The sequence below is a fragment of the Heteronotia binoei genome, chromosome 2 (genome assembly GCF_032191835.1).
Source record: "Heteronotia binoei isolate CCM8104 ecotype False Entrance Well chromosome 2, APGP_CSIRO_Hbin_v1, whole genome shotgun sequence".
Taxonomy (NCBI): Eukaryota; Metazoa; Chordata; class Lepidosauria; order Squamata; family Gekkonidae; genus Heteronotia; species Heteronotia binoei.
This window is the reverse complement of record NC_083224.1, coordinates 17,035,095-17,177,650: the sequence shown is the minus strand read 5'-3', so window position 1 is coordinate 17,177,650 and position 142,556 is coordinate 17,035,095. Positions and strand designations below refer to the sequence as shown.

The following is a 142,556-nucleotide window of genomic DNA, read 5'->3' as shown; positions in this document are numbered from 1 at the left end:
ACCTCATCCCCTTCCCCAGATGGGATTTTGGCCATCCACTCTGACTGTAATCTGGAAAAGATCCATCCCTCTTAGAGCGGATAGCCTTGTGGGCTTTGATATAGACCATGGTACTGCACTTCCAGAAGAAATTTTCCTCTTTCTTGGATTTCTTTCCTTCCACATATAAAAATGGTCTATCGGCTCTCCCTCCCTCTCCCTCTCTTCCCCACTCATAGAAAGCAGGAATGAAAGAGATCCTACACTGGAGACAGACCAAGCTCTTGCATCTGACAAATGGCTGCAGAGTTTCTCCAGAAGATCTGAAGAGACTGTTTCCTTCCCCGATGAACTGGCAGCAAGTGGGTATCCTTTACAGTTATGTCAAGGGAATGGGCAAGGAATCCCCAAGGGACCTTTCCTCTTCACGTCTAAGCAACTCTTGTTCTGGTAGAATTCCCAGGCCCGCTGAGTGAGGAGAGAGAAAGAGAGGCCTTCTGGAGCCTGGAATCTGGAGGCTCAGAAGCTCCTTCGGGGGCTTTGTTGATTTGTGGATATTGAGTGGCTGCACTAGCCTTAAATACTGGATATTTCAGGGAATGGAATGGGGGAAGGGATTTAGATAAGAACAGCCCTGCCAGATGAAGCCAAAGGCACATCACCCCTTTCCTTCATTCTTCACGTGGATGCCTTCAGGCCTTCCTATTAGTTGGATGTGGGTCTGAGTGCTTACTTGGGAGCTGTTTTACCTTGCAGGGATGTTGTTCAGCAAGTATTCCCACCAGTTAACACTGCAACCCAAGCAAAAGTGGCTTAAGCTGAACCATGCAACAACCTCTGTTGTCATGAGGTGCATCAGTCCTCACCCCAAGAGGGTGGAATCGTGTTCTTCTGAAGAGATTCAGTAGCCCAGTAAACAGAGAGACAAGTTCTCAGTTGAAGCACATTTGGTTGAACCCCACAACAGGATAGAACATATGAAGCTGCCTTATACTGAATCAGACCCTCAGTCCATCAAAGTCAGTATTGTCTACTCAGATTGGCAGTGGCTCTCCAGGGTCTCAAGCTGAGGTTTTTCATGCCTACTTGCCTGGACCCTTTTGCCTGGATCCAGGCAGAAATGATTCAGAAATTGCTGCACATTAGACAGTAGGCCCAGCTAAGTTGTAGAGAATGCCTTACACTGCAGGGCTGGTTTTCTCATTGGTCATTAACACTGTATTTGGGGGAGGCTGGAAAGCAGCTCCTCCTGGGTCTCTTTGCAACTGGAAGGGAACTCTCAGTGCAGTTGCAGGACTGGATTTCATGAGACCTTCTTGTGTTTAATCGTTAAGAGCAGAGTCAAAAGAGCTGCAAGGAAAGTCAAATGGGAGCAACGGGGGAATCATTCTCTGCCACCTTCCCCCCTAAAATATATATGGGGAAAGGAGGGATGGGCAGAATATAAAAACAGCTGTATGCGAGGGCCTAAAAAGTGTGAACATCAGCTCAGTTTGGTAGGAAATAGAAGTCCAGACCCAAGAGGGAGGAGTGCCTGACTGGTGGCTTGGCTTCTTGCATGGGTGCTGATTGAAACTCTTTACTTATTCCAGCAGATGTAGAGGAGACAGCTGGGGAATTCCAGGGGTTCTGTTTGGAAAAAATCAAGAATGAAGATGCTGAAGAAAACTTTGGAGATGGACCACAGAGGCAGGAGGAAAGCTGCACAGGTAAGAGGAGGGAGAAGTCCATTCCTTGCCAAAGAGAAACCCCAGTTCATGAAGAAAGGTCTGTCAGCAAAAGAAAGAACAAAGGCCTCTGTATGAACCAGAGAATCCACTGTAGGGAAAAGGGAAACGAAAGTGTGGCATTTGCAAAGACCTTCAGTCAGAGAATGAACGTCATTTGGCAGATGCTAATTCTCTTAGGAGAGCAATAGTATAATTTTGCGAAGTACAGAAACAACTTCCATCATAACACAGCCCTTACTTCACATCAAAGAAGTCACACAGGTGGGGACCCATTAAAATGATAAAAATCCCAACCAAGAGCCTCTGATGCGGGAAGCTTATTGTGCTTTCAAAGTGTATATTATTATATCAAAGTGTATATTATTGTTCACTGTAAAACAGAAGGAAGGCACTGAAATATGTGGAGAGTGGATGAAACGTAAGGAGCACTTCAGACCTCCTTGTGCGGATTCTAACAGTAGATCTTTCTTTTTATTCCAGCAGGAGGTGATCAGAGGACTAAGGAGGATGAAGAACTGCATCATGTATCACCAGATGACATCAAGAAAGAAGATGTGAGACGAAACGTCAGGATACAAAGAAAGTCTCAGAGGCAGAAAGTCAGGTGCAGAGTGAAGAAGAAGGATAAATCCGTTCCTTGCCAAGGGGGGGATTTGCAAGAAGTAATTCACAGGTTGGAGGAAACTTACAAGTGCATGGAGTGTGGAATGAACTTCTCAGATCAAACCCAATATAATATTCATTATTCGAAGCACGGTGTAATGAAGGGATGTAAATGCTTTCAGTGTGGAAAGTGTTTCAGAAACAAATCACAACTCCTCATGCACCAAAGGATCCACACAGCGGAGAAACATTTTGAATGCTCAGAGTGTGGGAAGATGTTCAGTCATAATTCCCTACTTAAACAGCATCAAAAAACCCACTCAAAGGAAAAACCTTTTGAATGCTCAGAGTGTGCGAAGAGATTCCGCTTGCGTGGTGATCTTCAAATTCATCTACGAACTCACACAGGGGAGAGGCCTTTTGAATGCTCAGAGTGTGGAAAGAGATTCAGCCGCAGCAACAATCATCAAAGTCATTTAAGAACCCACACTGGGGAGAAGCCTTTTGAATGCTCAGAGTGTGGAAAGAGATTCAGTCATAATAGCGATCTTCAACGTCATCTAAGAACCCACACAGGGGAGAAGCCTTTTGAATGCTCAGACTGTGGGAAGAGGTTCAGTCAGAGTGGCAGCCTTCAATATCATCTAAGAACCCACACGGGGGAGAAGCCTTTTGAATGCTCAGAGTGTGGGAAGAGATTCAGCCACAGTAACAGTCATCAAAGTCATTTAAGAACCCACAGTGGGGAGACGCCTTTTGAATGCTCAGAGTGTGGAAAGAGATTCAGTCATAATAGCGATCTTCAATGTCATCTAAGAACCCACACAGGGGAGAAGCCTTTTGAATGCTTAAAGTGTGGGAAGAGATTCAGTTTTAGTAACTATCTTCGAAATCATCTAAGAACCCACACAGGGGAGAAGCCTTTTGAATGCTCAGAGTGTGGGAAGAGATTCAGCCGCAGTAACAATCATCAAAGTCATTTAAGAACCCACACGGGGGAGAAGCCTTTCGAATGCTCAGACTGTGGAAAGAGGTTCAGTCACAGTGGCCATCTTCAAAGTCATCTAAGAACCCACACAGGGGAGAAGCCTTTTGAATGCTCAGAATGTGGGAAGAGATTCAGTCAAAATAGCGATCTTCAACGTCATGTAAGAACCCACACAGGGGAGAAGCCTTTTGGATGCTCAGAATGTGGGAAGAGATTCGCGTACAGTAGCAGTGTTCTAATTCATGTAAGAACTCACACAGGAGAGAAGCCTTTTGAATGCTCAGAATGTGGGAAAAGATTCAGTCACAATAACAATCTTAAAAAGCATCAAGGAATCCACACGGGACAAAAAGTTTTGGAGTAGAAGGAGATTCTGTCAGTGTGGTTATCTTCAACAACATCCATGAACCCACAGAGGGGGAAAACCATGTCACAGCTTAGCCTAAGGGTGTTGAACTGATTTTTTTTACAATGCTATGGCAGAGATGTCACTTTGTTGGGCTGTGTGTGCCCTACATGTGTAATGCCAGGTTCCAGAGATATACACTTTAGAAAGAACATAAAGGTAGTTCCCTGTGTAAGCACCAGTCATTTCTGACTCTGAGGTGACGATCATGATATTTTCATAGCAGATTTTACGGGGTGGTTTGCCATGGCCTTCCCTAGTCATCTACATTTTCCCCCCAGCAAGCTGGGCACTCATTTTACCGACCTCAGAAAGATGGAAGGCTGAGCAGGGCCAGATTTTTTTTGGGGGGGGGGGGCACCTGGTATGGCTTGCCCTGGGCACTGAGAAAGGGGGGGAGGCATCAGCCCGGCAAGGCACGTGATCAGGGAAAGGGAACCTTTGCTGCAGCTCTGCCGGTCCTGCCGCCGACACCCCTGCCCTCTCCCACAAAGTCGGCTCCACCTGAGATGCCTCCTGTTCTCTCTGAGGCACAGTCGCACTACTGTTGGCCCTACTCCCTCGGCTTCTGTTGCCGCCAGCACTGAGGTGAGAGACGCCAGCTTGGTTAAATTGACTCGAGAAAGATGATACTTTTGCATTGCTGGAAATTTAGTCAGTGTGTGTGCGCCAGACGAAGCATTTGTGGGAAACGGATCGATTAATGGTTCACTGTTGCACTATTTTTCATCTTGAGGACAACCAGCGTTGGAAATTACTATTGGTTATAAGGAACTGTGCACCTGGTCACCATGCATTCCATGCAAGCGGAGAGAATGAAGAAATAGAGCGATTGCTCTTTAAATACGGAATTCGCTGTTGACAGTGGAAGCGGCACGAGTAATGACTTTTGGTTCGAATCAATATTGACAAATCGTAGCATTTGTGCAAATGAATTGTTGATGTGGTTTGTTTATGTTTATTGTCTATACATTCTTTTTTAATCTTTCGCAGTATTTGGTCATGAGCCTAGTGCTTTTTCTATTTCCAGCACTGAGGCACCAGCACCGAGCCTAGGGACATGTGTGTCCTGCCTGGTTCCCAAAGCCTGCCTTTTCCAACATTGACTGACTTCATTAATCCTACCGACATCCAACACATATCTGTACGTGACCATGATTTATGTCTGTGTGAAAAAAATGTATAGTCCCTTTTGACTGGGTTTAATGTACGCCAAGCATCAACCCACGCAAATTCTTCTGCCATTTTTAAGAAATCCTCTGATAAAACATTGCTCCTGTTACCTTTATGTATCAGCTTTTTCTGAGTCTTCCTATCCATATCTGGGCTATACACTGCGTTGTAATCACCAATAAGAGACACATTATCATACTTCTGTCCATAATCTCATAAAGTCTGGTGAAGTTCTTAAAAAAAAAATCCCTGTTTTTCATTTGGAGCGTATACACTTATTAGTAAGAATTTCTGATTTTCTTTTACTATTTCAATTCCCTGATACCTGGCATCTTCTGAAGAGAATAATAATTTAGCACTGATATCCTCCTTAACATAAGTAACCAGACCTCTCTTCTTTTTTCTCCTCTCCGAGGTTATAATAGCCTTCCCTAATCTCTTATCCTCTAGAAGATGTTGATCTTATGCTTTATACGAGTCTCTTGAAGATAAATAATGTCTACCTTTAACAAGGCTTTTGTGGGGCTCTAGGGTCCCAACGAGACTCCAGTTAAGGAGCAGGGTTGACAGAAGGGTCGGGGGAAGGGTGTTGGGGGACTTGGGTCCTTCCAGCATTCTTTTCTAATTACCTTTGTCCCAAAAGCTCTTGGGCGTCTTTGGGCGAGAAAGCTCTTGCCACCGGAGAACGGAGAGGAGGGTGGAAGGCGGTGGCGAATTGAAAACAACTTGTTTCTGGAGAACTAAGTTGAAGGTCTTTTTCGTTTTCGGAGGAGAGAAGGTGCAAGGAATCAGAGGTTTGGGCGTGGCTGTGAGCTGTTCGTCCAGGCTAGTGATGGGACAAGTGGAGGAGCAATGCTGGGAAAGGCGGGCCATCGAAGGCAGCAGTGACGTGGGCGAGGAGGAGGAGACTCAAGCTGAGCGTTGGCAGAGTGCATGAGGAATTGGAAGGTGCGAGGAATCGGACGGTTTGGCTGTGCTGTTCGCGTCAACTGGTGATGGATCAAGCGGAGGAGCTACGCTGGAAGGGACGGGCCATCGGGTGCAGCAGTGACGTGGGTGGAAAGGAGGTGCATTGGAGCGGCGGAGGGAAGACTTTGGACTCTGTATTGGAATGGAGACTTGGCTATTATAGACAATTAGTTTGGAAACTATTGAAGACTGCTAGCAAGAAAGAAGATAGAAGAAGACAGAGGGCCAAGAAAGTAGGAGAATTAATTTTATTCGGTTTGTATTAATTATAATTTGTGTGCTGAATGTAAGAAATTGATTGACTTGATTATCTGAATGGTAATTAATTAATTGGTGGGAATGTTATTAATGGATTGAAATGCTGGAATCAATTAATTAACTGAATTGATTAATAGATTAGGCTAAGAGACAGCTGTAAGCAAACTAGAAATAACTCTTTCTTTTCTAAACACAGATAGGATTTTACTATAAAAAATAAAAGAGAAAAAGGAAGCTTAGGATGACTCAGCAAACGAAAACAAAATTTTCACCAGGGCAACCTAAATCAGTTGGTGCGGTGTTAGCACAGGATACAGTTAAGGAATTGCAAACCTTTTTCATGACTGCAGTTAGTCAACTACAAAGGTCTTTAAGTGACCAAATGAGTGAGTTGGCAAAAAAATTAGAAGATGTTGATGGGTGGGTGAGGGAAACCAAAAAAGATATTAAAAATTTAGTTAAAACAACAAAATCAATAGGAGAAAAATTATCTATAACGGGTGAACATATAGGAATAATGGAGTCTAAACAAAAAGATTTAACTGATAAAATGGCCAAGGTTGAAATGGATAAGACGGAATACATTCTAAGATTCTTAAATATTCCTGAAGAGAAAAATGAGGACTTGATGACTCTAATAGTAGAGGTTTTAATGGATACGCTGAAGATGGAAATGAAAGAGGTGGAAAGAGAAATAGATTATGTATATAGAGTGAATACTTTATATGCAAGGAAAAATGACTTGTCCGGAGAAGTCCATCTCAAATTTTTGCGTAAAACAACAAAGGAGAAGGTGTGGAGGGAAACAAAAGAGCAACCTTTAATAATAAACGGGTTACAAATTAAGATTATGAGGGAAATACCATGGATGATAAGACAAAAAAAGAAAGGAATACAAGATGTTGGCATTTATGCTACAGGAGAAAAAAATTATGTACAGGTGGCTTATCCCAAAAGGATTACTTTTTACATTCCAGAATACACGCTATAGACTAGATTCGATTATGAAAGTGGAAGATTTTTTAAATAATCAGGCAAAAAGTTGGTCAAGAAGAAAAGGACAAAAGAACACAAAAGAACCTGAGGCTAGAAACCGAACGGATAAAACTCTGGAAGTTTTCGATCAGTTCTCTCAAACTGATCGGGAGGAGGGTGAGGCGGTATATGACGAAGAAGCAACTCAAATAGAAACAAGACAGCAGAAAAAAAAGAAAAATCAACAAATAGAATACAGAGGAATATAGTTCCTAATATGTCTGAACAAATGAAATTAATATCAATAAACATGAATAAATTAAATTTTCCATGGAAAAGGAAAAGGGTGTCATTACAACTGAAGAAACTTTCCATCAGTACTTTGGCCAACTGTATGCTCCAACTAATCCTTCTTCCTTCCTAATTGACAATTTTTTTACAAGACGATAACATAGTCATTGATCTCTTGAACATCAACGCTTTTTGGACTTCCCAATAACCCCTTTAGAAATAAATGCAGCTATTAAAGCTTCCAAACCCAACAAAACTCCAGGTAGAGACGGTTTACCCTCGGAATTTTACAAAATATTTGGCCCTTCTCTTACACCCTACCTTACCTCAGTATGTAATTCCATCATGGAGTCAGGTCATATGCCTCCCTCATGGTCTCAAGCAAAGATAATCCTTATCCCTAAAAGGGACAGAGACCCACGTAATACTAAGTCTTATTGCCCCGTATCCTTATTTAATAATGACTATAAATTATTTACTTCAGTTTTGACTGCTAGACTAAATTGTATAATTGGTTCTTATATCCACCCCAATCAATCAGGTTTTATCCCAAATCGTGACATTACTGATAACACAAGACAAACTATTAATTTGATTCAGTACTGTGCTTTTCAACCTTATGAATCTTACATCCTTGCCCTGGATATTGAAAAGGCTTTTGACACCTTTGAGCCTCAAGGTATTACACAAGGTATTACAACATATGAGCTTTGGGCCAAAATTTATGACAATCATAAATTCACTTTACTCTTGTCCATCAGCTCTTTTGCATATTAATGGTCAGCAATCTCCTACTTTCCTTCTAGAAAGAGGAACACGCCAAGGCTGTCCTCTGTCACCATTGCTATTTGCCATGGCAATAGAATCTCTTGTGAACAAGATACGAGCTTCTTCAAGGGTTCAGGGCATCGCAGTTCAAGGTCTTACTTTTAAAATCAGTTTATTTGCGGATGACATAGTCCTTTACATTTCCAAGCCTTTACAATCCTTGCCAGCTATTTCTAGCCTCTTGTCTGAGTTTGGTAGGTTGTCTGGCCTTTGTGTTAATACCTCCAAATCAATTCTTTACCCAATCAATCTACTTCCTTTTTCTAAAAAAGCCATAGCTTCTAACTATCCATTTCACTGGGTCAAAGAAACATGGTCATATTTAGGTTTGAAAATTCCGCTAAAGCTCCCTGACCTGTTGAAGGTAAATTATATCACTACTATGTCAGATGTTTCTAAAACCCTAAAGCAATGGGACAAATTACAGTTGTCTTGGATGGAAAGAATTCAAGTTATTAAATCTTTTATTTTCCCGAGACTTCTATACTTATTCCAGGCCCTCCCCATACCTCAGACCGCTCTGAGATCCTGGCAACAATCACTGACTGCTTTCATTTGGAATTACAAAAAAGCCAGAATAAAAATAACTACTATATGTAGGTCCAAGGCAAAAGGAGGAATGGCGGTTCCAGACATTATACGCTATTACAAAGCTACAATTTTGTCTCAATTGGTCAAATTACTATACCAACCTCCTCTGCCCCCTTGGAAGTCTATATAAGTGGCTCATTTTTCTCCTTTCAAATATTATGGCTCAAGAAATCTGAACAGCCACTTTGGCATTTCGTAAATCCTTTTCTCAAGGCTCTCTTATCCGTTTGGGACTCTGAATGTTTTTATTTAGCGCCAGGATACTCTATCATCTCTTCCTTTATAGGCCAAAAATGGTTCCCCCCAGCTCAGCTACCTTCCTCTTATAAAATTTGGAGAAGCTCTTCAAAAGTTTTTCTTTTTGATCTCTCCACCTCAAGACAAGTTTTACCCAAAGATAAACTAGAGAAAAAATTGTTAACGCCTTCATCATGGTTTGAATACTTCCAAATCAGACACCTCCTTCAAGATCTCAGAGTGAGCCAGTCCATTTCTCGTCCTTCGACAGATTTTGAACACCTGATCCTTCAACTGCCTAAAAACAAAAAAAACCCCAAAAGGTCTCATCTCATGGCTATACCAAATCCTTTTAACTAAATTAGAAATCTCTTCACCTTCATATACTATCCTTTGGCAAAAGGATTGTAATGTTACAATTTCCGCAGAACAGTGGGATTCCATCTGGGCTAGTGAAACACTACAATCCAAAATAATAAACATTTCTCAACAAAACTATAAGTTAATTGCTCGCTGGTACCATATACCTCATCAACTCTCTCATATATTGCCCCATGGATCCTCTGATTGTTGGAGGAACTGTGGCTTCAAGGCATCCTATATTCATTGTTGGTGAGACTGTCCTAAAATCAGATCTTTTTGGTCTCTAATTTGTGCTCACATTTCTTCCTTAACAAATATTTTAATCCCCTTTACTCCACAGGTAATACTTCTTAACCACTGGTCAACTAACCCCTTCTAAAAAATCTAATTGTCAAATTATTAACAGCTGCAAAAACGACAATTGCACAAGCCTGGAAAAACCCAAGTAGCCTGTCACTTGATTCCTGGTTTCTTAGGATTTGGGAACATATTGCAATGGACAAAATTCAGGCAGCTTTGGATCAAAACGATCCCCTCCAAGCTTACACCAATTATGTTGCAATATGGCTACTTATTTTGGAAAAACCAGATAGTGATCCGTTTTATATCAATTCTCTTACCAAAAGTTTGACGTACAAAGATCTCTTGTTGTAAGTCTCCTTTTGATGTATCCTTTCCTTTTGGATATTCCAAGATCCACTATAATCAGTTCGTTATGAGCATACCATTTCCTTTTTCCCTTTGTTGTTGTTGTTATGTTATTATTTGAATGGTTACATTTTACAAACTGACTTGGATCATATCTCAACGTTAGCTGTGGTACACCAATGATAAGTATGATATGTTTCGGTCATATACTGCTCTTTGCTAAAATTTTTCTTAACTTATATCTGTATGACCCTTCATACTTTAATAAAAATATTGAAACTTAAAAAACAAAACAAAAAAACATGCAGCCCAGGGGCTGTATCAGGCTCCCGGAGAGCTCCTGTCAGGCCCCTAAGCAACTGACTGTCATCTGCTTCCTTCTCCCTCTCTTGCTTCCTTCTGCATCACAGCTTGCTTTGCCAGGCTTGCTCAGTCGCACAGGAGCTACAGAGCAAAACCTCTGTATTCTCCATTGGCTGAGGCTCCTCCCTTGGAGAGGAAGGGGGAAAGGCAGAGCTCGTTTTTCCAGGCTCTCTCAATCATACAGCAGAGCTACTGAGCCAAGCCTCTCTACCTTCTATTGGCTGAGGCTCCCCACCACCACCCGTTGGGGAAGGAAGGAAAGAGCCAGAGCTTCCTTTGCTCAGTTCCCTGGATCCCATGAGAGTCACAAAGAAAGCACCTTTAAGACCAACAAGTTCTAATGTTTTAAACATATTTTAAGTTTAAAAAAACTTTTAATTGTGTTTGTGTCCTTTATGAAGTCTATATTTCTGCTACCTAATCTTAAAATAGGTACACGCATGGCCTGGTCGACATGGCCCAGCCCAACATGGCCTGGCCCGGCCCATTATACATACATACATATTGGAAACACTCTCAACCTGTTCTTAATACACATAATAATACAAAAAACGAGTAGAGTTCCAATGTACGGGAGGCTGACTAAGTATCCCGCTTCGAAGTTTTCTTCCAGCAAAGGTGCACCCTACATTCGTTTCCTCAAAGGAGACAACTCCAATAAGTTTTACAGAATTTTAACGGAAGGTAGCTCCAAGCTCTTCCTCCTTCAGTATTTAGACAATTTCTTTTTATAATACATTCACCATGGACAAACGAGTCTCAGCATTTTTACAATCTGGCAACAGCTCTAGTAACAGCTCAAAGCAATTCTGCACCGAATGGCTTCTAGAAGAATTAGAGTTGGACCTCTTTCTGATTGCTCCCAGTCCTCTGGATCTGGAAGCTGGAAACAGGCTAGAAGCTGGAAACCGACTTTGCAAGAGACTTTGATTTTAATGAGTGCCTCTCCCTAATCAGCATTTGCTGTGGAGTTTTAGCAATCAGACTATTTGCTTATAGGGCCGGCTGTCCGTTGCAATGGGAGTTTTGTTTTTGTTTTAATATTATTATCTTCTTTGCAATAAATTGTTCTTGGATCCTAAGTGAAGACCCTGGTGTAGTGTGGAACAGCATTATTTCCAAGTACGCTTTCCGCCTGGAATCGAACCCTAAATCGGAAGGGCATGACCTTGAAGGAGCAACCCCTTTGTAGTTAAACCAGACTGAATTTTGACTGCCTGGAATGCTGAGCAGCCTTAATTACTGGTGGGGAAGACTGAACTCGGTTTAATCTGTGTGCAGCACTGCAAGGGTTAAAGGGACAAAAGTCTTAGGAAGAAAAGCTTTTCCACTTGGGGGAGTGGGAGGGGGGGAGGAGAGAGAAGTTTCTGAATTGCCAAGAGATCCTTAAGAGCAGCAGGGAAAAACCTTACAGCCTCCTTACAGCCCGATCCAGGGACAGTTTCCTTGCAAGTAAGTCACAGGGAGGGGAGGGGAGGCAGGGAATAAGGTATTAGATCTTGCAGGAGAGGAATGCAGCTGTCAGTATTGGTTTTGCCCCATTTTTTGGGGGGGGGGGCAATCTGTCTTTAAGTACAAGAAAATTCACTGTATGAAGGAAAGGTCCCCTGTGCAAGCACCAGTTGTTTCCGACTCTGGGGTGACATTGCTTTCACAACGTTTTCACAGCAGACTTTTTACAGGGTGGTTTGCCATTGCCTTCCCCAGTCATCCACACTTTCCCCCCAGCAAGCTGGGGACTCATTTGACCGACCTCGGAAGGATGGAAGGCTGAGTCAACCTTGAGCCGGCTACCTGAAAACCCAGCTTCTGCCGGGGATCGAACTCGGGTCGTGAGCAGAGCTTAGGACTGCCATGCTGCAGCTTTAACACTCTGGGCCAGGGGCTCTCTGTATGAAACTGGCATCAAATTGCTGGTCATTTGAATTCTGCAAAACAACAAAAAGATGTTGCTATCAAGTTGTAGGATTTTAAAGTTGGAGGGGGGGCATGTAAAAAGGTCAGGGGCCACCCCCACTCCCAGATGCCTGTGGGAGGGAGAAGTTTCTCTTAGGGTTGCCAGATTCAGGCTGGGAAATTCCTGGAGATTTGAGGATGGAGCCCGGAGCGGACAGGAAACTCAGCGGACCAAGCATCGTTTTTCTCCGGGGGAACTGATCTCTGCAGTCTGGAGAGAAGCTGTAATTCTGGAGGATCCCCAGGCCCCACCTGGAGGCTGGGATCCCACCCTCTCCCCTTCCCCGGTTTTCCTTCTTCCAAGGAGGGGGGCATCCCCTCTTCCCCCTTCTCTCCCTCTCCCTCTGCGGCTGCAAGTGGGGAGCTCAGTTCTGGGGACGCACAGAAGTGCTTGAAGGCGGGGCGGGGGAGGGATGCACATCCAGCCTCCTTTCTCAGCATCTGGGCTCTGCCCTGTCGCTTCCCTCCGGGGGCGATGCTCCAAAACTCCCCAGACAGATGGGCCCTTTCCTGCCTGCCTTGGAGGTCTGGAGTTTTCTCTCCCTGGGGCTGCAGAAAGCGACTGATCCAGGATCCTCTATTGCAAGAACAGCGCAGCTTAAGCAGCCCCCCCCCCTATAATTTTACTATTCTGTCATTGTACCATTTTACATCCTAAACCACTGCCTACAAGATAATTTGACTTCACTGTCATTGGTTCTTAAATCTGTACCATGTTGCATTCTGGGCCACTGCCTACCAGCTATGTATGGCTCTGCTCAGCTATGTATGGCTTTGCTCACTGTGCTGGATCCCTCGTCTGATGAAGTGTGCTTAAGAGCGCACGAAAGCTTCCGTTCTAAATAAAAATTGGTTGGTCTTAAAGGTGCCACTTGACTCCTGCTTTGTGAACAAAAATTCTACTTTGTGAGCTACTGGCATTAAAGTTATGAGCTGCTGCATAATTATTGTGCTCTGGGGGGGTCTGGGTAAAAGTCGGATCTACACGGATCTTCATGAATTCATATGGTTTTTACATTGAAACGAAATCAAACCACTGTAATTCTATAGATCCTGTCTTAGACTATAGGCAGGACCACAAAAATCATGCCTCCACGAATTCGTGGCGCCTCAGCAGTGCAAAAACTGGGTTCCAAAGCACGGATCCTCATGAATTCGTATGATTTTTATGGTGAAATGAAATCAAACCACCATCATGTTGTAGAGCCTCTCTTAGACTATAGGCAGCACCAGAAAAATCATGCCTCCACGAATTTGTGGCGCCACAGCACTGAAAAAGCATGTTTCCAAACCACGGATCCTCATGGATCCTCATGATTTTTGCTTTGGGCCACCCCTAGATAACCAGCCAATCACATATCATGTCCATGGGCAGAGTTTGCACCAAAGAAATCGTGGATCCACGGCTACCATGTCCTTGCTCTTTTTCTTACTCTGAACATAAGAAAAGAACCCTTTTTTGTTGTTTTAAGGATCTTTGGCCAGCCTAAGCTTATACTGAGCTTTAGCTTTTCTAACTTTTTTTCTACAGGCACTGGTGATTTGTTTATATTCATCCTTGGTTATAAGGCCCTCCTTCTAATTCTTAAAGGAGTCTTTTTTATTTCTCAAGTCTTTAGAGAGCTGTTTATGGAGCCAACTCGACTTTTTTAGACTTTCCATTTTTTCATAGGAATCATCTGTGATTGCACTTCCAGTATTTCGCTTTTAAGAAACTCCCGCCCCTCCTGAACCCCCTTCCTCCTAAGTATTTCTGACCATGGGATTTTACCCAGCATTGCATTACATTGTAGAGTTGCTTTATCTGATTCTATGATTCCAGTGCAGAATGTTGGTTTGGGGACAGGGCTAAACCACGGCTAAAGGTCTACTGTGAAATTGCTCTATGATATTGCTAGGAAATGGTAGAGGCAGTGGGAGAAGAGAAAGACCCGACATGAGTTGTATTGACTCCGTTGAGGAGGACATAGCCTTCAGTTTCCAATACCCAAGTATGCCTGTTAAAGATAGTACGATTTGAGGGACATCAATTCGTAGGGTTGTCAGCTGTTGGAAACTACTTGATGGGACATCACACACACACACCCACACACACAGCGTTCCACTGAGAGGACCAGAAGTCATGTGTCTGCTGGAGTTTACAGTAAAATATACATTTCTTAATCTTCTGAATCACCAAATTACTGCCGCTCGTTTTTGCAGCAGCAGAGTGACTTAGAATCATAGAACCACAGAGTAGGAAGGGACCATGAACTCCATCTGGTCCACCTCCCACTCTCCATACACTCAATGCAGACCCAGCCTATAGTGCAGGTGGCCAAACTAGCTTAACACAAGAGCCACTCAGAATAAATGTCAGATGTTTGAGAGCCTTAAGACATGAAAATCAAATGTTTGAGAGCTGCAAGACATGAATGTCGGACATTTGAGAGGCACAAAACATGAACATCAAATGTTTGAGAGCCACAAGACAGGGAGGGAGGAAGGAGGGAAGGAAGGAAGGAAAATAGATGGAGAAGGAAGGGAGAGGTGGAAGAAGAGAAAGAGGAAGAGGAGGAAGAAGAAGAGGAAGATGATGATATTGGATTTATATCCCACCCTCCACTCTGAATCTCAGAGCCTAAGAGCGGCTCACAATCTCCTTTATCTTCCTCCCTCACAACAGACACTCTGTGAGGTGGGTGGGGCTGAGAGAGCTCTCACAGCAGCTGCCCTTTCAAGGACAACCTATGCAAGAGCTATGGCTGACCCAAGACCATTCTAGCAGGTGCAAGTGGAAGAGTGGGGAATCAAATCCGGTTCTTCCAGATAAGAGTCCGCGCAATCAATCACTACAGCAAACTGGCTGAAGAGTCTTGAAAATGTTCAGTCTATGAAAAATTTAACTAAGCGGGGGCAGACATGATTGAGGCTTTAAAGTTATGCATGGAGTGTAGAAAGTGGATAGAGATAACTGTTCCTCCCCCTGCCATAATACTGAACTCAGGGGCATCCAACTAAAGGAAGCACCAATTTACTCCATGACTGACATAACCATGGAATTCACCACCTGAGGACTGACTCATATCCACGGCCAAAGAAGGCTTCAAAAGGGGACATGGAAGAGATCTATAAGTGGCTACTAGCCAATTTAAATGAAGGGAACTTTCATATACAGAACCAAGAAACCTTTGAAACCCAGTGCCAAAAGGCAGTACCAGGTACAGAACTTTGTGTCTCTACTGCATTTGTTGGCCACACAGGGTAGTTGTATGGCCACTGTGTGAAAGCAGATTATGGACTAGATGGCTGTCCATACCCATCTATACTTTAATTTGGGAATTTTTCCACAATACACAGAGACCACCTGTATTCCTTGGTAAAAGTTTTAAGCATTCTCGCTGAAAGGATACAAAGAGAGACACTGTATTAAAGCTGAATCTTTCAACTTTAACTTTGACGCCTTTATATATAGTTTTGTTAATAATAAGAACAAACGGGTTGCGCTAGAACAGTGCACTTGGAGGAGGAGAGAACTGAGGCAATCAGAACTTGTGACGGATATCAGAAAACTAAGGTTTGAACATTTCTGTAACACTTCAAAAGATCAAATATGCACAACTCTTGTTTTTGCTTTGGTCATCCTGCAATGTGCCATCAACATCGCACAGCCTTCTGAGGTTTCTGTTCACATGATCATATGGAGACCTGAAAGCGTAATAAACAGGATTATATGCTGAATTCACATTTTTCATTCCTTCTTTATATTCCAGAGAGTTGTTTAATCTTTTCATGAGATGCTTCATAATATTAATGATTAGAAAATGATGTTAATCTGCACATTATTGACCTTGCATTGAAAACTGGGAAAGGCACTTAAGTTGTTCAGGCTGCTATGGTGGCAGTAACATTAAAGGCAGGACAGCAGAAACAATCAGTTAGCCATCACTTTCCCCGAAAAATCAGAGATTCGCAGATTAGGGTAAGAGCACAATGAGGGCAGGTAAAGGACAATGACATCATGCTTAGACCATAAGATCATGTGGGTGCTCCCCCCAAACCATCTACAGTTGGGAGTCTATTACAGAATTAACTGTTCATAAGGGTGCAGTCACTGTAGCATCAAGGAGAGGTTTACTACTGAAAAGGTGATTGCTTGAGGGAGGGCTAAGATATGTTTTGGGCCTGAGTGACACCCACCCACATCTACTAGTAAAGGTGTTACTGTGCTACTATTCTAAACGTGTGCAGCCGGGGAGACAAAAGTGGCTATACACACAGGGAGTGAGCCAAAGCACAGTGGAATTGAGCAAGGGCCTCAGTGGGCTTCCCTCAGTCCCAGCTGGCAGCTCTGTTGCTCTGAGAGACCTTTACTTCACTGATAGCCCCCACCTTCTCCTCAACGAGGACTCAGAAAGTGTTACATCCTTCTGACCTCCACCTGGTGTTAAAACCACACTGCCTGCTCTAGTGCTGCAGCCAGTGCCCCAGTGGCTCACCTTGGTTGCTTGTGAGAAGAAGTGGTTCTGCACTCTGTACAAAATTGTGTTCTACATGCAGTTTGCTACAGGGATGGATGATTCCCTCACCCCATGAACATATGAAGCTGCCTTATACTGAATCAGACCCTTGGTCCATCAAAGTCAGTATTGTCTTCTCAGACTGGCAGCGGCTCTCCAGGGTCTCAAGCTGAGTTTTTTCACACCTATTTGCTTGGACCCTTTTTTGGAGATGCCGGGGATTGAACCTGGGACCTTCTGCTTCCCAAGCAGATGCTTTACCACTTAGCCACTGTAGCATGATCAAGCCACACTTGGGCAATTCCATGACCCATTCATTTAGACCATAGGAGTTAGGGATGAGTGTTAGGGGAGTTACATCAATCATGATGGTGCTGTTTGAATCCTCCTCAGTCACACCTGAGTAGATTGTTAATCTAGAAGTTGGTATTCAGGGGATTGGCCTAGCATCCTGCATACCAGTGTTCCCTCTAAGCTGAGTTAGAATGAGCTAGTTCACAGATTTTTAGCCTCCAGCTCACACATTTCTGTCTTGGCTTAGGAAAAATGGCCCCAGAGCACAATAATATATGCAGTAGCTCATAACTTTAATACCAGTAGCTCGTAAAGTAAAATTTTGGCTCACAAGACTGCAGCTTAGAGGGACCATTGCTGCATACCCGATTGTGTCTTCTGGTTTACATTTCTTACATGTCTGTGACTCTGCCTTACAGTAAATAATAGAATCATAGCATTGGAAGGGACCTCCAGGGTCATCTAGTCCAGCCCCCTGCACAATGCAGGATACTCAAACGCCTCCCCCTAAATTCACAGGATCTTCATTGCTGTCAGAGGGCCATCCAGCCTCTGTTTAAAAACCTCTAGGGAAGGAGAGCCCACCACCTCCCGAGGAAGCCTGTTCCACTGAGGAACTGCTCTAACGATCAGGAAGTTCTTCCTAATGTTGAGCCAGAAACTATTCTGGTTTAATTTCAACCCACTGATTCAGGTCGTACCGTCTATAAATAAATAATAATATTAAATAATGATGATGATTATCATCTTCATATATATTATTATTAAAAATAATATGTAATAGTCATAATCATGACTGTCATCTTTCTCTAGAAGCATGCCTTGATACTACTGGGGCTGGGGTTGTGAAGAGGGAGGTGAGTACCAGCACCTTCTATGCCTTCCAACTCCAACATTCACAAGTGGAAGATTCATGATGCATTTGAGAAATGCATGCCGAGCCTTTTGAGTCGCAAATGTAAACCGCTAAAAACCAGTTTACGTTAGCGACGCAAAAGCCGCGGCTCTTCGCGGCTCTTCCTGGTTCTGCGGAGCAGTTGGTGCGAAATCTGTGCAGACGCTGTGCGGTGAAGAGGGACGTCGCTCCGGAGTAAGCTCTATGCGAAAACGCCCTGAGTTTTTTAAAGGCACTTGCTGATGTCTTGTGCAGGAACTCTGACCACAGAAACTCTGCTTGTTCAATCCCATAAAGAGCAAACTCTGTGTTCTTGTGTGTGGGAAAATGGGAAAGGGTCCTGCTCATCACCAACCTTAACACCACAAATTATTATTTCTATGGGGCTGAATTCACGAACTTGCTTCACATTTTTCATAGATACCGTGCTGTCTCTGTACTTCAAAAAAAACATGGCCCCTAAAAGTTTTCTGTCCCTTATGTGGAAATCCATACCAAGATGTTATGGGAAGTTATTGACCTGCTCCCATCTGCTCAGTAATATATCTCCATACTGCGTTTTCAAAGTGCTCCTTTTCCCCACACAGCTTACCTCAGAGCGACATCCCTCTTCACCGCGCAGCTTCTGCTCGGATTTTCCACCATCTGCTCCGCAGAAGCAGGAAGTGCCGGGCCTTTTGCGTCGCAAATGTAAATCGCTAAAACCCAGTTTACGTTAGCGACGCAAAAGCCGCGGCTCTTCCTGCTTCTGCGGAGCAGATGGTGGAAAATCCGAGCAGACGCTGCGCGGTGAAGAGGGACGTCGCTCCGAGGTAAGCTGTGTGGGAAAACGGTTATTGTGACATTTGAAAAGCAAGATAGGAAATCACACAGCATCTTGTTCAGTCAAAGCTTGGTTAAGTCACAAACTCAAACTCATGAGCACTGCTCCAGTACTAACATTTAAAACTGTGATTGTAATGGAACCAAGCAGGGTTGCTGGGGTTTTTTAGCAGGAATTCCTTTACATATTAGGCAATACATCCCTGATGTATCCAATCCTCCTAAAGCTTACACAATGACCTATACTAAGAGCCCTCTAAGCTCTTGCAGGATTGGCTACATCAGGAGTGTGTAGCCTAATATGCAAAGGAGTTCCTGCTTTTACAAAAAAAGCCCTGGAAACAAGTCATGATTTGTCTTCTGCATTAAGAGCCTGTAAACCTTTAATTGGAAGAAAGTCCCACAAATTTCTAAGATCATTGCAACAAAGTTGTCAAATCGATTTCTTTTCCTAGCAGTAGAACTACTTGTCTATTATCAGATGCTGAATCTAGAATGTTATTTCATTTTGCAATTACAGAAAAGAGGTCCAGCATTTGTTTGATTCCTCATGCCACTCAATGTCATTTGCGGAGATTAGGGCTTTAATCCTAAAGATATGTTTGGCTTTACTATTGAACAATGCCTAAACATGTATAATGGATATGTGCATGGGCTCTCTCCAAACCATCCAGGCTCTGTGCTTTCCAGAGTTCTCCAAGGCATGGATGTAATCCATGCACTAACACTAGGCGCACCTGCAGGGTGCATAGGCTCTGTTCAACACACATGCTGATAGCACATGAGTTGGAGTCAGGGTGTGATCCTACCACTTCCCCTTTACAGTTTGTCTGCCTCCCTGCATCTCCAAAACACTCATAATATTACTTCAAAACCAGAGGTTGGATCCAGCTGATTTCCACATGTGTTGGAGCCCTAACACTTGTGGTGTTACTAACAGGACCATGCTGACCCTTGCACCCTGACTGACATTTCCACTGGAGCTAGACATTGTACAAGTGATTTCCAGCTGTTCTTTAAGGGGGGAGAACCTGCAGAGTTTCTGTGTGTGATGTAGTATATCTCTCGATATTGGCTGCACAAGAAGAACTCCAGTAGGAAAGGTTGCACTCGTGATCACACACAGAGGGATGTAACTTGGGCCGTTTTCCCACTGACCTTACTCTGGAGCAACGTCCCTCTTCACCGCGCAGTGTCTGCGCGGATTTCCCACCAACTGCTGCGCACAACCAGAAAGTGCCGCAGCTTTTGCGTTGCAGATGTAAACAGCTAAAAACCAGTTTACATCTGCGACGCAAAAGCCGCGGCTCTTCCTGGTTGTACGCAGCAGTTGGTGGGAAATCCATGCAGACGCTATGCGGTGAAGAGGGACCTCGCTCCGGAGTAAGGTCAGTGGGAAAACGGCCTTGGTGTTGCTACATTGCCACATTAGTCACAAATAAAACCGGTATTAGGAAGTTTCACCGTAGCACTTTAGAATCCCCTCTACCATGGAACACTGCACCATAATTCCCCCTAAATGAATTTTGAAAATCAGGTAAACTCTCCATAAATACAAGATACGCTGAAAGGGGTCAGCTCAGCTATGATGCTGAAGACCATGTGCGTGGATTTACCTGTTCACATAATTTATGTGGTGTGTGTTACCTACCTGTGTAACAATTTCAAACTCTATTTGGCCATTGTGGATTGACAGTCTGGACACATGAAAACTTGTGGTGGATTTTTGGAGTCAATGCCAAAAGCAGTGGCACCAGTCCTTGCATTTTCCTTCACAGTAAACCATGGTCAAGTCACTGCTGGGCTTCATGCAACCCTCCTTCAGAAAGCACTGTGACCAGCAGCCCTGAAACAAGGAAGGCAAAATATCCGCGCAATACTGAAGTGTGTCATTCCATCCCTCCGGACATGATCTGGAAACCGTAATGCCACTCTCTTTCAAAATTTCTCTCTCCTTGTGAGTGACAACAGCAATTTCCAGTGGAATGTATTTGTCTTTTCTTTCCAGATAGGTTTTCCCACTGTTCTGGATTATTTCTTTTGCAATCCAAGTTCTAATTGCAGTCATATCCTCCTGTGTGAAATTCAGTTGGGTGGCAGAAGCAATCACATGTGCAATGGAACATGTGAAAGGACCGCAGTCACTGGAGTTGTCTTGCCAGGGTATATCAGTTGGTGCAAAAAATGACCAGTCAGCAAAACTATAGGAACATTTCAAATCCATCTCATACAGACAACATAAGAAGGATGTTATGGCTTCAATCACTGAGTGGTTCAATCCATGTTTGGAGTCCAGGTAGAGCATGGTCTTCCATTTGAATATGATGACTATCAGTATCCAGTGGACTTGCGTGTCATTAACTGGAATGATCAAAACATCCTTCTGTAGCACTCCATATTTCAAGCAGTACTTCAGAGTTTGCACAGAGAGTCTTCGTCACAGCAAGGTCTGTATGAAGTGGCAACTTAGTGTGAAAATCGTTCCATCATGACCCATCTCCTTGGCCACGATCACCCTTGAGGCTAGAAATGCATCAATTATGCGGTCATTTATCCACTTTGATCCCCTCAGTGTGTCTATGTCGTAGTCATACACACAGATGTTGGCAACGGAGGCAACAAGCCCCCTTTTTTGAAGACTGAGTGTCTTGAAGGTACAGTTGTGCCATGGGGGAACTGATTTATAGGTCTCTGATGTGTCTGCACACTTCTCACTGTGAACTGAGAATGTGGGACTGTTATCAAAAGAATCAATAGTGACCACTGTCAATTTTTCTGGCACGCCTTTTGGAGTGGAGGTCATCTGAGGCTGGGTGCTTTCTAGATGTGTCAAGGTCAGAAGGTGATCTGCTTTTAAGGAATCTAACTCCGTGGCAGTCTGCATTGAATCTAGTGCAGCAGCCACAGTGACGTTTTCCTGAAGTCTGGGGAACTTTCTTCCTGATCTAGTCTTCTGCCTTTTATTTCACTTCAACTGTGCGAGCTGCAGCCGGCGAGGCTTCCCAGGTACTGGTGGCACGCCAATAGTTTTTTTTGCAGCTATGATTTTTTTTATATGAATATATTTTATTATTTGTGGTCCTTTACTTCAAACTTATCCTTCTTCTCATACAAAATATACATCTAGTCCTCCATCGCCTTTTACTAAATATTCTTCTTCAGTCCTTTCAGTCTAAATGAACTTACTTCAGTCCATATTGAGGCCTTCTCGCCTTCAAGTAAAACAGCCAATCTTTAATCTAGTTCCTCTTCTAGGCCTTATTCGATCCTTTTCCTCTTTCCTCTTCCTTTTCTTATCACCACCAGGCTCTTCCTGTTCTAATAGTAAAGATGGGAATGTTTTAGTACCTAGGATTTCTATCTTCCATTACAGTCATCACTCTATATTTCTTCCCCGATCCCTCCCTCCCTCCCTTGGATACTCATATTTCTAGCCAGGGGCACAAATTAAGGAGCTTCCACCGAATGCCCCGCCGTTGACCCTCTAGCGACCACTTCAAATTTGAGTACCATTTCTCCTTTATCCTTCTTATTTTTGACTCCCATTGCTCATCTTGATTAATTATAGCTATGATATCTGTCTGAATATATTCAAATAAATAATTATGCCAGTTTTGTTCCGTCCATTTAGTTTTATCCTTCCAGCCAAAGGCTATTACTGCCTTACCAGCTAACACCATCGCTTTGAATAAGTCTAGATCTTCTTTTTTAACTCCGTGTTTATTTAATATACTCCCAAACATTAAGTCTAGATCTATCTTTGGTCTTATAGCAAAAAACTTATAAATGTGGTCTAAGAACATAAGAGAAGCCATGTTAGATCAGGCCAATGGCCCATCCAGTCCAACATTCTGTGTCACACAGCAGCCAAATACACACACACACACACACACACACACACTGTGGCTAATAGCCACTGATGGACCTCTGCTCCATATTTTTATCTAACCCCCTCTTGAAGGTGGCTATGCTTGTGGCCGCCACCACCTCCTGTGGCAGTGAATTCCACATGTTAATCACCCTTTGGGTGAAGAAGTACTTCCTTTTATCCATTTTAACCTGTCTGCTCAGCAATTTCATCGAATGCCCACGAGTTCTTGTATTGTGAGAAAGGGAGAAAAGTACTTCTTTCTCTACTTTCTCCATCCCAAGTATTATCTTGTAAACCTCTATCATGTCACCCCGCAATCGACGTTTCTCCAAGCTAAAGAGCCCTAAGCGTTTCAACCTTTCTTCATAGGGAAAGTGTTCCAGCCCTTTAATCATTTTAGTTGCCCTTTTCTGGACTTTCTCCAATGCTATAATATCCTTTTTGAGGTGCGGCGACCAGAACTGCACACAGTACTCCAAATGAGACCGCACCATCGATTTATACAGGGGCATTATGATACTGGCTGATTTGTTTTCAATTCCCTTCCTAATAATTCCCAGCATGGCGTTGGCCTTTTTTATTGCAAACGCACACTGTCTTGACATTTTCAGTGAGTTATCTACCACGACCCCAAGATCTCTCTCTTGGTCAGTCTCTGCCGGTTCACACCCCATCAACTTGTATTTGTAGCTGGGATTCTTGGCCCCAATGTGCATTACTTTGCACTTGGCCACATTGAACCACATTCTGTGGTCATGGACGTGCTGTGTGATGTGAAAGAAACTTCAGGGGGACCACGCATGATGAGCCCAACTATTCAAAAATGAAAAGTCACAGAATTCATGAAGATTAAGTGTTTCAAAGTATGTAAGCACACTGTGACAGCATATAAGGTACTCGAAATCCAATTTGTATTTTGCAAATGCTGGACATAGACGTGACATCTGGATGAATAAAGAGTGTGGTGAACAATAAAATTGTGAATGTGTGATAGTTGTTCAGCAAGCTATGACCATGGGTATTACATGTGGTATAATGTCGAGTTTTCCTTGATCCAACGTAAATAACTTTAAGATCAAGAAGGATCCGCACTTCGAAACCATATTTTGGCTCCTTGGTACTGGCACAAAGCCATGGACCTGTCATTCCTGTGCTGCAAGGTCTGCCAAAAATCATGGTGGAATCCAACGCAAAAATCATGTGGATCCATGAGGATCTGTGGTCCAATACCAAGTTTTTGTTCCATGGTGCTGCCACGAAGCCGTAGAGCCATGATTTTTGTGGTAGATGCTCTGCCCATGGACAGAATATGTGATTGGATGGTGAACTTCAGGGGATCTGAAGCAAAAATCACATGGATCCATGAGGATCCGTGGTCCAAAAGCAAGTTTTTGGTCCCTGGAGCTGCCACGAAGCTGTGAATCCATGATTTCTGTGATGCAAACTCTGTCCATGGGCATATGTGACTGGATGGAGGGCTTGGGGGGATCCGAAGCAAAAATCATGTGGATCCATGAGGATCCGTGGTCCAAAAGCAAGTTTTTGGTCCCTGCGCTGCCACGAAGCCGTGAATCCACGATTTCTGTGGTGCAAACTCAGCTCATGGGCATATGTGACTGGATGGAGGGCTTGGGGGGATCCAAGGCAAAAATCACGTGGATCCATGAAGATCCGTGGTTCATAACCAAGTTTTTGATTTCTGGCGCTGTCACGAAACCGTGGATCCATGATTTCTGTGGTGGAAACTCTACCCATGGATATGATATGTGACTGGATGGAGGGCTTGGGGAGATCCGAAGCAAAAATCGTGTGGATCCATGAGGATCCGTAGTCCAAAAGCAAGTTTTTGGTTCCTGGCACTGCCACGAAGCCATGGATCCACGATTTCTGTGGAGCAATCTCTGCCCATGGACATGATATGTGACTGGATGGAGGGATTGGGGGGATCCGAAGCAAAAATCATGTGGATCCAAGAGGATCCGTGGTCCAAAAGCAAGTTTTTGGTCCCTGGCGCTGCCCTGAAACCGTGGATCCACGATTTCTGTGGTGGAAACTCTTCTCATGGACATGATATGTGACTGGATGGAGGGCTTGCGGGGATCCAAGGCAAAAATCACGAGGATCCATGAGGATCCGTGGTTCATAACCAAGTTTTTTATTTCTGGCGCTGCCACAAAACCGTGGATCCATGATTTCTGTGGTGTAAACTGTGCACATGGACATGACATGTGGCTGTATGGAGGGCTTGGAGGGATCCGAAGCAAAAATCACGTGGATCCATAAGGATCCGTGGTCCGAAAGCAAGTTTTTGGTCCCTGGCGCTGCCACGAAGCAGTGGATCCACGATTTCTGTGGTGCAACATCTGCCCATGGACATGAAATGTGATTGGCTGGTTATCTTGGGGTGGCCTGAAGCAAAAATCATGAGGATCCATGAGAATCCGTGATTTGGAAACATGTTTTTTCAGTGCTGTGGCGCCACAAATTCGTGGAGGCATGATTTTTCTGGTGCTGCCTATAGTATAAGAGAGGAACTACAACATGATGGTGGTTTGATTTCATTTCACCATAAAAATCATATGAATTCATGAGGATCCGTGCTTTGGAACCCAGTTTTTGCATTGCTGAGGCGCCACGAATTCATGGAGGCATGATTTTTGTGGTCCTGCCTATAGTCTAAGACAGGATCTATAGAATTAAAATGGTTTGATTTCATTTCAATGTAAAAATCATATGAATTCATGAAGATCCGTGTAGATCCGGCTTTTACCCTTTTCGCTTTTTTTTGGTGGCCACTGTGTGACACAGTGTTGGACTGGATGGGCCATTGGCCTGATCCAACACGGCTTCTCTTATGTTCTTATGGGGTATAGGTAGAAAGAAAGCAACTTTAAATGGATTCTCTAAGCTGCCAGCTGGCTTGGAGAAGTTATTTAAAGAGAGAAATGCCTTCTCCAAGCCAGCTGATGGGGGTGGGGGGGCTTCAAGAGCCACCAAAATATGTGTGAAAGAGCCACATGAGGCTCCCCAGTCAGTTTGGCCACCCCTGCTCTGGAGCAACGGGGGGGGGGGCTGTGCAAGGGAGACCCCGACAGAAGTGCATCCCTCTCTGCAAAGGATTTAAACGCCCCCCCCCCCTCTCCAGCCCAAAAACGTGGCCACAGCCGGTTTTGTGTCTGGAGAGCGACAGCACTTACTGCAGAGGAGGACTTTCCCCAGCTCTTCCCGCTTTGGCCTGTTTCAAGCCCCCCTTCTCTCCTCCCCCCCCCACCTCCTGGGCCTCTCTAGCAAGCAGCTCGGCTGGTTTTAACCCCTTCATGTCTGCAGAGCCCCGAGGAAAGCTCCCAGCCCTCCTTTTCCTGGGAAGAAGTGTCCGGGGTGATCCAGCCTGGGGTGCACTGCAGCCCTATGCAGAGCGACTCCCGAGGAGCCCCGTCCAGCCGCATTAGAGGGCGCATTAGACTGCAGCCGGGCTGAAGAAAGCCCAGTCCTGCGGAGGGGGAGAGGGAGTCTTTATGGAGAGGGCAGGGAAGTTTTTGGAGCGGTCTGCAGCCGTGAAAGGGTTAAAAGAGCCGAGCTGTTGGCTAGAGAGGCCGAGGGGGGGGCGGGGAAACAAAGGGGGCGGGGCTTGAGACAGGCCAAAGGGAGAAGATCCCGGGGAGGTCCCTCCGCAGTAAGTCTTTGCAGCCTCGGAAGGAAGAAATGGTATTGGGGGGAGGGGTGGTGTTTAAATCCTTTTCACACGTGACGTTCTTCTCTGGGGGGGTTCCCTTTGTCTTGCCTTGGCGGGCGGGGGTCCTCTGGGCTTCCTTGCGAGGCTTGGGAAGATGGAAGCGACTGAATGGCTCCACAGAGAGAGAGGAAGGAAGGAAGGAAGGAAGGAAGGAAGGAAGGAAGGAAGGAAGGAAGGAAGGAAAATGAAATTGAGGGAAGAAAGCGTAATAAAGGAAATAAAGAAATGGAAGAAAGGAAAATAAATGGAAATAAAGAATTGGGAAGAAAGGGAAATGAAATTGGAGGAAGAAGGGAATAAAGGTAAACAAGGGGGGGGGGGAGAAATGGAAATAAAGGGAAATAAAGAAATGAGGGGAAAACTTACCTGAGCTATGACTGTAACTTTTCCAGGCCCTGCAGCAATCCTGGCCAGCCAGCAAGGCCCCAGGGAGGCTGCCGTGCAGTGCAGCTGGGCCCTGTGATCCCTGCCGGGCCCTGGGGAGGCTGCTGCACAGTGCAGATGGGCCCCATGATCCTTGCTGGCCAGCCAGGCCCCAGGGAGTCTGCCACGTGGCTCAGCTCGGCCCAGCAATCCCCAAGGGCCACACCAAGTGATCTCAAGGGCAGTAAACGGCCCTTGGGACAGATGTTCCCCACCCCTGACTTAGAAACTTTCTGGGATAGGTGCAAAAGCTGCAGGCTCTGAATGTGACGGAATTGAGGCAGCCAGCCCTAAAACTTTGGAGTGAAGAAGGGACTGCACTTTGCATGCTAGCAGGGGGGTTTCCTTCCATCTCCCTCTCTCCCACCCTGGCACTTTGCAGCCAGGAGCTCCATCCCTCCCCCACCCCCCAGCCCATTCCACACGGCTTCCTCTGCCTCCCTCCGTTCCACCTGTTGCTTTTCCTGCTGCAATGCACTGTTCCCTTCTCAGCTCTCCTACAGTGGCTGCCACTGATGACACTTCGCCTGCTCAGCCTGTGCCCCATACGCCCCCTGAAAGTTGAGGGACCCTGCCTGGAAGTCAGGGGACAGTGCCCCCACAGGCCTCCCTGTGGCTACAGGCCTGGTTAGAAGTCACATGAAGTCCCATTCTGGGGAGAGGGAGCAGGATAAACATTCGATTCAATAAATAGCCACCATGGTGTCCCAGGGATGATCACATGGGAGGAATCATTCGTGCCGATTGGCTACCCGAAATACTACACATTTGGGCCAGTGCTCCCCCGATCTGTAGTTCCCGGGATGTGTCTGTTTTATGTAGTTGCATTAATGATAGAACAAAGCTGATGTCCGGTGGCACCTTTAAGACAAACAGTTTTATTCTAGGTATAAGCTTTTGTGAACAAGCACACTTCTTCAGAAAAGTCCAGGGTTTTTTGCATTTTGTAAGAAAGGAACTATCAGTCTGTACCTGTGCAAGATTCTTTGTAAGACTGATCAGAGTTCCATTCCTTATAGCTTAATGTGGTGCCTTCCATAAAGATAGATTCAGGTGGGTAGCTTATACCTGGGATAAAACTTCTTTGGTCTTAAAGGTGCTACTCGATCAAACTTTGTTCTGCTGTTTCAGACCAACAGCTACCCCCCTAAATCTACATTAATTATAGTTTGACCGTTTAATGCAATCAATAGGATGGTATAATCAATAAACTGTGAAATAGAATTTGGGCTGTAGAACCAACCAGGGCTTTTTTGTAGCATGAACTCCTTTGCATATTTGGCCACACACCCCGATGTAGCCAATCCTCCTGGAGTTTACAGTAGGCCCTGTACTAAGACCCCTGTGAACTCTTGGAGGATTGGCTACATCAGGGGGTGTTGCCTAATATGCCAAGGAGTTCCTGCTACAAAAAAAAGTCCTGGAACCTACCAGGAATCTGAAAAACAGTACTGAAGGGAAGCAGTACCGAAGGAAAGCATAAATGTTAATGCAAAATTACATAGCAGGCTACAACTTACAGCAAACTATACACAGTAATATAGACTCCAGTCCCCAAGAATTCATTCATCCAAGTGGCTTTGTGAAGTCTTGGGTATAGTTTATTATTATTTTTATTTTGTTTTATCGTATTTATATCCCACCTTCCCCCGACAGGCTCAGAGCGGCTAACAGCAGTTTAAAAACATTAGCAACTTACAAGCATATTATAATTAAATATATAAAACATTTCCATATATATTAAAAATCCGAGATGGCAAGCTTCGGATTTCCATTATATTAGTTCAGTGAGATTGTTGATGCTGAAGGTAATAGTCCCCTCCCCCTAACCATTAAAGGCGAGTTTGAATAGTTTGGTCTTACAGGCCCTGCGGAAATGTGGCAGGTCCCACAGGGCCCTGATGTTTTCGGAGGGGGGGGGATTTCACAAAGGGGGGGCTATTACCGAGAAGACTCTGGCTCTAGTGCTGGTCAATCAAGGTCTTTTCGGTCCAGGGATCATAAGGAGATTTTGAGACCCTGAACGTAGTGCTCTCTGGGGTACGTAGGGGAAAGGTGGTCCCGAAGGTAGACAGGTCCCAGGCCAAGTAGGGCTTTAAAGGTTATAACCAGCACCTTGATGCGAATCCGGAACGCCACAGGCAACCAGTGTAACGCTTTCAGCACACGTTGAATGTGCTCCCGTACAGGTAGCTCCATTAACAACCTGACCGCTGCATTTTGCACCAGTTTGCAGCCTCCGAAGTTGAGTCAAGGGCAGCCCCATGTAGAGGGCGTTACAGTAGTCTATTTTCGAGGTGACTGTAGCATGGATCACTGTTGCCAAGTCGTCGCGCTCCAGGTATGGAACCAACTGCCTTATCTGCCTAAGAAGGTAGAATGCGGATTTGGCCTCCATTGCTACCTGGGCCTCCATTGTCAGCAGAGGCTCCGGGAGCACCCCCAAGCTCTTGACCCTCGACGCTGGTGCTAATAGCGTCCCATCAATGGCCGGCAAGGGGATTTCCCTACCCAGGCCACTGGACCTCTGTCTTCGCTGGGTTCAGTTTCAATCGACTCTGCCTGAGCCATTTCACTACGGCTTTCAATGCCAGGTCCAGATCTTCCAGGGCGCAGCTGGACTGGCCCCCCAACAATAGATAGAGCTGGGTGTCATCCGCATACTGGTGACAACCCAGCCCATATCTCCAGACAATCTGGGCAAGGGGGCGCATGTAGATGTTAAACAACATCGGGGAGAGGACCGCCCCCTGAGGGACCCCACATACAAGAGGCTGCCTCTGGGACAACTGCTCCCCTATAGCCACCCTTTGTCCCCGGCCTTGGATAAAAGAGGTAAGCCATTGAAGGGCAGACCCTGAATCCCCACGTTGGTGAGGCAGCAGGACAGAAGCTGGTGGTCGACTGTCAAACGCAGCCGACAGATCTAACAACAGCAGCACTGCCTAGCTGCCCCGATCCAGATGTCTCAAGAGATCATCCATGAGGGCGACCAGTACTGTCTCCGTCCCATGGCCTGGCTAGAAGCCGGACTGAAACGGGTCTAAGATGGAAGCGTCATCCAAGAATCCCTGTAACTGTACTGCCACTGACCTCTCAATGACTTTACCCAGTTGCTACCCTGTTGCTTTGGTAGAAAAGCACTCTTGAATAATTAGGTCTTGCTTAGTTTGTGGAAAGCCAGGGCAGCGGGTTCTTTAAGAGCCAGTTTGGTATAGTGGTTAAGTGTGCGGACTCTTATCTGGGAGAACCGGGTTTGATTCCCCACTCCTCCACTTGCACCTGCTAGCATGGCCTTGGGTCAGCCATAGCTCTGGCAGAGGTTGTCCTTGAAAGGGCAGCTGCTGTGAGAGCCCTCTCCAGCCCCACCCACCTCACAGGGTGTCTGTTGTGGGGGAGGAAGGTAAAGGAGATTGTGAGCTGCTCTGAGACTCTTTGGAGTGGAGGGCGGGATATAAATCCAGTATCTTCATCTACCTCACAGGGTGTCTGTTGGGGAGGGGGGAAGGAAGGGAAAGGAGATAGTGAGCTGCTCTGAGACTCTTCGGAGTGGAGGGCGGGATATAAATCCAATGTCTTCATCTACCTCACAGGGTGTCTGTTGTGGGGGAGGAAGGGAAAGGAGATTGTGAGCCGCTCTGAGACTCTTCGGAGTGGAGGGCGGGATATAAATACAATATCTTCTTCTTCCTGACCTCCTCAGGCACACCAACTTGGTGCAGTGGTTAAGAAGTGGTGGACTCTGATGGTTAAGCTCTTACCAGTCCCTTTGTCCTGGCTCCAGCTTACCTTCAAATGTACCCACTAGATCAGGGGTGTTCAATTCATTTGTTTGAGGGCCGGATCTGACATAAATGGGGCCATATTGGGCTGGGCCATGTGTGTACTTATTTAACATTAGGTAGCAGAGATACAAACTTTTTAAAGGACACAGACAAACACAACTCATTTTTTAAAAAAATTAAGCATGCTTAAAACGTCAGTGCTTGTTGGTCTTAAAGATGCTTGCTTTGTATTTCTCTCATGGGATCCAGGGAACTGAGAAAAGGAAGCTCTTACTCTTTACCTCCCTCCCCAGGTGACCATGAGAGGGGGAGATGCCTCAACCAATGGAGAAAATAGAGGTTTTGTTCTGTAGCTCCTGTGCGATTGAACAAGCCTTGCAAAGCAAGCTGAGATGCAGAAGGAAGCAAAAGAGAGGGAGAAGGAAGCAGACAAGAGCCAGTTGCTCGGGGGCCTGACACCCCTGCACTTGACAGACTGATCCCTAGAAATCAGATGCCAAACTCATAACACCCAGAAAAGATTTTTTTTAAAGAAAAAAAGAAAATACTAGTGTTTTTGGTGCCTGAAGGACTAAACAGGCATATATTTAAAAGCCTGGTATGTAATATACTACAGTGACATTAATCCTCATCAGCAAGGGCGCTCCTTCTGATCCACTGGGGTAATCCTTAGCTGTTTCTTCACCAGGGTCAGTGATGTAGCTCTATTCTCTTCTGCTTTCTTTTTTGCATATTTGATCTCTCTTTTTTTTCTGATCTCTTTCCCTCTCCCTTTTCACAGCCAAGTCAATAAGAGGGTCTTTCCAGAGTCAGAGGCAACCCAAGAGAAAGGAAGAAGATGGAAGAGAAGGACCCAGAAGGCCCTGGAACTGGCAAGACATCCAGGAAAGGTCCCCATCCCCTCCAAGCAGGGAGTGGTGCTGAATTTTGGGAGAGAGTCATATTGGTTCAAGACCCTGTGACCGCAGATGAACGCAGCCGATGCTTCCGGCAATTCTGTTACCAGGAGGCTGATGGGCCCCGAGAGGTTTGCAGCCGGCTCCACGGACTTTGTAAGGACTGGCTGGAGCCAGAGAGGCGCACCAAGAAGGAGATGGTGGACCTGGTGATCCTGGAGCAGTTCCTGGCCATCCTGCCGCAGGAAGTGCAGGGCTGGGTGAGAGGATGCGGGCCAGAGAGCAGTTCCCAGGCAGTGGCCCTGGCCGAAGGTTTCCTCCTGAGTCAGGCAGAGGAGAAGAGGCAGGCACAGCAGGTGAGGGGCTTTCAGTCACTCCGCTCAAGCAATGAGCTTCTCCTCAGGCTTCCTGCCAGCTATTTCTGTGAGTTTGTTAACTGCCATTCAGTTGCTTCCATCTTATAGCAATCCTAGGAGGATCCTTTCATTAACAACCTTGCTCAGGTCTTGCAGACTGAGGGCCTTTGTGGCTTCCTTGATTGAGTCAGTCCATCATGTGTCTGGTCTTCCTCTTTTTCCTGCTGCCTTCCATTTTTCTTAGCATTATTGTCTTTCCCAGCGGCTTCTGTCTTATCATAATATCACCAAAATCCAATAGCCTCATTTGAGTAATTAACTTCCAGGGGGAGTTGAATCTTGATTTGATCTAAAACCCACTTATTTATCTTTTTTTGGCAGACCTCGGTATCTGTAAAAACTGTAAACTCTCCTTCATCAGCACAGAAAATCAACTTTCTTCTTGTTAGTTTTCTTCCTTGTCTAACTTTCTCTCATACACATATAGTAAGGGGGAATACTGTGGCTCAAATTAACTTGATCTTGGTTACCAAGGACACATCCTTACGCTTACAAATCTTTTCTGGCTCCCTCATGGTTACCCTACTCAGTCTCCTGATTTCTTCCTTGCAGTCTCCCTTTTCGTTGACGATGGACACAAGGAACAGAAAATCTTGAATGATTTCACGTTCTTCATCATCAGCCTTAAATTTCCATAATTCCACACTAGTTATTACTTTTGTCTTCCTGATATTCCGCTATCGTTTTCCTTTAACACGTTCTGCTTTAACCTTCATGAGTAATTATTTCTAATCTTCACTATGTTCTGCCTCTAATGTGTCATCTGAATATCTCAGACTGCTTATCTTCCTTCTGTGAATTTTCACCCCACCTTCATCTAAATCTAATCCGTCATTCCTTATGATATGTTCTGCTTATAGACTGAAGAGACAGGGAGATAAAATATATCCTAGTCTGGCACCCTTTCCAATTGGAATCCATTCTGTTTCTCCACATTCTGTCCTAACGGTGGCCTCTTCTGCATTGATACAGATTGTGCATCAAAACAATCAGATGTTGCAGCGCACTCATTTCTTTTAAAACCAACCATTACTTTTTTTTGTATCCCTGCAGTCAAAAGCATTGATGTGTAAGCCATGATTCACAAGCTGGTTTTCTTCTGAAATTCTCTCCTGTCTTCCATTAACCAACACAAATTTGCTGTATGATCTCAAGTGCCGCTTTCTTTTGTGAATCCACTGGAAACAGAATATCTGGCATTTCTCTTTCAGTATGTGACAACACTCGTCCTTATTGTGAAATGTTCACTTTACGTACATGAAGAATTAATGCAATGGTCTGATAGTTCCTACAATCTTTGATGTCTCCTTTTTTGGGAATTGGAGTGTAAAATGAGTGTTTCATGTCTGTGGGCCCTTGTTGTGTTTCCATCTTTGTTAGCATATGCCTGTTAAGACTGTGATGGACTCCTTTTCCGTGGCTTGAAATAGCTCTACTGATATATCCCATCTCCTCCTCGTGGTTTCTTTCTTCCAGTTCTTCTCAGTGCAGTTTTACTTTCTGAAACTCTACCTTCTGGTTCAAAAGATTTGTCTTGAAAGGATTTTGTCCTCCTTTCATCAGAGACCATGGACAGCTATATCTCGCCATCACACATATAGCACTTTATGATGTTTTTACTGTTTTAAATTGTTTTTCATTAGTTTATGAGGAACTGTGCCGGTTTGGCTCTTTCAGTTTGCCCTGAGCCTGCCTCGGTGCGGGGGGAGGGCTATGAATTGAACTAATAAATAAAATAGATAATGTTTCAATGTATTGTTCCTGTCAGTTCTTTTTACCTTTAGATTATTCACTAGGCTGTGAAGAAAACCCAACCCTAGTTCTTGCCCATGTGGTTAAGCAGCTCTGGTGGTGGAATTAGGGATGAGGAGTCTGGGAGTAGGTCTGGATCCATCTCTTCAGCCTGTTCCAGTCCTTCTCTTACCTCTCTCCCTTGCTGTTGTTTCAGATGTGGGGAGGATCCATGAAGGTGGAAGCAGAGTTCTCTGAGGCAGAAGGAGCTCCGTCAGAGGAAGGTCAGAGGGCGCAGGCCCAGGAGCGTGCCCAAGATCCCCTGTCAAGTGGTGAATATTGGATTAGATCCAAAGCTCTGAAACTTGGTGGGATGACACTCACAACTGGGATATTAGGATTCAGGGTACAACTTATTTAAAAGGGACAAGCAAATGAGAAAGGGCGGAGGCATAGCAGTCTATGTGAAGGAGGTATCTACTTGTGAGGAAATATGTTAATTCTGAGCATGGCAGCTCAGTTGAGAGTCTCTGGGTAAAAATAAAAAGAGTAAGAAATAACAGCGGTATTATTGTGGGGGTCTGCTATATAAACCACCAAGTCAGTCAGAGGACTTGGATGAGATACTTCTACAGCAGATTGCAAAGTTCTCCAAAAGAAGGGATACAGTGGTCATGGGAGATTTCGATTACCCAGACATCTGTTGGAAGTCCAACTCTGCTAAAAATGAAAAGTCAAATAGATTCCTGACTTGTCTTGCTGACAACTTCCTTTTCCAGAAAGTGAAGAAGGAAACAAGGGGATCTGCTATCTTGGATTTGATTCTCACCAACAAGGAAGAATTGATCGAAGAGGTGGAAATAGTGGGCACCCTGGGCAGTAGTGACCATGTGATTTTGGAATTTACAGTCTTAGGGAAGGGAAAAGCTGTATGTAGTCAGACGTATAGGTTGGACTTTAGAAAGGCAAACTTGGATAAACTTAGAACTATGCTGGGTAAAATCCCATGGTCAGAAATACTTAGGAAGAAGGGGGTTCAGGAGGGGTCGGAGTTTCTTAAAAGCGAAATACTGAAAGCGCAATCACAGACAATTCCTATGAGAAGAAAAAATGGAAAAAGCCTAAAGAAGCCGAGTTGGCTCCATAAACAGCTCTCTGAAGACCTGAGAAATAAAAAAGATTCCTTTAGGAATTGGAAGGAGGGCCTTATAACCAAGGATGAATATAAACAAAGCACCAGTGCTTGTAGAGAAAAAGTTAGGAAAGATAAAGCTCAGTGTGAGCTTAGGCTGGCCAAAGATGCTAAAAACAACAAAAAGGGATTATTTTCTTATGTTCAGAGTAAGAAAAAGAGCAAAGACACGGTAGGCCCATTGCGAGGGCAAGAAAGTGAAATTGTAACAGGTAACAATGAGAGGGCGGAACTGCTGAATTCCTACTTTTCCTCAGTCTTCTCTTCTGAGGGAAACGGTGCTCAACATGGCAAAAACAGAACATATAATGAGAGTATGAAGTTCCAACCTAGGATCAGCATAGGGTAGTGCATAAACACCTAGTTTACTTAAATGAAACGAAGTCCTCAGGGCCAGATGAACTGCATCCAAGGGTTCTAAACGAGCCTGCGGATATAATTTCTGAGCCTCTGTCTATTATTTTTGAGAATTCTTGGTGGAGAGGTGTTACATAAGAACATAAGAGAAGCCATGTTGGATCAGGCCAACGGCCCATCAAGTCCAACACTCTGTGTCACACAGTGGCAAAAATTTTTATATACACACATACACTGTGGCTAATAGCCACTGATGGACCTGTGCTCCATATTTTTATCTAAACCCCTCTTGAAGGTGGCTATACTTGTGGCCGCCACCACCTCCTGTGGCAGTGAATTGGAAGATTGTGTTGGAAGGTGTTGGAAGATTGGAGGCAGGCAAATGTTGTCCCCATCTTCAAGAAGGGGAAAAAAGATGATTCGGGTAACTACCAACCCGTCAGCTTGACGTCTATATACCTGGAAAAGTTTTAGAACAAATCATCAAACAGTCAGTCCTGGAACATTTAGAAAGAATGGATGTGATTACTAAGAGCCAGCATGGGCTTCTCAAGAACAAGTCATGTCAGAAGAACCTGATCTCTTTTTTTGAGAAAGTGACTACCTTGCTGGATCATGGGAATGCTGTAGACATCGTTTATCTTTACTTCAGTAAGGCTTTTGATAAGGTTTCACCTTGTTAACAAGTTGGCAAAATGTGGTTTGGATCCTGTTACCGTTAGGTGGATCTGTAACTGGTTGACAGATCGCACCCAAAGAGTGCTTGTGAATGGTTCCTCATCCTGTTGGAGAGGAGTGACAAGTGGAGTGCTTTAGGGATCTGTCCTGGGACCTGTTTTGTTCAACATCTTTATCAATGATTTGGACGAAGGAATAGAGGGAATACTTATTAAATTTGCAGATGATACTAAATTGGGAGGGGTTGCAAACACAGAAGAAGACAGATCAGGATACAGGATGACCTTGACAGGCTGGAAAACTGGGCTAAAACCAATAAAATGAATTTTAACAGGGATAAATGTAAAGTTCTGCATTTAGATAGGAAAAATCTAATGCATGGTTATAGGATGGGGGAGACTTGTCTTAGCAGTAATATGTGTGAAAAGGATCTAGGGGTCTTAATGGATCATATGACATGAGTCAACACTGTGTTGCGGTGGCTAAAAAAGCAAATGCAATTTTGGGCTGTATCAGCAGAAGTATAGTATCCAGATCATGTGATGTGATGGTATCGCTTTGCTCTGGTAAGACCTCACCTGGAGTACTGTGTTCAGTTTTGGGCACCACATTTTAAGACGGATGTAGACAAGCTGGAGCGGGTCCAGAGGAGGGCGACGAAGATGGTGAGGGGTCTGGAGACCGAGTCCTATGAGGAAAGGTTGAAGGAGCTGGGCATGTTTAGCCTGGAGAGGAGGCGACTGAGAGGTGATATGATCACCATCTTCAAGTACTTGAAGGGCTGTCATATAGATGATGGTGTGGAATTGTTTTCTGTGGCCCCAGAAGATAGGACCAGAACCAATGGGTTGAAATTAAATCAAAAGAGTTTCCGGCTTAACATTAGGAAGAACTTCCTGACCGTTAGAGTGGTTCCTCAGTGGAACAGGCTTCCTCGGGAGGTGGTGGGCTCTCCTTCCTTGGAGGTTTTTAAACAGAGGCTAGATGGCCATCTGACAGCAATGAAGATTCTGTGAATTTAGGGGGAGGTGTTTATGAGATTATGAGCAGGTGTTGGACTAGATGACCCTAGAGGTCCCTTCCAACTCTATGATTCTATGACTGGATGTGTCATGTCACATGCTTTCTAGTCTCCTGCCAGTCCAGACTCCATGATGGGTAAGAAGGCCCAGGAAGTGGGAGAATGTCATGTCTGGGTTTTTGGTCTGATCTAGCAGGGATTCTAAAGCCATTTGTGCTCCAGGGCTCACAGGGCACATTTCAAGCCTCACAGAATTCTGAAATGTGTTTGCAGCATTTATAACCCCCTGAGGTTCGTAGCTACCTGGGACTTGTCTTTCATCTCTCCCACAATTTACTGAATTTTATTACAGAGTTTTCTAGAGTGTAGAGAAGACAAGGTTTCACAACCTGGGAATTGGGATGCATAAGAAAGATTGAGACAAGCCAACAAAATAGGAATTTGAGGCTAGAATTCTTCCTTCCCATTTTGTCTCCATTGCAGGCAGTGAAGAGACGTTATGCAGCCCTTTTCTTTGCGGAGAAGTGGAAACGCCTCCTCAGCCTCTGGTCCAGGTAGGGGGAGGGGGAGAACGGGGGATAGTCAGGGCCCTCAGTTTTTTCTCAGGGAAGCTTTTGCTCCTGCTGTCTGAGGAAGAGAGGCTCTGAATAGCACTGCCTTTACACATACTGAGCTCTGCATCCTGCACCCTCACAAACTACCCCCACTGAGAGTGTCAGGCTCTGCCTGCCATGATCTCTGATGAGGGAATCTGCTTCTTCTTTCAGTCTCCATTTTCCTCTGAGGAGGTGGCCGTGTATTTCACCGAGGCGGAGTGGGGCCTGCTGGATCCGGGCCAAAAAGCCCTCTACAGGGAAGTCATGGTGGAGAACTATGGGAGCGTGGCTTTTCTGGGTAAGCATCTTTCAGAGTGCTAAAGGTGCAAATCGCTGCCATTGGGATGATGCATGAATTAACAGAAATATATGTTTGTGAGGCTAGTGCAGGAAATTGGCCACCACTATTTGCCTCGAGATGTTGGGGTGGCCATGAAAGTGATGTTCAGCATGACCAGGTAGAGTGATAAAACCGCCCCCCTGGTCCAGGGGCAGCTGAGGCCAGTGTTGTGGGAATCATCCAAGCCAGAGAGGGTGTTGTGGCCTGAAACCAAGGCAAGACTGAGAGGCCCTCAGAACGACTCTGGATGGAGCCAGATCCTGATTTATCAGTTGCCTTAACAGTATCCCCTTCCCCATATCGGGATTTTGGCCATCCACTCTGACTGTAATCTGGAAAAGATCCATCTCCCTTAGAGTGGTTAGCTTTATGGGCTTTGATCTAGATTATTGTTCCGTCCTTCCAGAAGAAATTTCCCTCTTTCTTGGACTTCTTTCCTTCCCCATGTAAAAATGATCCATCTCCCCACCCTCTTTCTGTCTGAAGAAGCCAGGAATGCAAGAGAGCCCATGTTGGAGACAGACCAAGGCCTTGCATGTGAAGAACGGGTGCAGAGTTTCTCCGGAAGATCTGAAGAGACTGTTTCCTTCCCAAATGAACTGTCAACAAGTGGGTATCCTTTAAAGTTATGTCAAGAGAACTGAAAAGGAATACGCATGCGATCTTTCCTCTTCACTTCTAAGCAACACTTCTCAGAGTGGTTTGTCTTGTGGGTTTTGATATAGATCACTGTTCTGTCCTTCCAGAAGAAATTTTCCTCTTTCTTGAACTTCTTTTCTTCTCCATATCAAAATGACCCATCCCCCACCCTCTCTCTGTCTATTTAAGAAGCCAGGGATGTCAGAGATCCTACGCTGGAGACAGACCAAGGCCTTGCATGTGAAGAACGGGTGCAGAGTTTCTCCAGAAGATCTGAAGAGACTATTTCCTTCCCCAATGAACTGGCAACAAGTGGGTATCCTTTACATTTAGTAGTCCCACCGGTTAACTCTGCCACCCAGGGGGAGCTGGCTTAAGCCAAACCACACAACCTCTGTTGTCATAAGGTGGATCAGTCCTCATCCCAAGAGGGTGCAATCGTGTGCTGTTGAAGAGACGCAGTAGCCCAGTAAGCAAAGAGACAAGTTCTCAGTTGAAGCACAGGTGGTTGATCCACAATAGGAGGCCAGGGACCAACTTCTTTCCAAAGGCTATGTCCCTCTCACCCCCTTTTGCATTCAGCATGCCCTGATGCCTGGGTTTCTCCAAAGCCAGTCGTCACCATTGCCCCCTATCCCAGATGAAGTGGGTAGACAACAATGACACCCCTGTGCCCCTCTATGGGTCTGCCAAACTAGCTCCCCCACATTTCCCTCTTTCTTGGACTTCTTTCCTTCTGCATGTAAAAATGATCCATCTCCCCACCCTCTTTCTATCTGAAGAAGCCTGATCGTGCTGAAAATGTATTGCATATTGGTATCTTTGGGGCATATTCATAAGAATATAAGAGAAGCCATGTTGGATCAGGCCAATGACCCATCCAGTCCAACACTCTGTGTCACACAGTGGCCAATATGTGTGTGTGTGTACACACACACACGCACACACACATATATTGGCCACTGTGTGACATAGAGTGTTGGACTGGATGGGTCATTGCCCTGATCCAACATGGCTTCTCTTATGTATACACACACACATATACATACATACACACACACATACACACATATATATATATGTATGTGTGTGTTTGTATATATGTGTGTGTATCCATTTTAACCTGACTGCTCAGCAATTTCATTGAATGTCCACGAGTTCTTGTATTGTGAGAAAGGGAGAAAAGGACTTCTTTCTCTACTTTCTCCATCCCATGCATTATCTTGTAAACCTCTATCATGTCACCCCGCAGTTGACGTTTCTCCAAGCTAAAGAGTCCCAAGCGTTTTAACCTTTCTTCATAGGGAAAGTGTTCCAAGCCTGTAATCATTCTAGTTGCCCTTTTCTGGACTTTTTCCAATGCTATAATATCCTTTTTGAGGTGCGGTGACCAGAATTGCACACAGTACTCCAAATGAGACCGCACCATCGATTTATACAGGGGCATTATGATACTGGCTGATTTGTTTTCAATTCCCTTCCTAATAATTCCCAGCATGGTGTTGGCCTTTTTTATTGCAATCGCACACTGTCTTGACACACACTATTCCCTGTGTGTTACAGGTCTTTGGGGAAGATGGGACAGGATAGAGTCTTCTGAGGCCTTAGCTGGACTTTCTGTCACTGTGTGTTCCTCTGGGATGGGCTATCCGAGGCTCTTGCTCTACTAGATCCAGCTCTTGCTCTACTAGATCTACTAGATCTACATGGTTTTTGAGGGGGGGGGGCAAAATTAAAAACTGATGCCCCTTTATGGACCATTCTATCTTATGGTCCCATGGAATACAGTGGACTCCATACCCAATTTGGCACCTCCCCCCTCTGTCAGCGCCCAGAGCAGGCACCCCCCTCCCCCCCCAGATTCAGCTCTGGGAACCAGTGAATGACCTTGAGGTCCCCTAAGCCAGTCTTCTGGCTATCTCTTGCTGAGAATAAGAGAGACAGACTGACTGGGTGGTTCTAGAAAAGGCAGCGATTCAGGAATTGCTGGGCATTAGACAGTAGGCCTAGCTAAGTCGTAGAGAATGGCCCAGGAATAGCAAGAAAATGCTCCTGACCTTATTTATTTGGTCAATTTATATTCCTGACCTTGAGAAAGGTGGCCCTACACTGCAGGGCTGGTTTTCTCATCGGTCATTAACTCCCACCCCCTAAGAAATGGCACCTCTTCCAAACACCATAGGGGTCTCCCTCTGCACTGTGTGGTTCACTCAGGGCCGGTGAGTCCCAGTTGACCAGGTAGGTGGCCACCTAGGTCACTACCTGGCCAAAAGGGTGGACATTGGGTGCCCTCTCCCCGCACGTGCCCTGTTGTCCCATCCTCACTGTGCTTGCCCTTGCCCCCTGCCTCTCGCCTCCATGGGGGCAGTGCTGGCAGGGAAGGGGCACTGAGGGCGGTGGGGTGGCAATAGAGGCTCTGCCCCACTGACCCTGCTCAGTTTTCCTGTGACCCAAATAGATATCATCATCATCAGCCTTTATTGGCAGAAAAGAAATATAGTTATACAGAATAAAAATTACCTATAAAATACAAAAGGTACAGTTAAAATTTAGAAACATCGTTATCAATTAAAACTATGGCTACAGAATCCTTTGGCGTATCTTGGTGGCCAGAAAAATAAATTTGGCTACTGTTTCCGTGTCTTTTGGGAAGAAACCGCTCAGGCGCCTACAGACTTTTAAGGCATCCGAACAGCCTCCTGATTTCTACAAAATGGGACAGTAGTGAGTTACGAAGCTGTGACTATAACAAACAGTGGAGCAAAACATGAGGGACTGTTTCAACGGATGTATGGTCACCCGTTGAAACAGTTCCTCATTGGTTTACACATTTTCTGGGCATCATACCAGGATCTCACCAAGTGAGCCCAGGGGCGGCCCCAGACTTTCTGGTGTCCTAAACCCCTGGCCCCATTCCCTCCGCAGCAGCAAGGGCAAGCAAAGCAGTGGCAAGTGGTGCGGAGTGGGCTTGCTCAAAGCCAAACTCCAGTTGCACTTGCTGTTGCGCTGACGTTGCTCAGCTTTCCTGGCCGACACCACTCACCTGGAAAGGGTAAGCAGGGTCAGTGGGGGCGCTTCTGAACACACGCACCATCCTGCCGCACCCACTTGGCCTTTCTGGGTCTGTGCTTGTGGCGGAGAGAAACGGGGGCCTGGGGCACAAGAAACCCTGGGCCTGGCCCTGGGTTCACTTGGTGCGATCCTGATTAGATGCACAGAAAAGGGGTATTTGGGGGAGGCTGGAAACCAGCTCCTCTCGGCTCTCTTCGGAACTAGAAGGAAACTCTCAGTGCAGTTGCAAGAGTGGATTTCATGAGGACTTCTTGTATTTCATCGTCAAGAGCGGAGAGTAAAAAGAGGTGCACGGCCAGTTAAGTGGGAGCAGCAGGGCAATCATTCTTTGCCACCTTCCCCCTTAAAATACGTTTGGGGAGAGGAGGGATGGGCAGAATATCAAAACAGCTCTATGCAAGGGCCTGGCAGGGATAAGGTGTAACCAGCAGCTCGGGAAAAAAGATCTTATAAAAGAAATGGAGACCCAGGAGTGAGGAGTGCCTGACTGGTGGTTTGGCTTCTTACATGGGTGCTGATTGAAATTCTCTTTATTCCAGCAGCAGATGTAGAAGAGACAGCTGGGGATTTCCAGGAGTTCTCTTTGGTAATAGTCAAGATTGAAGATGCTGAAGAAAACTTTGGAGATGGACCACAGAGGCAGGAGGAAAGCCACGCAGGTAAGAGGAGGGAGAACCCCATTCCTTCTCAAAGAGGGGTCCTCGCTGAAACCCCAGTCCACGAAGACAGGTCAGTCAACAAAACAAAGAACAAAGGTCTCTGTGTGAACCAGAGAATCCACTGCAGGGAAAAGGGAAATGAAAGTGTGGCATTTGCTTTCAGTCAGAGAATGAATGTCATTTTGCAGATGCGAATTGCCATAAGAGAGCAGTTGTATAATAACTTGAAGTACAGAAATAGCTTCCATTATAAAACAGCCCTTCAAATCAAAGAAGTCACACAGATGGGGGGCCATAAAAATGGTTAAGAGTCCCAACCAAGCATCTCTGGTGCAGGAAGCTTAATGTACTTTCATAGTGTATACTCATTTGTACACTTCACTGTAAAACAGGAGGACGACACTGAAATATTTGGAGCATGGATGAAACTTCAGGAGCACATCAGACCTTCTTGTGTGGATTCTAACAGGAGATCTCTCTCTTTATTCCAGCAGGAAGTGATCAGAGGAGTGAGGAGGATGAAGAACTGCATCATGTATCACCAGATGACATCAAGAAAGAAGATGTGAAAAGAAACGTCAGGATTCAAAGCAGGTCTCAGAGGCAGAAACTCAGACGCAGGTTGAAGAAGACAGATAAATCAGTTCCTTGGCAGAGAATGAATTTCCAAGAAGTAATTCACAGCTTGGAGGAAACTTACAAGTGCTTGAAGTGTGGAAAGAACTTCTCAGATCAAACCCAATATAATATACATTTTTCAAAGCACGGTATTATGACGGCTTGTAAATGCTTTTGGTGTGGAAAGCACTTCAGATACAAATCAAAACTCTTTGTGCACCAAAGGATCCACAGAGCGGAGAAACGTTTTGAATGCTCGGAGCTTGAAAAGAAATTCAGTCATAGTTCCCTTCTTAAACAGTATCATAGAACCCACTCAGAGGAAGAGCCTTTTGAATGCTCAGAGTGTGGGAAGAGATTCAGACAAAATGATGCACTTCAAGACCATCGAAGCACCCACACGGGGGAGAAAACTTTTGAATGCTTGGAGTGTGGAAAGAGATTCCATCAAAATATCAGTCATCAGCAGCATCCAGAAACCCACACAGGAGAGAAGCCTTTTGAATGCTCAGAGTGTTGGAAAAGATTCAGTCACAGTAGCAGTCCTCAAAATCATCAACGAACCTACACAAAAGAGAAGCCTTTTGAATGCTCGGAGTGTGGGAAGAGATTCAGTCAGAGTGGCAATTTTCAAATACATCTAAGATCCCACACAGGGGAGAAACCTTTTGAATGCTCAGAGTGCGGGAGGAGATTCAGTCATAGCGGCAATCTTCAAACGCATCTAAGAACCCACACAGGGGAGAAACCTTTTCAATGCTCAGAGTGTGGGAAGAGATTCAGTCAAAATGGTGCTCTTCAAGAGCATCAAAGAACCCACACAGGGGAGAAGCCTTTTGAATGCTCAGAGTGTGGGAAGAGATTCAGAGTCAGTAGCAGTCTTCAAAGTCACCTAAGAACCCACACAGGGGAAAAGCCTTTTGAATGCTCAGTGTGTGGGAAGAGATTCAGGGTCAGTAGCAGCCTTCAAAGTCACCTTAGAATCCACACAGGGGAGAAGCCTTTTGAATGCTCAGAGTGTGGGAAGAGATTCAGACAAAATGGTGCACTTCAAAACCATCGAAGCACCCACACGGGGGAAAAAACTTTTGAATGCTTGGAGTGTGGAAAGAGATTCCATCAAAATATCAGTTATCAGCAGCATCCAGAAACCCACACAGGAGAGAAGCCTTTTGAATGCTCAGAGTGTTGGAAAAGATTCAGTCACAGTAGCAGTCCTCAAAGTCATCGACGAACCTACACAAAAGAGAAGGCTTTTGAATGCTCGGAGTGTGGGAAGAAATTCAGTCAGAGTGGCAATCTTCAAAGTCATCTACGAACCCACACAGGGGAGAAACCTTTTGAATGCTCAGAGTGCGGGAAGAGATTCAGTCATAGCGGCAATCTTCAAACTCATCTAAGAACCCACACAGGGGAGAAACCTTTCCAATGCTCAGAGTGTGGGAAGAGATTCAGTCAAAATGGTGCTCTTCAACAGCATCAAAGAACGCACACAAAGGACAAGCCTTTTGAATGCTCAGAGTGTGGGAAGAGATTCAGAGTCAGTAGCAGTCTTCAAAGTCACCTAAGAACCCACACAGGGGAAAAGCCTTTTGAATGCTCAGAGTGCGGGAAGAGATTCAGGATAAGTAGCCATCTTCAAAATCACCTTAGAACCCACACAGGGGAGAGGCCTTTTGAATGCTCGGAGTGTGGGAAAAGATTCAGTCAGAGTGGCAATCTTCAAATTCATCTACGAACCCACACAGGGGAGAAGCCTTTTGAATGCTCAGTGTGTGGGAAGAGATTCCATGAGAGTCAGAGTCTTCAAAGTCATCTACGAACCCACACAGGGGAGAAGCCTTTTGAATGCTCAGAGTGTGGGAAGAGATTCACTCACAGGAGCAATCTTCTAAAACATCAAAGAAGCCACACAGGGGAGAAGCCTTTTGAATGCTCAGAGTGTGGGAAGAGATTCACTCACAGGAGCAATCTTCTAAAACATCAAAGAAGCCACACAGGGGAGAAACCTTTTGAATGCTCAGAGTGTGGGAAGAGATTCACTCACAGGAGCAATCTTCTAAAACATCAAAGAAGCCACACAAGGGAGAAGCCTTTTGAATGCTGAGAGTGTGGGAAGAGATTCAGTTGGAATAGCCATCTTCAAAATCACCTAAGAACCCACACAGGGGAGAAGCTTTTTGAATGTTCAAAGTGTGGGAAAGGTTTCAGCTGCAGTGGTTATCTTCAAAAGCATCAAATAACCCACACTGGGGAAATGATTTTTCAATGCTCAAAGTGTGAGAAGAGATTCAGTCAGATTGGCAGTCTTCAAAGTCATTTACAGACCCATACAGAAGAGAAGCCTTTTGAATGCTGAGAATGTGGGGAGCATTTCAGTCACAGTAGCACTCTTCAGAAGCTTCAAGAAGTTCACATAGGACAAAAAGTTACAGAATAGAGAGAGAGATTCTGTCAGGCTGGCTGTCTTCAACAACATCTAAGAACTCACAGAAGGGAAAATCATGTCACTTCTTAGTCTAAGGGTGTTGAACTAATTTTTTTATAACGATCTGACAGAAATGTCACTTCATTGGGGCAGGCCACATGTGTAATACCAGGTATCAGATATATAAGCTTTAGAAAGAACATAGGCCAACCCAATCAACAATTTTATTTTTACTCACTATACAAACATTCTTTTTTTTTATAATTTTTTATTAAGAACATTTTTATAAAACATAGCAACAAACCAGTGTAAAAAAAAGAAAACCATACAAAACAGTAGTCATGAATAAGTGTTATACATACATCACCAGACTTATCAGAGGGACACTTCATACCAGTACATAAATGACAATACACCAGCCACCATTGAGATAGGGGAAGAGCAAACTGAAATTAATAAATCGAAAAATTCATATATTTTTCCGGGATTTTACCAAATGCAGTGTTTTTATTGTTAACATATTCAAGAAAGCAGAACCATCTTTCTAAGAACCAGTCTCCCGCTTTTGCATTATCGAGTAAGGAAATACAGGTAGCTAATTTATCATGAATTAATATGTCCCATACTTTATTACTCCAACTTTGAAACGTAGGACTTTTATTTTGTTTCCAACAACTGGCAATAACGATCTTTCCAGCCAAGATCAATAAAGCCACTAATTCTTGTTTTAGAGATGAGAGCTCCGAATCAGGCCATAAGTTCAACAATACCACCTCGGGTGTCAATGGAACAATGCTCCCAACTATTTCTGATATTTTTCCCAAAATGTTTTCCCAAAAAGCCTTAATCATCAGCCATTCCCACCAGCAATGGAGGAAAGTACCAGTCTGCCCACAGCCTATCCAACAGTTGGGATCAACCTTCGCTCTACCCTTAAACACTTTGAAAGGAGTCATGTACCACCTAGCAAATATTTTATAATTCTGTAGACGAAAATAGAGTGATTTAGACTTAAATAAAGACGAAGTCCAAAATTTTTCCCATTGATCTTCATTAATTGAAATTTGACAATCCCTTTGCCAGTTATTTTGATGACTTGCTGTACATTTGCAAAGAGTTTGATTTAGAAGAGAGTATATAATAGAGATTACCCCTCTTATAGTGGTGTTTCCTTTATTAATTAGTTTCTCTAGCGGGTTGAGCATTCTGTTAGTCATAATAATTGGAAATATTTGATGTAGTACGTGATATACTTGAGCATATTGAAACCACGGGATAGGGATTTGGAATTTGTTTTCTAATTGAGAGTGTGAACACAATTTTCCGTTGATTGAAACATCCATAAGCTTGAATATGTTATTGTCCCTCCACACAATAATAATAATAATAATAACTTTTATTTCTATCCCGCCCTCCCCGCCTAGGCAGCTCAGGGCGGCTAACAACAACTTACACGTTAACATAAATAATAAAACTTTGAATTTAACAATTAGAATTAAAACATATAAAAACCAGTCAGTTAAGTTAAAATACATAATTTACGTTGCACTATATATATATATCTGGCAGCAATAAAACTGTTATGGCGCTGGTTCTGCCAGTTTAGATAATCTTAAACTGATTTATATCTTTACCCGGTCGAAACCATGGTTGACCCAAGAACGCCATTACTGGTGAAGAAGCCGGAGTCAGAGCACTCCTCCATTGATCCCAAAGCTAGGGTGGCCAGATCGTCCCGGTTGCCCGGGAAAGTCCCGATTCTGGCCCCCAATTCCCGCCTCCCGGGCTGGCTATACCGGGACCATTAGAGGTCCCGGTTTAGCCAGCGGGAGCTGTCAGGCCGCGCGCGCGGTCGGGGAAGGCGGCGAGTGAGGGACCGAGCGTCCCTGCGCGTGCGCATGGCGGTGTGGCGGGCTCTGCGCATGCGCGGGGCCAGGAGAGTGGGCGGCGTAGGGCCCGCCACACCGCCGTGCGCACGCGCAGGGATGCTCGGTCCCTCACTCGCCGCCTTCCCCGACCGCGCGCGCGGCCCGCCGGCTCCTCTCGCTGGCGTAGGGCCCTGGCGGCGGCGGAGGGGGAGGCGGCGGAGGCCGTGGCCGGAGCGGGAGGCAGGCCGGCGGCGGTGTGGTGGGAGACCCCGGGTCAGTGGGCTCGGCCGCCTCCTCAGCCGCCGCCGCTGCGCCTCCTGGCCAGCCCGCCCGCCCGGAGGGGAGGCCGCGCCCTGGGAGAAGGTAAGCCGGCAGGCAGAAAAGGAGGGAGGGGGCCGAAAGCGGGGGGGGGGCGGCTGGCGGGAGGGAGCGGCCTTCCTTCCTTCCCTCCTCCCTTCCTTCCCTCCCTCCTTCCTTTCTTCCTTCCTCCCTCCTTCCCTCCCTCCTTCTTCCCTTCCTTTCTTCCTTCCTCCTTCCCTCCCTCCTTCTTCCCTTCCTTCCTCCTTCCTTCCTCCCTCCTTCCCTTCCTTCCCTCCCTCCTCCCTTCTCTCCCTCCTCCCTTTCTTCCTTCCTTCCTCCCTCCTTCCTTCCCTCCCTCCTCCCTTCCTTCCCTCCCTCCTTCCTCCCTTCCTTCCTTCCTTCCTTCCTTCCTTCCCTCCGTGGCTCTCAAATATCCGATGTTCATGTCTTGCGGCTCTCAAACATCTGACCTTTATTCTGTGTTGCTCTTTTGTTAAGCAACTCTGGCCACCCCTGGAGTAGACAATACTGACTTTGGTGGACCCAAGCACTGATTCAGTGTAAGGGAGCTTTGTGTTTGTGTCTTCTGGTGCAATTTTGTTCTCAGATCCTGTATTTACTTCATCAGTATATGGGATAAGGCACTTTCTCAACTGTGCTGCATAATGCAGCCTATTTATTTTGTCCTGTTTGCTCTGTTGGCTCTATCTGCGCCACCTTCATCACTTTCGGGGTGTGGATCCCCCAGTGGGGTGGTCTCCCGACTCCCTCCACCGGCTGTTTCTGATAGCCCTGCGCCCCCTCTTTCATTTGATATGTGTCCCGTGCGGGTGCCACCCTCCCACCGGGAGATGCCGCAAAATGAGCCCCCTTGAGGCTTATGGCGGCAGGGCTCAGGGGAAGCAAGCTAGACTGCTGTTCTTTTGAGGGGTTATAGAGTGTTTCGAGCCCGTCCCTGTGGCATCGGTCCCATCGTTGTGGGACCCAGGGGGCCGGTGCAGCGGCACGCTGAAGCAGCCTGTTGGTCACTTCCGGGTTCCTGTCCTGCATCTCGACCTGTGTTATTAGTGACAGGCTGTGTTATTAGTGCCCCTACCTTCCCCCCCCCCCCAAAGGTGTCCCTGGCTGGCCTTCAGACATTATGGCCACCCTATGCTGACCCAAAGCCATTCCAGCAGCTGCAAGTGGAGGAGTGGGGAATCAAACCTGGTTCTCCCAGATAAGAGTCCACACACTTAACCACTACACCAAACTGGCTCTCTTCTGTGTTAGGGTAACATTTTTTTTCAATTTTTCCAAAAATTTCCATTTTTTTCTGAGAAAAGGGTTGTTTTTCTCCTGAGCTTCAAAATTTCCAGAAATTTTACATCTCTAGTCCTGCATTGCTCTTAAAATCTGCCCTTACCAACATGTTTCTTCGGCTTCTAGGATTCCTTACGCCAATTTTTGGTGGATTTCCACATCCTGGTAAGTGTGCAACTATGTCTTTTGATAGATCTGTTAATCTTCTAAGAGGTGGGAGAACTGAGAAAACCACAGGTGAGGTTTTCCATACCATTATTAATTCTTTCCAGGAGCAATTCTTTCCTACTTTTGATTTCTGCTTTGGTTTTAGCATTGGCAATAATCTTAATTGGAGAAAAGAAAGGGAAAGAGAACTCACCTCTTCCAGAATTTAAGGCTGTTTTGGTGCTCTTCTTCTGCTCAGTTTCTCATACAAATCATTTCTAACGGAGCTATTGTAACATCAAAATACACTGTAATACACCATACATGCAAGAATTGTTGCTCTAGTTTTGCTGGGTTTTTTTATAATCTGCCTCTTTAAGTACAGTTTCTCTTAATTCTTAAAAACTGAGATTAATTTTTAGACGCTTTGGTAAGAAAGGATGAAGAACATAGATTATATGTCAAATTATATTCTAAACCAACAGACAAAAATGGATTATTACAATTTCAAGCCTACCATCCGGAACATCTATGTAACAATTAACCTTATGGGCAGTTTTTAAGAGAAACTGTACTAAAGAGGAAGATTATTAAAACAGCAGCAGGAAAACTAGAACGATTCTCTAACAGAGGCTATCCAATGAAGGTTATTGCTAAAGTTAAAGCCAAAGCAGAAATAAAAAGTAGGGAGGAAGAATTGGCTACAGATCTCTGTAGCCTGGAGAGAAGCTGTAATTCTGGAGGCTCCCCAGGTCCCACCTGGAGGCTGGCATCCCTCCCTTTCCTCTTCCTCGTTTCTCCTGCTGCCAGCCGCTCTTCTCCTTCCAAGGGGAGGGGGCTTCCCCTCTTCCCCCTTCTCTCTCTCTGGGGCTGCAAGCATGGGGTTCAGTTCTGGGGGGCACAAAACAAGGGGGAGGGAAGGATCCACTTTCAGCCTCCTTTCTCGGCAGCAGGGCTCTGCTCTGTCGCTTCCAAGAAATATTCTTCAAAACTCCCCGGGCGGGCCCTTTCCTGCCTGCCTGTCTCGGGCTTCAATTCAGATGTTATTCAGTGGAATCCTATCCATTTGGGTATCTTTTGTATGGATACAGAGTTGTTTAAGTAAGAGATAGAACTGAAATTACTATCTATATATCTATATCTAAATATATATGGCTCTTTTGAGCAGGAACGCAGTTCCGGCTGCCTAGGTGCCAGGGTGTGTGGCGTGATATGCAAATTATTTCCTGCTGGGCTTTCTCTACAAAAAAGCCCCTTGTGAATTAGGGGTGATATTAGTGGATGTGGTCTAATATGCAAATGAGTTCCTGTATATACATACATATATATGTGTGTGTGTGTGTGTGTATGTACGTATATGTATGTCTATGTATATATACGTATGTATGTATATATATAGGTGTACTATACACCTATATGCAGTTGTTTTGGGAAAAAGGTAAAAGTCGGATCTACACGGATCTTCATGAATTCATATGATTTTTACATTGAAATGAAATAAAACCACTTTAATCCTATAGATCCTGTCTTAGACTATAAGCAGGACCACAAAAATCATGCCTCCACGAATTCGTGGCGCCTCAGCAATGCAAAAACTGGCTTCCAAAGCACGGATCCTCATGAATTCATATGATTTTTATGGAGAAATGAAATCAAACCACCATTATGTTGTAGATCCTGTCTTAGACTATAGGCAGCACCAGAAAAATCATGCCTCCACGAATTTGTGGCGCCACAGCACTGAAAAAACATGTTTCCAAACCACGGATCCTCATGGATCCTCATGATTTTTGCTTTGGGCCACCCCAAGATAACCAGCCAATCACATATCATGTCCATGGGCAGATGTTGCACCACAGAAATTGTGGATCCACGTGTTCGTGGCAGCGCCAGGGACCAAAAACTTGCTTTTGGACCACGGATCCTCATGGATCCACATGATTTTTGCCTTGGATCCCCCCAAGCCATCCATCCAGTCATATATCATGTCCATGGGCACAGTTTACACCACAGAAATAATGGATCCACGGCTTCGTGGCAGCGCCAGGGACCAAAAACTTGCTTTTGGACCACGGATCCTCATGGATCCACATGATTTTTGCCTTGGATCCACCCAAGCCGTCCATCCAGTCATATATTAAGTCCATGGGCACAGTTTACACCACAGAAATCATGGATCCACGGCTTCGTGGCAGCGCCAAGGACCAAAAACTTGCTTTTGGACCACGGATCCTCATGGATCCACATGATTTTTGCCTTGGATCCCCCCAAGCCATCCATCCAGTCATATATCATGTCCATGGGCACAGCTTACACCACAGAAATCATGGATCCACGGCTTCGTGGCAGCGCCAGGGACCAAAAACTTGCTTTTGGACCACGGATCCTCATGGATCCACATGATTTTTGCCTTGGATCCCCCCAAGCCATCCATCCAGTCATATATCATGTCCATGGGCACAGTTTACACCACAGAAATCATGGATCCCCGGCTTCGTGGCAGCGCCAGGGACCAAAAACTTGCTTTTGGACCACGGATCCTCATGGATCCACATGATTTTTGCCTTGGATCCCCCCAAGCCATCCATCCAGTCATATATCATGTCCATGGGCACAGTTTACACCACAGAAATCATGGATCCACGGCTTCGTGGCAGCGCCAGGGACCAAAAACTTGCTTTTGGACCACGGATCCTCATGGATCCACATGATTTTTGCCTTGGATCCCCCCAAGCCATCCATCCAGTCATATATTATGTCCATGGGCACAGCTTACACCACAGAAATCATGGATCCACGGCTTCGTGGCAGCGCCAGGGACCGAAAGCTTGCTTTGGACCACGGATCCTCATGGATCCACATGATTTTTGCCTTGGATCCCCCCAAGCCATCCATCCAGTCATATATCATGTCCATGGGCACAGTTTACACCACAGAAATCATGGATCCCCGGCTTCGTGGCAGCGCCAGGGACCAAAAACTTGCTTTTGGACCACGGATCCTCATGGATCCACATGATTTTTGCCTTGGATCCCCCCAAGCCATCCATCCAGTCATATATCATGTCCATGGGCACAGTTTACACCACAGAAATCATGGATCCACGGCTTCGTGGCAGCGCCAGGGACCAAAAACTTGCTTTTGGACCACGGATCCTCATGGATCCACATGATTTTTGCCTTGGATCCCCCCAAGCCATCCATCCAGTCATATATTATGTCCATGGGCACAGCTTACACCACAGAAATCATGGATCCACGGCTTCGTGGCAGCGCCAGGGACCAAAAGCTTGCTTTGGACCACGGATCCTCATGGATCCACATGATTTTTGCCTTGGATCCCCCCAAGCCATCCATCCAGTCATATATCATGTCCATGGGCACAGTTTACACCACAGAAATCATGGATCCACGGCTTCGTGGCAGCGCCAGGGACCAAAAACTTGCTTTTGGACCACGGATCCTCATGGATACACATGATTTTTGCCTTGGATCCCCCCAAGCCATCCATCCAGTCATATATTATGTCCATGGGCACAGCTTACACCACAGAAATCATGGATCCACGGCTTCGTGGCAGCGCCAGGGACCAAAAGCTTGCTTTTGGACCACGGATCCTCATGGATCCACATGATTTTTGCCTTGGATCCCCCCAAGCCATCCATCCAGTCATATATCATGTCCATGGGCACAGTTTACACCACAGAAATCATGGATCCACGGCTTCGTGGCAGCGCCAGGGACCAAAAACTTGCTTTTGGACCACGGATCCTCATGGATCCACGTGATTTTTGCCTTGGATCCCCCCAAGCCATCCATCCAGTCATATATCATGTCCATGGGCACAGTTTACACCACAGAAATCATGGATCCACGGCTTCGTGGCAGCACCAGGGACCAAAAACTTGGTTTTGGACCACGGATCCTCATGGATCCACATGATTTTTGCCTTGGATCCCCCCAAGCCATCCATCCAGTCATATATTATGTCCATGGGCACAGCTTACACCACAGAAATCATGGATCCACGGCTTCGTGGCAGCGCCAGGGACCAAAAGCTTGCTTTGGACCACGGATCCTCATGGATCCACATGATTTTTGCCTTGGATCCCCCCAAGCCATCCATCCAGTCATATATCATGTCCATGGGCACAGTTTACACCACAGAAATCATGGATCCACGGCTTCGTGGCAGCGCCAGGGACCAAAAACTTGCTTTTGGACCACGGATCCTCATGGATCCACATGATTTTTGCCTTGGATCCCCCCAAGCCATCCATCCAGTCATATATCATGTCCATGGGCACAGTTTACACCACAGAAATCATGGATCCACGGCTTCGTGGCAGCGCCAGGGACCAAAAACTTGCTTTTGGACCACGGATCCTCATGGATCCACATGATTTCTGCTCTGGATCCCCCAAGCCCTCAAACCCATCACATATCATGTCCATGAGCAGAGTCTGCACCACAGAAATCATGGATCCACGTCTTCGTGTAGCGCCAGGGACCAAAAACATGATTTCGGAGCACGGATCCTCTTGGACCCACATGATTTCTGCTTCGGATCCCTCGAACCCTCCATCCAGTCACATATCATGTCCATGAGCAGAGTCTGCGCCACAGAAATCGTAGATCCTTTTCTTCGTGGCAGCGCCAGGGACCAAAAACATGATTTTGGACCACGGATCCTCATGGATCCACATGATTTCTGCTTCGGATCCCCCCAAGCCCTCCATCCAGTCACATATTATGTCCATGAGCAGAGTCTGCACCACAAAAATCATGGCTCCACGTCTTCGTGTCAGCATCAGGGACCAAAAACATGATTTTGGACCACGGATCCTCATGGATCCACATGATTTCTGCTTCGGATCCCTCAAACCCTCCATCCAGTCACTTATCATGTCCATGGGCAGTGTTTGCACCACAGAAATCGTGGATCCATGGCTTCGTGGCGGCGCCAGGGACCAAAAACTTGCTTTTGGACCACGGATCCTCATGGTTCCATGTGATTTCTGCTTCGGATCCCCCCAAACCCTCCATCCAGGCAGTTATCATGTCCATAGGCAGTGTTTACACCACAGAAAATGTGGATCCACAGCTTCGTGGCAGTGCCAGGGACCAAAAACTTGATTTTGGACCTCGGATCCTCATTGACCCGCATGATTTCTGCTTCGGAACCCCCAAGCCCTCCATGCAATCACATATCATGTCCATGGGCAGAGTTTGCACCACAGAAATCATGGATCCACGGCTTCGTGGCAGCGCCAGAAATCAAAAACTTGGTTATGAACCACCGATCCTCATGGATCCACTTGATTTTTGCCTTGGATTCCCCCAAGCCCTCCATACAGTCATATATCATGTCCATGGGCAGAGTTTTCACCACAGAATTGGTCGATCCACGGCTTCGTGGCAGCGCCAGGGACCAAAACTTGCTTTTGGACCATGGATCTTCATGGATCCACATGATTTTTGCGTTGGATTCCACCATGATTTTTGGCAGACCTTGCACCACAGGAATGACAGGTCCATGGCTTTGTGCCGGTAACAAGGAGCCAAAATATGGTTTTGAAATGCGGATCCTTCTTGATCTTAAAGTTATTTGCGTTGGATCAAGGAAAACTCGACATTATACCACATGTAACATCCATGGTCATAGCTTGCTGAACAACTATCACACATTCACAATTTTATTGTTCACCACACTCATTATCCATCCAGATGTCACGTCTATGTCCAGCGTTTGCAAAATACAAATTGGATTTCGAGTACCTTGTATGATGTCAGTGTGGTTACATACTTTGAAACACTTAATCTTCATGAGTTCTGTGACTTTTCATTTTTGAATAGTTGGGCTCATCATGCATGGTCCCCCTGAGGTTTCTTTCACATCACACAGCACGTCCATGACCACAGAATAACCCACGAAAACCTCAGAACACTGCCAAGATGCCAAACACTGCTTCAGCTACTTTGAGGCTTGTGCATTATGACATCACACCAATGTCTACAGGATGACCAAACAAAAAAAATCTGTAATGTCTCTACCTTATCAAGGACACCACAGTAACATGAGAAATCAAAATCATGTCCGTACCTTTCACTGTAAATAACTGCATTCTGAACTTTCTGATGCCACTGAGTTGCAAACTATCCAAGGCAGATATTGTAATGGTCTTATCTTTGACTTCAAAACATCTTGCTCACTAGATAGAGGCCACCAAATTAGAATAATGGAATCATAGAGTTGGAAGGGACCTCCAGGGTCATCTAGTCCAACCCCCTGCACAATGCAGGAAACTCACAAACATCTCCCCCTAAACTCACAGGATCTTCATTGCTGTCAGATGGCCATCTAGCCTCTGTTTAAACACGTCCAAGGAAGGAGAGCCCACCACGTCCCGAGGAGGAAGCCTGTTCAACTGAGAAATTGCTAATGATCAGGAAATTCTTCCTGATGTTGAGCCGAAACCACTTTTGATCTCAACCGCTTCTGCTCCTACCTTCCAGGGCCACAGGAAACAATTCCACACAAGGCAAACACAATTTATCACCAAAAACCAAGTGTCCACATCATGTTCAGTGATTGTGTCACTTTACTCTGCTGTGGTTAGGATCCTACCAGACTACTGCGTTCATTTTGGGGCACCACAGGTTAATAACGAAATATGTCCAGAGGAGGGCAATGGAGATGATGAGGGACATGGAGACCAAGTCCTATGAGGAAAGATTGAAGGAGCTCGGTCTGTTTAGCTTGGAGAGGAGACAACTGAGGGGTGATATGATCACCATCTTCAAGTACTTCAAGGGCTGTCATATAGCGGATGGTGTGGAATTGTTTTCTGTGGCCCCAGAAGGTGGGACCAGAACCAATGGGTTGAAATTAAATGAAAAGAGTTTCCAGCTCAACATGAGGAAGAACTTCCTGACCGTTAGAGCGGTCCTCAGTGGAACAGGCTTCCTCGGGAGGTGGTGGGCTCTCCTTCCCTGGAGGTTTTTCAACAGAGGCTAGATGGGCATCTGACAGCAATGAAGATCCTGTGAATGTTGGGGAAGGTGTTTGTGAGTTTCCTGCATTGTGCAGGGAGTTGGACTAGATGACCCTGGAGGTCCCTTCCAACTCTATGATTCTATACAATTCTATTATTTTAGTGTAGAACAGGGGTGGCCAACAGTAGCTCTCCAGAAGTTTTTTGCCTACAACTCCCATCAGCCCAGCAAGCATGGCTGATGGCTGGGGCTGATGGGAGTTGTAGGCAAAAAACTTCTGGAGAGCTATCGTTGTCCACCCCTGGTGTAGAATGTCAATTTGGGGACACTGCTAAACCAGGAATAAAGGTCAACTGTGAAATTGTTTTCCAAGACTCCTATCTTTTCATAAGAGGACCCATGAGGATCCGTGCCTCAAAATCATGTTCTGGATCCATGGTGCTGCCACGAAGCCATGGATCCATTATATCTGTGGAGCAAGCTCTTTCCATGGACACAACATGAGATTGGATGGTGAGCTTGGGATGAGCCAATGCAGATATCATGAGGATCCATGAGGATATGTGCTTCAAAGCCATGTTTTCGCTCCATGATGTTGCCACAATGCCAAGGATCCATGATTTCCAGGGTGTAAACTCATGAGGATCCATGGTGCAAAACCAAGTTCTTCTTCCATGGTGCTGCCACGAAGCCGAGGATCCATGATTTTTGTGGTGGAAGCTCCGCCCATAGACATGATATGCGATTGGATGGTGAGGTTGGGGGAATCCAAGGCAAAATTCATGAGGATTCATGAGGATCCATGGTCCAATACCAAGTTTTTGGTCTCTGGCACTGCCACGAAGCTGTGTATCTATGATTTCTGTGGTGCAAGCTTTACCCATGGACATGATATGTGATTGGATAGAGAGCTTGGGGTGGCCCAAAGTAAAAATCATGAGGATTCATGAGGATCTGTGTTCCAAAAGCAAGTTTTTGGTCCCTGGCGCTGCCATGAAGTTGTGAATCCACAATTTCTGTGCTGCAAACTCTGTCCATGGGCATGATATGCGACTGGATGGAGGGCTTGGGGGGCTCCAAAGCAAAAATCATGTGGATCCATGAGGATCCGTGGTCCAAAAGCAAGTTTTTGGTCCCTGGTGCTGCCACGAAACCGTGGATCCATGATTTCTGTAGTGTAAACTGTGCCCATGGACATGATATGTGGCTGTATGGAGGGCTTGGGGGGATCCGAAGCAGAAATCACATGGATCCATGAGGATCCGTGGTCCAAAAGCACGTTTTTGGTCCCTGGTGCTGCCACGAAGCCGTGGATCCATGATTTCTGTGGTGGAAACTCTGGCCATGGACATGATATGTGACTGTATGGAGGGCTTGGGGGGTTACGAAGCAGAAATCACGTGGATTCATGAGGATCCGTGGTTTATAACCAAGTTTTTGATTTCTGGAGCTGCCACGAAGCCGTGGATCCATGATTTCTGTGTTGTAGACTCTGCTCATGGACATGGTACGTGATTCCATTGAGGGCTTGGGAGGATCTGAAGCAGAAATCATGTGGATCCGTGAGGATCCGTGATTCAAAACCAAGTTTTTGGTCCCTGGCGCTGCCATGAAACCATGGAGCCATGATTTCTGTGGTGTAAACTGTGCCCATGGACATGATATGTGGCTGTATGGAGGGCTTGGGGGGATCCGAAGCAGAAATCACATGGATCCATGAGGATCCGTGGTCCAAAAGCAGGTTTTTGGTCCCTGAAGCTGCCACGAAACCGTGGATCCATGATTTCTGTGGTTTAAACTGTGCCCATGGACATGATATGTGGCTGTGTGGAGAGCTTGGGGGGATCCGAAGAAAAAATCACATGGATCCATGAGGATCCGTGGTCCAAAAGCAAGTTTTTGGTCCCTGGTGCTGCCACAAAGCCGTGGATCCACAATTTCTGTGGTGTAAACTGTCCCCATGGACATGATATGTGGCTGTATGGAGGGCTTGCGGGGTTCCGAAGCAGAAATCACGTGGATCCATGAGGATCCATGGTTTATAACCAAGTTTTTTATTTCTGGAACTGCCACGAAGCCGTGGATCTATGATTTCTGTGTTCTAGACTCTGCTAATAGACGTGATACGTGATTCGATTGAGGGCTTGGGAGGATCTGAAGCAGAAATCATGTGGATCCATGAGGATCCGTGATTCAAAACCAAGTTTTTGGTCCCTGACGCTGCCATGAAACCATGGAGCCATGATTTCTGTGGTGTAAACTCTGCCCATGGACATGATATGTGGCTGTGTGGAGGGCTTGGGGGGATCCGAAGCAGAAATCACATGGATCCATGAGGATCTGTGGTCCAAAAGCAAGTTTTTGGTCCCTGGTGCTGCCACGAAACCGTGGATCCATGATTTCTGTAGTGTAAACTGTGCCCATGGACATGATATGTGGCTGTATGGAGGGCTTGGGGGGATCCGAAGCAGAAATCACATGGATCCATGAGGATCCGTGGTCCAAAAGCAAGTTTTTGGTCCCTGGTGCTGCCACGAAGCCGTGGATCCATGATTTCTGTGGTGGAAACTCTGGCCATGGTCATGATATGTGACTGTATGGAGGGCTTGGGGGGTTCCGAAGCAGAAATCACGTGGATTCATGAGGATCCGTGGTTTATAACCAAGTTTTTGATTTCTGGAGCTGCCACGAAGCCGTGGATCCATGATTTCTGTGGTGTAAACTGTGCCCATGGACATAATATATGACTGGATGGACGGCTTGGGGGGATCCAAGGCAAAAATCATGTGGATCCATGAAGATCCGTGGTCCAAAAGCAAGTTTTTGGTCCCTGGCGCTTCCACGAAGCCGTGGATCCATGATTTCTGTGGTGTAAACTGTGCTCATGGACATGATATGTGACTGGATAGAAGGCTTGTGGGGATCTGAAGCAGAAATCATGTGGATCCATGAGGATCCGTGGTCCAAAAGCAAGTTTTTGGTCCCTTGCGCTACCACGAAGCTGTGGAGCCACAATTTCTGTGGTGCAGACTCTGCTCATGGACATGATATGTGACTGGATGGAGGGCTTGGGGGATCCAAAGCAGAAATCATGTGGATCCATGAGGATCCGTGGTCCAAAATCAAGTTTTACGTCCCTGGCGCTGCCACGAAGTCGTGGATCCATGATTTCTGTGGTGCAGACTCTGCTCATGGACATGATATGTGACTGTATGGAGGGCTTGGGGGATTCGAAGCAGACATCATGTGCATCCATGAGGATCTGTGGTCCAAAAGCAAGTTTTTGGTCCCCGGTGCTGCCACGAAACAGTGGATCCATGATTTCTGTGGTGTAAACTGTGCCCATGGACATGATATATGACTGGATGGATGGCTTGGGGGGATCCAAGGCAAAAATCATGTGGATCCATGAGGATCCGTGGTCCAAAAGCAAGTTTTTGGTCCCTGGCGCTGCCACGAAGCTGTGAATCCATGATTTCTGTGGTGTAAACTGTGCCCATGGATATGATATATGACTGGATGGATGGCTTGGGGGGATCCAAGGCAAAAATCATGTGGATCCATGAGGATCCGTGTTCCAAAAGCAAGTTTTTGGTCCCTGGCGCTGCCACGAAGCTGTGGATCCATGATTTCTGTGGTGTAAGCTGTGCCCATGGACATAATATATGACTGGATGGATGGCTTGGGGGGATCCAAGGCAAAAATCATGTGGATCCATGAGGATCCGTGGTCCAAAAGCAAGTTTTTGGTCCCTGGCGCTGCCACAAAGCCGTGGATCCATGATTTCTGTGGTGTAAACTGTGCCCATGGACATGATATATGACTGGATGGATGGCTTGGGGGGTTCCAAGGCAAAAATCATGTGGATCCATGAGGATCCGTGGTCCAAAAGCAAGTTTTTGGTCCCTGGCGCTGCCACGAAGCCGTGGATCCATGATTTCTGTGGTGTAAGCTGTGCCCATGGACATAATATATGACTGGATGGATGGCTTGGGGGGATCCAAGGCAAAAATCATGTGGATCCATGAGGATCTGTGGTCCAAAAGCAAGTTTTTGGTCCCTGGCGCTGCCACGAAGCCGTGGATCCATGATTTCTGTGGTGTAAACTGTGCCCATGGACATGATATATGACTGGATGGATGGCTTGGGGGGATCCAAGGTAAAAATCATGTGGATCCATGAGGATCCGTGGTCCAAAAGCAAGTTTTTGGTCCCTGGCGCTGCCACGAAGCCGTGGATCCATGATTTCTGTGGTGTAAGCTGTGCCCATGGACATGATATATGACTGGATGGATGGCTTGGGGGGATCCAAGGCAAAAATCATGTGGATCCATGAGGATCCGTTGTCCAAAAGCAAGTTTTTGGTCTTTGGCGCTGCCACGAAGCTGTGGATCCATGATTTCTGTGGTGTAAACTGTGCCCATGGACATGATATATGACTGGATGGATGGCTTGGGGGGATCCAAGGCAAAAATCATGTGGATCCATGAGGATCCGTGGTCCAAAAGCAAGTTTTTGGTCCCTGGCGCTGCCACGAAGCCGTGGATCCATGATTTCTGTGGTGTAAGCTGTGCCCATGGACATGATACATGACTGGATGGACGGTTTGGGGGGATCCAAGGCAAAAATCATGTGGATCCATGAGGATCCGTGGTCCAAAAGCAAGTTTTTGGTCCCTGGCGCTGCCACGAAGCCGTGGATCCATTATTTCTGTGGTGTAAACTGTGCCCATGGACATTATATATGACTGGATGGACGGCTTGGGGGGATCCAAGGCAAAAATCATGTGGATCCATGAGGATCCGTGGTCCAAAAGCAAGTTTTTGGTCCCTGGCGCTGCCACGAAGCCGTGGATCCATGATTTCTGTGGTGTAAACTGTGCCCATGAACATAATATATGACTGGATGGATGGCTTGGGGGGATCCAAGGCAAAAATCATGTGTATCCATGAGGATCCGTGGTCCAAAAGCAAGTTTTTGGTCCCTGGCGCTGCCACGAAGCCGTGGATCCATGATTTCTGTGGTGTAAACTGTGCCCATGGACATAATATATGACTGGATGGATGGCTTGGGGGGATCCAAGGCAAAAATCATGTGGATCCATGAGGATCCGTGGTCCAAAAGCAAGTTTTTGGTCCCTGGCGCTGCCACGAAGCCGTGGATCCATGATTTCTGTGATGTAAACTGTGCCCATGGACATGATATATGACTGGATGGACGTCTTGGGGGGATCCAAGGCAAAAATCACGTGGATCCATGAGGATCCGTGGTCCAAAAGCAAGTTTTTGGTCCCTGGCGCTGCCACGAAGCCGTGGATCCATGATTTCTGTGGTGTAAACTGTGCCCATGGACATGATATGTGACTGGATGGATGGCTTGGGGGGATCCGAAGCAAAAATCACATGGATCCATGAGGATCCGTGGTCCAAAAGTAAGTTTTTGGTCCCTGGTGCTGCCACGAAGCCGTGGATCCACGATTTCTGTGGTCCAACATCTGCCCATGGACATGATATGTGATTGGCTGGTTATCTTGTGGTGGCCCAAAGCAAAAATCATGAGGATCCATGAGGATCCGTGGTTTGGAAACATGTTTTTTCAGTGCTGTGGCGCCACCAATTCGTGGAGGCATGATTTTTCTGGTGCTGCCTATAGTCTAAGAGAGGATCTACAACATGATGGTGGTTTGATTTCATTTCACCATAAAAATCATATGAATTCATGAGGATCCGTGCTTTGGAAGCCAGTTTTTGCACTGCTGAGGCGCCACGAATTCGTGGAGGCATGATTTTTGTGGTCCTGCCTATAGTCTAAAACAGAATCTACAGGATTAAAGTGGTTTGATTTCATTTCAATGTAAAAATCATATGAATTCATGAAGATCCGTGTAGATCCGACTTTTACCCAGACCCGTTGTTTTGTTTTGTCGGCCTTGGAGATCCGGCGCTCTCTCTACGGGGCCGCAGAAAGTTGCCGATGTAGGCTCCTCTATTGCAAAAAGGGGCGCAGGCTAAGCATGTCTCCCAGTTCTTCTTACTGGGCGGAGGAGGAGGGAGCTGGGAGCCACTTTCTCAGCCCCCCTTCCCTGAGACGCCTGAGCGGAGGGACCCCGGAGCAGCCCCGTTCAGCCGCACGAGAGGCGCCGCTGACCGCAGCCGGGCCGAGGGAAGGCCAGTCCCGCGGGGGTGGAGTCTTTACGGGAAGCTGCAGGGAGCTTTTCTTCTGGCCTCTGCAGCCGGGAAAGGGTTAAAAGAGCGGAGCTGCTGGCTAGAGAGGCCGAGCGGGGGACGGGGAAGCTTCAGACAGGCCAGAGCAGGCAGAGCCCGGGAAGGTCCCTCCGGAGGAAGGAAATCCTTTGCAGGCGGGGCTGCTGCTCTTCTCTGTCGGGGTCTCCTTTGCACAGCCCCCGGGGGGTTGGGATCCGGAGGCTTCTGCAGGGCTTGCAAGGCGGCTCTGCAGATCTTTCCCTCGTGTGGTCCTGAGGCAGGGTGGGGGGTTTGCAGGGCTTGCAAGGCGGGTCTTTCCCCGGCGGCCTCTGGGGGATCGGGACCGCCGGCAGCGGGGATGTGTGCGTGAGGAGCGCCCCCCCCCAGGCCAGCCCGCTCCCTGCATCCTGCCCTGCTGGAGGGTGAATGAAGTCCATCCAGGAGGGAGACTGTTTGGTATATTAAGGGAGTTTGGGTATTATTTTAACGGGCACATTTTATCTGCATTTTATTTAAAGAGCCCCGTGGTGCAGTGATAAAGCTGTCGTTCTGCAGTCCTAAGCTCTGCTCACGACCTGCGTTCGATCCCCGGCGGAAGCTGGTTTTCCAGGTAGCCGGCTCGAGGTTGATTCCGCCTTCCATCCTTCTGAGGTCGGGGGGGGGGGGGGAAAGTGCTGGGGGGAAAGTGTAGATGACTGGGGAAGGCAAGTGTAGATGACTGGGGAAGGCAATGGCAAACCAACCCCTAAAAAGTCTGCCATGAAAACGTTGTGAAAGCAGCGTCACTCCAGAGTCAGAAACGACTGGTGCTTGCACAGGGGACCTTTCTTTTCCTTTATCTGCTCAAAATCACCTCAAGCCCCTTTCCGGGGAGAGGGAACAGGATATCAATTTGACTGAATTGAATCTGAGCCAACAGGGTGTTCCTGGGGTGATCACATGGGATAAATTATTTGTGCTGATTGGCTACCCGAAATACCACACAGTTGGGCCAGTGTTCCCCACATCTGCAGTTTCCGTGGGTGGGGGGTATTGTTGTTATTTGCATTAACTATAGAACAGAGTTTGAGTCCGGTGACACCTTTAAGACAAAGTTTTACTCGGGGTATAATCTTTTTGTGTGCAAACAGGCTTGTTCAGAATCGTCAAGGCTTTTGCATTTTTGTAAGAAAGGCAATATCTGTCTGTACCTGTGCAGGTTTCTTCATAAGGTTGATGGACTTCTATTCTGCACGGCATAATATGGTGCCTTCCATAGATTCAGGGGGTTAGTCGCGCTTGCACATGAAAGCTTATCCCTGGAATAAAACTTTTCCAGTCCTAAAGATGCCACTAGACTCAAACTTTGTTCTGCTGTTTCAGACCAGCACGGCTGCCCACTTGAATCTACGTTAATTATAGCCTGCCATTTAATGAGATTCAATATATTCAAGAGGATTAAATACACTATGAAATAGAATTTGGGTAGTAGAACCAATGAAAAATCTGAAACACAGACTGAAGGAAAGCATAACTGTTAAGATGACCCAATAAATGATGTAACGTTATATAGCAGGATATAGCTAACAGTGAACTATACGCAGGAATATAGACTCCAGTACCCAGTAATTCATCCAAGTAAATTTGTAAAGCCATTTGTACAGTGCAACCTCATTACTATGGTTGAAAAGCCCTATTGAATAATTAATAGTTTGGGGGAAGCCAGGGGATTGGGCGCCTTCTTGACCTCCTCAGGCAAACCACCTTGGTCTAGTTGTTAAGGAGTGGTGGACTCTAATGGTTCAGCCCTTACCGGTTGCTTGTTCCTGGCTCTGGTTTACCTTGAGATGTGCCCATTAGACAGACTGATCCTCAGGAATCAGAAATCACACTCATAACACCCACAACAGATTTTTAAAATAGTAAATACTGATGTTTCAGTTATCTGGAGGACTAAACAGGACTATATTTGAATGCTTGATATGTGATATAGCACAGTGACGTTAATCCTGATCCGCAAACTACAACAAGGATGCTCCTTCTGATCCACCAGAGTAATCGTGAGGTGTCTCTTCACCAGCGTCAGTGATGTAACTCCGTTCTCTTCTGTTTTCTTCCTTCCTTTTTGATATCTGTCCCTCTCCCTTTTCACACCCAGGGGAATAAAAGTGTCTTTCCAGAGTCAGAGGCAGCAACCCAAGAGAAAAAGGATGGAAGAGAAGGACCCAGAAGGGCTTGGAATTGGCAAGACTTCAAGGAAAGTTCCCAATCCCCTCCAAGCAGAGAGTGGGGATGAATTTTGGGAAACAGCCATGCCAGAGATCTTGGTTCAGGACCCTGTGACTGCAGATGAACGCAGCCGATGCTTCCGGCAGTTCTGTTACCAGGAGGCCGATGGGCCCCGAGAGGTTTGCAGCCGGCTCCACGGACTTTGTAAGGACTGGCTGGAGCCAGAGAGGCGCACCAAGAAGGAGATGGTGGACCTGGTGATCCTGGAGCAGTTCCTGGCCATCCTGCCACAGGAAGTGCAGGGCTGGGTGAGAGGATGCGGGCCAGAGAGCAGTTCCCAGGCAGTGGCCCTGGCCGAAGGTTTCCTCCTGAGTCAGGCAGAGGAGAAGAGGCAGGCACAACAGGTGAGGGGCTTTCAGTCACTCCGTTCAAGCAGTGAATTTATCCTAAGGATTCCGGCCGGCTATTTCTCTCTCTGTGTTAACTGCCATCCAGTCATTTCCATTTTATAGCAATCCTAGGAACGTCCTCTCGTTAACAGCCTTGCTCAGGTCTTGCAGACTGAGGGCCCTTGTGGCATCCTTGACTGAGTCAATCCAGTTCGGTTGTCTTCTTTTCCTTCTGCCTTCCACTTTTCTTAGCATTACTGTCTTTCCCAGTGGCTTCTGTCTTATCGTAATATCACCGAAATCCAATAGCCTCATTTGAGTCATATTAGCTTCCAGGGAGAGTTGAGTCTTGATCTAGAACCCGCTCATTTATCTTTTTGGCAGTCCTCGGTATCTGTAGAACTCTCTTTTATCAACACAGAAAATCAACTTTATTCCTGTCAGTTTTCTTCATTGTCCAACTTTCTCTTACACACATATAGTAATGGGGAATAATGTGGCCCAAATTAACTTGATCTTGGTAACCAGGGACACATTCTTACACTCTCATGGTTACCCTTCCCTGTCTCAGTCTCCTGAATTCTTGTTTGCAGTCTCCCTTTTGGTTGGGAATGGACACAAGGAACAGAAAAATCTTGAATGATTTCAGGTTCTTCATCATCAAGCTTAAATTTCTGTAATTCCACACTAGTCATTTGTGTCTTCCTGATATTCAGCTGTCATCTTCCTTTAGCACGTTCTGCTTTAGCCTTCATGAGAAATTATTTATGGTCTTCACTATGTTCTGCCTCTAATGTGTCATCTGCATATCTCAGACGGACAATGTTCCTTTTGCCAATTTTCACTCCACCTTCATCTAAATCTAATCCATCTTTCCTTATGATATGTTCTGCCTATGGATTGAAGAGAAAGGGAGATAAAATACATCCTAGTCTGGCACCTTAACCAATTGGAAACCATCTTGTGTGTCCGTATTCTGGCCTCTTGCGCAGAGTACAGGTTGTGTATCAAAACAAACGTTGCAGCATACCCATTTCTTTTCAAACCAACCATTTTTTTTTCTATCCTTGCTGTCAACAGCATTCACAAGCTGGTTTTCTTCTGAAATTCTCTCCTCTTCTCCATTAACAACCTAAATTTTCAGTATGATCTCAAGTGCCACTTCCTTTTGTGAATCCACCGGAAACAGAATGTTTGGCGTTTCTCTTTCAATATGTGACAACACTCATCCTTGTTGTGAAATGTTGAGCCTCACTTGACTTGCATAAGGAATTAATGCAATGGTCCAATGGTTCCTACAGTCTTTGATGTCTCAATTTTTCGGAATTGGAATGTAAAATGAGTGTTTTCAGTCTGTGGGCCCTTGTTCTGTTTCCAATTTTGCTAGTATATGCTTGTTAAGACTTTGATGGACTCCTTTTCTTTGGCTTGAAATAGCTCTAATGATATATCCCATCTCCTCCTGGTGGTTTCTTCCTTCCAATTCTTCGTGCAGCTTTGCTTTCTAAAACTCTACCTTCTGGTTCTAAAGGTTCTTCTTGAAAGGATTTTGTCCTCCTTTCATCCCTTATTTATCCTATCTGAACATGGAGATGGTGGACTGCTGTATCTCACCGTCGCACATATCACACATTATGTTGTTTTCACTGTTTTTAGTTGTTTTTAATTAGTTATGGTGAATTGTGCCAGTTCAGGTCTTGTAAGCTGCCCTGAGCCTGCCTCGACTGGGAAGATGGGATAAAAACTGAACCAATAAATGTTTCAGTGTATTGTTCCTATCAGTTCTTAGATAGTCTAACCTCTAGATGATTCACTAGGCTGTGAAGAAAACCCCACCCTGGTTCTTACCCCTGTGGCTATAGCAGCTCTGGTGGTGGAGTCAGCGATGAGGAGTGGATCCGGATCCATCTCTTCAGCCTGTTCCGTTCCTTCTCTTGCCCCCCTCCCTTGCTGTTGTTTCAGATGTGGGGAGGAACCGTGAAGGTGGAAGCAGAGTTCTCTGAGGCAGAAGGAGCTCCGCCAGAGGAAGGTCAGAGGGTGCAGGCCCAGGAGCATGCCCAAGATCCCCTGTCAAGTGGTAAGTGGGCCTCCTGCCCACAGGGGATTGGGGCTCTTGTTTAGCAGAAGTTTTGGTTCAGGAGAAAAGGGGAAAACATCTGCAGACTACATAGAATGGAGTTATGGGAAATAGTGCCATTAGCCTGACCAGCATGGCCTAGACTATCCAAGGTCATCAGATCTCAGAAGCTAAGAATGATCAGCCTTGGTTAGTTTTTGGATTGGGAGACCACCAAAGAAATTCAGGGTTGCTGTGCAGAGGCAGGCAATGGCACACCACCTCTGAATGTCTCTTACCTGGAATAACTGGAGTCACCATAAGTCAGCTATGACTTGACAGTACTTCAGACAGACGCACACACAGACCCTCTTCTGGAGCAGCAAATCTAGGAATACCCATTTTGTAGGGAATACCCATTGCCAGAAGCCAGTAATCTGGGCTCTGTGTCCCAGCTTTAAAACTTTTCAGGGGCATCTGGGGAGTAACACTTAAAAAGAGGACACTGGATTAGGGGTGCTAGGCCATGGTCTGGCCCCCTGTGAGATTTGAGGGTGGAACATGGGCTAGACATGGTGTCATTTCAGAGAGTTCTGAGAGAGAGCAGAGAATAAGTGATATAAGCTGGGGAAGTTGCTGAGAATTTCTGAGTTTGTGTGACTGCTGAAAATTCTGAGTTTGTGGTTATTGGGGAACTGCTGTCTGTTTGGTTTGAGTGGACTGAAGGTGAAGGTGATTGTTGCTGATTGATTAGAAGTGGCTGTGTTCTCCACCCTCTTTGTGTTATTAAGCTGAGCCTTGCCAGACAGCTAAAGGGCTCTTGGCCTGTGGCTCTTAGCCTGGGGGCTGTGTAAGGACCAGGAACCCAGATCCCTAATTTCCTTCTGCTTCCAATAAGGTAAGTTGACCCTCCAGAAGGGGAGCCACATAAACAAACAGGATTTAAACGGGACTGTATATTTTTTAAAAAAGCTATCATGAAGGTAGAATGCCAGCAGGGGGGTGAGGGCTTTCCAGTGTTTTGCACTGAGTGTCACATGTATGACTATTTGCCCACAGGACAGAAGTCTTGGGTGTGTGCTCGATGCAGGGAGCTCCTGGTCCTCAGGGAATGAGTTCATACCGTTGAGGCCAAGGTGACTGACCTGGAGAAGCAGAGACAGTCAGTTAGGCACTCGGGGAAGATTCTCAGGGACGTATTAGATGAGCCCCGCTCCGAACATGGCAGCCCCGTTGCTGCCAGGGAGCATGAGGGTCGAGGGGGAACACGGCACCATGCTGAGGATAGGGGGAATGTGCCCTCAGAAGGGACCTCTTCTTCATTTGGTGAGCGGGAATCCTTTTGCGCCAAGGAACCATCCCTGGGCAGGGAGAGAGGGGGGGGGGTCTTGGTAGTTGGTGATTCGATCCTTAGGCAAGTAGACAGCTGGGTGGCAAAACCATGTACTGACCGTATGATGACTTGCCTGCCTGGTGCAAAGGTAGTGGACATTACGCATGTAGTGATAGACAGTGCTGGGGAGGAGCCAGTGGCCGTGGTACATGTTGGCACCAACGATGTAGGGAAATGCAGTCATGAGGTCCTGGAGGAAAAATTTAGGCTGCTAGGCGGGAAACTTAAGGCCAGGACTCCAAGGTAGCCTTCTCAGAAGTGCTACCTGTTCCATGTGCAGGGCTGGAGAGACAGGCACAAATTAGAAGTCTCAATGTGTGGATGAGACGATGGTGTAGGGAGGAAGGGTTTAAGTTTGTTAGGCACTGGGATGCTTTCAGGAACAAGTGGGAGCTGTACAAAAGAGACGGTCTCCACTTGTCCCCAGATGGAAGTAGGCTGCTGGCGCTTAAAATCAAAAAAGTGACAGCAGTTTTTAAACTAAATCTTGGGGGAAAGCCGACAGGAGATGAAATGCCTCTAGTTCGGGAGGACTCATCTCAAAGAGATGAAGGGTTAGCTGTTACTTTTCTACCGGGTAATGGATCAGAGTTGTCCGCTGAGATGGTGACAAACAGTATGGAGTGTCTGCCAAAGTCTTGAGGTGGCAGGAGGAAGGTTGCGGGCCTAACTTGCCTGGGAAATTATAGATGTTTGTATACAAATGCTAGAAGTGTTCGAAGTAAAATTGGTGAGTTGGAATGTTTAGTGTTGGGGGAAAACATAGACATTGTGGGAATTTCAGAAACTTGGTGTAATGAGGAGAATCAGTGGGACACGGTGATTCCTGGATATAAGTTATATCGGAAGGATAGGGAGGGAAGGGTTGGAGGTGGGGTGGCTCTGTATGTCAGAGAGGGTATACAGTCCAGTAAGACCGAGGTCAAAGAATTAGATTCCCTTCTAGAAATGCTTTGGGTCGAAATAGAGGGCCCAAAAGGAAATTTAACTATGGGAGTTTTTTATCCCCACCAAATCAAAAGATAGAGGAGGATTATAATATGATGGAAGGATTAAAGATAGCGGCTAAACGTAAAAACTGTGTTGTAATAGGTGATTTTAACTACCTGCAGATTGATTGGGTCAATATGTGTTCAGGTTGAGAGAAAGAGATAGAGTTTCTAGATGCTCTCAATGACTGTGCTATGGAGCAGATGGAAACAGAACCTACCAGGGGTGGGGCGATCCTGGATTTGGTCCTAAGTAATGCCCAAGACTTGGTGAGAGACATAAAAGTGATCGCACCGCTTGGGAGCAGTGACCATAACGTTACTGATTTCACCACTTGTATAAATAGAGAGTTGCTCCAAAAGACCAGCATGACCACGTTTAACTTTAAAAGGGTAAATTCTCTGAGATGAGGCATGTGAAGAGGAAACTGAAAGGAAAGGTAAATACAGTCAAAACCCTTGGGGAAGCTTGGAGGCTATTTAAAACTACAGTCCTAGAAGCTCAGATAAAATATATACCACAAGTTAGAAAAGGCACAAACAGGTATAAGAAAAGGCCTGCATGGTTAACAAACAAAGTAATGGAAGCTGTAAAAGTTAAGAAGCACTCCTTTAAGCGGTGGAAAGCTAGTCCAAGTGAGATTAATAAAAGGGAACACAGGCTGTGGCAAATCAAATGCAAGACTGTGATCAGGCAGGCAAAAAGGGACTATGAGGAGCATACTGCAAAAAACATAAAGACCAACAATAAAAATTTCTTCAAATATATTAGAAGCAGGAAACCAGCCAGGGAGGCAGTGGGGCCCTTGGATGACCAAGAGGTCAAAGGATTACTGAAGGAGGATAGGGAAATGGCTGAGAAGCTGAATGCATTTTTTGCCTCCGTCTTCACTGTGGAAGATGAGAAGTGTTTGCCCGCTCCAGAACCACTAATTTTGGAAGGGGTGTTGAAAGACCTGAGTCAGATTGAGGTGACAAGAGAGGAGGCCCTACAATGGATAGACGAATTAAAAACTAATAAGTCACCAGGTCCGGATGGCATACATCCAGGAGTTCTGAAAGAACTCAAAGTTGAACTTGTGGATCTTCTGACAAAAATATTTAATCTTTCATTGAAATCTGCCTCTGTTCCTGAGGACTGGAAGGTAGCAATTGTCACCCCCATCTTTAAAAAGGGTTCCAGAGGAGATCTGGGAAATTGCATGCCAGTCAGTCTGACTTCAATACCGAGAAAGTTGGTAGAATCCATTATCAAGGACAGAATGAGTAGGCACATTGATGAACACGAGTTATTGAGGAAGACTCAGCATGGGTTCTGTAAGGGAAGATCTTGCCTCACTAACCTGTTACATTTCTTTGAGGGGGTGAACAAACATGTGGACAAAGGAGACCCAATAGATGTTGTTTACCTTGACTTCCAGAAAGCTTTTGATAAAGTTCCTCATCAAAGGCTCCTTAGTAAGCTCGAGAGTCATGGAGTAAAAGGGCAGGTCCTCTTGTGGATCAAAAACTGGCTAATTAATAGGAAGCAGAGAGTGAGTATAAATAGGCAATCTTCGCAATGGAGGACGGTAAGCAATGGAGTGCCGCAGGGCTCAGTACTGGGTCCCATGCTCTTTAACTTGTTCATTAATGATCTGGAGTTGGGAATAAGCAGTGAAGTGGCCAAGTTTGCAGATGACACTAAATTGTTCTGGGTGGTGAGAACCAGAGAGGATTGTGAGGCACTCCAAAGGGATCTGTGGAGGCTGGGTGAGTGGGCGTCAACGTGGCAGATGAGGTTCAGTGTGGCCAAGTGCAAAGTAATGCACATTGGGGCCAAAAATTCCAGCTACAAATACAAGTTGATGGGGTGTGAACTGGCAGAGACTGACCAAGAGAGAGATCTTGGGGTCGTGGTAAATAACTCACTGAAAATGTCAAGACAGTGTGCGATTGCAATAAAAAGGCCAACACCATGCTGGAAATTATTAGGAAGGGAATTGAGAACAAATCAGCCAGTATCATAATGCCCCTGTATAAATCGATGGTGCGGTCTCATTTGGAATACTGTGTACAATTCTGGTCACCGCACCTCAAAAAAGATATTATAGTATTGGAAAAAGTCCAGAAAAGGGCAACTAAAATGATTAAAGGGTTGAAGAAAGGTTGAAACGCTTGGGGCTCTTTAGCTTGGAGAACCGTCAATTGTGGGGTGACATGATAGAGGTTTACAAGATTATACATGGGATGGAGAAAGTAGAGAAAGAAGTACTTTTCTCCCTTTCTCACAATACAAGAACTCGTGGGCATTTGATGAAATTGCTGAGCAGTCGGGTTAGAATGGATAAAAGGAGGTACTTCTTCACCCAAAGGGTGATTAACATGTGGAATTCACTGCCACAGGAGGTGGCGGCGGCTACAAGCATAGCCAGCTTCAAGAGGGGGTTAGATAAAAATATGGAGCAGAGGTCCATCTGTGGCTATTAGCCACAGTGTGTGTGTGTGTGTGTACATGTATATATGTGTGTATATATAGATAATTTTTTTGGCCACTGTGTGACACAGAGTGTTGGACTGGATGGGCCATGGCCTGATCTAACATGGCTTCTCTTATGTTCTTATGTTCATTTCATATCTCCTCCGGCAAATACCTGAATGTTAAGTCAGAATATCAGCAGATGCTCTGGAAACACATTGGCAGCACCCTAGAATTTTAGCTAATGTGCTAAACTCACATGGGTGTAGGACTGGATGTGATAGCTATATATCATGTCACATGGTTTCCAGTCATCTGTTTTTCTCCTGCTAGTTCGGACTCCAGGATGGTAAGAAGGCCCAGTAGGTGGGAGAATGTCATGCCTGGGCTTTTGGCCAGATCTAGCAGGGATACTGAGCTTCAGGTTTCATAGGGCGCATTACAAGCCTTACAGAAGTCTGAAATGTGTTGGCATGGCAGCATTTATAAACCCCATGGTTTGTGGGTACCTGGGGCTTCTCTTCCACCTCTTCCACAGTTTACTAAAAGTTATTAGAAATGTTCTTGAGCATGGCGAAGATGATATTTCACAAGTCTAGAAATTGGGATGTGTGAGCAAGATTGAGACATGGAAACAAAATAGGGATTTGAGGCTAAAATTCTTCGTTCCCCTGTTGTCTCCTTTGCAGGCAGCGAAGAGACATTATCGAGCCCTTTTCTTTGCAGAGAAGTGGAAACGCCTCCTCAGCCTATGGTCCAGGTAGGGGAGGATGAATGGAGGATAGTTAGAGACCTTGCTTCTTTCTCAGGGAAGCTTTTGCTCCTGCTATTGGAGGAAGAGAGGCTCTGAACAGCCCAGCCTTTACCCATACTGAGATCTGCCTCCTGCAACCTCACAAACCACCCCTGTCGAGAGTGTCAAGTCTCTGCCTGGCATGAACTCTGATAAGGGAATCTGCTTCTTCTTTCAGTCTCCATTTTCTTTTGAGGAGGTGGCCATGTATTTCACTGTGGCGGAGTGGAGCCTGCTGGATCCGGGTCAAAAAGCGATCTACAGGGAAGTCATGCTGGAGAACTACGGGAGCGTGGCTTTTCTGGGTAAGGATCTTTTGTGGGTGCAAAAGGTGTGAATTGCTGCCATTCGGATGATCCGTGAATCAACAGCAATATATGTTTGTGAGGCCAGTGCAGGTAATTGGCTGCTACTGGGTGGGTTGAGAAGTTGAGGTGGCCATGAAAGCGATGTTCAGCAGGGCCAAGTAGAGCGATACAAGCCACCCCACTGATCCAGGGGCAGCTGGGGCCAGTTTGGTGGCCGTCACCCAAGCCAGAGTGGGTGTCGTGGTCTGAGGCCAAGGCGAGGCTGAGAGACTCTCAGAAGGACTCTGGAAGGAGCCAGATCCTGATTTCTCAGTTGTCAGCCTTTACAACAACCCCTTCCCCAGATGGGATATTGGCCATCCACTCTGACTGTAATCTGGAAAAAGATCCTTCCCCCTTACAGTGGTTAGCCTTGTGGGCTTTGATCTAGACCATGGTTTGGTCCTTCCAGAAGAAATTTCCCTCTTTCTTGGATTTCTTTCCTTCCCCATGTAAAAATGATCCATCCCTCCCCCCCACCCTCTCTCTGCCTGTCTAAGAAGCCAGGAATGTCAGAGATCCTACGCTGGAGACAGACCAAGGCCTTGCATCTGAAGAACTGGTGCAGGGTTTCTCCAGAAGATCTGAAGAGACTATTTCCTTCCCAAACGAACTGGCAACAAGTGGGTATCCTTTACACTTACGTCAAGGGAATGGGCAAGGAATCCCCAAGGGACCTTTCCTCTGCACTTCTAAGCAACTCTTGGTTTGGTAGAATTCCCAGGCCTGCTGAGTGAGGGGAGAGAGAGAGGGGAGGGGCCTTCGGGGACCTGGAATTTGGAGGCTTAGAAGCTCCCTCTGGGGCTGAGCTCACTTGCGGCTGTTGAGTGGCCACACTAGCCTTAAATACTAGATATTTCAGGGAATGGGGTGGGGGTTAGATAAGATCAGCCGTTCTAGATGAGGCCAAAGGCACATCACCTCTTTCCTTCATTCTTCACATGGATGCCTTCTGGCCTTCCTATTAGGTGGAGACGGGTCTGAGTGCTTCCTAGCAGCCGTTCTACCTTGCAGGGGTGTTCTGCAGCAAGTAGTCCCACCAGTTAACACTGCAACCCAAAGGGAACTGGCTTAAGCCGAACCACACAACAATCTCTGTTGTCATGAGGTGGGTCAGTCCTCACCCCAAGAGGGTAGAATCGTGTCCTTCTGAAGAGATTCAATAGCCCAGAAAACAGAAAAGTTCTCAGTCGAAGCACAGTTGGTTGAGCCACAGCAGGAAAGAGAAAGCGCCACAGCAACGTCCTGTATCCCCAAGAGGCCGATTCCTTCCCACCCCCTTGAGGCAGGAAAGTTTCTGCCATAGAAAAACAGACAAACACAGAAAAGCCAGGTATATCTGTCCACTCAGCGTGCTCCTCCGCCTGGGTTTCTCCAAAGCCAGCTGGCACCACAGCACCCTATGCTGCTCTAAGGGTCTGACAAACTAGCTTCTCCGCATTTAATTTACATCACCCAGGTCATGCTGAACACGTATTGCATATTTGTATGTCCGGAGCGTGTTCCCTGCATGTTAAAGGTGTTTTGGGAAGATGTAATAGGACGTACCCTTCTGTGGCTTTATCTGGACTATTTGTCACTTTGTGTTCCTTTGGGGTGGGCTATCAGAGGCTCTTACTCTACTGTAACAATTTAATGACCTTGAGGCTCCATAAGCCAGTTTTCTGGCTATCTCTTGCTGACAATAAGATGCACTCCTTTCCAGGGAGACAGGCTGACTCGGTGCTTGTAGGAAAGGCATAAATGCCTGGGTGATTCAGAAATTGCTGCGCATTAGACTGTAGGCCCAGCTAAGTTGTAGAGAATGGCTGAGAAATAGCAAGAACCTGCTCCTGACCTTGAGAAAGGAGACCCTCCACTGCAGGGCTGGTTTTCTCATTGGTCGTTACCTGCCCCCCTGAAAAATGGAACCTCTTTAAAAAAACCACAGCGGTCTCCCTCTGTACTGTGGGTTTCACTTGGTTATATCCTGGTTAGATCCAGAGAAAATGTGTATTTGGGGAAGGCTGGAAACCAGCTCCTCCTGGCTCTCTTCACAACTAGAAGGAAACTCTCAGCACAGCTGTATTTATTTATTTTTGTAGACTTATATTCTGCTCTTTCTTGTAGACAGGCTCTGGGTGGATCACAACTTTAATAACAATTAAAAACCTACAGAATTAAAACCAGAAATAATACAATAAAATAAAAGTTGCAGGATTGGATTTCATGATAACTTCTTGTATTTCAGCATCAAGAGCAGAGGGTCAAAACATATGAACATATAAAGCTGCCTTATACTGAATCAGACCCTCGGTCCATCAAAGTCAGTATTGTCTTCTCAGACTGGCAGCAGCTCTCCAGGGTCTCAAGCTAAGGTTTTTCACACCTATTTGCCTGGACCCTTTTAGTTGGAGATGGTGGGGATTGAACCTGGGACCTTCTGCTTACCAAGCAGATGCTCTACCACTGAGCCACCATCCCTCCCCAAAAGAGCTGCACGGCAAGTCTAATGGGAGCAGCGGGGGAATCATTCTTTGCCATCTTCTCCCTTAAAATACATATGGGGAGAGGACGGAAGGGCAGAATATAAAAATAGCTTTATGGGAGGGCCTGGCAGGGATAAGGTGTGGCCAGCAGGTCAGTTTGGTAGGAAAGAAGATCTTATAAAAGAAATATAGACCCAGGAGTGAGGAGTGCATGACCGGTGGCTTGGCTTCTTGCATGGGTGTTGACTGAAACTCTTTCCTTATTCCAGCAGCAGACATAGAGGAGACAGCTGGAGAATTCCAGGAGTTCTCTTTGGAAATACTCAAGAATGAAGATGCTGAAGAATGCACAGAGTGCGGTAAGAGATTCAGTCAGAGTTGCGGTCTTCAGTGTCATTTTAGAACCCACAAGGGTGAAAAGCCTTTTGAATGCTCAGAGTGTGAGAAGAGATTCAGCCAAAGTAGCAGACCCAAGAGAGAGGAGTGCCTGACTGGTGGCTTGGCTTCTTGCATGGTTGCTGATTGAAACTCTTTCTTTATTCCAGCAGCAGACGTAGGGGAGACAGCTGGAGAATTCCAGGAGTTCTCTTTGGAAATAGTCAAGAATGAAGATGCTGAAGAATGCGCAGAGTGTGGGAAGAGATTCAAACAGAGTAGAGGTCTTCAGTGTCATTTTAGAACCCACACAGGTGAAAAGCCTTTTGAATGCTCAGAATGTGGGAAGAGATTCAGCCAAAGTAGCAATCTCCAAAAACATCAAAGAACCCACACAGGAGAGAGGCCTTTTGAATGCTTAGAATGTGGGAAGAGATTCAGCCAGTGTAGCGCTCTTCAGCAACATCAAAGAACCCACACAGGGGAGAAGCCTTTTGAATGCTCAGAGTGTAGGAAGAGATTCAGCTGCATTGGCCATCTTCAAAGTCATCTAAGAACCCACACAGGGGAGAGGCCTTTTGAATGCTCACAGTGCGGGAAGAGATTCAGTCACAGTAGCACTCTTCAAAAACATATAGGAACCCACACAGGAGAGAAGCCTTTTGAATGCTCACAGTGTGGGAGGAGATTCAGTCAAAGTAGCACTCTTCAACAGCATCAAAGAACTCACACAGGGGAAAAGCCTTTTGAATGCTCACAGTGTGGAAGGAGATTCAACCAAAGTGGTGCTCTTCAAAGTCATCTAAGAATCCACACAGGGGAAAAGCCTTTTGAATGCTCAGAGTGTGGGAAGAGATTCAGCCACAGTGGCCATCTTCAAACTCATCTAAGAACCCATACAGGGGAGAAGCCTTTTGAATGCGCAGAATGTGGAAAGAGATTCAGCCATCGTAGCGCTCTTCAAAAGCATCGAAGAACCCACACAGGGGAAAAGCCTTTTGAATGCTCAGAGTGTGGGAAGAAATTTAACCACAGTGGCAATCTTCAACGTCATCTACAAACCCACACAGGGGAGAAGCCTTTTGAATGCTCAGAGTGCGGTAAGAGATTTAGCCGCAGTGGTCATCTTCAAGTTCATCAAAGAACCCACACAGGGGAGAAGCCTTTTGAATGCCCATAGTGTGAGAAGAGATTCAGTGACAGTAGGAGTCTTCAAAAGCATCAAAGAGCTCACATAGGGGGAAAGCATTTTGAATGCTCAAAGTGTGGGATGAGATTCAGCCAGAGTGGGGTTTAGAGTGTGGAAAGAGATTAAGTCACCATCTTCAACAGCATCAAGGAATCCACAGAGGGCAGAAAGTTTTGGAATAGAAAGATTCAGTCAGTGTGAATGTCTTCCACATCATCTAAGAACCCACACCATGGAACTTCGTAGCCCAGCAGTGTTGAACTCATTTGTTACAATGATCTGACAAATGTATCTTCGTTGGCCTGGCCGTGTTTGCCATACAATTATCGCTGTGTACCAGAGATATAAACTTTAGAAAGGGCATAGCCTTACCCAATAACAATATTATTTTTCACTCAGTAGACTAACTTACTTAAAGAATGAACAGCCTTACAGTATTTCCTTTATTTAGAGGTCTTTGATAACTGACCTCTCTTTCTCTGAATTAATGCATCAATATCTGGAGTCAGTTGTACATGCTGTAGCAATCTTGAGTGTGCTGGTTAGGTGTGTATGTGTAAGTTGAGAATGTACTTTTGATTTATGGGCATTTATTCTGGGATAGAGCTGTTCCAAGACATATGTTGTTCCAAACATTTATATAATTTTAGAAGCAAAAGTCTTAAAGTGAGGGTAGTTTGGACCCCAAAACTGGTAAAATTTGCTGATGCCAAACTTCAGAAAGCTGATCCTTCTAAACAGCATTGCACTGCTCCTCCACCTACCTGCAATTTGTGGGATTTTTAAATTGGTAGGTAGGAGCAGCGTGAATGTCCCGTTTTCCCAACTGTATTGATTTACTATGTGTCATCCACCTTCAGATCTCCTCCCACCTTAGAGAAACTTCTCCTGTCCACCTCCCTTCCCTTCTACTCGGCATAAGTCTTCCCACCCTGAAGATAAATTTCCTCACTACGCTTAGGGTTACCAAATCCAATTCAAGAAATATCTGGGGACTTTAGGGGTGGAGCCAGGAGACACTGGGGGTGGAGCCAGGAGCAAGGTTGTGACAAGCACAATTGAACTCCAAAGGGAGCACACACCATTTAAACACCTTCCCTTCATTGGGAATAATGAAGGACAGGGATGCTGGTCTAATCTTTTTGAAACTTGGAGGGTATTTTGAGGAGAGACACTGGATGGTATGCTGAAAATTTGGTGCCTCTACCTCAATAAACAGTCCCCCTAGAGCCCCAGAGACCCATGGATCAATTCTCCATTATTCCCTATGGGTATCGGTCTCCATAGGGAATAATGGAATGCCTAGCAGACATTTTTCTTACCGCCCTCTGCTTTCTGATAACCCTGAAGTGGGGGGAAAGCCTCCAAACTGAGGGATCCCCTGCCTCCACCTGGGGATTAGGGGAAAACCATGTTGGAAGTGTTAAATCAGCCAAGCATATAACTGTTACTCACAAGTAATACTACTTTGCTATAATGCTTATTTTTGCTTGAAATGAGGACGCCCACTTGCCTCAGCCAAAGGCCTGGTGGAATAGCTCCGTTTTACAGGCCCTACAGAATGGCAGTAAATCTGGTAGGACCCGAATCTCCATGGGGAGCTGATTCCCTGGGGCCGAAGCAAGCCAGATGTCTGGATGTAGTAGGGCTTGTTCCAATGGCAACTGCTGAGGTGCTTTGCCTAGTAGTTTGACCCATCTCATTCACCATCTTGATGATTCTCTGTGTTGCAAAACCCTAGACTCCTTTGGTGGTCTCCCATCGGAAGACAAAACAGGGCCGATGATCCTGCTTAGCTTTTGAGACTGGACTAACTGAGGCCATCCGAGTCTGGCCAGGCACCAACAGAAGTGATTGGCTTGGCTTGTCTCCACGCAGCGACCCTGGAGTTCCTGAACAGTCTCTCACCTGAGTACGAATCAGGGCCCACCCTGCTTAGCTTCTGAAATCCACTGGGATCACTCTAGCCTGAACCACTCAGGGCAGGACAGGAACTGAACACCATCAAGGCACGGCCAACTTAGGGAACGCTGCAGGGTTTTCAAGGCAAGAAGACTGCAGATTTATACCCTGCTCTTCTCTCTGAATCAGAGATTCAGAGCTTACAATATCCTATATCTTCTCCCCCTCCCCCCACAACAGACACCCTGTGAGGTGCGTGGAGCTGAGAGGGTTCTCACAGCAGCTGCCCTTTCAAGGACAATTCCTACTAGAGCTATGGCTGACCCCAAGGCCATTCCAGCAGGTGCAAGTAGAGGAGTGAGGAATCAAACCTGGTTCTTCCAGATAAGAGTCTTCTCACTTAACCACTAGTACCAAACTGGCACTCAGAGGTGGTTTGCCATTTCTTGCCTCTGTATAATGACGCTGAACAGAAGGCAGGGGGCGGCCATGAAAGAGGGCTGGCCTGTAACCCTCTTGCAGAGGCTCGGTGACCCATTTTGGGATCCCAACCCACAGCTTGGGAAACACTGCTATTGGAGATGGCTCACTGGTCTGATTCATCCCCCCGCCCCCAGCATCCTCCACAGCGGACTATGGACTTCTGTCCCAACTACAACCCGTGCAATGGCAACTGTTAACCAGAAAGTGAAAATGACACCATCCAGATATCTCACCACCCCTATCCCCCCCCGCCGCAATCTAGATCAAAGAGGCCTAAAGAAAAACGGAAACTCGAATGGAAGGTTGAGACCATCGCTTAGAACAGAGGCATCAAGCTCATTTGTTATGAGGACCGAATCTGCCACAAATGGGACCTTGTTGGGCCGAGCCATGTCTGTACCTATTTATGATTAGGTAGCAGAGATATAAACTTTATAAAGGACACAGGCAAACACAAAGATCTTTTAAAAACTTTAAAACATCATTAAAACAATAGCACTCATTGGTCTTTCTCCAATGGGATCCAGGGAACTGGGCAAAGGAAGCTCTGGCTCTTTCCTTCTTTACCCAGGGGACCAGGAGGGGAAGGAACCTCAGTCAATAGAAGGAAGAGAGGCTTGGCTCAGTAGTTCTGCTGTGCAATTTAGACAGCCTGGCAAAGCAAGCTCTCGCTCTCCTCCTTCCTTCCCTCAGCCAAAGGGAAAAAATAGAGGTTTTGCTCAGTAGCTTCTGTGTGATTGAGCAAGTCTGGCAAAGCAAGCTGTGATGCAGAAGGAAGCAAGAGAGGGAGAAGGAAGCAGATGACAGGCAGTTGCTCAGAGGCCTGATAGGAGCCCTCTGGGGGTCTGATTCAGCCTCTGGGCCGCGTGTTTGACACCCCTGGCTTAGAACATTCAGACATCAAAGGGGAGGCGATTTGAAGGACCGCATGTGTGTGTGTGCTCTTTTAGCCTTTGTCTTTGCAAGAAGAGGGGTTAGAAAGAGCCACTGATAGCAGGGACTGGGGCAGGTGGGGTGGGTGGGTGGAGTGAAAAGCAGCGCAGCGCAAAGCTGCCCCCCACTTAATAGAAAATATGGTGGCAAGGCTGGATTAAACCCTGTGGAGGCCCCAAGGCAGTCAAAATCTTGGGGGCCCCCTTGCAAATTATCTCAGAGTTGAAGTGGCCACCCCGCTGCCTGAGGCCTCTGTTGCAGCCTGCAGGCACCTTCTCAAAAGCCCATTTGACAAAGCTGCAGGGGAGAGGCAGAGAGAGGCAAACTTGGCGATGATGCCAGCAGCAGCCGAACCAGGCAAGTAGGGCAAAGAGCGGTTCAGTTGCTGGCTGTGCGTGCAGGCTGGGAGGGCTGCAAGCAGGGGGGAAACTGGGGGAGATGCTGGCCCTGGGCCCCTAACGGTGTGGGGGCCCATAGGACAGTGTCTACTTGGCCTAATTGTTAATTCGGCCCTGTATGGTGGAAGTCAAGGAACAAATGTGTCTCCCAGCAAACCTCTAAGATGGTGGTTTTATTTCGTTTCTATGTGAAAATCATGAATTAATGATGGGTTTAAAGTAATCTAGATCCAACTTTTGCCCAGTCCCCCTTTTCTTTAACCACCCCCCACTGCCTCTTGCTTGCACATCTCTGGCCAGCTGCCTACAGTTGCCAACTCCAGGGTGGGAAATACCTGGCGATTTGGGGGGTGGAGAATAGGGACAGAGGGGTTTGAGAAGGAGCGAGTCCTCCCACTGTGCCTAATGGAGTCCACCCTGCCAGACAGCCATTTTCTGTCACCAGGGGATCAGTTGGGAATAATTCTGGGAGATTTGCAGGTCCTGCAGGGAGGTTCGCAACCCCACCTGAGCCGACCCTTGAAGCACCGCAACCCTTCCCTTCCCTGCGGCTCCCCTGCACGCACGGAACTTCCCAGTCCTTCTTACGAGGCGGATGCAGAAGGGACTCCTTGGCAAGGGGGGAAGGGAATGGGGGGGGGGCACTGACTCAGCCTCCTTTTCCTGGGAAGACGACAACTCAGGGCTGATCCAGCCTGCAGTGCAGCCTTGTGCAGAGTGACTCCCAAGGAGCCCCATCCAGCCGCATTAGAGGGCATCTCCAACTGCAGCTGACACATGGAAGGAAGAGAACAGGAGGTTCAGAGCTGCAGAAGTCGGGAAGAACCTGCCAGCATGTTATGTCTCTTGAATAAAGCCTCCACGTCAGTCTTTAAGTTTGTTTTATTATATCTCCAAGTCTGTCTTATTGTACTCAAACACACAACATAAATCACATACTGCAGCTGCCAGGTTCACTCTCTACCTCCTATCTTTGATGTATATACAACCCCCTTAAAGGAACATACACCACATCTCCCCCTTTGTCAATCCATAACATAGTCCTTCTTCCAAACAGGTGGTATTCTTGTTCTTCTTGTCCTCTCTGTTGCTACAACCAGCAGTGCCTCTTGTGATGATAATGGTTGTGGTACTAGTGTTTCTTGAGGTGTATCTAAGAGTTCCAGCTGATCCCTTGAATTAGACCCCTCAAAAACAGGCCCAGCCTCATTTTGAGTCCCTGGTAACAAAGGAGAACTGTCTAATTCAAAACTTCTTTCACTAAAATGCACAGGTACCAAATGAGATGCATTCCATACTCAACCATCTGCTAATTTATAGGTGTATGGTCCTCTCCTCTCAATAACCTTGATGGGTGGAGTGAACTGACATTCCCCCTTTCGTAAGAATCCCAGTCTCCTTACTCTAACAAGAGCCACACTCAGATTTAACACTTAGCACCTCTACGTCTATCTGTATAAGACCTATATTTTTCTTGCTCCTGATCCACTCTTTTTCTCAGTTCTGAATCTAACACTACATCAGTCCTTGCCTTTAAAATCCCAGTTACCTTTATTATTATTTATTTTATTATTTATTTAATTTATATCCCACCCTCCCGGCTAGAGGCAGGCTCAGGGCAGCTCACAGATTAAGGAGTCACACAATCCGATTAGCGTGACCAAACAAGATAACAGTAAGAACGCAAAAATATAAGAACAATGATTAAAACCTCAACAGGTGCTAGTACAATAGTTTCAGACAACAATTAAAATTATAATGGTGGTAAGTAGCTAGATGGCCGATATTAGATGTTCTAAGAGGTCCAGGATCGCCATAGTGTGATGAGTACACATCTCCCTTCCATGTAACAATTCTGCTGGGGATCTTTGTGTTGAAGAATGCCTTATTGCCCTATATCAGTGGTGGCAAACCTATGGCACAGGTGCCAGAGACGGCACTTGGAGCCCTTTCTGTGGGCACTTACGCTCCCTTGCCGCCCACCCCCCATGCATGAGGCTCTGGAATCATATCTCATTGAAGTGCCTCCTCTCCCCAAACTCAGGCTCCTTCCCCCAAATCTCCAGGTGTTTCCCAACCCAAACCTGGCAACCCTAACTGGGCCTCCTTCAGAGAGACAACAGGGCACTCTAACTTTTTTGAACTTGTGGGCACCTTTGGGATTCTGACATGGGGGGGGGGGTGCAACCACAATGCAGCCCCCAAGCACAACACACAGAGGAAAATTCCTTGCAGGTGTTCCTGCAGTTTTAGGGACGGGGTTAGATGGGACCCACTAAGGCAGGGGTAGCCAAACTTGCTTAACATAAGAGCCACATAGAATAAATGTCAGATGTATGAGAGCTACCAGACATGAACGTCAGATGTCTGAGAGGAAGGAAGGAAGGAAGGAAGGAAGGAAGGAAGGAAGGAAGGAAGGAAGGAAGGAAGGAAGGAAGGAAGGGGATAGAGGTGGAAAGAAAGCAACTTGAACTTTAAATGCATTCTCCAAGCCACTGACTGGCTTAGCTTGAGGAAGTAGTTTAAAGAGACAAATGCCTTTTCTGGTGGGGGCTTCAAGAGTCACACAATGTGTGTGAAAGAGCCACATGTGGCTCCTGAGCCACAGTTTGGTCACCCCTGCACTAGAGAGATGGATATAAGGCAGCTTCAAGTTTTCATGTGGCCAAGACCTGGTTGCATTTCATATTTCAAAACTGTTGTGGCACGGTCCAAGCCGAAGGGAAGAAGTGAGCATGGGTGTGTGGGGATGGGGGGCGGGGAGAGATCAGGAACTTGAATCAAGCATTTTTTTTATGGGATGTGGGTTTATTACAGAAAATGTTGGATCCCACTAATCTGGCAGAAACAGCGGCCAGGATCGCCTCTGGTTTAAAAGTGGAAAGGGAGGAACTGCAGGCTTCCTTGCTTCAAATATGATGCTTCTGGTTGCAGTATCTGAGCTGAGCTCTTTCAAGCTACAGGGACCATAAGGCAAATTATTGATAATCTGTTTTTGAACTGTTGCACTGCTGTTCTGGTTTTCAGAGCATCCCTGACAAGCGTTTTCCAGCCATTGCTTAAAGACTGCCAGTGAGGCGATTGATTACACTGTTGAACAACTCTTACTGTTAAAAAGTTTTTCCTATGCCACTCCTCTCCTCTGCTGCCAGCAGAAACAGCTCCCTGCCCTCCTCTAAGTGGCAACCCTTCTAATACTTCAAAAGAGCAATCACATCTCCCCCCTCAACCTCCTCTTCTCCAGACTGAATATCCCCAAGTCCCTTAGCCTTTCCTCATTGGGCTTGCTCTCCATGGTTACTCGGAAGTAATCTACATTGAGCACTGTGGCACCTACTCTCTACACATGTACATGCACAGGACTGCAGTTTTAGTTTAAAGAAAGAAGAAGATATTGGATTTATATCCACCCTTCACTCTGAATTTCAGGGTCTCAGAGCAGCTCACAATCTCCTTTATCTTCCTCCCCCACAACAGGGTAGGTGAAGTAGATGGGGCTGAGAGAAGCTCTCCCAGAAGCTGCCCTTTCAAGGCCAGCTCTGTGATAGCTATGACTGACCCAAGACCATTCCAGCAGCTGAAAGTGGAGGAGTGGGGAATCAACCCGGTTCTCCCAGATAAGAGTCCACACACTTAACCTCTATACTAAACTGGCCCTCCTTTCTCACATCAGACTTTCTAGTTAATACAATTCAGACTATCCATGAAGTTTCCAAGGGTAGCTGTGCTGGTCCATAGTAGAACTAGATTCGAGCCCAGGAGCACCTTAGAGACCAACAAGATTTGGGGAAGGGGGCACAAGCTTTCCAGCATTAGAGCTCCCTCGATTAGATAAAAGGAGCCTTGACTCTCAAAAATCTTGTTCTCTAAGGTGCTGCTGGACTCAGATTTAGCCATATAAATCAGTGGACTCCTTTCATCAATTTATTAACTAACATCATGTATCCCCTGCCTTCCTCCCACAAAAGGACACTGAAGTGGTTTGACACACTCTCCCCTTCTCTTTTATCCCCACAATGAACCTATGAGGCAGGTTAACTCAGAGTATATTACTGGTCCAAGGTTTCCCAGCAAGCTGCCAGGGCAGAGTGGGCATATGAATCAGGACCTCCCAGATCTGATTTGGACACCCTAACCACCAGCTCTTACTGAACACAATATATTTTAATGTATTCTTTTTTCCTAATGCGAAACTAGAATGATGTTTATATTGTATGTCACATTTTCAAAAGTAAATTAGGAGGACAGGAACACCTCTGCGAAAGGCATGTTCTCAGTTTAACCCAGACCTGCAAGCAACAGAACAATGAACAGCCTCCATTTATTGCCTTACGATACTCTCACCATCATTCTCCTATTCTGACATGTTACTATTTTGTTGGTTTCCTAAGCAAATGCTATCCAGACCAAATGTTCTTTCAGTTTGTTAATTTCACTATGAGTTGTTCTTTCTAAACTAAAACCTCAGTATTCTAGTTAAAATTGCTGTGTTGGCACTTTGCGATAAATAAGTGGGTTTTGGGTTGCAGTTTGGGCACTTGGTCTCTAAAAGGTTCGCCATCACTGCCCTATATGCTTGTTAAAAAATCAGTAGTAAAGATAACCCATGCCTTTCCTTCCAATTTAGCTGTTTGCAACCTATCTTTCAAACTTCTATTAAACCGTTCAATCTCTCCATTAGCTTGTGGATAATACACCGTTGACCACGCTTCGCAAGGAACATTTCAAATTCCACAGAAATAAATTGGGCACCATTATCAGAAATCAACTCCTTAGGATCTCTTTCCCTACTGAAAACTACTGTCAAAAATAGGGGTGGGGAACATCTGCCGAGGGCTGTTTATGGCCCTCAAGATCACTTGGTCTGGCCCTTGGGGTTTGCTGGGTCGAGCCAAGCCATGTAGCTGGGTCGAGACAAGCCATGTAGCGGTCTCTACAAAAAAAGCCCTGGACCTAGGCATTTGCCTAGGGTGGCGGGTCAGTGTGTGCGCGCACCAAATTAGGCTCTCCCCATATGACTTCAAATAGAAAAACATTTGTATTAATTTTGGTTAATACGTTTCGCACAAAGATACTTTATCATACAGCCATTCTGTAATATCAATCAATTGACGTCAAGCTAAGACCACTATGACGGAATCTCTGCACACTCAGAGCACTCAAAAGGCTTTTCCCTTATATGTGTTCTTAGAAGTTGTTGAAGATGGCCAATCTGACTGAATCTCATCCCATTCTCTGAGAATTCAAAAACCTTCTTCCCCGTGTGGGTTCTTTGAAGTTTTTAAAGATTGGTGCTATGATTGAATCTCTTTGCACACTCTGAGCACTCAAAAGCCTTCTCCCCTGTGTGCGTTCTTAGAAGTTGTTGAAGATGGCCAATCTGACTGAATCTCATCCCATTCTCTGAGAATTCAAAAACCTTCTTCCCCGTGTGGGTTCTTTGAAGTTTTTAAAGATTGGTGCTATGATTGAATCTCTTTGCACACTCTGAGCACTCAAAAGCCTTCTCCCCTGTGTGCGTTCTTAGAAGTTGTTGAAGATGGCCATTCTGACTGAATCCCTTCCCACACTCTGAGCATATAAAAGGCTCCTCTACTGTGTGGGTTCTTAAATGACACTTAAGATGGCTACTGCGACTGAATGTCTTCCCACACTCCGCACATTCAAAAGCCTTCTCCCCTGTGTGGGTTCTAAGATGCTTTTGAAGACTACTACTGTCACTGAATCTCTTCCCACAGGCTAAGCATTCAAAAGGCTTCTCTCCTGTGTGGGTTCTTAAATGAAGTTGAAGATGGCTACTCTGACTGAATCTCTTCCCACACTCTGAGCATTCAAAAGGCTTCTCCCCTGTGTGGGTTCTTAAATGACGTTGAAGATGGCTACCGCGACTGAATGTCTTCCCGCACTCTGCACATTCAAAAGGCTTCTCTCCTGTGTGGGTTCTAAGATGCCTTTGAAGACTGCTACCGTCGCTGAATGTCTTCCCACAGGCTGAGCATTCAAAAGGCTTCTCCCCTGTATGGGTTCTTAAATGACGTTGAAGATGGCAACTCATACTGAATCTCTTCCTACACACTGAGCATACAAACGGCTTCTCTCCTGTGTGGGTTCTTAAATGACGTTGAAGATGGCTGCTCTGACTGAATGTTTTACCACACTCTGAGCATTCAAAAGGCTTCTCCCCTGTGTGGATTCTTAAATGATACTGAAGAGTATTACTCCAATTGAATCTCTTCCCACACTCTGAACATTCAAAAGGTTTCTCCCCTGTGTGGACTCTTAGATGTTTTTGAAGATCGCTACTCCTACTGAATCTCTTCCCACACTCTGAGCATTCAAAAGGCTTCTTCCCTGTGTGAGTTCTTTGATGCTTTTGAAGATTGCCACTCCAACTGAAACTCTTCCCACACTCTGAGCATTCCAAAGGCTTCTCCCCTGTGTGCGTTCTTAGATGAATTTGAAGATTGCTACTGTTCCTGAATCTCTTCCCACACACTGAGCATTCAAAAGGCTTCTCCCCTGTGTGGGTTCTTAGATGCTGTTTAAGAAGGAAACTATGACTGAATCTCTTCCCACATTCTGAGTACTCAAAAGGTTTTTCCGCTGTGTCTATCTTTTGGTGCACAAGGAGTTGTGATTTGTATCTGAAGTACTTTCCATACTGAAAGTTCTTAGATATCTTCATTATACCATGCTTTGAAACATGGACATTATATTGCGTTAGATCTGAGAAGTTCATTCCACAGTCCAAACACTTGTATGTATCCTCCAACATGTGACTTACATCTTGGAAATCCCCCCTCCTGCAAAGAACAGATGTGTCCCTCTTCTTCACTCTGCGCCTGACATTCTGCCTCTGAGGCCTGCTTTGAATCCTGATGTTTCTTCTCACATCTTCACTTGTTACTTCATCTGGTGATACATGACGCAGTTCCTCATCCTCCTCATTCCTCTGATCATCGCCTGCTGAATTAAAGAGAGAGAGATCATGTTAGAGGAGGTCTGATGCGCTCCTGAAGTTTCATACACACTTTAAATATTTCAGCGCCTTCCTCATTTTTTACGGTGAAATGTACAAAAATCGGGCCCGCTCCAGGCAGCCCCCCGCGCCGCACCTCCTGCCCCCCAGCTGTGGTCAATTTCATGCGCGGCACAATGACGTCAGCAGGGCCGCCTGGTTCTTCAGAGGCTTCCTTGGATGCCGCCAAACAGCTTGTGGTTTTAGCGGCAACGGGCCGCTTTCGGATTGAAAGCCACAACAAAGATAAAACTCCCTGTGTTAAAACACAATTCTGACTGTGTAATGAGTATATGGTATCAAAATACAAAAAGAGTATCATCAATAGAAAACGTATCAGTCTTACAGAAAGTTAAAACCTCTTGTATTGCTCTGCAAGGCCAGGATGAACATCACTTTTATGGCCACCCGAACTTCTCGAGACACTCAATGGTGGTCAATTAGCTGTGCTGGCCACACAAACACATACTGCTGGTGATTCATGCACCATCCCAATAGCAGCAATTTGCACCTTTAGCTCCCACGAAAGATCATTACCCAGAAAAGTCACGCTCCCATAGTTCTCCAGCATGACTTCCCTGTAGAGACCTTTTTGGCCTGGATCCAGCAGACTCCACTCCGCCACGGTGAAATACACGGCCACCTCCTCAAAGGAAAGCGGAGACTGAAAGAAGAAGCAGATTCCCTCATCACAGATCATGCCGGGCAGAGAGTTGACACTCTCGACAGGGTGTTTGTGAGGGTGCAGGATGCAGAGTTCGGTATGAATAAGGGCAGTGTGCTTCAGAGCCTCTCTTCCTCAGACAGCAGGAGCAAAAGCTTCCCTGAGAAAGAACCCAGGGCTTTGACTATCCCCTGTTCATCCTCCCCTACCTGGGACAGATGTCGACGAGGCGTTTCCACTTCTCCGCAAAGAAAAGGGCTCAATAACGTCTCTTCACTGCCTGCAAGGGAGACAAAATGGGAAGGAACAATTTTAGCCTCCAATTCCTATTTTGTTTGCTTGTATGAATCTTGCTCACACATTCCCATTTGCAGGGTTCTGAAACCTGGTCTTTTTCACACTCAAGAAAATTTGTACTAACTTTAAGTTACCTGTGGGAGAGGTGGAAGAAAAGCCCCAGGTACCCATGAGTCTCTGCAGGAGCGGTGTGTGTGTGTGTGTGTTAAGCCTACATGTATCAGTGAGACCACTGTCAGAATTCAATGCGCCCTGTGAACCCTGGAGCTCAAACGGCTTCAGTATCCCTGCTAGATCAGACCAAAAGCCCAGGCATGACATTCTCCCGCCTGCTGGGCCTTCTTACCCATCCTAAAATCTGGACTGCCAGGAGGAAAATAGGCGACTGGAAATCATGCGGCATGACACACAGCCGTCACATCCAGCCCCAAGTGCATGATATTTTAAGTGATGCTCAAGGAACTCTAGCATACTACCAAAGTACCAAATGTGTTTCCACAGCATCTGCTGATGCTTTGACTTTATATCCAGGTATTCAGCCAGACAAGACATGAAAATAACACCGTGTCCACCCCGTACTCCACTCCTAAACCTCATAGGAGTGCTAGACCATGGTCTGTCATGCTCCCCATGAATCTGTATACTCCCCCTTAAAGTGGAGTGGCTATCAGCACATTCTATGACATTATTTCCCAGAACATTCTACAAAGTCTGCAGAAGTATTTCCTTTTTCTCCTGTCTTGAACCTTCTGCACCAAAAGTGCCCCAATCCCCTCTGGGCGGGAGGCCCCCTTACCACTTGACAGGGCATCTTGGGCACGCTCCTGGGCCTGCGCCCTCTGACCTTCCTCTGACGGAGCTCCTTCCACCTCGGAGAAGCTTCCTTCCACCTTCACGGGTCCCCCCCACATCTGGAACAACAGCAAGGGAGAGGGGAAGAGAAGGAACAGAATAAGCCAGGGGTGGCCAATGGTAGCTCTCTAGATTTTTTTGCCTACAACTCCCATCAGCCCCAGCCAGCATGGCCAATGGCTGGGGCTGATGGGAGTTGTAGGAGAAAAAACATCTGGAGAGCTACCGTTGGCCACCCCTGAAATAGGCTGAAGAGATGAGTCCAGACCCAGTACAGGTGTTCTAAATCCCAGTAAAGGAGTCCAGCAACATCTTAACATGAACACACTAACGAAGATGAAAAAGAAAACAACGGTCCAAAGACTGGAAATGCTCATTTTACATTCCAATTTTAAAAAAAAAATGGAGACATCAAAGTCTGTAGCAACTATCAGACTATTGCAATAATTCCTCATGGAATTCAAGCGATGCTCAATGACTGTTGTCATATATCAAAAGAGAAATTCCAGATGTTCTGTTTCAGGTGGATTCACAAAAGGAAGAGGCACTTGAGATCACGCTGCAAATTCGTGTTGGTTAATGGAGAACAGGACAGAATTTCAGAAGAAAAGCAGCTTGTGATTCATAGCTTACATCAATGCTTTTGACTGCTGGAGTAAAGAAAATGTATGGTTGATTTGAAAAGAAATGGGAATGTGACAAAACCTGACTGCTTTGATGCACAACCTGTAGTCTGGGTAAGAGGCTTTGTTTGGGCAGAACATGGAGAAAGGGAATAATAATAAATTTGTATTTATATCCCGCCCTCCCCGCTGAGGCAGGCTCAGGGCGGCTCACAGGACATGGCATATACCATGATTACAATAAAATACAGTTAATACAATAAAATACAGTTAAATTACAAATTCATAAATTAAGTTAAGTAAATAAATTAAAACCAGTATAAATTGAAGGTGCTACAGTTCAATACATATATATAAAGATGGCTAGACGTCATTACCAGGATTCCACCTTAAAAGCAAGTTGGAAGAGGACGGTTTTACAAGCCCTGCGGAACTGATTGAGGTCCCGCAGGGCTCGCACCTCCTCTGGCAGCTGATTCCACCATTGGGGAGCCATTATCGAGAAGGCCTGCTCCCTCGTTGTTTTTAGCTTGGCCTCCCTTGGTCCAGGGATTTTTAGAAGATTTTGAGAACTAGATCTCAGTGCTCTCTGAAGAACATATGGAGAGAGGCGGTCCCTAAGGTAGGCAGGTCCTCGGCCATATAGGGCTTTAAAGGTAATAACCAGCACCTTGTAATAAACTCGGTGAAGAATGGTTTCCGGTTGGCAAGAGTACCAGACTAGGATGTATTTTATCTCCCTGTCTCTTTGATCTACAGTATGTCACAGAAGTGAGTACACCCCCTCACATTTTGTAAATATTTAAGTATATCTTTTCATGTGACAACACTGAAGAAATGACACTTGGCTACAATGTAAAGTAGTGAGTCGACAGCTTGTATAACAGTGTAAATGTGCTGTCCCCTCAAAATTATGCAACACACAGCCATTAATGCCTAGCCTGCTGGCAACAAAAGTGAGTACACCCCTAAGCAATAATGTCCAAATGGGGCCCAAAGTGTCAATATTTTGTGTGGCCACCATTATTTTCCAGCACTGCTGTAACCCTCTTGGGCACAGAGTTCACCAGAGCTTCACAGGTTGCCATTGGAGTCCTCTTCCATTCCTCCATGACGACGTCACGTAGCTGGTGGATGTTAGAGATTTTGTGCACCTCCACCTTCTGTTTCAGGATGCCCCACAGATGCTCAATAGGGTTTAGTTCTGGAGACATGCTTGGCCAGCATCACCTTTACCCTCAGCTTCTTTAGCAAGACAGTGGTCGTTTTGAAGGTGTGTTTGGATTCATTATCATGTTGGAATACTGCCCGACGGCCCAGTCTCCAAGGGAGGGGATCATGCTCTGCTTCAGTATGCCACAGTACATGTTGGCATTCATGGTTCCCTCAATGAACTGTAGCTCCCCAGTGCCAGCAGCACTCATGCAGCCCCAGACCATGACATTCCCACCATCATGCTTGACTGTAGGCAAGACACACTTGTCTTTGTACTCTTCACCTGGTTGCCGCCTCACACGCTTGACACCATCTGAACCAAATAAGTTTATCTTGGTCTCATCAGACCATAGGACATGGTTCCAGAAATCCATGTCCTTAGTCTGCTTGTCTGCAGCAAACCGTTTGCAGGCTTTCTTGTGCATCATCTTTAGAAGAGGCTTCCTTCTGGGACGACAGCCCTGCAGATCAATTTGATGCAGCTTGCGGTGTATGGTCTGAGCACTGACAGGCTGACCCCCACCCCCTCAACCTCTGTAGCAATGCTGGCAGCACTCATACATCTATTTCCCAAAGCCAACCTCTGAATATGACGCTGAGCACGGGCACTCAACTTCTTTGGTCCACCATGGCGAGGCCTGTTCTGAGTGGAACCTGTCCTGTTAAACCGCTGTATAATCTTGGCCACCGTGCTGCAGCTCAGTTTCAGGGTCTTGGCAATCTTCTTATAGCCTAGGCCATCTTTATGTAGAGCAACAATTGATTTTTTCCAATCCTCAGAGAGTTCACTGCCATGAGGTGCCATGTGGAACTTCCAGTGACCAGTATGAGGGAGTGAGAGCGATAACCTGCTCCCCCTTCACACCTGATACCTTGTACCATTAACGAGTCACATGACACCAAGGAGGGAAAACAGCTACTTGGGCCCCATTTGGACATTATCACTTAGGGGTGTACTCACTTTTGTTGCCAGCAGTTTAGACATTAATGGCTGTGTGTTGCGTAATTTTGAGGGGACAGCACATTTACACTGTTATACAAGCTGTTATACTCACTACTTTACATTGTAACGTTAACTGTTGGCTGTTAACAAGAGGATGTTCCTAGGATTGGAAGTAACTTGACCCACACAGAAATAGCTGGCAGGAAGCCTGAGGAGAAGCTCATTGCTTGAGTGGAGTGATTGATAAGATTGAAAGCCCCTCACCTGCTGTGTCTGCCTCTTCTCCTCTGCCTGACTCAGGAGGAAACCTTCGGCCAGGGCCACTGCCTGGGAACTGGTCTCTGGCCCGCATCCTCTCACCCAGCCCTGCACATCCTGCGGCAGGATGGCCAGGAACTGCTCCAGGATCACCAGGTCCACCATCTCCTTCTTGGTGCGCCTCTCTGGTTCCAGCCAGTAGTTGCAAAGTCCATGGAGCTGGCTGCAGACCTCTCGGGGCCCATCAGCCTCCGGGTAACAGAACTGCCTGAAGCATTGGCTGCGTACATCTGCGGTCACAGGGTCCTGAACCAAGATGTCTCTCTCCCAAAATGCAGCACCACTCCCTGCTTGGATGGGATGGGGCTCTTTCCTGAACGTCTTGCCATTTCCAGGGCCTTCAGGGTCCTTTTCTTCCATCTTCTTCCCCTTTCTTTTGGGTTGCCTCTGACTCAGGAAAGACACTCTTAGTCACTTGGCTGGGAAAAGGCGGAGGGATAGTAAAAAGGCAGGAAGAAAAGAGAACATCACTGACCCTGGTGAAGAAACACCTAAAGATTACCCCAGTGGATCAGAAGAAGCATCCTTGTACTTTGCTGATGAGGATTAATGTCACTGTGGTATATTATACCAGGCTTTTAAACATATGCCTGTTTGATTCTTCAGGCAACAAAAGCACTAGTATTTTCTTTGAAAAAAAATCTTTTCTGGGTGTTATGAGTTTGGCTTCTGAAATCTGGGGAATCAGTCTGTCCTCCCTCCGCACAACAGACACCCTGTGAGGTAGGTGGGGCTGAGAGAGCTCTCCCAGAAGCTGCCCTTTCACGGACTACTGCTACTAGAGCTATGGCTGACCCCAAGGCCATCCCAGCAGGTGCAAGTGGAGGAGTGGGGAATCAAACCCGGTTCTCCCAGGTAAGAGTCAGCACACTTAACCACGACACCAAACTGCACTGCTACAGGCTGATATTTCCTTTCTTACAAAATGCAGAAACCTGGAAGATTCTGAAAAAGTGTGCAGGCACACAAAAGCATATACCAATAAAACGTGGATTTAAACTTTGTTCTATAACTAACACACATAAATAAAACAACCCCCTTCCTGCAAATGGGGGGGGGGGGGGACACAAAATTTGTGGCGTTTGGGTAGCCAATCTGCACGGATGATTCCTCCCATGTGGCTCCTTCCTGGGCCCCACTCCACGGCTCAGAATTTCTGTTGGTTTCCCTCCTTTCCGACCCTGCGAGGGACACCCGGGTGGCTCTGCATTCCATCACGTTTATCTCCCCATGAAGGGGACTCACTCGAGCGAGGGGATTTCTACCCCCCCAGAAACACAGGGCAAGAACCACTGAAAATACAAACCCATTTGCAATCCCTCCCGCATAAACTCCCTCCCCCCCTCCAACAGGGCAGGATGCTGGGATGGGGCTGGGGGCGCCCCCCTCCTCACTCCTCCCTACCCCTGCCTGGCGGGTCCCGATCCCCCAGAGGCCGCCTTGCAAGTTCTGCAGCCCCCCCTTACAGGAGCTTCTGGAGCACCCGGGGCTATGAGGCCCCGACAGAGACGAGCATCCCTCTCTGCAAAGAGAGCAGCATCCCTCTTTGCAAACACGTGGCGAGAGCAGAATTTCTGCCTTCCCGGACTGCATGGACTTACTGCGGAGGGACCTACCCGGGCTCCTCCCGCTTTGACCTGTCTCAAGCCTCCTCCCCTTCTCGGGCTCTCTAGCAAACAGCTCGGCTGGCTTTAACCCCTTCAGGTTTGCAGGGCCCCGGAAAAATGCTCTCTGCCTTCCTTTTCCTGGGAAGAAGGCTCGGGGCTGATCCAGCCCCGGGGTGCAGCCCTGTGCGGAGCGACTCCCGAGCAATCCCATTAGTAGAGGCGTCGCTGACTGCAGGCGGGCCGAAGGAAGCCCAGTCCTGGGATGGGGGGGGGGAGTCTTTACAGGAAAGGCAGGGAGCTTTCTAGACAGCACTGCAGCCGTGAAAGGGTTAAAAGAGCGGAGCTGTTGGCTAGAGAGGGCGGAGAAACAAAGAGGGGTGGGGTGGGCTTGAGACAGGTCAAAGGGAGAAGAGCCCGGGAAGGTCCCTTGCCTGTAAGTCTTTGCATTCTGGGAAGGGAGAAATTCAGTCCTGGCCACGTGTTGGAGGGTGTTTAAATCCTTTTCACAGGTGATGGTCTTCTCTGCTGGGGTTTCCCTTTGTCCTGTCGGGGTGGAGGGCTCCGCTGAGCTTCCTTGCTAGGCTTGGGAGGGGGTTGGGGTCCAGGCCAGCCTCCTCCCTGCATCCTGGAATTCAGGCTCTTTAGCTTGGAGAAACGTCGACTGCGGGGTGATATGTTAGAGGTTTACAAGATTATGCATGGGATGGAGAAAGTAGAGAAAGAAGTACTTTTCTCCCTTTCTCACAATACAAGAATTCTTGGGCATTCAATGAAATTGCTGAGCAGTTGGGTTAGAACAGATAAAAGGAGGTACTTCTTCACCCAAAGGGTGATTAGTATGTGGAATTCACTGCCACAGGAGGTGGTGGCGGCTACAGGCATAGCCAGCTTCAAGAGGGGGTTAGATAAAAATATGGAGCAGAGGTCCATCAGTGGCTATTAGCCACAGTGTGTGTGTGTGTATATATATAAATATATATAAATTTTTGGCCACTGTTATAGAGTGTTGGACTGGATGTGCCGTTGGCCTGATCCAACATGGCTTCTCTTATATTCACCCAAAGGGTGATTAACATGTGGAATTCACTGCCACAGGAGGTGGTGGCGGCCACAAGCATAGCCACCTTCAAGAGGGGTTTAGATAAAAATATGGAGCAGAGGTCCATCAGTGGCTATTAGCCACAGAGTGTTGGACTGGATGGGCCACTGGCCTGATCCAACAAGGCTTCTCTTATGTTCTTATGTTCTGTCCTCCTGGAGGGTGGAAAGATATTCTTTCTGAGTGGCTACCTGAAACACCACACCTTTGGGCTAGCGTTCCCCCCCATCTGCAGGAGTCAAGTTGCACCTTTAAGACCAACCAATTTTTATTTAGAAGGTAAGCTTTCATGTGCTCTTAAGCACACTTCATCAGACGAGGAATCCAGCACAGTGAGCAAAGCCATACCTAGCTGAGCAGAGCCCTACATAGCTGGTAGGCAGTGGCCCAGAATGCAACATGGTACAGATTTAAGAACCAATGACAGTGAAGTCAAATTATCTGGTAGGCAGTGGTTTAGAATGTCAAATGGTACAATGACAGAGTGGTAAAATTAACAAATTGAGCAAACCTTTGATTGGAGTATCAAAGTTTGATCTGATGCTCTTGCTACTCAGATCAAAGGTTTACTCAATTTGTTAGTTTTACTATTCTGTCATTGTACCATCAAAGGTTTGCTCAATTTGTTAGTTTTAGTATTCTGTCATTGTACCATTTGACATTCTAAACCACTGCCTACCAGATCATTTGACTTCACTGTCATTGGTTATTAAATCTGTACCATGTTGCATTCTGGGCCACTGCCTACCAGCTATGTATGGCTTTGCTCACTGTGCTGGATTTCTTGTCTGATGAAGTGTGCTTAAGAGCTCACGAAAGCTTACCTTCTAAATAAAAATTGGTTGGTCTTAAAGGTGCAACTTGACTCCTGCTTTGTTCAAGTGCTTCAGACCAGCATGACTGCCCGCTTGGATCTACCCCCCATCTGCAGTTCCCAGGGAGTGTCTGGTTTATTTAGTTGTATTAATTATAGAACAAAGTCTGAGTCCAGTGGCACCGTTAAGACAAAGTTTTATTCAAGGTATAAGCTTTTGTGAACAAGCACGCTTCTTCAGAATACTCCAGGATTTTGCATGTTGTAAGAAAGGACTATCAGTCTGTACCTGTGCAAATTTCTATGTAAGGTTGATAGAGTTCCATTCCTTACAGCTTAATGTGGTGTCTTCCATGAGGATAGATTCAGGTGGGTAGCTTATACCTGGAATATAACTTCTTTGGTCTTAAAGGTGCCACTGGGCTCAAACTTTGTTCTGCTGATTCAGACCAACGCAGCTACCCACCTAAATCTACATTAATAGTAGTTTGCCATTTAATAGGACTCAATGCAATCAAAAGGATGGTATAGTCAATAAACTGAAATAGAATGTGGGTTGTAGAGCCAACCAACCAGGAATCTGAAAAACAGTATTGAAGGAAAGCATAAATGTTAATGTGATCCAATAAATAATGCAAAATTACATAACAGGATACAACTTACAGCAAACTATACACAGGAATATAGATTTCAGTCCCCAAGAACTGATTCCTCCAAATGACTTTGTGAAGCCTTTTGTACAGTGCTACCCTGTTGCTTTGGTAGAAAAGCACTCTTGAATAATTAGGTCTTAGTTTGTGGAAAGCCAGGACAGTGGGTTCCTTCCTGACCTCCTCAGACACACTAACTTGGTGCAGCGGTTAAGAAGTGGTGGACGCTGATGATTAAGCCCTTATCAGTCCCTTTGTCCAGTTTATCTTCAGATGTTCCCACTAGACCAGGGTTGTCGAACTGATTTGTTACGAGGGCAGGATCTGACATTAATGAGACCTTGTCAGGCCGGGCCATGTGTGTACCTATTTAAGATTAGGTAGTAAAGATGTAAACTTTTTAAAGGACACAGACAAACACAACTAATCTTTTTTAAAAAATAAAATAAAACATGCTTAAAACTTTAATGCTTGTTGGTCTTAAAGGTGCTTTCTTTGTATCTCTCCTATGGGATCCAGGGAACTAGGCAAAGGAAGCTCTGGCTCTTTCCCTCCCTCCCCAGGGGACCAGGAGGGGGAGAAGCCTCCACCAATGGAGAAAATTGGCATTTTGCTCTGTATCTCCTGTGCGATTGAGCAAGCCTTGCAAAGCAAGCTGAGATGCAGAAGATAGTAATGATTGTATTTTACTGTAATCATGGTATACACCATGTCCTGTGAGCTGCCCTGAGCCTGCCTTTGGCGGGGGAGGGCGGGATATAAAAATAATTTTATTATTATTATTATTATTATTATTATTATTATTAGAAGGAAGCAAGAGAGAGGGAGAAGGAGGCAGACAAGAGCCAGTCGCTCGGGGGCCTGATTCAGCCCTTGGGCCGCATGTTTGACACCCCTACACCAGATAAACTGATTCCCCAGATTTTGGAAGCCAAACTCATATCGCCCAGAAAATATTTTTTTAAAAAGAAAATACTAGTGCTTTTGTTCCTTGAAGAATCAAGCAGGCATATCTTTAAAGCCTGGTGTGTAATATATCACAGTGACATTAATCCTCATCAACAAACTACAGGGATGCTTCTTCTGATCGACGTGGGTAATCCTTAGGTGATTCTTCACCAGTGTCAGTGATGGAACTCCGTTTTCTTTTCTTCCTGCCTTTCTGATATCTTTCCCTCACCCTCTTCACAGCCAAGTGACTGAGAGTGTCTTTCCAGAGATAGAGGCAACTCAAGAGAGAGGGGAAGGAGATGGAAGAGAAGGACCCCGAAGGCCTTGGAACTGGCAAGACATCCAGGAAACGTCCCCATCCCTTCCAAGCAGGGAGTGGTGCTGAATTTTGGGGAAGAGCTGTGCCAGAGATCTTGGTTCAGGACCCTGTGACCCCAGATGAACGCAGCCGATGCTTCCGGCAGTTCTGTTACCAGGAGGCTGATGGGCCCCGAGAGGTTTGCAGCCGGCTCCACGGACTTTGTAAGGACTGGCTGGAGCCAGAGAGGTGTACCAAGAAGGAGATGATGGACCTGGTGATCCTGGAGCAGTTCCTGGCCATCCTGCCGCAGGAAGTGCAGGGCTGGGTGAGAGGATGCGGGCCAGAGAGCAGTTCCCAGGCAGTGGCCCTGGCCGAAGGTTTCCTCCTGAGTCAGGCAGAGGAGAAGAGGCAGGCACAGCAGGTGAGGGGCTTTCAGTCACTCCACTCAAGCAATGAGCTTCTCCTCAGGCTTCCTGCCAGCTATTTCTGTGTGGGTCAAGTTACTTCCAATCTGGCAATCCTAGGAACATCCTCTCGTTAACAGCCTTGCTCAGGTCTGAGGGCCCTTGTGGCTTCCTTGATTGAGTCAACACATCACGTGTTTGGTCTTCCTCTTTTCCTGCTGCCTTCAATTTTTCTTACAATTTTTGTCTTTCCCAGTGACTCCTGTCTTCTCGTAATGTCTGCAAAATATGATAAGCCTCATTTGATTCATCTTAGCTTTCAGGAAGAGCTGTGGCTTGATTTGATCTAAAACCCACTTATTTGTCTTTTTTGGCGGTCCACGGTATCTGTGGAAACTCACTCCTCCAACAGCACAGATAATAGCTTGCTCCAGTGACAGATCCTTACATCTTAAGAATCTTTTCTAGCTCCCTCACGGCTGCCTTTCCCAGTCTCAGTCTTCTGGCTTCTTGTTTGCAGTCTCCCTTTTGCTGGATGGAACCAAGGAGCAAAAAATCTTGAACAATTTCAATTTCTTCATCATCAACCTTAAATTTCTGTAACTCCCCACTAATAATAATAAACTCCCCACAATAATAACTTTGTCTTCTTGATCTTCAGCTGTAATCTTCCTTCAGGGGTGTCAAACTCATTTGTAATCTTCCTTCAGGGGTGTCAAACTCATTTGTTATGAGGGCCGGATCTGACATATATCAGACTTTGTTGGGCCGGGCCATGTCAGGCGGGGCCGTGTGTGTACCTGTTTAAGATTCGGTAGCAGAGATATAAACTTTATAAAGGACACAGACAAATACAATTAAATATATTTTTTAAAAAACTTAAAACATGCTTAAAACATTAGCGCTCGTTGGTCTTAAAGGTGCTTTGTTTGTATTTCTCCCATGGGATCCAGGGAACTGGGCAAAAGAAACTGTGGCTCTTTCCTTCTTTCCCCTGGGAACTGGGGGGGGGGGGGAGAAGCCTCAGCCAATAGAAGGAAGGGAGGCTTGGCTCAGTAGCTCTGCCTCCCCCCGCCTCCTCAAGGGAAGAGCCTCAGCCAATGGAGAAAATAGAGGTTTTGCTTTGTAGCTCCTGTGCAACTGAGCAAGCCTTGCAAAGCAAACTGTTATGCAGAAGGAAGCAAGAGAGAGGGAGAAGGAAGCAGATGGCAGCCATTTGCTCTGGGGCTTGATAAGAGCCCTCTGGGGGCCAGATTTGGCCCCTAGACTGCATGTTTGATATCCCTGCTTTAGCACTTTCTGCTTTAGCCTTCTTGAGTAATTATTTCAAGTTTTCACTACTTTCTGCCAATAACGTGGCGTCATCTCCATATATCACAGACTGTTAAATGTTTCTTCCATCCATTTTCACTCCACCTTCATCTAAATCTAATCCAGCTTTTCTTATGATATGTTCTGCATAAAGATTGAAGAGACAGGGAGATAAAATACATCCTAGTCTAGCACCCTTGCCAATTGGAAACCATTCTGTTTTTCCATATTCTTTCCTAACAGTGGTCTCTTGCCCAGAGTTCAAGTTTGTCATCAAAACAATTGGATGTTGTGGCACCCATTTCTTCTAAAAGCAACCATAGTTTTTCTTGATCCCCACAGTTAATCTATGGATCACAAGCTACTTTTGTTCTGAAATCCTCTCCTATGTTCCATTAGCCCATGTAAATTTGCAATATCGAGTGCCTCATCTTTTTGCGAATTCACCTGGAACAGAACATCAGGCATTTCTGTTTTAATATATGACAACGGTCCTTCTTGTAAGATGTTGAGCACCAGGTTAGATTTGCATGAGGAATTAATGTAATTGTCAAATAGTTGCTACAGTCTTTGAAGTCTCAATTTCTTTGAACTGGAATGTAACGTGAATGCTTTCAGCCTGTGGGCCATTGGTTTGTTTTCCATCTTTGTTAGATATTCTTGCTAAGATTTTGACAGGCTCCTTTTCTGTGTCTTGAAATAGCACTAGTGATATACCATCACCTGCTGGTGCTTTGTTTCTCTCAATTGTTCTCAGTGCAGCTTTACTTCCTAAAACCCAACCCTGGTTCTTGCCCTTGTGGTTATAGAAGCTCTGAGAGCCAGTTTAGTGTAGTGGTTAAGTGTGCGGACTCTTATCTGGGAGAACCGGGTTTGATTCCCCACTCCTCCACTTGCACCTGCTGGAATGGCCTTGGGTCAGCCAGAGCTCTGGCAGAGGTTGTCCTTGAAAGGGCAGCTGCTGGGAGAGCCCTCTCCAGCCCCACCCACCTCACAGGGTGTCTGTTGTGGGGGAGGAAGGGAAAGGAGATTGTGAGCCTTTCTGAGACTCTGTCCTTGAAAGGGCAGCTGCTGTGAGAGCCCTCTCCAGCCCCACCCACCTCACAGCGTGTCTGTTGTGGGGGAGGAAGGGAAAGGAGATTGTGAGCCGCTCTGAGACTCTTCGGAGCGGAGGGCGGGATATAAATCCAATATCTTCTTCCAATATCTTGATGGTGAAGTCAGGGATGAGGAGTCTGGGAGAGGGTCCGGATCCATCTCTTCAGCCTGTTCCGTTCCTTCTCTTACCTCTCTCCCTTGCTGTTGTTCCAGATATGGGAAGGATCCGTGAAGGTGGAAGCAGAGTTCTCTGAGGCAGAAGGAACTCCGTCAGAGGAAGGTCGGAGGGCACAGGCCCAGGAGCGTGCCCAAAACGCCCTGTCAAGTTGTAAGGGGGCCTCCTGCCCACTGGGGTTTGGGGCTCTTGTTGGGCAGAAGGTTCAGGACAGGAGAAAAGGGAAATATTTCTGCAGACTACATAGAAGGGAGTTCTGGGAAATGGTGCCAGAGGGTGTCGTGATGGCCACTCCTCTTTAAAGGGGGGCATAGAGATTCATGGAGAGCAATTCCATTCTTATTTGCCTCAAGAGAAATATGCATATTTCACCTCCCTTCCACTAGAAAGACTCAAGGTGTCTCAAAAAAGAAAAGGAAGACGAATCTGGGTGCAGCTAAAAGCCAAGGTGAATAAATGGAACCTTCATGTTCCCCTGACCAGCATGGCCCAGACTCCCCAAGGTCCTCAGATCTCAGAAGCTAAGAATGGTCAGCCCTGGTTAGTTTTTGGATTGGGAGACCACCAAAGAAATTCAGGGTTGCTGTGCAGAGGCAGGCAATGGCACACCACCTCTGAACGTCTCTTGCCTTGAGGAACTGAAGTCAACTGTGCTTTGACAGTGCTTTAGACAAACAGACAGACAGATACACACCCTGTTCTGGAGCAGCAAATCTAGGAATGCCCACTGTCAGAGGCCAATAATTTGGGCTCTGTGTGCCAGCTTTTCAGGGGGCATCTGGGTGGCAACACTCAGAAAGAGGATACTGGGTTAGGGATACCAGGCCATGGCCTGGCCCCAGTGTTAGGTTTGCAGGTGAAGGATGGGCTGGGTATGGTCATTTTCATGTCTGCTGTGGCCAAATACCTGAATGTGAAGTCAGAGCATCAGCAGACGCTCTGGAAAGATATTGGTAGCACCCTAGAGTTTTAGCTGATGCGCTAAAATCACATGGGTTTAGGACTGGATATGATGACTGTGTGTCTTGTCACATGATTTCCCGTTACCTGTTTTTCTCCGGACTCTGGGATGGGTAAGAAGGCCCAGCAGGTGGGAGAATGTCATGCCTGAGCTTTTGGTCTGATCTAGCAGGGATACTGACGCCATTGGAGCTCCAGGGCTCACAGGGACCATTTCAAGCCTGATTATGGTCTCAGAGAAGTCTGATATGTGTAGGCATAACACACACACACTCCGCTACTGCTGAGGCTCGTGGGTAACTGGGGCTTCTCTTCCACCTCTCCCACAGTTTACTAAAGTTGTTGCCAGTTTTCTTGAGCATAAAGAAAGCAAGGTTTCAGAACAGTGGGAATGGGGATATGTGAGCAAGATTGAAACATGGAAATAAAAAAGGAATCTGTGGCTAAAATTCTTCCTTCCCATTTTGCCTCCCTTTCAGGCAGTGAAAAGACGTTATCAAGCCCTTTTCTTTGCAGAGAAGTGGAAACACCTCCTCAACCTCTGGTCCAGGTAGGGGGGGGATTTGTTTTATTTATTTTATTTTATCAAATTTATATCCCGCCCTCCCCTAACGGGCTCAAGGAGGCTTACTACTTGGAGAATGACGGGGGGCCTTTACTTCTTTCTCGGGGAAGCTTTTGCTCCTGCTCTCTGAGGAAGACAGGCACTGAACAGGCCTGCCTTTATGCATACTGAGCTCCGCATCCTGCATCCTCACAAACCACCCCTGTCGAGAGTGTCAAGTCTCTGCCCAGCATGATCTGTGATGAGGGAATCTGCTTCTTCTTTCAGTCTCCATTTTCCTTTGAGGAGGTGGCCATGTATTTCACCATGGCAGAGTGGGGCCTGCTGAATCCGAGCCAGAAAGCCCTCCACAGGGAAGTCATGCTGGAGAACTATGGGAGTGTGGCTTTTCTAGGTAAGGATCTTTTGTGGGTGCTAAAGGTGCGAATTGCTGCCATTTGGATGATCCGTGAATCAACAGCAATATATGTTTGTGAGGCCAGTGGAGGTAATTGGCCACTACTGGGTGCCTTGGGAAGTTGGGGTGGCCATGAAAGTGATGTTCAGCAGGGCCAGGTAGAGCGATACCAGCCACCCCACTGATCCAGGGGCAGCTGAGGCCAGTGTTGTGGCCATAACCCAAGCCAGAGAGGGTGTCATGGCCTGAGACCAAGGCAAGGCTGAGAGGCCCTCAGAAAGACTCTGGAAGGAGCCACTGATTTCTCAGTGGTCAGCCTTTACAACATCCCCTTCCCCCAATGGGATTTTGGCCATCCACACTGATTGTAATCTGGAAAAGATCCCTCCCCCGTAGAGTGGTTAGCCTTGTGATCTAGACCACGGTTCCCTCCTTCCAGAAGAATTTTTCCTCTGTCTTGGACTTCTTTCCTTCCTCATATAAAAATGACCCATTCCCCCCCCCCTGTCTGTCTAAGAAGCCAGGAATGTCAGAGATTCTACTTTGGAGACAGACCAAGGCCTTGCATCTGACAAATGGGTGCAGAGTTTCTTCAGAAGATCTGAAGAGTCTGTTTCCTTCCCAAACGAACTAGCAGCAAGTGAGTATCCTTTACACTTATGTCAAGGGACTGGGCAAGGAATCCCCAAGGGACCTTTCCTCTTCACTTCTAAGCAGAACTTGTTTTGGTAGAATTCCCAGGTCTGCAGTGTGAGGGGAGAGAGAGGAAGAGGCCTTTGGGGGCCTGGAATCTGGAGTCTCAGAAGCTCCTTCTGGGGCTGAGTTCGCTTGTGGCTGTTGAGTGGCCACGCTAGCCTTAATACTGGATATTCCAGGGTATGGGAGGTTAGAAGACCAGCCCTGCTAGATGAAGCCAAAGGCACATCAGACCTTTCCTTCATTCCTCAGATGGATGCCTTCAGACCTTTCTATTAGTTGGAGATGGGCCTGAGTGCTTCCTTGGGAGCTGTTCTACCTTGCAGGGGGGCCTGCAGCAAGTAGTCCCACCAGTTAACACTGCCACCCAAGGGATATTGGCTCAAGCCAAACCACACAGCGCCCTCAGCCCCAAGAGGGTGGAATCATGTGCTGTTGAAAAGATTCCCACTGTAAGCACAGTAAACAGAGACTAGTTCTCAGTTGAAGCGTGGTTTCTTGAGCCACACCAAGATAGTGAAAGCACTGCAGCAACCTCCCATCTCCCAAAGAAGTAAGCTAGGTGTGGCGAAACTGCAGCTCAGGAGCCACATGTGGCTCTTTCATACATATTGTGTGGCTCTTTAAGCCCACACCACCGTGTCAGCTGCCTTGGAGAAGGCATTTGTCTCTTCAGATCACTTCTCCAAGCCAAGCTGGCCAGCGGCTTTGAGAATGCATTTAAAGTTGCTTTCTTTCCACCTCTCTCTCCCACCCACCCCTTCTATTTGCCTTCCTTTCTTCCATCCTTCCATGCCGCTCTCAAACATCAGAAGTTCATATCTTGCGGCTCTCAGACACCTGACATTTATTCTATGTGGCACTTACGTTAAGCAAGTTTGGCCACCTCAGAGGTAAGCAGACAACTCTTTCCCAAAGGCTAAGTCCCTCCCACTCCCTTGAGGCAGGTAAGCATCTGCCACAGAAAAACACAGACATAGAAAGAGAAAAATGAGGAATGCCTGTGTAATCAGGATACTCTTATGCCTGGGTTTCTCCAAGGACCACAAAGGCAGGAGGGAACCCATGCAGGTAAGAGGAGGGAAAAGGACATTCCTTGCCAAGGGGGGATCCTCCCTGAAAACCTAGTCCATGGAAAAAGGTCAGTCAACAAAAGAAGGAATAAGGGACTCTGTGTGAACCAGAAGCCACTGCAAGGAAAAGGGAAATAAGTGTGTGGTGTTTGCAAAGACCTTCAGCCAGAGAATGAATGTCATTTTGCAGACACTAATTCCCTTAAGGGAGAAACAGCATAACTGTTTGGAATGCAGAAATAGCTTAATTTGGGGGGGAAAGCGTTTACTTCAGACAGGTGGGGAGCCATATAAGTAGAGTCCAAACCAAGCGTCCCTGATGCAGGAGGCTTAATGCACTTTGAAGCCACTGAACTATCTGGAGTGTGGATGGGACTTCAGGCGCAGACCAGACCTCCTTGCGTGGATTCTATCTGGATCTCTATTTCTCTTTGGTTTTTCGATGGAAAGAGCCAGTTTGGTGTAGTGGTTAAGTGCGCGGACTCTTATCTGGGAGAACCGGGTTTGATTCCCCACTCCTCCACTTGCAGCCTTGGGTCAGCCATAGCTCTCTTAGGAGTTGTCCTTGAAAGGGCACCTTCTGTCAGCTCTCTCAGCCCCACCTACCTCATAGGGTGTTTGTTGTGGGGGAGGAAGGTAAAGGAGATTGTGAGCTGCTCTGAGACTCTGAGATTCAGAGTGTAGCGCGGGATATAAATCTTCTTTTTCTTCTTCTTTATTCCAGCAGTAGATAAGGAGGTTGAGGAACTGCAACATCTATCACCAGATAAGGTCAAGAATGAAGAAGTGAGAAGAAATATCAGGATTCAAGGCAGGCTGAAGAGGCAGGAAGTCAGCCGCAGGGGGAAGGAGAAGAATAAATCCATTCCCTGTCAAGAGGTGGATTTCCAAGAGGTAATTTACATGTTGGAGGAAACATGCAAGTGCTTGGAGTGTGGAATGAACTTCTCAGATCAAACCCAATATAATGCCCATTTGGGAGTTTACAGTGGTAAGATGAACCATCAGTACCTGGAGTGTGGAAAGGCCATGATTCACAGAGCAGAGTTCATTAGACAACTAAGGACACATGCAGGAGAGAAACCTTATAGCTGCTCAGACTATGCCAAGAATTTCTCAGAGAAATCAGACCTTATTCAACGCCGAAGAATTCCTTCAGGAGAGAAACACTTTATCTGTTCCAAGAGCAGAATCATGTTTTTGGATGGAAAGAAATATAAAATACCTTTTCCAAAGCACAGCATAATGAAAACATGTAAATGCTTTCAGTGTGGAAACTGTTTCAAATACAAATCTCAGCTCCTTGTGAACCAAAGAATCCACAGAGGAGAGAAGCCTTTTGAATACTCAGAGTGTGGGAAGAGATTCAGCCACAGCGGCGATCTTCATAAACATCAAAGAATTCACACAGGGGAGAAACCTTTTGAATGCTCAGAGTGTGGGAAGAAATTCAGTCACAGAGGCGATCTTCACAAACATCAAAGAATCCACACAGGGGAGAGACCATTTGAGTGCTCAGAGTGTGGGAAGAGATTCAGCCAGAGTGGCAATCTTCACAAACACCAAAGAATCCACACAGGTGAGAAGCCTTTTGAATGTTCAGAGTGTGGGAAGAGATTCAGCCGCAGTGCCCATCTTCAACAGCATCACAGAATCCACAGTGGGGAGAAGCCTTTTGAATGCTCAGAGTGTGGGAAGAGATTCAGCCACAGCGGTCATCTTCAGAAACATCAAAGAATTCACACAGGGGAGAAGCCTTTTGTATGCTCAGAGTGTGGGAAGAGATTCAGTCATAATAGCACTCTTCACAAACATCAAAGAATCCACACAGGGGAGAAGCCTTTTGAATGCTCAGAGTGTGGGAAGAGATTCAATCAGAGTACCCATCTTCAGAAGCATCAGAGAACCCACACAGGGGAGAGACCATTTGAGTGCTCAGAGTGTGGGAAGAGATTCAGCCAGAGTGGCAATCTTCACAAACACCAAAGAATCCACACAGGTGAGAAGCCTTTTGAATGTTCAGAGTGTGGGAAGAGATTCAGCCGCAGTGCCCATCTTCAACAGCATCACAGAACCCACACAGGGGAGAGGCCATTTGAGTGCTCAGCATGTGGGAAGAGATTCAGTCACAGTGGTCATCTTCAGAAACATCAAAGAATTCACACAGGGGAGAAGTCTTTTGAATGCTCAGAGTGTGGAAAGAGATTCAGTCACAGTGGTGATCTTTGCAAACATCAAAGAACCCACACAGGGGAGAAAGCCTTTTGAATGTTCAGAGTGTTGGAAGAGAATCTGAATTAATGTAAATTTGTTGGGCTTGGCCATTGTGCCAAACAGTGTAATGTCCAGTACCAGAGACAGAACACAGGCAAACCGTATTAATGTTATTTTTTACTCAGTATATAAACATACTTAAAGAATTAACAGTTCACCATGTTCCTTTACTTAGCAGTCTTTGATAACTGACCTCTCTTTCCCTGAATTATGGCCTCAAAATCTGGAGTCAGTTTCTGTGCTGTAGCCATCATGTGTGTGCTGCTTAGATATGTATCTGTAAACTGGGAATGTACTTTTGATTGATGGGCATTTATTCCAGGGTAGAGCTATTCACAGATGTACATTGTTCCAAACACAGACAGAATTTTAGTAGCGATTGGGGGTTAGTTTAAACCCCAAACCTTGTATAATGTCTTATAACCAACTTCAGAAAACTTCCTTCCATAGAGCATCACCCTGCTCCCCCACCTACCTGTGATATGTGCTGTCTTTTGATTGGTAGGTGAGGAACAGTGCGAATGTCCCATTCTCTCAACTGTTCTAACTCATTGTGTGTTATCCACCTTCAATATGCCTCCCACGTTTGAGAAATTTCTCCTGTCTCCCTCCCTCTGCTCCTTGGCAGTAGTCCTCTTCCCACTCTGAAAATACATTTCCTCACTCAACTCAATCAGCAACTTTTTTCTCCACAACCGTGCTTTGCCGGGCTCTCAATCGCACAGCAGAGCTACTGAGCCAAGCCTCTCTTCCTTCTATTGGTTGAGGCGCCTCCCTTCCCGGTCCACTGGGGAAGGAAGGAAAGAGCCAGAGCTTCCTTTGCCCAGTTCCCTGGATCCCATGGAAGAAATACAAAGAAAACACCTTAAGTACTAATGTTTTAATCATGTTTTAAGATTTTTTAAAAAAATCTTTAACAGTGTTTGTGTCCTTTATAAAGTTTATATTTCTGCTGCCTAATCTTAAATAGGTATACCTATCACCCGGCCCAACATGGCCAGCCCTGACAAGGTCTCATTTATGTCAGATTCGGCCCTCGTAACAAATGAGTTTGATACCCCTGAACTCTCCAAAGAAATGGGAGTCACTGCCCTTAACACTAGCTCAGTCCAGCGCAAAAATCACGTACCCTCCAGAGATTCATCAGTTGCCTATCATGACCCGACTTCCTCAGTCTGCCCTTTTCGCCCACCACCTCTGTGTGATTCATCTACATCGAGCCTCTCTCCTCCAAATTCAAGACTGCTCCCACTCCTTTCCTTGCAGTTCATTCCCACTTAAGAGACCTGATCTTCTGTCATGATCTGAGGCCTAGTGTGGCCTAAAGGGCAGGGAGAAGCCTGTGTTGGAGTAGACATGCACTCCATTGTGCTGAGGTTCAAGCATGGGGCTAACAACTGGAAACCCCAGATTCATAAGCCCCTCTCCACCGTGGAGATTGCTGATTGACTTTGGGCCACTCACTCTGTAAGCCTAACTTACCCTGCACAGTTCTTGTGAGGTCAGAAACATAGATGAGGAAAATGATACTTGGAATATGGGGCGAAAGGAACAGATTCCTAGAAAATGAAATCTGACATTCTAACAGCTAAGCACATTGGTTCTCTTTCTGGATTTGGTCTGGTTGAACAGGTTCTCCAAATGAATGGGAACATTTGCTTAACTAAAGTTTTGGCTTGGCTGGTGGGAAGGAGTGTGTTACTCAGGGAGTCATGAAATCCTGCTGACTTTGGTTTTCAGAGTCCTACGTCTATATTTCAACCCCTGCTTTAGGTTTAGCAGTTCCTGACTGGGAAGTTCTCGGATATTTGAGGATGAAGCCTAGAAAGTGCTGAGTTTGAGGAAGGAAGGAACCTCAGCAGCATATAAAGCCATAGAAGTCCACGTCACCTTTCAAAGCAGCCATTTTCTCCAGGGGGACTGGTCTCTGTAGTCTAAAGATCAAGTGTAGTTCTGAGAGGTCTTCAGGTCTTTTTCCTTCTTCTCCAGTACCCCCTTCCGTGTGACTTTCTTTGTCTATATTCCAACCTGGAAGTTGGCAACCTTATTTTCTTCACATTCACTAGATGGCTTTGGGCAAGGCACTGGTATTGAATATTGTATCAACTGTGCATGAACATTCCCTTTAGCATCAAAAGCAGCACGATAGCTCCCCTTGTACATCCAAGTAGTTTCACTGTAAGGGAGTACGTTGGGTATTGCTCCCTTGTTCTCTTAGTGATAGGGGGTTGGTGAAACTGAGCCCCAAGGGTGGGGTGATGGTTGTTTACTTGCCCTTTTTTTGCTTTCTAGTTAGCAGGTTCTTAATTCCTGCTACTTTATCAGCACTCTTGGACAAGTGCTGGGGTTTGCTTGGGGCAGCTGTGCCCCTTTTAAGTTAGTTGTTCTTAGTTATATATAGTTGGGCTCATAGCCCCCGTTTTATTGGTTATTGAAATATGTCTAGCCATCTCAAAATTGCAACGCGGAACTGTAGAGGATTTAAAAATCCTATAAAGCGTAAACGCATCACCAACTACCTGGAAAAAAAGAAACTAAATATAGTCTGTTTGCAGGAAACACACCTAAAGGAAAAAACTACCAATATTTTTAAATCGCGGTGGTTTCCTCAATCATTTCAAGCTCCTGGCACATCAAAAGCTAGGGGGGTGGCCATTTTAATTTTGAAACATACTCCTTTTGTCTGTCACCAAACCAAAGTAGATCCAAAGGGTAGATTTTTATTTGTCAAAGGTGAAATAGATGGGGTGGCCACGACCATTGCGTCAATTTATGCCCCCAACAACGGTCAAATTGACTTTCTCAATAAGACGTTCTTAGAATTACAACACTTCCAACATGGCAATGTGCTAGTTGGTGGAGATCTAAATTTTGTAGTAGATACAGCAATAGACAAATCAAACAGTACTAGATCTGCAAAGGGGTACTTGCCTTACCACACGGAACTGGGCTCTATTAGAAATAACTTTAACTTGGTAGATACTTGGCGTACTCTGCATCCTAATGTTAGAGACTATTCTTTCTACTCTCCGGTACATGATTCGTATTCAAGAATTGATTTTCTTTTAGTCTCTCAGTCTCTGATTAACTGCTTAGTAAATGCAGAAATGGACATTAGAAGTATCTCTGATCATTCCTTGGTAGGCTGTGACTTATTAGCCCAGGACTTAGATGGGAAAGAAATATCTGGGGGTTTTGGGGGTGGAGTCAGGAGCAAGTGTAAGACAAGCATAACTGAACTCCAAAGGGAACATATGAACATATGAAGCTGCCTTATACTGAATCAGACCCTTAGTCCATCAAAGTCAATATTGTCTACTCAGACTGGCAGCGGCTCTCCAGCGTCTCAAGCTGAGGTTTTTCACACCTATTTGCCTGGACCCTTTTTAGTTGGAGATGCCGGGGATTGAACCTGCGACCTTCTGCTTACTAAACAGATGCTCTACCACTGAGCCACCGTCCCTCCCTATCATCACATTTAAAGAGACTGCATGCCTTTTGAATGCCTTCCATTTGAAAATAATGAAGGATAGGGGCACCTTTTTTGGAGTTAATAAAATTGGAAGCCCTGGTCCAATACTTTTGAAACTTGGGAGGGTGTTTTGAGGAGAGGGAGCAGATGCTATACTGCAAATTTGGTGCCTCTACTTAAAAAAAACACCCCCCAGAACCCCAGATACCCATGGATCAATTCTCCATTACACCCTATGGGAATCGGTCTCCATAGGGAATAATGGAGTGTCCAGCAGACATTTCCCTCCCCCCCCACTTTCTGATGACCCTGAAGCGGGGAAACGGCCTCCAAACCAGGGGATCCCCTGCCCCCACCTGGGGATTAGGCAACCAAAAAAGAGTCGCATGGGATGTGGAACTGGGGAACAAGCAAAAGCACCATGTGCAACAGACTTCTGAAGCAAAAATAAACACTTCCAAGATGTACAGCTCAATAAATATTTATTTAGAAAAATGTCTCCATTTATTCAATCCATATGACTTGCATCAGCAAATAAGTGCGGAATTTCCATTCACTAGAGCATCCATAAGCAAGGGGTAGCTGTGGGTGAAAAACCTGGAACACCGCACAGCACCTACAAAAACACAGAGCTGACAGGCAAGACCGGTCTATTTCCCTGTTTCGCTGTAAGCTTTATCTAAGCCAGGGGTCCTCAAACTCTGGCCCGCGGGCCAGATGCGGCCCGCTGAGGACGTTTATGCGACCCGCTGGGTTATGGCAAAATCAGACCGGAAGTGACATTTGACCTAAACTTGCGTTAGCAATGCACACTTCTGGCGCTGGGCTGAGGCGGTGGAGACAGAGTGTGAGGCGATACCGAGGTGAGGTGAGTTCCCAGGCCGGGGTGTGTGGTGTTGGGAAGGGAGAGAGATGCAGAAGACGGAGAACTGACGGCCCGCGTCCTTGTACAGTAACGGCAGCCACCAGAACAGACAGTTTTTGTTTTTACTATAGTCCGGCCCTCCAACAGTCTGAGGGACAGTGAACTGGCCCCCTATTTAAAAAGTTTGAGGACCCCTGATCTAAGCCATACCTTGGCACTGCAATTTCAATTTGGTCGATCTCCAAGGACCAAGCCTGGCTCCACACTTCCATTTGCCCTTTCAAGAGAAGCTAAGGATGCCAGCCTCCAGGGGGGGCCTGGGGATCCTCCAGCATTACAGCTTCTCTCCAGGCTGCAATGATCAGTTCCCCTGGAGAACATGGATGCTTTGGGGGGTGGATTCCCAGGCATTGACCTCCGCCGAGTTTCCTGTCTGCTCCAAGCTCCATCCCCAAATCTCCAGGAATTTCCCATCCTGAAGCTGGCAACCCTAAGAGACAGAGACCTCTCCTCCTCCCTACACACATCTAGGAGTGTGGGGGCAGGGGGTTTGCACAAGGGAGCCACAAAGCAGAGAAGGAAAGGCTTGTGGTGCTTTAAGACTGGGCTTAGGTAAGGCTGCCAACCTCCCTGTTAAAAAGTCAATACATGGGGTCCTGGGGGTAATCAAGAACAAGCTATATAGAAAAGTCTCTGGTGGCGCTAGTCATGGAGATAAAAATATCCATTCAGCTGGCCGGTAATCGATACAACAGGTCCGGTTTCAGAATCTTGATCCACAGCTGAGCTTCTCTCACAGAGCAATACTCTCTTAATGTATCAGTTTAAACATAGAAGGAAAGGTTCCCTCAGCAAGCACCAGTCGTTTCTGACTCTGGGGTGACGGTGCTTCACAACAGTTTCACGGCAGACTTTTTACGGGGTGGTTTGCCATTGCCTTCCCCAGTCCTCTACACTCCCCCCCCCCCATTTTACTGACCTCAGAAGGATGGAAGGCTGAATCAACCTGGAGCCGGCTACCTGAACCAGCTTCCGCCGGGATCGAACTCAGGTCGTGAGCAGAGGGCTCCGACTGCAGTACTGCAGCTTTACCACTCTGCGCCACAGGAGGGAAATTTAACATAGAAGAGTGGGGGGGAATTAATGAGTGGAGCACCTCAAGTATATTTTTCAATGACCCTCCTATGTCCTTCTCAGCAGGCATGGCCTCCTGCTGAGAAAGACAACCGCAGACAAACTTGTTCTCCTACAGTCTTGCTGAGCTTCATTTCCCAACTCATTTTACTGAGACAGCCTTGGTCCCAGGGTCAGAACCGATTCTCTGTCCATCTCAGCTCCAAGCCCTCTTGCTAATGCCTGGTACTAAAGGCCGACCCAGTAGCTTGGGGTCCACCAGCTCGCTGCAGTCTCAGCACTAACAGCTGGTCCTTTTCAGGAAAGGTGCTGTTTCAGATGGAGGCAAGGCCTGCTACTCCCATCCCCATAGGGTACCCCAAATCAATCAGAAAGTGTGCTTTTTATAGGCAAGCCTGAGCAGTCTGCCTCCCTTCTCAGTTCCCTGACAACCTTTGGAGCCCTCGCTGATTATTTGGGACTCCTTGTTTTTCAATATTGAAGCTCTCAACTCAATCCTTTTGTAGACCCGGTCAGCTACACAAATGCCCGTGCAGGGGTGGAATTCTAGCAGGAGCTCCTTTGTACATTAGGTCACACCCCCTGATGTAGCCAATCCTCCTAGAGCTCGATAACGTCCCTTCGCTGACTGCAAGGGAGACAAAATAGGAAGAATTTAAGTCTCCAATTCCTATTTTGTTTGCTTGTCTGAATCGTGCACACATCCCCATTTCCAGGGTTCTGAAATCTGGTCTTTTTTACACTCAAGAAAATTTATATTAACTTTAAGTTACCTGTGGGAAAGGTGGAAGAGAAGCCCAAGTTACCCATGAGTCTCTGCAGGAGCGAGGTGTATGTGTGTGTCATGCCTTCACATATCAGACTTCTGTGAGACCACAAATATGCACTGTGACCCCTGGAGCTCAATCGGCTTCAGTATCCCTGCTAGATCAGACCAAAAGCCCAGGCATGACATTCTCCTGCCTCCTGGGCCTTCTTACCCATCCTGGGATCTGGACTTGTAGGAGAATGTCAGCCGACTGGAAATCACATAGCATGACAAATCACCATCACATCCAGCCCCAAGCAAATAGGATTTTAGCGCATGAGGTGATACTCAAGGACCTCTAGGGTATTACCAATGTGTTTCCACAGCACCTGTTAATGCTCTGACTTTATATCCAGGTATTCGGTCAGACAAGACATGAAAATGACACCAAGTCCACCCCATATGGAGAGCCAGTTTGGTGTGGGGAGCCAGTTTGGTGTAGTGGTTAAGTGTGTGGACTCTTATCTGGGAGAACCGGGTTTGATTCCCCACTCCTCCACTTGCACCTGCTGGAATGGCCTTGGGTCAGCCATAGCTCTGGCAGAGGTTGTCCTTGAAAGGGCAGCTGCTGTGAGAGCCCTCTCCAGCCCCACCCACCTCACAGGGTGTTTGTTGTGGGGGAGGAAGGTAAAGGAGATTGTGAGCCGCTCTGAGACTCTTCGGAGTGGAGGGCGGGATATAAATCCAATATCATCATCATCATCATCATATTCCACCCTTAAACCTCAGAGGAGTGCTAGACCATGGCCTGGCATCCCAAATCTAGTATCCTCTTTCTGACTGTGGCCCCCTGGATGCCCTTGAGAAGTGTTTAAGCAGAGACACAGAACCCAAATTACAGGAAAGGGGAGGTGCGTATAAAGTAATGGCCAGTCATGGCTAACTTATGGTTATTCAGGCAAGAGACATTCAGAGGTGGTATGCCATTGCTTGCCTCTGCACAGCAACCCTGAATTTTCTTGGTGGTCTCCCAATCCAAAAACTAACCAGGACTCACCATTTTTAACTTCCGAGACCTGATGACCTTGGGCTAGTCTGAGCAATCCAGGTCAGGGGAGCATTTATTCACCAGGCTAATAGGTGCACCTAGATTTGTCTTCCTTTTCTTTTTTTAAGCCATCTCAAGTCTTTCTAACATTTATTTATCTTATACATTACATATCAGCAGACACAGCACCAAAGATGTTAATTTTATATGGTTAATAATTATTATGGTTTTAATTGTTTAATGTTTTATTTTAATACTGTTTTGTAATAGATTATTGTATGTTATGATGTTAATTTGCTGTTAGACGTCCACAGCCTGTTCGCAGGGAAGGGAAGATACAAAGAAAAAAAGAAAGAAATATGTATATTTCCATGTAGAAAAAGAATGGAATTGCTCTCCATGAATCTGTATACTACCCCTTAAAGTGAAGTGACCATCACAACATCCTATGGCACTATTTCCCAGAACTCCATTCTACACAGTCTGCAGAAATATTTCAGTTTTCTCCTGTTCTGAGCCTTCTGCCCAGCAACTTCATTACCTGCCCGATCCTCACTGGGTAGGAGACACCCTTACCACTTGAAAGGGCTTCTTGGGCACGCTCCTGGGCCTGTGCCCTTTGACCTTCCTTTGGCGGAGCTCCTTCTGCCTCAGAGAACTCTGCTTCCACTTTCACAGATCCTCCCCACATCTGAAATAACAGCAAAGGAGAGGGGTAAGAGAAGGACTGGAATATGCTGAAGAGATGGATCCAGATCCACTCCCAGACTCCACCACCAGAGCTACTTAGAATCATAGAGTTGGAAGGGACCTCCAGGGTCATCTAGTCCAACCCCCTGCACAATGCAGGAAACTCACAAATACCTCCCCCTAAATTCACAGGATCTTCATTGCTTTCAGATGGCCATCTAGCCTCTGTTTAAAAACTCCCAAGGAAGGAGAGCCCACCACCTCCCGAGGAAGCCTGTTCCACTGAGGAACCGCTCTAACGGTCAGGAAGTTCTTCCTAATGTTGAGCTTGAATCACAGGGGCAAGAACCAGGGTTGGGTTTTCTTCCCAGCCTACTGAATTATATAGAGGTAAGATTATCTAAGAAAAGATGGGAACAATACACTGAAGGATTATAAAGAAGAGATGAAAGGAGGGCAGATTCCTTTCAAGAAGAATCTTTTGAATATCCTCAATGACTATTTCTTCCATTCGTTCTAAATCCGGTACCTTGAAACATTCCACTAAGGATATTGTAGGAGTTTTTAAAAAGTACTATTCATCTCTATATTCCTCCCAGCATCCATCATCAGACCTTATTTCATCTTTTTTAGACACTCAGTTATTAAGCCTGTCTCTCTTGAGGTTAAATCCCTTTTGGACAAACATTTTACTGCACTTGAAATACAGGAGACTATCAAGTCTATGAAATCCAATAAATCTCCAGGCCGAGATGGCTTTATACCAGAATTTTATAAATTTTTTAATATTTTGTTGGCTCCCATCTTGGCGGACGCCTGTAATCAGTTTGTACAGTCTGGTTCTTTTCCAGTTACTTGGTCACAGGCAAAAATCATTCTTCTTCCAAAGAAAGACAAAGACTTGCTAGATCCTAGTTCATACAGGCCGATATCGCTCCTTAATTGTGATTACAAGATTTTTACAGCAGCCCTGGTGGCTAGGCTTAATACTTTTATAGGGAACTACATTCATCCTGACCAATCGGGCTTTATCCCACACCGTGAGTTGACGGACAATACTAGAATGGTCCTTGATGTTATTCAATACTGCCGGAAATTTAATATTGAGTCTTCTTTTATCTTGTCTATTGATTTTGAAAAAGCCTTTGATTCTGCTGAAGTTCCTTATCTTACAACCTTACTGCAGAAAATGAATTTTGGCCCGAATTTTCTGAAGATAATCCATTCTTTATATAAATCGCCTTCTGCTATCCTTTCTATTAATAATTTGGATTCTGAAGAATTTAATCTTTTCAGAGGGACGAGGCAAGGTTGCCCCTTGTCTCCTCTGCTTTTTGCGATCGCAATAGAACCTCTTGCTAATGCTATCCGTGATACCAATATTATCGCTGGTATCCCTATTAGAAAGAAACAAATTAAGGTGTCTTTGTTTGCAGATGACCTAGTGCTTTTTGTTACAAAACCTAAGTCTTCTTTACTGGCTGTCTTTGATTTATTATCTGTATTTTCTTCTATATCGGGTCTTCGAGTAAACCCATCCAAAACCATTCTTTATCCCATCACAATTTCAGATGCTCTCCAAGATTCCATCTACTCTAATTATCACTTCAAAAAAATGGATAGATATTGGACATATTTGGGGATCAATATACCTTTAAAATTGGGTGATATTTTTAAAGTTAATCATCATTTATTAAGGACATTCTTACTATGCAAAAGAATAAAAATTTTTCACTCATTCCCTGGAATGAAAAAATTCAGATTATTAAATCTTTTATTTTCCCCAAATTTCTGTTTTTATTTCGAGCCATCCCTATTCTTATTCCTGAGGATTTATTTGTGGGTTGGCGTCGTTCGTTCTTAAGATACATTTGGAACAAGGGCTTATGTAGAATAGGGTATGCAACTCTTATTCGTTCTAAATCCTCAGGTGGTCTGGCTCTTCCGGATCTGCATAAATTTTATGAAGCTGCCATTTTAGGTGGCCTTATCAGATACCATGATGCTGATTTAAATTCAGGCTGGAAGATACCTATCTAAATAACAAATTGTTTCAATCTACATTATGGGAAGTTCCGAAGAACAGACCTCCTAATATCTCCTCCAACCTTTTCCTTAAAGCTATTTTTCAGATTTGGGACAAACGCCGCCTCTCTTTAGCCCCTCCAATGTCTCCACTATCTCATTTTATGGATGTTTCTTGGTTTCAACGGGGGTTTTTTTACAAGTCTTTTCCAATTTGGAAAAAATATAATCTTTATAGGTTTGTGGATATTTTGTCCAATGGAAAAGTGCTCGACAAAAAATCTTTAGAAGAGAAAATTGGTGGGACAAAAATCCCATGGTTTGAATACTTGCAAACTAACAACTTGGTGACATCACTTTCAAAGAAATACAATTTCAATCGACCTCTTACTTTCTTTGAACACTTGCTACATTCTCCTTTTTTAAAGCGGAAGGGACTGATTTCATTTATCTATAAGGGTTTGCTAGACATTGATGCTGTTGATTTGTTATCCTATCAAGAAATTTGGCAAAGGAATAGTTCAATTAATTTTCAGGAGGATGTTTGGCAACAAATCTGGTCATCTCCTTCGTTTGTTTCAAAATCATTGAATATACAATTACAAACTCAAAAAATTTTTGTTTCGGTGGTATTTAACACCTCAGAGATTAAGCCATATGGCGATAAATCAATCCTCCAAATGTTGGAAAAATTGTGGAGAGGTGGGCACATTTATACACTGCTGGTGGTCTTGCCCGAGGGTGCAGTCGTTTTGGGGAGTAATTGTGGCAAAAATCAAGGATATCACGGGCTATAGTTTACCCTTAAGATTGGAACTCATTTTGCTTGACTGTTGGAAAGGTATTTCTATTACTTCTCTCAATAAATCCCTGATATCCCTTTTACTAGCTGCTGCTAAAATGGTGTTAGCCCAATTTTGGAAATCTCCCAATATTCCTCCAGTTAAAGCCTGGTATGCTAAAATCTGGGAGGTCTATGCTATGGACAAGATAGCAGATAGTTTATGCAATATAAACAATTCAGAAGGTAACGATTCTCTGATGTACAAGTGGCTTCCATTTCTTAAATTTTCTTTTGGTCCTGTAGATCAGATGCGTACATGTATACCTGGTAGATATTATGACATTATTAATGTGATGTAATTAATATATGGACAGAGTACTTATTTTTTTTAATTCAGCTGCCAATTATGTATGTGTGTGTGAACGCATGTATGTGTTGTTTAGTTTGTATTTTGTGTATATATATATATTTTGTTTTCTGCTGGTATGCTATGCTTATACACAAAGAATGATTGCAGATACAGTCATTGATTGCTTTATTTGTATGTTTATTAAATTCAATAAAAAAAAGTTTTTGGACAAAAAAAAAAAAAGAAGAAGAATCTTTTGAAGAAGAATGAAGAGTTTCAGAAAGTAAAGCTGCACTGAGAACAACTGGGAGAAAGAAATATCCGGAAGTAGCTGAGATATCAGTAGAGGTGTTCTAAGTCACAGTAAAGGAGTTAAGCAGGATCTTAACAAGAACATGCTAACAAAGATGGAAAAAGAAAACAACGGCGCAAAGGCTGAAAATGCTCACTTTACATTCCAATTCCGACAAATGGAGACATCAAAGTCTGTAGCAACTATCGGACCATTGCATTAATTCCTCATGCAAGTCAAGTGATGCTCAAGAACTGTTGTCATATATCGAAAGAGAAATGCCAGATGTTCCGTTTCAGGTGGATTCACAAAAGGAAGAGGCACTTGAGATCATACTGAAGGTTCAAGTTGTTTAATGGAGAACAGGAGAGCATTTCAGAAGGAGAGCATTTCAGCTTGTGATTCATAGCTTATATCAATGCTTTTGACTGCTGGGGTAAAGAAAAGGTATAGTTGGTTTGAAAAGAAATGGGTGTGCCACAACATCTGACTGTTTTGATGCACAACCTGTACTCTGGGCAAGAAGCCCTGTTCGGGCAGAACACGGAGAAACAGAATGGTTTCCAAATGGAAAGGATGCCAGACTAGGATGTATTTTATCTCCCTGTCTCTTTGATCTATATGCAGAACACATCATAAGGAAAACTGGATTAGATTTAGATGAAGGTGAAGATTGGCGGAAGGAACATTAACAGTCAGAGAAATGCAGATGACACCACATTAAAGCAGAAGATAGTGAAGACTAGAATTAATTACTTATGAAGGCTAAAGCAGAAAGTGCTAAGGAAGGTGGCAGCTGAATATCAGGAAGACAAAAGTAATGACTAGCATGGAATCATGGAAATTTAAGGTTGATTATGAAGAACCTTAAATCGTTCAAGATTTTCTGTTACTTGTGTCCAACATCAACCAAAAGAGAGACTGCAAAGAAGAAATCAGGAGACTGAGACTGGGAAAGGCAGCCATGAAGGAGCCAGAAAAGATTCTTAAGTGTAAGGAACCGTCCTTGGTGACCAAGATCAAGTTAATTCGAGCTACAGTATTCCTCATTTCTATGTATGTGTGAGAGAAAGTTGGACTAGGAAGAAAACTGATAGGAAGAAAGTTGATTTTCTGTGCTGATGGAGAGATTAAAGTTTCTACAGACATTGTGGTCTGCCAAGAAGATAAATAAGTGGGGTTCTACATCAAATCAAACCTCAACTCTCCTTGAAAGCTAAAATGACTCAACTGAAGCGAAGGTATTTTTGTGACATTATGAGAACACAGGAGCCGCTGGGAAAGACAGTAATGCTAAGAAAAGTGAAAGGCAGCAGGAAAAAGAGGAAGACCAAACACACGACGGATTGACTCAATCAAGGAAGCCACAGAACTCAGTCTGCAAGAACAAGGCTGTTAACAAGACCTGAGCAAGGCTGTTAACAAGAGGATGTTCCTAGGACTGCCATAAATTGGAACCACTTGATGGCCATTAACACACACACAGAAATAGCTGGAAGGAAGCCTTAGGAGAAGCTCATTGCTTGAACGGAGTGACTGAAAGCCCCTCACCTGCTGTGCCTGCCTCTTCTCCTCTGCCTGACTCAGGAGGAAACCTTCGGCCAGGGCCGCTGCCTGGGAACTGCTCTCTGGCCCGCATCCTCTCACCCAGCCCTGCACTTCCTGCGGCAGGATGGCCAGGAACTGCTCCAGGATCACCAGGTCCACCATCTCCTTCTTGGTGCGCCTCTCTGGCTGCAGCCAGTCCTTACAAAGTCCGTGGAGCCGGCTGCAAACCTCTCGGGGCCCATCGGCCTCCTGGTAACAGAACTGCCGGAAGCATCGGCTGCGTTCATCTGCGGTCACAGGGTCCTGAACCAAGATCTCTGGCACAGCTCTTTCTTAAAATTCAGCACCACTCCCTGCTTGGAGGGGATGCGGACCTTTCTTCGATATCTCCCCAGTTCCAAGGCCTTCGGGGTCCTTCTCTTCCATCTCCTTCCCCTTTCTCTTGGGTTGTCTCTGACTCTGGAAAGATGCTCTCTTTCATTTGGCTGTGGAAAGAGAGAGGGAAAAAAGGCAAAAAGAAAACAAAAGATAATAGAGCGGCATCACTGACCCCGGCGAAGAGACACCTAAGGATTACCCCTGTGGATCAGAAGGAGCGTCCTTGTTGTATTTTGCAGATCAGGATTAATGTCACTGTGCTATATCACATAGCAAGCTTTTTAAGATACGCCTCTTTGGTCATTCAAGCAACAAAACCACCATTATTTGCTTATTTCAAAATCTGTTGTGGTTGTTATCAGCGTGGTTTTCTATTTCTGGGGTTCAGTTGGTCTAGGGGGTACTTCTCAAGTGGGTAAACTGGAGCCCAGGACAAAGCAACTGGTAGAGACTTAATGATTGCAGGTGGCTCCTTAATAGGCCAGAAGGGGTGAGGCAATAGAGAGGGGAAGGGGCGGAGGGGCTTCCAGATGAGGGCCCAGGGGCTGCTGGGTGAACAGGAAGAGGAAGCAGTGATGCTGTAGAGTTGGTCAACTGCTTCCTAGAATCATGGAATTCCAGAGAAATACAGATGTAATGTTGTTTGAGAGGGCAGAAGTCTTGAAGGACATCATGTTCCCTGCTTTTGGCAGGGTTGAGCTAACTGTCACCGACTCAGTTAGGAGCCTTGATGTTATACTGGACCCAATATTATTCCTGGAGACACAAGTTAACACGGTGGCAAAACTCAGCTCTCATAACTCAGCCCAGCTTTCCCCTGATACATGTCATCCAGCCACTGGGATCCATGCCATGGTGACACAGAGAGTAGGCCAGTTCAATGCACTGTACTTTGGTCTCCCCACAAAGCCAATGCAGAATCTCCAGCCTGGTGCAGAATGCCACAGCCCAGCTGTAATCAGGAGTTGGATGGAGCAGGGATATTATTGCTGTTCTGCAGTCCTTCCACTGGCTGACCTTTTCAGCTGTGGCCCCCACAAATGAAGAACAGTGGAAAAGTCAAGAAGAAGAAAAGTGAGTTTTATACCCTGCTCTCTCACTGCCCAAATGTGTCTCAGAGGAGCTCACAATCACCTTATCTTCCTCACCCCACAACAAACACCCTGAAAGGGGAGTGGGGCTGAGAGAAAAAGTGTTATTGGCTGAAAAAGTGTTATTCAAGTGCTAGCTAGCACATGAAAGCTTACACCTTGAATAAAATTTTCTTGGTCTTCAAGGTGCCCCCCCCCCCCCGACTCAGACTTTGTTCTGTCACTTCAGACAAACATGGCTGCCTGGCTGAATCTATCTTCATGGAATCACATTAAGTTGCATGGAATGGAATTTCATCAAGAAGAAGGAGATGATGATGATATTGGATTTATATCCTGCCCTCCACTCTGAATCTCAGAGTGGCTCACTATCTCCTTTATCTTCCTCCCCCACAACAAACACCTTGTGAGATAGGTGGGGCTGAGAGAGCTCTCCCAGAAGCTGCTCTTTCAAAGATAGCTCTGCAAGAACTCCAGCTGACCACTGCAGCAGCTGTAAGTGGAGGAGTGGGGGAATCAAACCTGGTTCTCCCAGGTAAGAGTCTTCAGATTTAACCACTGACTACACCAAACTGAACAGCTACAGCCTGATATTTCCTTACTTACAAAATGCAAAAACCTGGACCATTCTGGAAAAGTGTGTGAGCACACAAAAGCTTATACCAATAAAAGGTGCAGCTGGATTCAAGCTTTGTTCTATAATTAATACACGTAAATAAATCAACCCCCCTTCGGGCAAATGGACTGGGAGGGAGAACAGTGGTCGAAATTTCGGGCGCCTTCCAGCCCCTACGAGGGACACCCGGGTGGCTCTTCATTCCATCACGTTTATCTCCCCCTGAATGGACTCGAGCGAGGGGCTTTCCACCCACAGAAACACAAGACAAGAACCACTGAAAATACAAAAGAAGAAAACTGCAGATTTATACCCCGCCCTTCTCTCTGAATCAGAGGCTCAGAGTGGCTTACAATCTCCTTTATCTTCCTCCCCTACAACAGACACCCTGTGAAGTGGGTGGGGCTGAGAGAACTCTCACAGAAGCTGCCCTTTCAAGGACAACTCTGAGTCCGCTTGCGGGGAGGGTGGGATAGAAATTTAAATAAATAAATAAATAAGAGCTATGGCTGACCCAAGGCCATTCCAGCAGGTGCAAGTGGAGGAGAGGGGAATCAAACCCGGTTCTCCCAGATACACTTAACCAGGACACCCGGTTCTCCCAGAGCCCATACACTTAACCAGGACACCAAACTGTCTCTCTTCGATTCGCAGTCCCTCCCTGAGAGACTCCCTCCCCCCTTCAGCGGAGCAGGATGTAGGGATGGGGCTGGCCTGAGGGGCGAGGGGCGGCAGTCTGGGAAAGAGCCGCCTTGCAAGTCCTGCAGACCTTCCATCCCACCCCCATAGCCTCTGAAGCAACCGGGGCTGTGCAAGGGAGACGCCGACAGAAGAGCCTCTCTCTCTGCTAAGGATTTAAACGCCTTCCCGCTCCAATCCGTGGCCAGAGCGGAATTTCTGCTTTCCCAGACTGCAAGGACTTACTAGGGAGGGCACCTTCCCGGACTCTTCTCGCTTTGGCCGGTCTCAAGCCTCCCCCCCTCCCTCAGCTCGGCCTCTCTAGCCAAAGGTCGGCTCTTATAATCCTTTCACGGCTGCAGAGCCTCCAGAAAGCTCCCAACCCTCCTTTTCCTGGGAAGAAGACTCGGGGCTGATCCAGCCTGGGGTGCACTGCAGCCCTGTGCGGAGCTACTCCCGAGCAGTCCCGTTCAGCCGCATTAGACCTTGCAGGGGTGGCCAACAGTAGCTCTCCAGATGTTTCTTTTGCCTACAACTCCCATCAGCCCCAGCCAGCATGGCCAATGGCTGGGGCTGATGGGAGATGTAGGCAAAAAAAACACATCTGGCGAGCTACAGTGGCCACCCCTGCATTAGAGGGCGTCGCTGCCTGCAGCCGGGCTGAAGGAAGCCCAGTCCCGCGGTGTGTGGGGGAGTCTTCATAGGAGGGGGGGCAGGGAGATTTTTGCAAGGGTTTGCAGCCGTGAAAGAGTTAAAAGAGCCGAGCTGTCAGCTAGAGAGGCGGGGGGGGGGCGGGAAAAGAGGGGGGAGGTTTGAGACAGGCCAGAGCAGGAAGAGCCCGGGAAGGTCCCTCCCCAGTAAGTCTTTGCAGTCTCGGAAGGGAGAAATCGAGCTCTGGCCACGTGTTGGAGGGAAGGGTGGTGTTTAAGTCCTTTTCACACGTGACGTTCTTCTCTGGGGGGGTTTTCCTTTGTCCTGCCTGGGAGGGGGGGTCCGCTGGGCTTCCTTGCGAGACTTGGAAAGGAGGGTTTAGGGAGTCCAGGCCGGCCTCCTCCCTGCATCCTGCCCTCCTGGAGGGTGGAATGACGTTATCTGGGATAGATGGCTCATTGTTTTATGTCTTTAAAGCTTCTTGGATCTGGTGTACTGTTTTATGGGCGTATCTTATACGTTAGAAGCCGCCTCGAGTCCCATACCAGGGGGAGGGAGCGGAATACAAAATTGGATTCAGTAAATAGGCACCATGGTGACCCAGGGATGATCACATGGGAGGAATCATTCGTGCCACTACGCGTTTGGGCCAGTGCTCCCCTTCCCACATCTGCATTTAATGAGGTGTGTCTGTTTTATGTGGTTGCATTAATGACAGGACAAAGTTGAAGTCCAGTGGGCACCTTTAAGACAAACGAAGTTTTATTCAAGGGATAAGGTTTTGTGAACAAGCACGCTTCTTCAGAAAAGTCCAGGTTTTTGCATTTTGTAAGAAAGGAAGGATCAGTCTGTAACTGTGCAAGTTTCTTTGTAAGGTTGATGGGGGTTCCATTCCTTGTAGCTTAATGTGGTGCCTTCCATAAAGACAGAGTCAGGTGGGTAGCTGATACCTGGAATAAAACTTTGGTCTTAAAGGTGCCACTGGGCTCAAACTTTGTTCTGCTGATTCAGACCAATGCAGCTACCCACCTGAATCTACACTAATTATAGGCTGCCATTTAATAGGACTCAATAGGATGGTACAGTCAATAAACTATGAAATAGAATTTGGGTTGTAGAACCAACCAGGGCTTTTTTTGTAACATGAACTCCTTTGCATATTTAGCCACACACCCCTGATGTAATAATAATAATAATAATAAATTTTATTTATATCCCGCCCTCCCCACCTCGGCAGGCTCAGGGCGGCTAACAACATTTTATAAAAACATACAATAATTAAAAGCCTTTAAATTTAACAATATAAACAATAAACTAAACTTAACAACATTAAAACCAGTCCAATGAGTACAGTTATTCAGCGGTATAGATCTTAAAACCGCATTGGCGGATCCTTAATTACCGATCTTCTTAGCAGTCCAAATGTGCAAACTTAAAAAGGACGGTCTTGCAGGCCCTGCGGAACTGATCAAGGTTCCGCAGGGCCCGCACCTCCTCGGGGAGTCGGTTCCACAGGGTAGGGGCCTGTACTAAGAGCCCTGTAAACTCTTGGAGGGTTGGCTACATCAGCGGTGCGTGGCCTAATATGCAAAGGAATTCCTGCTAGGAAAAAAAAAAAGCCCTGGAACCAACCAGGAATCTGAAAAACAGTATTGAAGAAAAGCATAAATGTTAACGTGACCCAATAAATAATGCAAAATTACATAGCAGGATACAACTTACAGGAAACTATACACACGAGCATAGACACCAGTCCCCAAGAATTCATCCAAGTAACTTTGTGAATGCTTTTGTACAGTGGTACCCTGTTGCTTTTGTAGAAATAATTTGAATAATTTGGTCTTGCTTAGTTTGTGGAAAGCCAGGGCAGTGGGTTCCTTACTGACCTCCTCACGCACACCAGCTTGGTGTAGTGGTTATTACAACTGGTGGACTCTGATGGTTAAGCTCTTATCAGACGCTTTGCCCTGGGCTCCAATTACCTTCAGATGTAGCCACTAGACAGAAGGATCCCCAGAAATCAGAACAACACCCAGAACAGATTTTTTGAAAAGTAAATACTGGTGTTTTTGTTGCCTGGAGGACTAAAGGGGGATATATTTAAAACCTTGATATGTAATATAGCACAATGACTTTAATCCTCATCAGCACCAAGAAGGAGATGGTGGATCTGGTGATGCAAGAACGCTCCTTCTGATCCACTGGGGTTATCTCTCTTGAGATTCTTCACAAGGGTCAGTGATGTAACCTCATTTCCTTTCCTTTCTTTTCTGCCTTTCCGATATCTTTCCCTCACCCTCTTCACAGCCCAGTGAATGAGAGTCTTTCCAGAGTCAACCCAAGAGAAAAGGGAAGGGGATGGAAGAGAAGGACCCAGAAGGCCCTGGAACTGGCAAGACATCCAGGAAAGGTCCCCAACCCCTCCAAGCAAGGAGTGGTGCTGCATTCTGGGAGAGAGCCATGCCAGAGATCTTGGTTCAGGACCCTGTGACTGCAGATGTACGCAGCCGATGCTTCCGGCAGTTCTGTTACCAGGAGGATGATGGGCCCCGAGAGGTTTGCAGCCGGCTCCATGGACTTTGTAAGGACTGGCTGGAGCCAGAGAGGCGCACCAAGAAGGAGATGATGGACCTGGTGATCCTGGAGCAGTTCCTGGCCATCCTGCCGCAGGAAGTGCAGGGCTGGGTGAGAGGATGCGGGCCAGAGACCAGTTCCCAGGCAGTGGCCCTGGCCGAAGGTTTCCTCCTGAGTCAGGTGGAGAAGAGGCAGGCACAGCAGGTGAGTTTAAGTTTATTTCAATTTATATCCCGCCCTTCCCACCGAGGTGGCTCAGGGCAGCTCACAACATATAAAATCTAACATAGAATTTTAAATTTAAAATACATCAATTACAACAGTTAAAACAGTAAAATAATAAAACATTTAAACAGCGATCTATCAAAATACTACACTGAACCTTCTATAGAATTTCTAATGCCAGTTAATTATAGGCCAGCCGGAAGAGGGCTGTCTTACAGGCCCTGCGGAACTGGCCAGGGGCTTTCAGTCACACCGTTCAAGCAATGAGCTTCTCCTAAGGATTCCTGCCAAATATTTCTCTCTCTGTGTTTGAACTGTCGTCAAGTGCTTCCAATTTATGGCAATCCAAGGAATGTCCTCTTCTTTGCTCAGGTCTTGTGGATTGTGGCTTCCTTGTTTGAGTCAATCCATCACATGTTTGATCTTCCTCTTTTCCTTCTGCCTTGAACTTTCCTTAGAATGTTTGTCTTTCCCAGTGTCTCCTGTCTTCTCATAATGTCACCAAAATCTGATAGCCTCCTTTAAGTCATTTTAGCTTCCAGGGAGAGTTGAGTCTTGATTTGATGTAGAACTCGCTCATTTATATTTTTGGCAGTCCTCAGTATCTGTAGAAACTGCAAACTCTCCTTCATCAGCACAGAAAATCAATTTTCTTCCAGTCAGTTTTCTTCATTGTCCAACTTTATCTTACACACATATAGTAATGGGAATACTGTGGCAAAAATTAACTTGATCTTGGTCACCAGGAACACATCCGTACACTCTCATGGTTACCCTTCCCTGTCTCAGTCTCCTGATTTCTTCTTTGCAGGCTCTCTTTTGGTTGATAATGGGCACAGGGAACAGGACATCTTGAAAATTTTTGAGTTCATCATCATCAACCCTAAATTTCTGCAATTCCACACCAGTCATTACTTTTGTCTTCCTGATGTTCAGCTTAGCACTTTCTGCTTTAGCCTTCATAAGTAATTATTTCTAGTCTTCTCTACGTTCTGCCTCTTATGTGGTATCATCTGCATATCTCAGAATGTCAATGTTCCTACTGCCAATTCTCACTCCACCTTCATCTACATCAGTGGAGTCAAATGTGCAGCCCAAGGGCCTGGTCAGGCCCCTGGAGGGCTCCTATCAAGCCCGCAAGCAACTCACTGTCATCTGCTTCCTTCTCTCTCTCTTGTTTCCTTCTGCATCACAGCTTGCTTTGCCAGGCTTGCTCAACTGCGCAAGAGCTACAGAGCAAAGCCTCTATTTTCTCCATTGGCTGATGAGCACATGAAACAACTTATGTGTAAAAGCTCACAATAACCCAACCATTTCTGTACACTCTCTTGGTTACCCTTCCCTGTCTCAGTCTCCTGATTTCATCTTTGCAGGCTCTCTTTTGGTTGATAATGGGCAATAACCCAACCATTTCATGTTTTTCCTTGGATCTTAGGCTCAATGCATTGACTGTGAGTTTTCTGTAATGAATGTCAATAAATCAAAAGTAGGTTTGCAACTTACAGACACACACCTGAACAGCATACTCAAGATTGCTGCAGCACAGACATTAACTCCAGTTTTTGATGCAATAATTCAGAGCAGGAGGTGTCAATTATCAGAAACTGTTAAATAAACAAAATAATGTGAGTGCTAATTTTTGTAGCATATTTTAAGCATTTTTTTTAAAAAAAATCTTTAATTCTGTTTGTGTCCTTTCTAAAGTTTATATGTCCACTACCTGGCATTACAAGACTCATTTATGGCAGTTCTGGCCCTCATAACAAATGAATTAAGCACCCTTGATCTAAATCTAATACAGTTTTCCTTATGTTCTGCTTATAGAATGAAGGGACAGGAAGATAAAATACATCTAGTCTGGCACCTTTGCCAACTAGAAACCATTCTTTTTTACCGCATTCTGCCCAAATAGTGGCCTCTCGCCCGGAATATAGGCTGTGCATCAAAACAATCAGATGTTGTAGCACACCCATTTCTTTTCATATCAACCATTGCTTTTTTTTTTTTTAACCCTAAAGTCAAAAGCTTTGATATAAGCTATGAATCACAAGCTGGTTTTCTTCTGAAATTCTCTGCTGTGTTCCATTAACCAATGTAAATTTGCGGTATGATCTCAAGTGCCTCTTCCTTTTGTGAATCCGCCTGAAACGGAATATCTGGTGTTTCTCCTTCGATATGTGACAACAGTCCTCCTTGTTGTGAAATGTTGAGCCTCACTTGACTTGCACGAGGAATTAATGCAATGGTCTGATAGTTCCTACAGTCTTTGATGTCTCCATTTTTCAGAACTGGAATGTGAAATCAGTGTCTTCAGTCTGTGGACCTTTGTTTTGTTTCCATGTTTGTTAGTATATGCTTGTTAAGGCTTCGATGGACTCCTTTTCAGTGGCTTGAAATAGCTCTACTGATATCCCATCTCCTCCTGGTGGTTTCTTTCTCCCAATTCTTCTCTGTGCAGCTTTACTTTCTAAAACTCTACCTTCTGGTTCGAAAGGTTCTTCTTAAAAGAATTTTGTCCTCCTTTCATCGCTTATTTACCCTATCTGAATATGGAGATCATGGACAGCCGTATCTTGCCATAGCACATATAGCACTTAATGATGTTTTTACTGTTTTAAATAGTTTTATGATGAAGAAGAAGAAGAAGATATTGGATTTATATCCCGCCCTCCACTCCGAAGAGTCTCAGAGCGGCTCACAATCTCCTTTCCCTTCCTCCCCCACAACAGACACCCTGTGAGGTGGGTGGGGCTGGAGAGGGCTCTCCCAGCAGCTGCCCTTTCAAGGACAGAGAGCGGTCTACAATCTCCTTTCCCTTCCTCCCCCACAACAGACACCCTGTGAGGTGGGTGGGGCTGGAGAGGGCTCTCCCAGCAGCTGCCCTTTCAAGGACAGAGTCTCAGAACAGCCTACAATCTCCTTTACCTTCCTCCCCCACAACAGACACCCTGTGAGGTGGGTGGGGCTGGAGAGGGCTCTCCCAGCAGCTGCCCTTTCAAGGACAGAGTCTCAGAACGGCCTACAATCTCCTTTCCCTTCTTCCCCCACAACAGACACCCTGTGAGGTGGGTGGGGCTGGAGAGGGCTCTCACAGCAGCTGTCCTTTCAAGGACAGAGTCTCAGAATGGCCTACAATCTCCTTTACCTTCCTCCCCCACAACAGACACCCTGTGAGGTGGGTGGAGCTGGAGAGGGCTCTCCCAGCAGCTGCCCTTTCAAGGACAGAGAGCGGCCTACAATCTCCTTTCCCTTCCTCCCCACAACAGACACCCTGTGAGGTGGGTGGGGCTGGAGAGGGCTCTCACAGCAGCTGCCCTTTCAAGGACAACCCCTGCCAGAGCTGTGGCTGACCCAAGGCCATTCCAGCAGCTGCAAGTGGAGGAGTGGGGAATCAAACCCGGTTCTCCCAGATAAGAGTCCACACACTTAACCACTACACCAAACTGGCACTATACCAAACTGTGCCGGTTCAGCTCTTTTAAACTGCCCTGAGCCTGTTTCGACCGGGAGGGTGGGATAAAAATTGAACTAATAAATTACATAAATAATCTATCAGTGTATTGTTACTATCAGTTGAACATATGAAGCTGCCTTATACTGAATCAGACCCTGGGTCCATCAAAGTCAGTATTGTCTACTCAAACTGGCAGCAGCTCTCCAGGGTCTCAAGCTGAGGTTTTTCACACCTACTTGTCTGGACCCTTTTTAGTTGGAGATGCTGGGGATTGAACCTGGGACCTTCTGCTTACCAAGCAGATGCTCTACCACTGAGCCACCATCCCTCCCCAAAGTTAGCATTGCCAAGGTTCCAGACAGTCTAGGGCTGGCCCTTCCTGGCACTTCTAACTGGAGATGCTGGGGATTGAACCTGGGACCTTCTGCATGCTAAGCAGAGGCTCTTCCACTGAGCCATGGCTCCTCCTCCTGGCTCTCCAGGGTCTCAAGCTGAGGTCTTTCACATCACCTACTGCCTGGTCCTTCTAAGTGGAGATGCCGGGCATTGAACCTGGGACCTTCTGCATGCTAAGCAGAGGCTCTTCCACTGAGCCATGGCTCCTCCTCCTGGCTCTCCAGGGTCTCAAGCTGAGGTCTTTCACATCACCTACTGCCTGGTCCTTCTAACTGGAGATGCCGGGGATTGAACCTGGGTCTTTCTGCATGCTAAGCAGAGACTCTTCCACTGAGCCATGGCTCCTCCTCCGTAGATAGTTCTTAGATATTTCTACCTCTAGATAATTCACTAGGCTGCAAAGGAAACCCAACCCTGGTTCTTGCACCTGTAGTGATGGAGTCAGGGATGAGGAGTCTGGGAGTGGATCCGGATCCATCTCTTCAGTCTGTTCCATTCCTTCTCTTACCCCTCTCCCTTGCTGTTGTTTCAGATGTGGGGAGGATCCGTGAAGGTGGAAGCAGAGTTCTCTGAGGCAGAAGGAGTTCCATCAGAGGAAGGTCAGAAGGCGCAGGCCCAGGAGCATGCCCAAAACGCCCTGTCAAGTGGTAAGGGGGCCTCCTGCTCAGAAGGGATTGGGGCACTTGTTGGGCAGAAGGTTCAGGACAGAAGAAAAGGGAAATACTTCTGGAGACTTTGTAGAAGGGAGTTCTGGGAAATAGTGCCATAGGATGTCATGATGGCTACTCCACTTTAAGGGGGAGCATACAGATTTAAGGAGAGGAATTCTGTTTTTATTTATATTGAATTATACACATCTCAGCTTCCTTGCATTAGAAAGATTCAAGGTGGCTCAAAAAAGAAAAGGAAGACAAATCTGGGTGTAGCTATTAGCCTGATCAGCATGGCCCAGACTCCCCAAGGTCCTCAGATCTCAGAAGCTAAGAATAGTCAGCCCTGGTTAGTTTTTGGATTGGGAGACCACCAAAGAAATTCAGGGTTGCTCTGCAGAGGGAGGCAATGGGAAACCACCTCTGAATCACCATAAGTCAGCTGTGACTTGATAGTACTTTAGACCAGGGGTCCTCAAACTACGGCCCGCGGGCAAAATCAGACCAGAAGTGATGTTTGACCTAAACTCGCGTTAGCAACGCACACTTCTGGCACTGGGCTGAGGCGGCGGAGACAGACTGTGAGGCAATACCAAGGTGAGGTGAGTTCCCAGGCTGGGGTGTGTGGTGTGGGGAAGGGAGAGAGATACAGAAGACGGAGAACTAAAGGTCCGCGGCCTTGTACAGTAACGGCAGCCACCACAACAGTCCGGCCCTCCAACAGTCTGAGGGACAGTGAACTGGCCCCCTATTTAAAAAGTTTGAGGACTCCTGCTTTAGACAGACAGACACACACACGAACTCTGTTGAGGGACAGGAAATCTAGGAATACCCACTGTCAGAGGCCAGTAATTTGGGCTCTGTGTTCCTGCTTAGACTTTTCACAGGCATCTGGGTGGCAACACTCAGAAAGAGGACCCTGGATGAGGGATGCCAGGCCATGGTCTGGTCCCCCTGTGAGGTTTGTAGGTGGATGATGGGCTGGACATGGGGTCATTTTCATGTCTCCTCCAGCTGGATTCCTGAATGTTAAGTCAGAGTATAAGCAGACGCTTTGGAAATGCATTGGCAGCATCCTAGAGTTTGCTAAAATCACATGGGTTTAGGACTGGATGTATCATGTCACATGGTTTCTAGTCACCTGCTTTTCTCCTGCCAGTCCAGACTCTAGGATGGGTAAGAAGGCCCAGCAGGTGGGAGAATGTCATGCCTGGGCTTTTGGTCTGATCTAGCAGGGATACTGAAGCCATTTGAGCTCCAGGTTTCACAGGGCGCATTTCAAGCCTCCCAGAATTCTGAAATGTGTTTGCAGCATTTATAATCTCCTGAAGTTTATAGGTAGCTGAGGCTTGTTTTTCACCTCTCTTGCAGTTTACCAAATTTTATTACAAAATTTTCTAGATTGTAAAGAAGACAAGGTTCCACAACCCTGGGAACTGGGATGCGTAAGGAAGATTGAGACAAGCCAACAAAGGAATTTGAGGCTAAAATTCTTCCTTCCCGTTTTGTCTCCCTTGCAGGCAGTGAAGAGATGTTATGGAGCCCTTTTCTTTGCGGAGAAGTGGAAACGCCTCCTCGACCTCAGGTCCAGGTAGGGTAGGATGAACGGTGGATACTCAGGGCTCTTTGTTCTTTCTCAGGGAAGCTTTTGCTCCTGCTCTCGGAAGAAGAGAGGCTCTGAACAGCCCTGCCTTTATACATACTGAGCTCTGCATCCTGCACCCTTAAAAACTCCCCCGGTCGAGAGTCTCACGTCTCTGCCTGGCATGATCTCTGATGAGGGAATCTGCTTCTTCTTTCAGTCTCCGCTTTCCTTTGAGGAGGTGGCCGTGTATTTCACCGTGACAGAGTGGGGCCTGCTGGATCCAGGCCAAAAAGCCCTTTACAGGGAAGTCATGCTGGAGAATTATCGGAGTGTGGCTTTTCTGGGTAAGGATCCTTCGTGGGTGCTAAAGGTGCACATCGCTGCCATTGGGATGATGCATAAATCAACATCCATATATGTTTGTGAGGCCAGTGCAGGTAATTGGCCACCACTGGTTGTTCGGAGAAGTTGAGGTGGCCATGAAAGTGATGTTTAGTAGGGCCAGGTAGAGCGATACAAGCCACCCCACTTGTCCAGGGCAGCTGAGACCAGTGTTGTGGCCATCACCCAAGCCAGAATGGGTGTTGTGGCCTGAGACCAAGATAAGGCTGAGAGGCCCTCTTAAGGACTCCGGAAGGAGCCAGATCCTGATTTCTCAGTTGTCAGCCTTTATAACATTCCCTTCCCCATATTGGGAGTTCGGAGACAGTATGGAAGGGCAGAATATCAAAACAGCTCTATGGGCAGGCCTGGCAGGGATAAGGTGTGACCAGCAGCTCGGTTTGGTAGGAAAGAAGATCTTACAAAAGAAATGCAGACCCAGGAGTGAGGAGTGCCTGACTGGTGGCTTGGCTTCTTGCATGGGTGCTGATTGAAACTCTTTCCTGATTTCAGCAGATGTAGAGAAGATTGCTGGGGAATTCCAGGGGTTCTCTTTGGGAATAGTCAAGAATGAAGATACCAAAGAAAACTTTGGAGATGGACCACAGAGGCAGGAGGAAAGCCACGCAGGTAAGAGGAGGGATAAGCTCATTCCTTGCCAAAGAGGGGTTCTCCCTGAAACCCCAGTCCATTCAGAAAGGTCAGTCAGCAAAAGAAGGAACAGAGGCCTCGGTGTGAACCAGGGAATCCACTGCAGGGAAAAGGGAAATGAAAGTGTGGCATTGCAGAGACCTTCAATCAGAGAATGAATCTCATTTCGCAGATGCTAATTGCCATAAGAGAACTATTGTATAATAACTTGAAGTACAGAAATAGCTTCTATCATAAAACAACCCTTACTTTAAATGAAGAAGAAGATATTGGATTTATATCCCACCCTCCACTCCGAAGAGTCTCAGAGTGGCTCACAATCTCCTTTACCTTCCTCCCCCACAACAGATACCCTGTGAGGTAGATGAAGATATTGGATTTATATCCTGCCCTCCACTCCGAAGAGTCTCAGAGTGGCTCACAATCTCCTTTCCCTTCCTCCCCCACAACAGACACCCTGTGAGGTAGATGAAGATATTGGATTTATATCCCGCCCTCCACTCCGAAGAGTCTCAGAGCGGCTCACAATCTCCTTTCCCTTCCTCCCCCACAACAGATACCCTGTGAGGTAGATGAAGATATTGGATTTATATCCCGCCCTCCACTCCGAAGAGTCTCAGAGTGGCTCACAATCTCCTTTACCTTCCTCCCCCACAACAGACACCCTGCGAGGTGGGTGGGGCTGGAGAGGGCTCTCACAGCAGCTGCCCTTTCAAGGACAACTCCTACAAGAGCTATGGCTAACCCAAGGCAATTCCAGCAGGTGCAAGTGGAGGAGTAGGGAATCAAACCCAGTTCTCTCAGATAAGAGTCTGCACACTTAACTACTACACCAAACTGGCTCTTCACCACTTCTCCAAACTGAAAGAAGTGACATGGATGGTGGGGCCGTAAAAATTGTAAGAATCCCAACCAAGTGCTCTGATGCAGGAAGCTTAATGTACTTTCAAAGTGTATACTTCAGTTGTACACTTCACTGTAAAACAGGAGGGAGACACTGATATATTTGGAGCATGAGTGAAACTTCAGGAGGACATCAGATTTTCTTGTGTTGTGTAGATAGTAACAGGAGATCTCTCTCTTTATTCCAGCAGGAGGTGATCAGCAGAATGAGGAGGCTGAGGAACTGCATCATGTATCACCAGATGAAGTAGAAAATGAAGATGTGAGAAGAAACGTCAGGATACAAAGCAAGTCTCAGAGGCAGAAAGTCAGGTGTGAGGTGAAGAAGACGAATAAATCCATTCCTTGCCAAAGGGGGGATTTGCAAGAAGTAATTCACAGGCTGGAGGAAACTTACATGTGCTTGGAGTGTGGAATGAACTTCTCAGATCAAACCCAATACAATATACATTTTTCAAAGCACGGTATAATGAAGGCATATGAATGCTTTCAGTGTGGAAAATGCTTCAGATACAAATCACAGCTCCTTGTGCACCAAACGGTCCACACAGTGGAGAAACATTTTGAATGCTCAGATTGTGGGAAGAGATTCAGCTGGAGCAGCAGTCTTAAACTGCATCAAAGAACTCACACAGGGGAGAAGCCTTTTGAATGCTCGGAATGTGGGAAGAGGTTCAGTCACAGTGGTCATCTTCACAAACATCAACGAACCCACACAGGAGAGAAGCCTTTTGAATGCTCAGAGTGTGGGAAGAGATTCACTCACAGTAATACCCTTCACTGTCATTTAAGAACCCACACAGGGGAGAAGCCTTTTGAATGCTTAGAGTGCAGGAAGAGATTTAGTCAGAGTAGCCATCTTCATCGTCATTTAAGAATCCATATAGGGGAGAAGCCTTTTGAATGCTCAGAGTGTGGCAAGAGATTTAGTCACAGTAGTCGTCTTCAAGAGCATCAAAGAACCCACACAGGGGAGAAACCTTTTGAATGCTCAGAGTGTAGGAAGAGATTCAGTCACAGTAGCAATCTTCAGAATCATCAAAGAACCCACACAGGGGAGAAGCCTTTTGAATGCTCAGAGTGTGGGAAGAGATTCAGCCACAGTGGTGATTTTAAAAAACATCAAAGAACCCACACTGGTGAGAAGCCTTTTGAATGTTCTGAGTGTGGCAAGAGATTCAATAGGAGAGGAAATCTTCAACAGCATCAAAGAACCCACAGAAGAGAGAAGCCGTTTGAATGCTCAGAGTGTGGGAAGAGATACAGTCACAGTAGCACTCTTCAAAAGCATCAAGGATTTCACATAGGTCAAAAAGTTTTGGAATAGAAAGAGATTCTGTCAATCTGGCTATCTTCAACAACATCTAAGAACTCATACAGGGGGAAAGCCGTGTCACTTCTTAGCCTACCGGTGTTAAACTAATTTTTTTTACAATGATCTGACATAAATGTCACTTTGTTTGGCTGGGCCATGTGTGCCCTACAGTCTAATGCCAGGTATCAGAGATATGAACGTTAGAAAGAACATTTAAAAAGGTAAAGGTAGTCCCTTGTGCAAACACCAGTCATTTCCGAATCTGGGGTGACGTCGCAACCCAGTGTTTTCACGGCAGACTTTTTACGGGGTGGTTTGCCATTGCCTTCCCCAGTCATCTACACTTTCCCCCCAGCAAGTTGGGTACTCATTTTACCGACCTCGGAAGGATGGAAGGCTGAGTCAACCTTGAGCCAGCTACTTGAACCCAGCTTCCGCCAGGATTGAACTCAGGTTGTGAGCAGAGAGTTCGGACTGCAGTACTGCAGTCTTACCATTCTGCGCCACAAAGCCAACCCAATTAACAATTTTAATTTTTACTCGGTATACAAACATACTTAAAGAATGACCAGCCTTACAGTATTTCCTTTATTTAGCGGTCTTCAGTAACTGACATCTCTTTCTCTGAATTACTGCATTGAAATCTGGAGTTAATGTCAGTGCTGTAGCAATCTTGAGCGTGCTGGTTAGATGTGTATCTGTTAGCTGTGAATGTACTTTTGATTTATGCACATTTATTCTTGAATGGAGCTTTTTACTGACATACGTTGTTCCAAACATATACAGAATTTTAGAAGCAAAGTCTTAAGGTGGGGGTAGTTTGGACACAAAAAACTGATAACATTTACTAATACCAACTTCAGAAAGCTTATTCTTTATCCATACAGCATCACACTGCTCTCCCACCAACCTGTGATTCATAGCATCTTTTGATTGGTAAGTGAGGAGTAGTGTAATGTCCCATTTTCCCAAATGTACTGATTCACAATGTATAATCCACCTTCAGAACGACTCACACCTTAGAGAAACTTTTCCTGTCCATCTCCCTTCCCCCACTTCTTGGCATAGGTAGTCCTCTTCCTACTCTGAAAATACTGCGATCAGCAAATTTTTTCTCCTCCATTCTTGGAAGCATTTTTGCTTGTGAAGCAGGGTTTCTTCCCCATTTAGAGAAGTTCACCCAAAATCATACACATAGAATAAAAACTCTCCAAGGAACTGGAGCCACTGTCCTCAACAGTAGCTGAATCGACCACAAAAATTATGAACCCTGTGCAGATTCATCAGCCCCCTATCAATGACCAGACCTCCTCAATCTTCTGTCTTCTCCCACCACCCTGGTGTGATTCATCCACACCAGTCCACTTTCCTCCAAATTCCAGACTGCATCCACTCTTTTCCTTGCAGTTCTTTCACGCTTAGAAATCTGATCTTCTGTCATGATCTGAGGCCTAGTGTGGCTTTGAGCAGTGGTCCCCAACCTTTTTGGCACCAGGACCGGTTTTGTGGAAGACAATTTTTACATGGACCGGTGGGGAGCGGCATAATGGTTTTTGGATGATACAATTGTGTACTTTGAGAGTCAGTGGAGAGTCAGTTTGGTGTAGTGGTTAAGTGTGCGGACTCTTATCTGGGAGAACCGGGTTTGATTCCCCACTCCTCCACTTGCACCTACTGGAATGGCATTGGGTCAGCCATAGCTCTGGCAGGTTGTCTTTGAAAGGGCAGCTGTTGTGAGAGCCCTCTCCAGCCCCACCCACCTCACAGGGTGTCTATTGTGGGGGAGGAAGGTAAAGGAGATTGTGAGCCGCTCTGAGACTCTTCGGAGTGGAGGGCGGGATATAAATCCAATATCATCTTCTTCTTCTTTATTTCTCTTAGTTTGGTGTAATGGTTAAGTTTGTGGACTCTTATCTGGGAGAACCGGGTTTGATTCCCCACTTCTCCACTTGCAGTTGCTGGAATGGCCTTGGGTCAGCCATAGCTCTTGCAGAGGTGTCCTTGAAAAGGCAGTTTCTGGGACAGCTCTCTCAGCCCACCTACCTCACAGGGTGTCTGTTGTGGTGGAGGAAGACAAAGGAGATTGTAAGCCTCTCTGAGATTCAGAGTGGAGGGCAGGATATAAATCCAATGTCCTTCTTCTCCTCCTCCTTCAATTGTAATATATAATGAAATAATTATACAGCTCATGGCCCAGTTGCTAATAGTGGTTGGGGACCCCTGGCCTAGATGGCAGGAAGAAGACGACGAAGAAGAAGACTGCAGATTTATACTCTGCCCTTCTCTCTGAATCAGAGACTCCGAGCGGCTTACAATCTCCTGTATCTTCTCTCCCCACAACAGACAACCTGTGAGGTGGGTGCGGCTGAGAGGGCTCTCACAGCAACTGCCCTCCTGCGGTACCTATGGCTAACCAAAGCCCAATCCAGCAGCTGCATGTGAAGGAGTGGGGAATCAAACCCGATTCTCCCAAATAAGAGCCTGCGTAGGAGTAGATAGGAGCGGCCTACATTTTCCAGGATTCCCAATGTCCCTCTGATTGGGTGGTAGAATTTTTTGGAGGGAAAACTAGCCCAGAGGGGGTGGGACCTGAGAGGAAAGCATAAATAGGCTTGACTGGAAAAAAGAAAGTTCTTTCTGCTGAGGCTGAACTGGAGGAGGGTGCACCTGTGGAAAGACCCCTCACCCTAAGGAGGTGGTGAGTTTTAGTATTAGAGGAAGGGGACGTATAGATAGTCTTGTTAGGGCTGTTTATTTCTTTGCACCAACCTTTACTGTTTTTTTATTCACTGTTGCCTTTACTGCATTTACTGTTTGAGCATTTATTGTTTGAACACTTATAATAAATCTGTTGTTAAGCTGCCTGTGCCCTCACATCTCCTTGGTCATGGTTAAAAGGTATTTGTTAATAAGGAAGAGAATTGGGTTTGGTGGGTGCTCTGGACCCTCCCAGTCAGACCCTCACCAGAGTGGTGGCAGCCAGTAGAAGGCCTTTCCTGGTCCCCTGCTGAGTAACACCTTCCATGAAGACACAAATACACTCCACAGTGCTGAGGTTCGAGAATGGGGACTAACAATTAGGACACCCAGATTCATAAGTTCAACTCTGCCGTAGAAGTTGCTGGGTGACTGGACCAGTCACTCTCTCAGCCTAACTTACCCTGCACAGTTGTTGTGAGGACAAGAACATCGATGAGTTAAACAATACTTGAAAAGCAAAGGGAGAGATGCCTAGAAAAATAAAATGAGAAAATGAAACCAGCATCGTCCCTCACCGTAACAGGTGTATTTCTCCTCCCCACCCATGGATTTCCAGCAGAATCGTTTCCATCTGGAAAGGTGTCAACGATGCCTTTTATTTGCCTATCTCTTCAGTCTGAGCTCACCATTGGGCTTGAGTGCCAGAAATGCTTCCATGCCACCCAGCCTTGAGTGAGGAGAGGGGGGAGACAAGTTGGGATGCTTGCTCACACCTACCTGTCTGCGTCCATATGCTCTGAGCCTCTGGAGGTTGGGTACCTGTTGGGATTCTGAAACGGGAGAGATTAGCCACCAAGAAAAGACACCGTTTACTGTCTAAGTGCCCTTTCTGTGTGTCATCCACCACCAAAGGGCCTCACCCTGTGCTCTAAGTCCACACGGCAGGGTGCTCCAAGACAGAGCCCCCTACCTAGAGAGTTGAGCAAGGCCAAAGCAGATGTTTTTGTAGGGAGGGGGGCCCTGTGATTGGGGAGGGGACTAGAACAGCCCAGGGAGGGAGGGGATTGGTGTGATATTTAGTCGGCTCCTTGAGTTCTGAGGCTACACCAGGAGCAGAGACAATTTCCCCCCATGATCCATGGGTTTCTATGGGATACGCCAGCTGTTTTCTTGAAGTAATTTACACGTCTCTGGGGAAGGGGGGGTGTTTTCAGGCTGAAAGGTCTTAGGAAGCCAACTAATGCTGTCCATTCCCCTGAAGCCACCCCCACCTATGCCGGCATGGCCATCTACGCCTCAGTTGCGCCACAGTTCGGACACAGCACCCCTCTGCCTGAAGCCAGGAGTGGTCGCCCACTCAAGCACCCATACACAGATGTAACTTCCATTTCCGCTGTCATGGAGTGACTTAGAATGGTGTAACTGGCATTTACACTCATGTAGGAGTTAGTTCGCTTCCAGAGCACTTTCGCCCCCACCCCCTTAGGATTGTGCTGTAAATGTGACTTCTGTTATTTTTTCTTTATTTAGTAAATGCATGATGTGGTTTATGCCCTTTTCCTTCCAGGAGCAAAAAAAAGTTCTTTGACATCCTGGTATGAACCCCTTTTGTGAGGAAAAAAAGAGGCTCGGTAGAAGATTTCTGGAGCCAATTGGTCTTTTTTATGAAACCAGATTTAAAAAAAAGTTTAGAAAAAATTATATTAGGGTTTTTTAAAGTCCTGCCAAATTATTTTGTCCCAAAACACATCGTAATGTGAATGATGTGCTGTATAGGAATTTTTCATGTGAAACCAATCAGGAGTTTTTGATGCTGTAGCTGCTACTAGTATATTTGAGATGTTTGATGCGTCATAGTAAAGCTTTAGATTAGGTAAATCTATGCCTCTTTGCCTTGAAGAGCTGGTTAAAGTTTTGAAGTGTATTTAAGGGTTTTTGTAGTTCCATAAACATTTGTTTATTTCAGGTAAGGGGTAACTTCTCTGAGATGAGGAGGCATGTGAAGAGGAAACTGAAAGGAAAGATAAATAGGGTCAAAAACCTTAGGGGAGCTAGGAGGCAATTTAAAACTACAATCCTAGAAGCTCAGATAAAATATATACCTCAAATAAGGAAGGGCACAAATAGGTATAGGAAAAGACCTGCATGGTTAACAAACAAAGTAATGGAAGCTGTAAAAGGTAAGAAGGATTCCTTTAAGTGGAGGAAAGCCAGTCCAAGTGAGGTTAATAAAAGGGAACACAGGCTGTGGCAAATCAAATGCAAGTCTGTGATCAGGCAGGCAAAAAGGGACCATGAGGAGCATATTGCAAAAAAACATAAAGACCAACAATAAAAATTTCTTCAAATACATTAGAAGCAGGAAACCAGCCAGGGAGGCAGTAAGGCCCTTAGATGACCAAGGGGTAAAAGGATTTCTGAAGGATGATAGGGAAATGATTGAGAAGCTGAATGCATTTTTTGCCTCCGTCTTCACTGTGGAAGATGAGAAGTGTTGCCCACTCCATAACCACTGATTTTGAGAGGGGTGTTGAAAGACCTGAGTCAGATGGAGGTGATGAGAAAGAAGGTCCTACGAATGATAGACAATTTAAAAACTTATAAGTCATCAGTTCTGGATGGTATACATCCAAGAGTTCTGAAAGAACTCAAAGGTGAAATTGTGGATCTGACAAAAATATGTAATCTTTCACTGAAACCTGCCTCTGTTCCTGAGGACTGGAAGGTAGCTAATGCCACCGCACTTTAAAAAGGGTTCCAGAGGAGATCTGGGAAATTACAGGCCAGTCAGTCTGACTTCAATAGTGGGAAAGTTGGTGAAAACCGTTACTAAAGAGAGAATTAATAGGCACATTGATAAACAGAAGTTATTGAGGAAGACTCAGCATGGGTTCTGTAAGGGAAGATCTTGTCTCACTTGTTAAGAATTCTTTGAGGGGGTGAACAAACATGTAAACAAGGAGGACCCAATAGATGTTGTTTACCTTGACTTCCAGAAAGCTTCTGACAAAGTTCCTCGCCAAAGGCTCCTTAGTAAGCTCAAGAGTCATGGGGTAAAAGGACAAACCACTGTTGCCAATCTCCAGGTGAGGGCTGGAGATCACTCAGAATTACAACTGCTATACAGATGGCAGAGATCAGCTCCCCTTGAGGTGTTGGGGGAGGGGGAGTGAATGCCTTCAGTTGGTGGACTGGAAGACAGCAAGAGTGGGGGGCACTTACCCAGAGGCCTTTAGTGATGAAGATATTGGAAGAAGATATTGGATTTATATCCCGCCCTCCACTCCAAAGAGTCTCAGAGCGGCTCACAATCTCCTTTACCTTCCTCCCCCACAAAAGATACCCTGTGAGGTGGGTGGGGCTGGAGAGGGCTCTCCCAGCAGCTGCCCTTTCAAGGACAACCTCTGCCAGAGCTATGGCTGACCCAAGGCCATGCCAGCAGGTGCAAGTGGAGGAGTGGGGAATCAAACCCGGTTCTCCCAGATAAGAGTCCGCACACTTAACCACTACACCAAACTGGATCTCCTACACCAAACTGGATCTCCAGTGATGCCTTTCCAGGTTGGTGGGAAATTCCTGGGGATTCTGTGGTGGAGTTTGAGGAGGGCATAGGAGTTAGGGCTTCAGAGCAGAGTCTGCCAAACACAGGTTTTTGCTCTGGAAGCTGTCTGAGTGATTTTGGACCTGTCACAGACTTTCAGCCTAACCTGCCTCTCAGGGTTGTTATTATTTATATTTTTATTTATTATTTGGTTAATTTATATTCCGCCCTTTCCCAAACGGGCTCAGGGTGGATTGCATACAGATAAACCAAGCAGATATAGTACAATAAAACCAATAAAATACAGGGGGAAAGAGAGAAGAAAAATGATGTAAGCTGCTTTGGTCCCCTCCTCCCCCACACTGTGGAGAAAGACTGTCATTTTCCTATGGGCACCCGCATGGCCTCACAATATGCTAACATCTTTATGGCTGGCTTGGAACAACGATTCCTAGACTCCGACCCACTCCCATCTCTCCTATACCTGAGTTACATTGATGACGTTTTTATGGTTTGGACACATGGGAAAGAAGCCCTGGATGCATTCAGCAGGCATTCAATGACTTTCACCCTACTATCAACCTGACAATTAACCAGTCTATGCAAGAAATACATAGTGGGCACATAGACACTACCTTATACCGGAAACCTACTGACCAACAAACATACCTGCATGCCTCCAGCTACCATACCAAACATATCAAACAATCCATTGTATACAGTCAGGCTCTGCTCTACACTACAGCCGCATTTGCTCCAATCCTACTGACAGAGATTCTCACCTGAGAGATCAACAACAAACCTTTTTGGAACTAAAGTACCCACCTGATGAAGTCAGGAAACAGATCAACAAAGCCAGAATAATACCTAGAGAAAACCTGTTACAAGACAGACCCCAAAAAGACAAAAACAGAATACCACTAGTGGTCACACACAACTCTCAACTAAAAACAATTCAACATATCATCAATGACTTACAACCTCTATC

The 142,556-nt window shown here is 46.1% G+C and overlaps 6 protein-coding genes across 6 annotated transcripts; 5 read left to right on the top strand and 1 right to left on the bottom strand.

Moving 5' to 3' along the window:
• The first annotated feature begins 31,518 nt into the window (after nt 1–31,518).
• LOC132567226 (zinc finger protein 446-like) lies at nt 31,519–37,888 on the top strand. Its single transcript, XM_060232915.1, has 4 exons — nt 31,519–31,932; nt 33,941–34,055; nt 37,455–37,525; nt 37,760–37,888. Exons 1-4 carry the CDS (start codon nt 31,519–31,521, stop codon nt 37,886–37,888), a joined length of 729 nt encoding a protein of 242 aa, XP_060088898.1.
• Nucleotides 37,889–38,744: 856 nt separating this feature from the next.
• Nucleotides 38,745–46,357, top strand: LOC132567225 (zinc finger protein 665-like). The gene is made up of 5 exons (XM_060232914.1): nt 38,745–38,858; nt 41,472–41,598; nt 42,158–42,277; nt 42,769–43,268; nt 43,503–46,357. Exons 1-5 carry the CDS (start codon nt 38,745–38,747, stop codon nt 45,000–45,002), a joined length of 2,361 nt encoding a protein of 786 aa, XP_060088897.1. The 3' UTR covers nt 45,003–46,357.
• A 612-nt stretch (nt 46,358–46,969) lies between these two features.
• On the top strand, nt 46,970–76,811 carry LOC132567224 (zinc finger protein 436-like). Its single transcript, XM_060232912.1, has 7 exons — nt 46,970–47,044; nt 48,920–48,958; nt 66,698–66,812; nt 71,965–71,980; nt 72,321–72,391; nt 75,509–75,598; nt 75,953–76,811. The coding sequence occupies exons 1-7, from the start codon at nt 46,970–46,972 to the stop codon at nt 76,792–76,794; spliced, it is 1,248 nt and encodes a 415-aa protein (XP_060088895.1). The 3' UTR covers nt 76,795–76,811.
• An 8,731-nt stretch (nt 76,812–85,542) lies between these two features.
• Nucleotides 85,543–94,242, bottom strand: LOC132565998 (zinc finger protein 436-like). Its single transcript, XM_060230626.1, has 7 exons — nt 94,066–94,242; nt 92,396–92,868; nt 89,295–89,409; nt 88,411–88,481; nt 88,075–88,201; nt 86,088–87,485; nt 85,543–85,922 (listed from the first exon to the last, which is right to left on the bottom strand). Coding segments are annotated over exons 2-7 (2,127 nt in total). The 5' UTR covers nt 92,810–92,868; nt 94,066–94,242; the 3' UTR covers nt 85,543–85,920.
• A 243-nt stretch (nt 94,243–94,485) lies between these two features.
• Nucleotides 94,486–106,979, top strand: LOC132565997 (zinc finger protein ZFP2-like). Its single transcript, XM_060230625.1, has 6 exons — nt 94,486–94,565; nt 97,837–98,292; nt 100,898–100,964; nt 102,299–102,369; nt 102,652–102,778; nt 105,275–106,979. The coding sequence occupies exons 2-6, from the start codon at nt 97,870–97,872 to the stop codon at nt 106,816–106,818; spliced, it is 2,232 nt and encodes a 743-aa protein (XP_060086608.1). The 5' UTR covers nt 94,486–94,565; nt 97,837–97,869; the 3' UTR covers nt 106,819–106,979.
• Nucleotides 106,980–134,460: 27,481 nt separating this feature from the next.
• On the top strand, nt 134,461–139,434 carry LOC132567223 (zinc finger protein 239-like). The gene is made up of 2 exons (XM_060232911.1): nt 134,461–135,262; nt 139,289–139,434. Exons 1-2 carry the CDS (start codon nt 134,482–134,484, stop codon nt 139,432–139,434), a joined length of 927 nt encoding a protein of 308 aa, XP_060088894.1. The 5' UTR covers nt 134,461–134,481.
• Nucleotides 139,435–142,556: the final 3,122 nt, after the last annotated feature.

Coding starts and splice junctions, on each gene's coding strand:
- LOC132567225 (XM_060232914.1), top strand. CDS start 38,745: ATGTCAGAGATCCTACGCTGGAGACAGACCAAGGCCTTGCATGTGAAG. Junction 38,859..41,471: donor CCCCAATGAACTGGCAACAA/GTGGGTATCCTT, acceptor TTCCCTCCGCAG/CAGCAAGGGCAAGCAAAGCA. Junction 41,599..42,157: donor ACACCACTCACCTGGAAAGG/GTAAGCAGGGTC, acceptor TCTTTATTCCAG/CAGCAGATGTAGAAGAGACA.
- LOC132567223 (XM_060232911.1), top strand. CDS start 134,482: ATGAAGGCATATGAATGCTTTCAGTGTGGAAAATGCTTCAGATACAAA. Junction 135,263..139,288: donor GCCGTTTGAATGCTCAGAGT/GTGGGAAGAGAT, acceptor ATTCCCCTGAAG/CCACCCCCACCTATGCCGGC.
- LOC132565998 (XM_060230626.1), bottom strand. CDS start 92,809: ATGGAAGAAAAGGACCCTGAAGGCCCTGGAAATGGCAAGACGTTCAGG. Junction 89,410..92,395: donor AGAAGAGGCAGACACAGCAG/GTGAGGGGCTTT, acceptor CTGTTGTTCCAG/ATGTGGGGGGGACCCGTGAA. Junction 88,202..88,410: donor CTCGTCGACATCTGTCCCAG/GTAGGGGAGGAT, acceptor TTCTTCTTTCAG/TCTCCGCTTTCCTTTGAGGA.
- LOC132565997 (XM_060230625.1), top strand. CDS start 97,870: ATGGAAGAGAAGGACCCCGAAGGCCTTGGAACTGGCAAGACATCCAGG. Junction 98,293..100,897: donor AGAAGAGGCAGGCACAGCAG/GTGAGGGGCTTT, acceptor CTGTTGTTCCAG/ATATGGGAAGGATCCGTGAA. Junction 102,370..102,651: donor CTCCTCAACCTCTGGTCCAG/GTAGGGGGGGGA, acceptor TTCTTCTTTCAG/TCTCCATTTTCCTTTGAGGA.
- LOC132567224 (XM_060232912.1), top strand. CDS start 46,970: ATGGTTGACCCAAGAACGCCATTACTGGTGAAGAAGCCGGAGTCAGAG. Junction 47,045..48,919: donor CCATTGATCCCAAAGCTAGG/GTGGCCAGATCG, acceptor TTCGGCTTCTAG/GATTCCTTACGCCAATTTTT. Junction 48,959..66,697: donor TGGTGGATTTCCACATCCTG/GTAAGTGTGCAA, acceptor CTGTTGTTTCAG/ATGTGGGGAGGAACCGTGAA.
- LOC132567226 (XM_060232915.1), top strand. CDS start 31,519: ATGGAAGAGAAGGACCCAGAAGGCCCTGGAACTGGCAAGACATCCAGG. Junction 31,933..33,940: donor AGAAGAGGCAGGCACAGCAG/GTGAGGGGCTTT, acceptor CTGTTGTTTCAG/ATGTGGGGAGGATCCATGAA. Junction 34,056..37,454: donor CCAAGATCCCCTGTCAAGTG/GTGAATATTGGA, acceptor TCTCCATTGCAG/GCAGTGAAGAGACGTTATGC.